We start from the raw sequence: 144,179 nt of genomic DNA on the forward strand, positions 1-144,179 counted from the left end.
CCTCATAACAGTGTATCCTCCACAGATGTCCCCATAACAGTGTATCACCCACAGATGTCCCCATAACAGTGTATCATCCACAGATGTCCCCATAACAGTGTATCACCCACAGATGTCCCCATAACAGTGTATCACCCGCAGATGTCCCCATAACAATGTATCATCCACAGATGTCCTCATAACAGTGTATCCTCCACAGATGTCCTCATAACAGTGTATCCTCCACAGATGTCCTCATAACAGTGTATCACCCACAGATGTCCTCATAACAGTGTATCACCCACAGATGTCCCCATAACAGTGTATCACCCACAGATGTCCCCATAACAGTGTATCACCCACAGATGTCCTCATAACAGTGTATCACCCACAGATGTCCCCATAACAGTGTATCACCCACAGATGTCCCCATAACAGTGTATCACCCACAGATGTCCCCATAACAGTGTATCACCCACAGATGTCCTCATAACAGTGTATCACCCACAGATGTCCTCATAACAGTGTATCACCCACAGATGTCCCCATAACAGTGTATCACCCACAGATGTCTCCATAACAGTGTATCATCCACAGATGTCCCCATAACAGTGTATCACCCACAGATGTCCCCATAACAGTGTATCCTCCACAGATGTCCCCATAACAGTGTATCACCCACAGATGTCCCCATAACAGCGTATCACCCACAGATGTCCTCATAACAGCGTATCACCCACAGATGTCCCCATAACAGCGTATCCTCCACAGATGTCCCCATAACAGCGTATCACCCACAGATGTCTCCATAACAGCGTATCACCCACAGATGTCCCCATAACAGTGTATCACCCACAGATGTCCCCATAACAGTGTATCACCCACAGATGTCCTCATAACAGTGTATCACCACAGATGTCCCCATAACAGTGTATCACCCACAGATGTCCCCATAACAGTGTATCACCCACAGATGTCCCCATAACAGTGTATCACCCACAGATGTCCCCATAACAGTGTATCACCCACAGATGTCCCCATAACAGTGTATCACCCACAGATGTCCCCATAACAGTGTATCACCCACAGATGTCCCCATAACAGTGTATCACCCACAGATGTCCCCATAACAGTGTATCCTCCACAGATGTCCTCATAACAGTGTATCACCCACAGATGTCCCCATAACAGTGTATCCTCCACAGATGTCCTCATAACAGTGTCTCATCCACAGATGTCCCCATAACAGTGTATCACCCACAGATGTCCCCATAACAGTGTATCACCCACAGATGTCCTCATAACAGTGTATCACCCACAGATGTCCCCATAACAGTGTATCACCCACAGATGTCCCCATAACAGTGTATCACCCACAGATGTCCCCATAACAGTGTATCACCCACAGATGTCCCCATAACAGTGTATCACCCACAGATGTCCCCATAACAGTGTATCACCCACAGATGTCCCCATAACAGTGTATCACCCACAGATGTCCTCATAACAGTGTATCACCCACAGATGTCCTCATAACAGTGTATCACCCACAGATGTCCTCATAACAGTGTATCACCCACAGATGTCCCCATAACAGTGTATCACCCACAGATGTCTCCATAACAGTGTATCACCCACAGATGTCCCCATAACAGTGTATCACCCACAGATGTCCCCATAACAGTGTATCCTCCACAGATGTCCCCATAACAGCGTATCACCCACAGATGTCCCCATAACAGCGTATCACCCACAGATGTCCTCATAACAGCGTATCACCCACAGATGTCCCCATAACAGTGTATCATCCACAGATGTCCCCATAACAGTGTATCACCCACAGATGTCCCCATAACAATGTATCCTCCACAGATGTCCCCATAACAGTGTATCACCCACAGATGTCCCCATAACAGTGTATCCTCCACAGATGTCCCCATAACAATGTATCCTCCACAGATGTCCTCATAACAGTGTATCACCCACAGATGTCTCCATAACAGTGTATCCTCCACAGATGTCCCCATAACAGTGTATCCTCCACAGATGTCCCCATAACAGCGTATCACCCACAGATGTCTCCATAACAGCGTATCACCCACAGATGTCCCCATAACAGTGTATCCTCCACAGATGTCCCCATAACAGTGTATCACCCACAGATGTCCCCATAACAGCGTATCACCCACAGATGTCCTCATAACAGTGTATCACCCACAGATGTCCCCATAACAGCGTATCACCCACAGATGTCTCCATAACAGCGTATCACCCACAGATGTCCCCATAACAGTGTATCACCCACAGATGTCCCCATAACAGTGTATCCTCCACAGATGTCCCCATAACAGTGTATCACCCACAGATGTCCCCATAACAGTGTATCACCCACAGATGTCCCCATAACAGCGTATCACCCACAGATGTCCCCATAACAGCGTATCACCCACAGATGTCCCCATAACAGCGTATCACCCACAGATGTCCCCATAACAGCGTATCACCCACAGATGTCCCCATAACAGCGTATCACCCACAGATGTCCCCATAACAGTGTATCCTCCACAGATGTCCCCATAACAGTGTATCATCCACAGATGTCCCCATAACAGTGTATCACCCACAGATGTCCCCATAACAGTGTATCACCCGCAGATGTCCCCATAACAGTGTATCACCCGCAGATGTCCCCATAACAGTGTATCACCCACAGATGTCCCCATAACAGTGTATCACCCACAGATGTCCCCATCCACAGATGTCTCCATAACAGTGTATCACCCACAGATGTCCCCATAACAGTGTATCATCCACATATGTCCCCATAACAGTGTATCACCCACAGATGTCCCCATAACAGTGTATCACCCACAGATGTCCCCATAACAGCGTATCACCCACAGATGTCCCCATAACAGCGTATCACCCACAGATGTCCCCATAACAGCGTATCACCCACAGATGTCCCCATAACAGCGTATCACCCACAGATGTCTCCATAACACTGTATCCTCCACAGATGTCCCCATAACACTGTATCCTCCACAGATGTCCCCATAACAGTGTATCACCCACAGATGTCCCCATAACAGTGTATCCTCCACAAATGTCTCCATAACAGTGTATCACCCACAGATGTCCCCATAACAGTGTATCCTCCACAGATGTCCCCATAACAGTGTATCACCCACAGATGTCCTCATAACAGTGTATCACCCACAGATGTCCCCATAACAGTGTATCACCCACAGATGTCCCCATAACAGTGTATCACCCACAGATGTCCCCATAACAGTGTATCACCCACAGATGTCCCCATAACAGTGTATCCTCCACAGATGTCCTCATAACAGTGTATCACCCACAGATGTCCCCATAACAGTGTATCACCCACAGATGTCCCCATAACAGTGTATCCTCCACAGATGTCCTCATAACAGTGTCTCATCCACAGATGTCCCCATAACAGTGTATCACCCACAGATGTCCCCATAACAGTGTATCACCCACAGATGTCCCCATAACAGTGTATCACCCACAGATGTCCCCATAACAGTGTATCACCCACAGATGTCCCCATAACAGTGTATCACCCACAGATGTCCCCATAACAGTGTATCACCCACAGATGTCCCCATAACAGTGTATCACCCACAGATGTCCCCATAACAGTGTATCACCCACAGATGTCCCCATAACAGTGTATCACCCACAGATGTCCTCATAACAGTGTATCCTCCACAGATGTCTCCATAACAGTGTATCACCCACAGATGTCCCCATAACAGTGTATCACCCACAGATGTCCCCATAACAGTGTATCACCCACAGATGTCCCCATAACAGTGTATCACCCACAGATGTCCCCATAACAGTGTATCACCCACAGATGTCCCCATAACAGTGTATCACCCACAGATGTCCTCATAACAGTGTATCACCCACAGATGTCCTCATAACAGTGTATCACCCACAGATGTCCCCATAACAGTGTATCCTCCGCAGATGTCCCCATAACAGTGTATCACCCGCAGATGTCCCCATAACAGTGTATCCTCCACAGATGTCTCCATAACAGTGTATCACCCACAGATGTCCCCATAACAGTGTATCACCCACAGATGTCCCCATAACAGTGTATCACCCACAGATGTCCCCATAACAGTGTATCACCCACAGATGTCCCCATAACAGTGTATCACCCACAGATGTCCCCATAACAGTGTATCACCCACAGATGTCCCCATAACAGTGTATCACCCACAGATGTCCCCATAACAGTGTATCACCCACAGATGTCCTCATAACAGTGTATCACCCACAGATGTCCTCATAACAGTGTATCACCCGCAGATGTCCCCATAACAGTGTATCACCCGCAGATGTCCCCATAACAGTGTATCCTCCACAGATGTCCCCATAACAGTGTATCACCCACAGATGTCCTCATAACAGTGTATCACCCACAGATGTCCTCATAACAGTGTATCACCCACAGATGTCCTCATAACAGTGTATCACCCACAGATGTCCCCATAACAGTGTATCACCCACAGATGTCCCCATAACAGTGTATCACCCACAGATGTCCCCATAACAGTGTATCCTCCACAGATGTCCTCATAACAGTGTCTCATCCACAGATGTCCCCATAACAGTGTATCACCCACAGATGTCCCCATAACAGTGTATCACCCACAGATGTCCCCATAACAGTGTATCACCCACAGATGTCCCCATAACAGTGTATCACCCACAGATGTCCCCATAACAGTGTATCACCCACAGATGTCCCCATAACAGTGTATCACCCACAGATGTCCCCATAACAGTGTATCACCCACAGATGTCCCCATAACAGTGTATCACCCACAGATGTCCCCATAACAGTGTATCACCCACAGATGTCCTCATAACAGTGTATCCTCCACAGATGTCTCCATAACAGTGTATCACCCACAGATGTCCCCATAACAGTGTATCACCCACAGATGTCCCCATAACAGTGTATCACCCACAGATGTCCCCATAACAGTGTATCACCCACAGATGTCCCCATAACAGTGTATCACCCACAGATGTCCCCATAACAGTGTATCACCCACAGATGTCCTCATAACAGTGTATCACCCACAGATGTCCTCATAACAGTGTATCACCCACAGATGTCCCCATAACAGTGTATCCTCCGCAGATGTCCCCATAACAGTGTATCACCCGCAGATGTCCCCATAACAGTGTATCCTCCACAGATGTCTCCATAACAGTGTATCACCCACAGATGTCCCCATAACAGTGTATCACCCACAGATGTCCCCATAACAGTGTATCACCCACAGATGTCCCCATAACAGTGTATCACCCACAGATGTCCCCATAACAGTGTATCACCCACAGATGTCCCCATAACAGTGTATCACCCACAGATGTCCCCATAACAGTGTATCACCCACAGATGTCCCCATAACAGTGTATCACCCACAGATGTCCTCATAACAGTGTATCACCCACAGATGTCCTCATAACAGTGTATCACCCGCAGATGTCCCCATAACAGTGTATCACCCGCAGATGTCCCCATAACAGTGTATCCTCCACAGATGTCCCCATAACAGTGTATCACCCACAGATGTCCTCATAACAGTGTATCACCCACAGATGTCCTCATAACAGTGTATCACCCACAGATGTCCTCATAACAGTGTATCACCCACAGATGTCCTCATAACAGTGTATCACCCACAGATGTCCCCATAACAGTGTATCACCCACAGATGTCTCCATAACAGTGTATCATCCACAGATGTCCCCATAACAGTGTATCCTCCACAGATGTCTAGACGAGCAGCCAGTATCACACGTGATAGATTAGATACACTGATGAGCAGCCAGTATCGCACGTGATAGATTAGATACACTGATGAGCAGCCAGTATCACACATGATAGATTAGATACATCACACATGATAGATTAGATACACTGATGAGCAGCCAGTATCACACATGATAGATTAGATACATCACACATGATAGATTAGATACACTGATGAGCAGCCAGTATCACACATGATAGATTAGATACATCACACATGATAGATTAGATACATCACACATGATAGATTAGATACACTGATGAGCAGCCAATATCACACATGATAGATTAGATACATCACACATGATAGATTAGATACACTGATGAGCAGCCAGTATCACACATGATAGATTAGATACAACACACATGATAGATTAGATACACTGATGAGCAGCCAGTAACGCACATGATAGATTAGATACACTGATGAGCAGCCAGTATCACACATGATAGATTAGATACATCACACATGATAGATTAGATACACTGATGAGCAGCCAGTATCACACATGATAGATTAGATACATCACACATGATAGATTAGATACACTGATGAGCAGCCAGTATCACACATGATAGATTAGATACAACACACATGATAGATTAGATACACTGATGAGCAGCCAGTAACGCACATGATAGATTAGATACACTGATGAGCAGCCAGTATCACACATGATAGATTAGATACATCACACATGATAGATTAGATACACTGATGAGCAGCCAGTATCACACATGATAGATTAGATACATCACACATGATAGATTAGATACACTGATGAGCAGCCAGTAACGCACATGATAGATTAGATACACTGATGAGCAGCCAGTATCACACATGATAGATTAGATACATCACACATGATAGATTAGATACACTGATGAGCAGCCAGTATCACACATGATAGATTAGATTTTAAATATAAAGACTCAAAAGGTTTAGGTAAAGGGTTGGGTGCCACTAACAAGTGTCCGGGCACCCCCACTATAGAATTAAAGGCAAACTTCAAATAGTAATGAGAACAACTTATATAGAACCAAGAAGTCAAAAAGCCATAGAAATAATGAAAAAGTACACATTTTTATTAGGACATACAACACAAAATCGCAAATATTAAAACTTCAAGGAGATCTGAAATAACAGTGTGGGTTGTGAAAACAATTAATTATGGGTATCCTGCAGAGGATGGAATCCATGACATGACAAGTGACAGTGTATCTGTCAAGAAAAGAGGGGGGGGGGGGTAACAATAAGAATTAAAGCACATATAATCGGTCTATCAGGGTAGCGCCTGTCCCTGGACATCAGTGCATTCATTACCATGTACAATAGATATTGTGAGTGTCCAGGGTCAAAGGATTAGAAAATCCTAACAATCCAAGATAAGGTTAGGTGTAAAAACAACCGACAGTGTTAGGCTGGGTTCACACGACCTATTTTCAGACGTAAACGAGGTGTATTATGCCTCGTTTTACGTCTGAAAATAGGGCTACAATACGTCGGCAAACATCTGCCCATTCATTTGAATGGGTTTGCCGACGTACTGTGCCGACGACCTGTAATTTACGCATCGCTGTCAAACGACGACGCGTAAATGGACTGCCTCGGCAAAGAAGTGCAGGACACTTATATACATTATATGCAGGACACTTATATACATTATATGCGGGACACTTATATACATTATATGCGGGACACTTATATACATTATATGCAGGACACTTATATACATTATATGCAGGACACTTATATACATTATATGCGGGACACTTATATACATTATATGCGGGACACTTATATACATTATATGCAGGACACTTATATACATTATATGCGGGACACTTATATACATTATATGCGGGACACTTATATACATTATATGCGGGACACTTCTATACATTATATGCGGGACACTTATATACATTATATGCAGGACACTTATATACATTATATGCAGGACACTTATATACATTATATGCGGGACACTTATATACATTATATGCGGGACACTTATATACATTATATGCGGGACACTTCTATACATTATATGCGGGACACTTATATACATTATATGCGGGACACTTATATACATTATATGCGGGACACTTATATACATTATATGCGGGGCACTTATATACATTATATGCGGGACACTTATATACATTATATACAGGACACTTCTATACATTATATGCGGGACACTTCTATACATTATATGCGGGACACTTCTATACATTATATGCGGGACACTTATATACATCACATGCGGGACACTTATATACATTATATGCGGGACACTTATATACATTATATGCAGGACACTTATATACATTATATGCAGGACACTTATATACATTATATGCGGGACACTTATATACATTATATGCGGGACACTTCTATACATTATATGCGGGACACTTCTATACATTATATGCGGGACACTTATATACATTATATGCGGGACACTTATATACATTATATGCAGGACACTTATATACATTATATGCGGGACACTTATATACATTATATGCGGGACACTTATATACATTATATGCGGGACACTTCTATACATTATATGCGGGACACTTATATACATTATATGCGGGACACTTCTATACATTATATGCGGGACACTTATATACATTATATGCGGGACACTTCTATACATTATATGCGGGACACTTCTATACATTATATGCGGGACACTTCTATACATTATATGCGGGACACTTATATACATTATATGCGGGACACTTCTATACATTATATGCGGGACACTTCTATACATTATATGCAGGACACTTCTATACATTATATGCAGGACACTTCTATACATTATATGCGGGACACTTCTATACATTATATGCGGGACACTTATATACATTATATGCGGGACACTTATATACATCACATGCGGGACACTTCTATACATTATATGCGGGACACTTATATACATTATATGCGGGACACTTATATACATTATATGCGGGACACTTATATACATTATATGCGGGACACTTATATACATCACATGCGGGACACTTATATACATTATATGCGGGACACTTATATACATTATATGCGGGACACTTATATACATTATATGCGGGACACTTATATACATTATATGCGGGACACTTATATACATTATATGCGGGACACTTCTATACATTATATGCGGGACACTTATATACATTATATGCGGGACACTTATATACATTATATGCGGGACACTTCTATACATTATATGCGGGACACTTCTATACATTATATGCGGGACACTTATATACATTATATGCGGGACACTTATATACATTATATGCGGGGCACTTATATACATTATATGCGGGACACTTATATACATTATATACGGGACACTTCTATACATTATATGCGGGACACTTCTATACATTATATGCGGGACACTTCTATACATTATATGCGGGACACTTATATACATCACATGCGGGACACTTATATACATTATATGCGGGACACTTATATACATTATATGCAGGACACTTATATACATTATATGCGGGACACTTATATACATTATATGCGGGACACTTATATACATTATATGCGGGACACTTCTATACATTATATGCGGGACACTTATATACATTATATGCGGGACACTTCTATACATTATATGCGGGACACTTATATACATTATATGCGGGACACTTCTATACATTATATGCGGGACACTTCTATACATTATATGCGGGACACTTCTATACATTATATGCGGGACACTTATATACATTATATGCGGGACACTTATATACATTATATGCGGGACACTTCTATACATTATATGCAGGACACTTCTATACATTATATGCAGGACACTTCTATACATTATATGCGGGACACTTCTATACATTATATGCGGGACACTTATATACATTATATGCGGGACACTTATATACATCACATGCGGGACACTTCTATACATTATATGCGGGACACTTCTATACATTATATGCGGGACACTTATATACATTATATGCGGGACACTTATATACATCACATGCGGGACACTTATATACATTATATGCGGGACACTTATATACATTATATGCGGGACACATATATACATTATATGCGGGACACTTATATACATTATATGCGGGACACTTCTATACATTATATGCGGGACACTTATATACATTATATGCGGGACACTTATATACATTATATGCGGGACACTTATATACATTATATGCGGGACACTTATATACATTATATGCGGGACACTTATATACATTATATGCGGGACACTTCTATACATTATATGCGGGACACTTCTATACATTATATGCGGGACACTTCTATACATTATATGCGGGACACTTATATACATTATATGCGGGACACTTATATACATTATATGCGGGACACTTATATACATTATATGCGGGACACTTATATACATTACATGCGGGACACTTATATACATTATATGCGGGACACTTATATACATTATACGCGGGACACTTATATACATTATATGCGGGACACTTATATACATTATATGCGGGACACTTATATACATTATATGCGGGACACTTATATACATTATATGCGGGGCACTTATATACATTATATGCGGGACACTTATATACATTATATGAGGGGCACTTATATACATTATATGAGGGGCACTTATATACATTATATGCGGGACACTTATATACATTATATGCAGGGCACTTATATACATTATATGCGGGACACTTATATACATTATATGCGGGACACTTATATACATTATATGCGGGACACTTATATACATTATATGCGGGACACTTATATACATTATATGCGGGACACTTATATACATTATATGCGGGACACTTATATACATTATATGCGGGACACTTATATACATTATATGCGGGACACTTATATACATTATATGCGGGACACTTATATACATTATATGCGGGACACTTATATACATTATATGCGGGACACTTATATACATTATATGCGGGACACTTATATACATTATATGCGGGACACTTATATACATTATATGCGGGACACTTATATACATTATATGCGGGACACTTATATACATTATATGCGGGACACTTATATACATTATATGCGGGACACTTATATACCTTATATACGGGGCACTTATATACATTATATGCGGGACACTTATATACATTATATGCGGGAGACTTATATACATTATATGCGGGACACTTATATACATTATATGCGGGACACTTCTATACATTATATGCGGGACACTTATATACATTATATGCGGGAGACTTATATACATTATATGCGGGACACTTATATACATTATATGCGGGACACTTATATACATTATATGCGGGACACTTATATACATTATATGCGGGACACTTATATACCTTATATACGGGGCACTTATATACATTATATGCGGGACACTTATATACATTATATGCGGGACACTTATATACATTATATGCAGGACACTTATATACATTATATGCGGGACACTTAGATACATCATATGCAGATTAGATACACTGATGAGCAGCCAGTATCACACATGATAGATTAGATACACTGATGAGCAGCCAGTATCAAACATGATAGATTAGATACACTGATGAGCAGCCAGTATCAAACATGATAGATTAGATACAGTGATGAGTAGCCAGTATCACACATGATAGATTAGATACAGTGATGAGTAGCCAGTATCACACATGATAGATTAGATACAGTGATGAGCAGCCAGTATCACACATGATAGATTAGATACAGTGATGAGCAGCCAGTATCACACATGATAGATTAGATACAGTGATGAGCAGCCAGTATCGCACATGATAGATTAGATACAGTGATGAGCAGCCAGTATCACACATGATAGATTAGATACAGTGATGAGCAGCCAGTATCACACATGATAGATTAGATACAGTGATGAGCAGCCAGTATCGCACATGATAGATTAGATACAGTGATGAGCAGCCAGTATCGCACATGATAGATTAGATACAGTGATGAGCAGCCAGTATCGCACATGATAGATTAGATACAGTGATGAGCAGCCAGTATCACACATGATAGATTAGATACAGTGATGAGCAGCCAGTATCGCACATGATAGATTAGATACACCGTCGCTGTCCCGTTTACCCCGCGTTTTTGATCTGTCGCATACTTCAATCGATCATTTCCGCTATCTACTGCTTCTCCCTGTTTACTAGACTATCTCCATGGTATCCAGGTGCCGTGTTTGATTTATCTGGCCTAGTGTCACGTCACGTGGCGTTGGCAGCGAGCTCTGATTGGCGGGTGTACTCATCGCTGTGGATTGTGGGAAGATGGAGGGAAATGTGGGCAGACTGGAGGAAGAAGCGCTGAAGAGAAAAAATAGACTGCGGGAGCTGAGGAAAAAGAGGGTAAGAAGACGAGAGAGGCGGGGGAGCAAACGGCAGAGACAGCGGTCAGTGGTAGCGGCCGCATGTCATTTCAGGCCGATGCTGTGTCCCTGTTTCCTGCTGGCAGTGGTTCTGAAGCAGCGGGCTGTGGCCCCCGGAGTGTCGGTCTGTGTCCCCGCATGTGCTATCGTTACGACCCATACACCGGCGTCTGGTGCTGCAATGTGTGCCCCTCCACCAGTTGAGTGTTTGCAGCATCTGTCGTTGTCTGGTGCGCTGGTTTATGGAGATAACGTTGTTGTACGTGACAGGTGCTGGTATTGGTATCGGACACTGAACCTGCGGCACCAGGGGTCTGACATCGTGTCCTCCTCAGCGGTCGGCCGATGTGCTGCGATTATCAGGACACTGGCTGTTCTAGGGGCGGAGATGCTTGGCCGAGCAGTGTCACGTGATCACGAGCCGCTTCTTATCTAACGTTGGGGGGCACGGTGTGGTGGGGGCTCCCCCTGTATGACGTCCATGTAACCACCCAGGGTCTTCGATGAACCTTTGTGCAACTTTCTAATAGACTTTGGGTTTCAATTTCTCCGTTTCCAAGACCTCTGCTTGCTGTCAGTGCATCGGAACCTTCTTTTTGTCAGAGGCTAAAGACTCACACAGACCCAACACCTGACAGCTGAGGGTTTGTTACAATGGTGTCCAGGCTGGACAATCCTCTGTGAGCTGAACGCATCGGCAGCGCAAATCTCCCTCCTGTCCTGGACTCCAGCAGCTTTTATCCGCACTTGTACATTGTAACAACCCCTCCGCTCTGAGAAGTATTCGTTCAGGGCAGATTTTCAGACTTCTGATGTAAACAAGTGTTCTCATTCACTGACTGCTAGCAGAGATCTTGAAAATGGAGAGGCTTTAAAGCACAAAGTTATTAGAAAAGTTGCGGTTTATTTTGTCTCCGTGGCCGCAGTTGAGGGCGCTGGCGTCTGTGGTCTCTTCGCATTATAAATAGTCGCCCCCCCCCCCTGTGTTTGGGGGTTGTCGCCCGCTGGAAGGAAGTGCAGGATGTGTGTCGGGTGATAGGCTGCAGCTCTCCAACCGCTGCCCGTCACATGATCCTGTGTGGGTAACACTACTACTACTACTAATACTGCTACTACCACCATCATCATGTGCCCCAGAGATCCACTCGTCGGGTTGGGGCAGTAAATAAAGTTTCTTTGTTGTCTAATGGAACGTGCTGCGGCTTTCTATTACTTTGTGTTGTAATTCTTCACTTTGTTCAGGTTCTCTGCTTACTGTCAGTGAATAGAAACATTCTTGTTTACATCCAGCGCCTTAAAACCTTTCCTGGCCTAATCCTTCTCACAGTGAGGGTTTGAATGAATGAGGGCTCCCAAGTCTCCGTTCACTGCAGGGGACGGGCCACACGGGTGACTCCCCATAAAAATTAATGGGTGCGACCTTGGACCCGTCATTCCTGTGCCGTCCCCCGTTATCAAAGCTTTATGGTTTAGTTAAAGGGGTTTTCCGGTTTTATGTAATGAAAAGTTCTACTACTTTATAAATGACTTTATATTAATTCTTCACCATTTTCAGCAAATCTGTTTGCTGTCAGTGAATGAGAACACTTGTTTACATTGAGAGACTGCCATTTTTTACATATCTAGTGCTGCTCCCAACTGAGAGGTGGATACAATGTTTCAGTCTAGACAATTCTCTGACTCCAGACTGATACATTGTAACAAACTAGCAGAGATTGCTGCTGTGTTGAGCCCTCCTTTATAGATTTATGGTTTTGGCTTAAAAAAAATAATACATGAAAAATCTGCAGCGTGTGAACAAGGCCTTAGAAAGCTGCACAACTCTTAGGCCTCATGCACACGGGTGTGTCCGATTCACGTACAGGAGCGTTGCTGGGCAACATGTTGATGACATCACTTGTAACCTCCCTCTTCTTCTACTGATCCGTATATACTGATGGAATACGGATCGTTGTTATGGACGGTGTTGCACGGGGCCTGACATGAAGCCGGGGAGCCTCTTTAACCCCGTAGGTGGATATTTGGACCCCATTGATGACGGATCCGCAGGCCGTGCGTCTTTTGCCAGGACGTGTTTTGTCTTTTATCGTCAATCGTTCTCCTCTGGGGAGATAAGCGGCGGCCACTATTCAGATCTTCTGCCTGCACCTGTCTATGGGGGAGGGTAACCAATGTCGTCAGGTTGGGGTGCGCTGCGGAGAACCTCACATCTGTCTGTAAGGCCGGGGTGACACTCTACGCTTTTTAGCTCTGCATCTGTGTTCCGTTGTAACCGCTGAGTGTAAATGTCCGGTGCACAGTGACGCGGCAGCACCGGATGATGGGCGTGCAGGGTGAGGAGAGCGCGGCGGCGGCGCTGCTTCATAACTCACCCCTGTCTTATCTCTTGTAGTTACGAGAAGATGGCGGCACGGACGCGGAAGTGACTGGAGCGGAGGAAGAAAAATACCGGTCAGTGCTGGTAACGTGCGGCTGTGCTGTGTGTGTTACAGGCCGTATAGTGACTGTGCACACACTACATCATTTATATACTGGTGCCAGCGCCCCCTCCCCCTCTGTACCGCCGCTTCTCCCCTACAGACCCGCGTCATGCCCACCGCTGGCTGACATCTGCGGGGAGTCCTGTCTGACAGGCTGGTTGCTAGGGACACGCGGCAACAACCACAGGCTTCTAGATGGGGTCGGGGGCAGGAGACGCTGCAGTAACTGATGTGTGTGAATGTCGTCTTATAAGGAGAACGCGGCGTCCGTGACATTACGATCCCCGGGACGGGGCTGTGGGGGTTCCCTGGGGACGGGTTTGGGAATCGCTGCTTCGTTTATAGTCCACAACCCGTGGCTCTACAGGACTAGAACTCCCAGCATGCCTTGACCGCTGAAGGGAGTTGTAGTCTAGAGAGCCACGGGATATAAATCCTCGGGATATCCTGTAGTCATGACGATCCTGGATGTCGGGGGCCCCTCAGTGAGGGATTTATAAGGTTTGTGATTCTTGCAGGGAGCTGAAGCTGAGGAATTACACCCCGCAGGATGAAAGCCTCAAACAGCGGCAGGTGGCCCAGGCCAAGCCCGAGTCAGGTGAGTGACGCTGCGCCGATCTCTGCACTGTCCATGACGCTTCTCCTGTAACCTTCTGTCTCATTGCGCCCCCTAGTGGAGGAAAAGGTGAAGGAGCAGCTGGAAGCAGCCAAACCGGAGCCCATCATCGAGGAAGTGGTGAGCGACAGCGGATAAGACCCCAGAACCGATCCCACGCTCTCCTATCACGTCTCCCTGCGCCGGAGAGAAATGCGTATCATGCGGCGCTGCCCGGCTATAGACGCCAGAACTGTCATTAGTGGTGTCTGATATATGTGAACCCAACATAAGGGAAGATACTACATGTAATATACCCGGACCCTGCCCCCACTACATCCTGGTTATAGGGGGGGGGGGGGGTGCACATATTTCTAATTTTTCATTTGTTTTTGCAGGATTTGACTAATCTCGCACCCAGAAAACCAGACTGGTAAGTGTTAATTATAGGGACATCGTCCGGCCGCGCTGCATGAAAGGGATTTTATATGAACCTCCGCAGCCGCTAAACGCCGCGAAAAACCCAACCCCTCCCCCCATCCTGGGTGTGTATTACGAAGTTAACCCCATCCCAATTGCAGCCTGTGGACTCCGTTTATTACGGACCCTTTAATGATTGGCTGATAGAACAGACAAGTGAGGGTGCTCGTCATCAAACTGATGAGCCTGCAGTATAAAGAATGGGGGTTTATCTTCTGGTTGTCATGTCCCAGGTCATATATAGATAATTGTGTGTCTGCTGCTTCCTAAATCGCCCCCTATAATCTAGAAATGTGTCATTATTATATCCAGTATAGACCAGAGGAGAAGATGTAGTTGTATACCCTGCGACGTAGCCATGGCAACCACAATGAACCCCTCCATACTTTACACTGCAGGCTGCACTCTGAGAACTAGAGAATGCTGCCAAATAGAAACTAGACTTATAACACACAGAGATTTTTATCATAAGGTTTAGAGTTTCTTAGGAGTCCCGGACAGACGTCTCTCGCCCCGCCCATCCCCCTTCTATTGTTTTATACAGGGATCTGAAAAGAGACGTCGCCAAGAAATTGGAGAAACTGGAGAAGCGGACGCAGCGAGCCATCGCAGAGCTAATACGTGAGTTTCCACGCTGACACTACAGGGGGCGCTACATACAAGATGATGATGATGATGGTGGTGCGGCGCTTCTACAAGACGTCTGACGTATTACACTAAAACCTGCTGTACGAGCAATTTATAATGTGTCGCTGCGTGAGCGGAGCGGTGTGTAATATGCCGGGGGCTCGCGGTGATAATCGGCTGCTCTACTCGGGCTGCAGTCTGGACAAATATTTGAACCAAATAGTTTTGGTGACGTTATGATGTCATTTGTATCGGCTTCACTGAAGGACGCTACATCTGCGCTCTGCCCTTTCTCACATTGATAAGAGGACAAAAGATTATATTACTGCACAACATCCATTACACGCTGGGAAGAGGCTTGATAGGGGATACAATCTATTACTCCCTGTTATCAGCCGTTTTAGGTTGGGGGAGGCGGAATGTAGTGTTCAATGAAATAAGTGACAGGTAGTGTGAAACCTCCCCTCCCCCATGATCCCTACTTCATATCCCATCTCCAGTGCTGAGGACCTCCAGAGACATTACATCATATGTGTGACTGATATCAGCCGCTCCTCTTATATCACTCCAGTACTATTATATCCTCCAGAGACATTACATCATATGTGACTGATATCAGCCGCTCCTCTTATATCACTCCAGTACTATTATATCCTCCAGAGACATTACATCATATGTGACTGATATCAGCCGCTCCTCTTATAACACTCCAGTACTATTATATCCTCCAGAGACATTACATCATATGTGTGACTGATATCAGCCGCTCCTCTTATAACACTCCAGTACTATTATATCCTCCAGAGACATTACATCATATGTGTGACTGATATCAGCCGCTCCTCTTATATCACTCCAGTACTATTATATCCTCCAGAGACATTACATCATATGTGACTGATATCAGCCGCTCCTCTTATAACACTCCAGTACTATTATATCCTCCAGACATTACATCATATGTGACTGATATCAGCCACTCCTCTTATAACGCTCCAGCACTATTATATCCTCCAGAGACATTACATCATATGTGTGACTGATATCAGCCGCTCCTCTTATAACGCTCCAGCACTATTATATCCTCCAGAGACATTACATCATATGTGTGACTGATATCAGCCGCTCCTCTTATAACACTCCAGTACTATTATATCCTCCAGAGACATTACATCATATATGTGACTGATATCAGCTGCTCCTCTTATATCACTCCAGTACTATTATATCCTCCAGAGACATTACATCATATGTGACTGATATCAGCCGCTCCTCTTATATCACTCCAGTACTATTATATCCTCCAGAGACATTACATCATATGTGTGACTGATATCAGCCGCTCCTCTTATATCACTCCAGTACTATTATATCCTCCAGAGACATTACATCATATGTGACTGATATCAGCCGCTCTTCTTATAACACTCCAGTACTATTATATCCTCCAGAGACATTACATCATATGTGACTGATATCAGCTGCTCCTCTTATATCACTCCAGTACTATTATATCCTCCAGAGACATTACATCATATGTGTGACTGATATCAGCCGCTTCTCTTATATCACTCCAGTACTATTATATCCTCCAGAGACATTACATCATATGTGACTGATATCAGCCGCTCCTCTTATATCACTCCAGTACTATTCTATCCTCCAGAGACATTACATCATATGTGACTGATATCAGCCGCTCCTCTTATATCACTCCAGCACTATTATATCCTCCAGAGACATTGCATCATATGTGTGACTGATATCAGCCGCTTCTCTTATATCACTCCAGTACTATTCTATCCTCCAGAGACATTACATCATATGTGACTGATATCAGCCGCTCCTCTTATATCACTCCAGCACTATTATATCCTCCAGAGACATTACATCATATGTGTGACTGATATCAGCCGCTCCTCTTATAACACTCCAGCACTATTATATCCTCCAGAGACATTACATCATATGTGTGACTGATATCAGCCGCTCCTCTTATATCACTCCAGCACTATTATATCCTCCAGAGACATTACATCATATGTGACTGATATCAGCCGCTCCTCTTATATCACTCCAGCACTATTATATCCTCCAGAGACATTACATCATATATGTGACTGATATCAGCCGCTCCTCTTATATCACTCCAGCACTATTATATCCTCCAGAGACATTACATCATATGTGACTGATATCAGCCGCTCCTCTTATATCACTCCAGTACTATTATATCCTCCAGAGACATTACATCATATATGTGACTGATCTCAGCCGCTCCTCTTATATCACTCCAGCACTATTATATCCTCCAGAGACATTACATCATATGTGACTGATATCAGCCGCTCCTCTTATAACACTCCAGTACTATTATATCCTCCAGAGACATTACATCATATGTGACTGATATCAGCCGCTCCTCTTATAACACTCCAGTACTATTATATCCTCCAGAGACATTACATCATATGTGTGACTGATATCAGCCGCTCCTCTTATATCACTCCAGTACTATTATATCCTCCAGAGACATTACATCATATGTGTGACTGATATCAGCCGCTCCTCTTATATCACTCCAGCACTATTATATCCTCCAGAGACATTACATCATGTGTGACTGATATCAGCCGCTCCTCTTATATCACTCCAGTACTATTATATCCTCCAGAGACATTACATCATATGTGACTGATATCAGCCGCTCCTCTTATATCACTCCAGCACTATTATATCCTCCAGAGACATTACATCATATGTGACTGATATCAGCCGCTCCTCTTATATCACTCCAGCACTATTATATCCTCCAGAGACATTACATCATATGTGACTGATATCAGCCGCTCCTCTTATAACACTCCAGTACTATTATATCCTCCAGAGACATTACATCATATGTGTGACTGATATCAGCCGCTCCTCTTATATCACTCCAGTACTATTATATCCTCCAGAGACATTACATCATATGTGTGACTGATATCAGCCGCTCCTCTTATATCACTCCAGCACTATTATATCCTCCAGAGACATTACATCATGTGTGACTGATATCAGCCGCTCCTCTTATATCACTCCAGTACTATTATATCCTCCAGAGACATTACATCATATGTGACTGATATCAGCCGCTCCTCTTATATCACTCCAGCACTATTATATCCTCCAGAGACATTACATCATATGTGACTGATATCAGCCGCTCCTCTTATAACACTCCAGTACTATTATATCCTCCAGAGACATTACATCATATATTACTGATATCAGCCGCTCCTCTTATATCACTCCAGTACTATTATAACCTCCAGAGACATTACATCATATGTGACTGATATCAGCCGCTCCTCTTATAACACTCCAGTACTATTATATCCTCCAGAGACATTACATCATATGTGTGACTGATATCAGCCGCTCCTCTTATATCACTCCAGTACTATTATATCCTCCAGAGACATTACATCATATGTGTGACTGATATCAGCCGCTCCTCTTATATCACTCCAGTACTATTATATCCTCCAGAGACATTACATCATATGTGTGACTGATATCAGCCGCTCCTCTTATATCACTCCAGTACTATTATATCCTCCAGAGACATTACATCATATGTGACTGATATCAGCCGCTCCTCTTATATCACTCCAGTACTATTATATCCTCCAGAGACATTACATCATATGTGTGACTGATATCAGCCGCTCCTCTTATATCACTCCAGTACTATTATATCCTCCAGAGACATTACATCATATGTGACTGATATCAGCCGCTCCTCTTATATCACTCCAGTACTATTATATCCTCCAGAGACATTACATCATATGTGACTGATATCAGCCGCTCCTCTTATATCACTCCAGTACTATTATATCCTCCAGAGACATTACATCATATGTGTGACTGATATCAGCCGCTCCTCTTACATCACTCCAGCACTATTATATCCTCCAGAGACATTACATCATATGTGACTGATATCAGCCGCTCCTCTTATCACTCCAGTACTATTATATCCTCCAGACATTACATCATATGTGACTGATATCAGCCGCCCCTCTTATATCACTCCAGTACTATTATATCCTCCAGAGACATTACATCATATATGTGACTGATATCAGCCGCTCCTCTTATAACCCTCCAGTACTATTATATCCTCCAGAGACATTACATCATATGTTACTGATATCAGCCGCTCCTCTTATATCGCTCCAGTACTATTATATCCTCCAGAGACATTACATCATATATGTGACTGATATCAGCCGCTCCTCTTATATCACTCCAGTACTATTATATCCTCCAGAGACATTACATCATATGTGACTGATATCAGCCGCTCCTCTTATAACACTCCAGTACTATTATATCCTCCAGAGACATTACATCATATGTGACTGATATCAGCCGCTCCTCTTATATCACTCCAGTACTATTATATCCTCCAGAGACATTACATCATATGTGACTGATATCAGCCGCTCCTCTTATAACACTCCAGTACTATTATATCCTCCAGAGACATTACATCATATGTGACTGATATCAGCCGCTCCTCTTATAACACTCCAGTACTATTATATCCTCCAGAGACATTACATCATATGTGTGACTGATATCAGCCGCTCCTCTTATAACACTCCAGTACTATTATATCCTCCAGACATTACATCATATGTGACTGATATCAGCCGCTCCTCTTATAACACTCCAGCACTATTATATCCTCCAGAGACATTACATCATGTGTGACTGATATCAGCCGCTCCTCTTATAACACTCCAGCACTATTATATCCTCCAGACATGACATCATATGTGTGACTGATATCAGCCGCTCCTCTTATATCACTCCAGTACTATTATATCCTCCAGACATTACATCATATGTGTGACTGATATCAGCCGCTTCTCTTATAACGCTCCAGTACTATTATATCCTCCAGAGACATTACATCATATGTGTGACTGATATCAGCCGCTCCTCTTATATCACTCAAGCACTATTATATCCTCCAGAGACATTACATCATATGTGACTGATATCAGCCGCTCCTCTTATATCACTCCAGCACTATTATATCCTCCAGAGACATTACATCATATGTGTGACTGATATCAGCCGCTCCTCTTATATCACTCCAGTACTATTATATCCTCCAGAGACATTACATCATATGTGACTGATATCAGCCGCTCCTCTTATATCACTCCAGCACTATTATATCCTCCAGAAACATTACATCATGTGTGACTGATATCAGCCGCTCCTCTTATATCCTCCAGCACTATTATATCCTCCAGAGATATTACACCATATGTGTGACTGATATCAGCCGCTCCTCTTATATCACTCCAGTACTATTATATCCTCCAGAGACATTACATCATATGTGACTGATATCAGCCGCTGCTCTTATATCACTCCAGCACTATTATATCCTCCAGAGACATTACATCATGTGTGACTGATATCAGCCGCTCCTCTTATAACACTCCAGCACTATTATATCCTCCAGAGACATCATATGTGACTGCTATCAGCCGCTCCTCTTATAACACTCCAGTACTATTATATCCTCCAGAGACCTTACATCATATGTGTGACTGATATCAGCCGCTCCTCTTATATCACTCCAGTACTATTATATCCTCCAGAGACATTACATCATATATTACTGATATCAGCCGCTCCTCTTATATCACTCCAGTACTATTATATCCTCCAGAGACATTACATCATATGTGACTGATATCAGCCGCTCCTCTTATATCACTCCAGTACTATTATATCCTCCAGAGACATTACATCATATGTGTGACTGATATCAGCCGCTCCTCTTATAACACTCCAGTACTATTATATCCTCCAGAGACATTACATCATATGTGACTGATATCAGCCGCTCCTCTTATAACACTCCAGCACTATTATATCCTCCTCCAGACATTACATCATATGTGTGACTGATATCAGCCGCTCCTCTTATATCACTCCAGTACTATTATATCCTCCAGACATTACATCATATGTGTGACTGATATCAGCCGCTCCTCTTATAACACTCCAGCACTATTATATCCTCCAGAGACATTACATCATATGTGTGACTGATATCAGCCGCTCCTCTTATATCACTCCAGTACTATTATATCCTCCAGAGACATTACATCATATGTGTGACTGATATCAGCCGCTCCTCTTATAACACTCCAGTACTATTATATCCTCCAGAGACATTACATCATATGTGACTGATATCAGCCGCTCCTCTTATATCACTCCAGTACTATTATATCCTCCAGAGACATTACATCATATGTGTGACTGATATCAGCCGCTCCTCTTATATCACTCCAGCACTATTATATCCTCCAGAGACATTACATCATATGTGACTGATATCAGCCGCTCCTCTTATATCACTCCAGTACTATTATATCCTCCAGAGACATCATATATGTGACTGATATCAGCCGCTCCTCTTATATCACTCCAGTACTATTATATCCTCCAGAGACATCATATATGTGACTGATATCAGCCGCTCCTCTTATATCACTCCAGTACTATTATATCCTCCAGAGACATTACATCATATGTGACTGATATCAGCCGCTCCTCTTATATCACTCCAGTACTATTATATCCTCCAGAGACATCATATATGTGACTGATATCAGCCGCTCCTCTTATATCACTCCAGTACTATTATATCCTCCAGAGACATTACATCATATGTGTGACTGATATCAGCCGCTCCTCTTCTAACACTCCAGTACTATTATATCCTCCAGAGACATTACATCATATGTGTGACTGATATCAGCCGCTCCTCTTCTAACACTCCAGTACTATTATATCCTCCAGAGACATTACATCATATGTGTGACTGATATCAGCCGCTCCTCTTATATCACTCCAGCACTATTATATCCTCCAGAGACATTACATAATATGTGACTGATATCAGCCGCTCCTCTTATATCACTCCAGCACTATTATATCCTCCAGAGACATTACATCATATGTGACTGATATCAGCCGCTCCTCTTATAACACTCCAGCACTATTATATCCTCCAGAGACATCATATATGTGACTGATATCAGCCGCTCCTCTTATATCACTCCAGTACTATTATATCCTCCAGAGACATTACATCATATGTGACTGATATCAGCCGCTCCTCTTATAACACTCCAGTACTATTATATCCTCCAGAGACATTACATCATATGTGTGACTGATATCAGCCGCTCCTCTTATATCACTCCAGCACTATTATATCCTCCAGAGACATTACATCATATGTGACTGATATCAGCCGCTCCTCTTATATCACTCCAGCACTATTATATCCTCCAGAGACATTACATCATATGTGACTGATATCAGCCGCTCCTCTTATAACACTCCAGCACTATTATATCCTCCAGAGACATTACATCATGTGTGACTGATATCAGCCGCTCCTCTTATATCACTCCAGTACTATTATATCCTCCAGAGACATTACATCATGTGTGACTGATATCAGCCGCTCCTCTTCTAACACTCCAGTACTATTATATCCTCCAGAGACATTACATCATATGTGTGACTTATATCAGCCGCTCCTCTTCTAACACTCCAGCACTATTATATCCTCCAGAGACATTACATCATGTGTGACTGATATCAGCCGCTCCTCTTATATCACTCCAGTACTATTATATCCTCCAGAGACATTACATCATATGTGACTGATATCAGCCGCTCCTCTTATATCACTCCAGCACTATTATATCCCCCAGAGACATTACATCATATGTGTGACTGATCTCAGCCGCTCCTCTTATATCACTCCAGCACTATTATATCCTCCAGAGATATTACATCATATGTGTGACTGATATCAGCAGCTCCTCTTATATCACTCCAGCACTATTATATCCTCCAGAGACATTACATCATATGTGTGACTGATATCAGCCGCTCCTCTTATATCACTCCAGTACTATTATATCCTCCAGAGACATTACATCATATGTGTGACTGATCTCAGCCGCTCCTCTTATAACACTCCAGCACTATTATATCCTCCAGAGACATTACATCATATGTGTGACTGATATCAGCCGCTCCTCTTATATCACTCCAGTACTATTATATCCTCCAGACATTACATCATATGTGTGACTGATATCAGCCGCTCTTGTTATAACACTCCAGCACTATTATATCCTCCAGAGACATTACATCATATGTGACTGATATCAGCCGCTCCTCTTATAACACTCCAGTACTATTATATCCTCCAGAGACATTACATCATATGTGACTAATATCAGCCGCTCCTCTTATAACACTCCAGTACTATTATATCCTCCAGAGACATTACATCATATGTGTGACTGATATCAGCCGCTCCTCTTATAACACTCCAGTACTATTATATCCTCCAGAGACATTACATCATATGTGTGACTGATATCAGCCGCTCCTCTTATATCACTCCAGCACTATTATATCCTCCAGAGACATTACATCATATATGTGACTGATATCAGCCGCTGCTCTTATAACACTCCAGTACTATTATATCCTCCAGAGACATTACATCATATGTGACTGATATCAGCCGCTCCTCTTATAACACTCCAGTACTATTATATCCCCCAGAGACATTACATCATATGTGTGACTGATCTCAGCCGCTCCTCTTATATCACTCCAGCACTATTATATCCTCCAGAGATATTACATCATATGTGTGACTGATATCAGCAGCTCCTCTTATATCACTCCAGCACTATTATATCCTCCAGAGACATTACATCATATGTGACTGATATCAGCCGCTCCTCTTATAACACTCCAGCACTATTATATCCTCCAGAGACATTACATCATATGTGACCGATATCAGCCGCTCCTCTTATATCACTCCAGTACTATTATATCCTCCAGACATTACATCATATGTAACTGATATCAGCCGCTCCTCTTATATCACTCCAGTACTATTATATCCTCCAGAGACATTACATCATATGTGACTGATATCAGCCGCTCCTCTTATATCACTCCAGTACTATTATATCCTCCAGAGACATTACATCATATGTGTGACTGATATCAGCCGCTCCTCTTATATCACTCCAGTACTATTATATCCTCCAGAGACATTACATCATATGTGTGACTGATATCAGCCGCTCCTCTTATATCACTCCAGTACTATTATATCCTCCAGAGACATTACATCATATATGTGACTGATATCAGCCGCTCCTCCTATATCACTCCAGTACTATTATATCCTCCAGACATTACATCATATGTGACTGATATCAGCCGCTCCTCTTATATCACTCCAGCACTATTATATCCTCCAGAGACATTACATCATATGTGACTGATATCAGCCGCTCCTCTTATATCACTCCAGCACTATTATATCCTCCAGAGACATTACATCATATATGTGACTGATATCAGCCGCTCCTCTTATAACACTCCAGTACTATTATATCCTCCAGAGACATTACATCATATGTGACTGATATCAGCCGCTCCTCTTATATCACTCCAGTACTATTATATCCTCCAGACATTACATCATATGTGTGACTGATATCAGCCGCTCCTCTTATATCACTCCAGCACTATTATATCCTCCAGAGACATTACATTATATGTGTGACTGATATCAGCCGCTCCTCTTATAACACTCCAGTACTATTATATCCTCCAGACATTACATCATATGTGTGACTGATATCAGCCGCTCCTCTTATATCACTCCAGTACTATTATATCCTCCAGACATTACATCATAATGCTGCTGTTCTTCAGGGTTACTGTCCCTTTAAGTATGCTATCTTTCTGATTTAGTTTTTTTTGTCTTTGCTGCAGGAGAACGATTAAAGGGTCAGGAGGAGAACCTGGCGGGCGCGGTGCAGTCTGCAAAACAGGAGAATGAGGATTCTGACTGAGGGGCACAAGACGAGACTGCAGTTTTATTATGGACTCTTAGGGGTTAATCTATAATCAAAACCAGAGAAAAAAATGGCTCCATCGAAGCTGAGACCGGATCATCACATTATATGGGGGGGGGGGGGTGCTCATCTTAATGATGTCCTCACGTGGACTCTCCCAGTGACTGGATCTGTGGAGTGTCAGCCTTGCTGCCGAGTCTGTTCCTTCATTATACACCAGGCTGCCGGGACACGAGGCGACTCGCTGAGATCTTTATATTTGTATGTGACGACTTTGCGCTTCTTCTCTTCAGATATTTTTTTTACAATAAACACAAAGTAAAATGTACATTTTTTTTTTATTCTTGCAAAACTTCATCAGCGCAGAAAACGGATCATATAATGTACGGCATCACCCCCTCCCCCTGTGTATTATACAGCGTCTTGTACACTCCGTATCATCTGCTGATCTCAGGGAGTCGCAGGCGGAGTGTTATATAGTGGAAGGAGCAGGGTCCCCAGCACTACAGAGTATTTCAGGAGGATAGTCTACTGATGTAATGGGGGGGGCAGTATATTGCAATAGCCCAAGATGAAGTCCATTGTTACCTCGGCTGACAACTATTGTGTTGGGGGAGAATAACTAGTATTGTGCGGTGATTACAGGACTGTGCGCTATAATCATCCACCTCTGATAAATATACCAAGAGAAGTAGAAAATTGCCCTAAACGGCTATTCTGCCACCTTGTGGTCAGTTGGGGCATTACACGTCATGCGCTGTGAATGTCTTTACATTGGGGGGGTTGTTGGATTATTACACTGCACGTCCGTCTGGGATCGACTCCCCGTCACCACATGATTCTCTTGCCGCACAGCTTAGGGATATCAATCCCGTGAATCAGGCGGATCGGAGCTTGTTCGCGAGGAGCGACGTCTTTGCTGCGTTCTGAGATCTTCTGTCTTATTGTGGTTGTCCAGACCTGAAAAACAACGACCCCACAGGATGAAAGCAGAAGGAGGGGTCGTGTTCTACGCAAATCCTCAGCAATCGTAGGGAAAAATAATTCTCCACCTTTTTGCTTGTGTATCAGAGGCAGAAAATGGCCTGAAAGCAGCGGCTGTGACGGAGAAATCCAAAATACTTCAATCCCAGCAACATGATTGGGACTGAGCAGGAAGAGGAAGTTGAACAATCGGCCAATGATGTTCCGCTTCCTGCCAGATCACACTGGATCCTGCGAGGTGAGTAACCCGCTACACGCCAGGTGCCAATGACCCACTTATCTGCCCTACGCCACCAATGATGCTGATATTGAAGCCTTCAGCCCCCCCATAGACCACTAGAGATGTTATCATTAACCTGTTCACTACCCCGACCACAAAAATTGAACCCCCTTTACTACCATAGACCAAAAAGTTTACACTGTATCTGGACACTGCACTTTGTAACAAGATGTAATCGTTTACTGGGCGCCGCACGCGCTGTGTATCCGGACGGGCTCCGCACGCGCTGTGTATCCGGACGGGCTCCGCACGCGCTGTGTATCCGGACGGGCTCCGCACGCGCTGTGTATCCGGACGGGCGCCGCACGCGCTGTGTATCTGCAGCTTCTCACTGGACGGTCTCTTACTGCCCCGCTCAATAGCTACTGAAGCCTGTAGGGAACATTGTGCTCCACCCAAACTATTTGCATAATCTCAAAGCCTGGGAGGGAACGTTGGGAGCTGCGCCTACATGTGATAATGACGTCTTCAGCTCAGATTTTTGGGGTACAGAGAAGATGTTGAATATGTATCTGTGCCCCCCATCCATACCAACCTTCTCAGGTCTTGCCTTGTGGTTCCCCAGGTGCAGGACTCCCCTCTTGTCTGCACTCTGGAGCTTATGTGCTGCTGTGGGGTTGTCTCGGCGAGGGTCGTGTTTTGGATGGCGTTTGGGGGAGGAGCTGAGGTGACTGACCAAATCCGACTTAAAGACTTTCCATCGATTCTGCTCCAGGAAAACTCTGCACAGATGATCGTCACTGGAACGACAAGACGCGGGCGGTTTTCTATAATCAATGTTTGTTTTAGTATTAAGAAGCTTATAACATCGGTGCAACTGCTACATTTATACATTAATATAAATCACATACTCAGTAACCGCCGAGCTCCAGGCTACCTGCAAGCAGATCTGCAGTGTAAAGTATGGAGGCGGGACAGTGCAGTAGTCTGAGCCGCTGATGAATGTAAGTCGGTTACAGTCTACTTCAGACTCTCACAAATACCTTTCAACCGGAGACACGGACTATAGCCGTCTTAATAGAGCAGAGCTGCAGTGTAAAGCATAGGGATACCCAGAAGCAGCCGGAGCCACTGATGGATTTCAGGCTACAATACAGCTAAGTTGTAGTCACCGTTCTCAGCTTTTCCCTAATTGGGCAGAACTAAAAAGCGGTCAATGATGGAGAAAATAAATACAGTGCGCCTATAACCCAGAGACGGCGACATATTTTTTTTTATTGTTTTTGCATAGACCAGAAATCCATGTGAATACATCAATTTTTTTAGGATTCCGCTTCCTTTTCAGCCTGAACTTCTGCTCCGCTCTTGCCAGCAGAATCTTTGTTGGTCTCCCAAAAAAAATCCATCTAGTGTAAAACAGTAAATAAAAGTCAAGGAGGAGGGAGATGCAGCTGCAGCTTCTGTCTCTGTCTCTCGAGAAGGAGCAGCAGGAGGTTAACATCTGATTGGCTCAGAGTACACCGCACAGCTCTGACATCACGTCAAGAAGAGCCCGCCCATTTCGCAGGCGTGGAGAGGGAACATGTGCAAAAACCAGCAGAGGGAGGGAAAAACACTCAAAACCTTTCATATACACAACATTTCTGGCTCCACTACATCTAATCTACAGCTGAACCTCTGATTTGAGGACATCTGACCTCGTGTCTCTCGTCATACCTGGGGTACTGCACCATCTTCTCCTTCAGCTTCTTTAAGGTGGGGAGATCCGCCAGCTCGGAGAACTTGTCCAGTTTTATACGAATGACCTCGGCTCCCTGACTGATGATGACCATGGAGCGGGGGTCTCTCTGGGCTGGAGCTGTCAGGAAGCTGAGACTCTGGTGGGGGATACATGATGATAAGTGAGATGATATATTCTGCATGGACGATCCATAAAGGAAGTGCTGATGTTTGTTTCTTAGGAGACTGCAATTCAAACATCGGCACTGCCTTGTTACTGCTGCTTTTCCCACAAAAATATGCACGTACCCTAGAGAAAGGCATGGCAGTTGCTGTGTGGCCCTTGTTCATGGGGGCACCTGCTCAGGTTGGACGCAAGGGCAGGACGGAAAACCAGTCTTAAGGGCATATTTGCTACAAAGGTTCTCTTTAGGGTTGGGTTGTGTTAGTCTAACCCCACCCCAGGAGGGGCCCTTTTTGATTTTCGACTTTGACCCCACTCAAAGTTTTTTGGATTCTTCTGTACCTCTATATACTGCACATTATATTTAGCGAATTTACTTTTATGGAGATTGAATTTTCTCTCTTTGTGTGTTAATGATTTCACTAATTGTCCGTTCTGGACATATGAGACGTCATCGATGTACCTGATCATGCAGCGGTCGTCCCTTCTTCTCGAAGCAGCACTCGATGTAATCTACGTCCACACCTCTCTGTTGATGTAACATAATAAATCTCAGGGTTTTTTCTTAGATTTAGCCTGAGTTTTCGATCTTTGCCGATACAAGAACCACTAACGGTTACCAGCTAATGGGCTCAGTGTCATATGGGGTCATACTGGGACCTGACAATACATAGTACAAGGGAGGCCAAGCCTGATTTCTGTATTGAACACCGTTCACCAGGCACTTTTACAAATATACTGGCCACATGGGCCGTAAAGCGGGTAGTGTGGCCACTATGGACTGGGCTTTACTTGTACATCTGCCATAACGGACCACGTACTGTTGGTATAGAGGTCACCAGGTCCAGTGCTCTCTTAGTGGACTGACACAAAGAACTGAGTTCTGCTGGAATATTAGCCCCCGGCATTGGGCTCTATTGGAAAACAAGTCATCAAGACCAGTGTCCTCCTCATAGATTAGGCTGGTAGAATGGCCGCCATGGACTGGGCTTGTACTCTGACGGACCAGGAACTGGCACTGTTGTTGGGATGTCTTGGCGCATGGCCCACCAGGGACCAGGCTCATTTAGTTTACTGGTCATCAAGACTGGACTCTATGAAGTGCACTGTCCACCAGGAACCCCAAACCAGTTGAGCCTCGGCCGGTCAAGAACTCCGGCTGGATGTCCATGGGACTGACCACACACATTATAGCCTCACCTGATCATTATACCTGGACCATAATACATGTCACCTATAGTAAACTATTTTGTTTTATCATCTCACAAAGTACTGGCCGGGCTGCAGGGAATCAATCCTCAGGTAGACGGCCGCCATGAGGTCACCAGGTAACTGCAGATTTCTGGGATATTCAGTAGACAGCAGAAGGTCATATTGAGAGGCCAGATCTTCCAGGGAGAAGGTCCTATAGACAAGCACAGAGAAGGACGGATGAGGGGACCCTGTCATATGTCTCCTGCTCCTGTATTGCCCGAAGTTTAGTCAAACCCAAAAGTATTTTTTTATTTTCCCATATTTGCAGCCTTCCCGCTCCACATATCTGGACCTGTCATGCGGTTACTGTGCACAGGTAATATAGTTCCCCCTTTCATCGCGTGCTCACCTCCTTCCATTACTGGTGTCTGAGGGTTCACTGCCTCCCGCGGATGAGAGGTCATGAGTTCTCTGCTCTCCAGATGTCCTCCCTGATGTGAAGTAAAGGATATGAAGTTACAGCCTAACCTGTCCACATTATAATGTTGTATACAGGGAAGATAATAAGTGACGCACAAGGTCCTGTAATACATGAAAATCAATGACACCGCATCGGTCCTACTTGAAGCAGAGCTACTACTGAGAGGGTGACACTGAGAACGATGACGTCATCAGGAAAACCTGAGCCAATTGATCTTGGGGTAAATCTCCTCCAATCTCCTACTCAATATGCGTGTTCACGGCTGAACCTCCACCCCACGTCTGTGTCATATTTTATCATTTTTCAGGTTAAATCTACACATAAGATCAAGTATTTTGTAAATCGTCACCTGTGGAGTTGAGCAGAGTGGATTGCCCCAGCAGAGGTTGGTGTTGTTTGATCCACTTATGGAATGATGGACACTGGCTGAGATCCACCAGACGCAGAACTTCACATCGGCCCTAAATGGAGCACAGAGTGATCTGGTGATCAGGTCAACCAGTGATCTAGCGATCTGGTGGTCAGGTCATCTAGTGATCTAGCGATCTGGTGGTCAGGTCATCTAGTGAGTGATCTAGCGATCTGGTGGTCAGGTCATTTAGTGATATAGTAATCTGGTGATCAGTTCATCTAGTGATATAGTAATCTGGTGATCAGGTCATCTAGTGATATAGTAATCTGGTGATCAGGTCATCTAGTGATATAGTAATCTGGTGATATAGTAATAAAGTGGTATAGTAATCTGGTGGTATAGTAATCTGGTGTTCAGGTCATCTAGTGATATAGTAATCTGGTGATCAGGTGATGAGTGGCTCTAGTCGTAGGGACATCAATTAATATAGTAATGTGGTGATCCATTTATCTAATTATATAGTAATCTGCTGATCAGGTCATCTAGTAAATGTGATCTGGTCATGTAATATAGTAATCTGATTATCTGGTCATCTAGTTATATAATAATCTGGTGATCCAGTCATCTAGTGATATTGACATTTTGTGATCAGCCCATCTATTGATATAGTAATTTGCTCATCATGAGATCTAGTGATCTGGACATCTATTAAAATAATCTAGTGATCCGGTCATCCAGTTATTTAATGATCTGAACAACTAGTAATAAAGTAATCTGGTGATCAAGTCATATACTGATATAGTTATTTGGATATCTAGTAATATAGTGATTTAGATATTTATTTATATTGTAATCAGATGATCTGGTCAACTAGTAATCTGGTGTTCCAGTCATCTAGTAATCTGTTGATCAGTTTATCTAGTGATATAGTAATCGGGTGATCCAGTCATCTAGCAATAGAGTAATCTGGCGATCCAGTCATATAGTGATACAATAATCTGGTGATCCAGTTATCTAGTGATATTGTAATCTGGAGATCAGGTCATCTATTAATATAGTAATTTGCTCATCATGAGATCTAGTGATCTGGACATCTATTAATATAATAATCTGGTGATGTGGTCATCTAGTGATATAGTGATCTGAACACCTAGTAATAAAGTAATCTGGTGATCCAGTCATCTATTGATACAATAATCTGGTCATCCAGTTATCTAGTGATATAGTATTCTGGTGTTAATGCCTAGTAATACAGTGATCTGGGCATTTAGTGGTATAGTAATCTGGTGTTCGTGTCATCTAGTTATATAGTAATCTTGTGATCTAGTCATCTAGTGATATAGTAATCTGGTGATCTAATCATCTAGTGGTACAGTAATCTGGTGATCCAGTCATCTAGTGATATTGTAACCTGGTGATCTAGTCATCTAGTGATATTGTAACCTCGTGATATAGTAATCTAGTCATCTAGTGATATAGTAATCTGGTGATCCAGTCATCGAGTGATCTAGTAATCGTGTGATCCAGTCATCTAGTGATATAGTAATCTGGTGATCCCGTTATCTAGTGATATAGTAATCTGGTGATCCAGTTATCTAGTTATATTGTAATTTGGTGATATAGTAATCTAGTCATCTAGTGATATAGTAATCTGGTGATCCAGTCATCTAGTGATATAGTAATCTGGTGATCCAGCCATCTAGTGATATAGTAATCTGGTGATCCAGTCATCTAGCGATATAGTAATCTGGTGATCCAGTCATCTAGCGATATAGTAATCTGGTGATCCAGTCATCTAGCGATATAGTAATCTGGTGATCCAGCCATCTAGTGATATAGTAATCTGGTGATCCAGTCATCTAGTGATATAGTAATCTGGTGATCCAGCCATCTAGTGATATAGTAATCTGGTGATCCAGTCATCTAGTGATATAGTAATCTGGTGATCCAGTCATCTAGTGATATAGTAATCTGGTGATCCAGTCATCTAGTGATATAGTAATCTGGTGATATAGTAATCTAGTGATTTAGTAATGGATTGATCGATTATTCGGTGAGTTTAGCTTTACCCTGGGAGCTTGTGGTGCGGAATGAAGCAGTTTCCAGAAATGATTCTACAATTGATCTTGTTGTAATCTGCATTGAATTCAATGGGAAAGATCCTAGAGAAAAGAAGGATTCCGCGTGCTGCAGTTTTGCCCCATTTAACGCACATTTTTTGGTCGCCATGTGTGAACGTTGTAGAAAATGACTGCAGTACCAAGAAATGGCACGAACAGGTCCTAATCTAGACATCTGTCAGTGATCTATTTACTGAGTAACCCAATGTGATCTCGAGATCTACTGATTTACATATTTAGTAATGTTGTGATCCAGGAATCGGCTGATATTACCTTTGTAACGAAGATGATGTTTTTGGTCTGGTGGGTGTCGGTCACCATGACTTGGCTGTGGTTACATTCTTTGGTCTTGCAGTGGTCGGCCAGCGTCTCCAGGGTCGGATCAGACCAAGTGCAGAAAAGATCCAGTGATCTACAAAACATTTCATGAATCCGGATGAAGACAATTCATAAGGATTCCTGATGTCCCGTTCTCCCCTCCACCCGCTCCAGCATTGTCTTCTCCTGCCAGCCGCCACCACCACGAGTCTTCTAGTAGTGGCTGACGGGCACGGCGGGCGGCACATCCACAGAGCGCCCGACCACCCGGCCAATCAGAATAAAAGACACCATCTTTAGAATGGGAACGCACTGACCTCAATGCCAGATATAAGGCGGATATTCCCTTGCTAGGATGGGGGTTGTCCTGATTTCTCCTGATGTTGTATTTTGACTCCAGTTTGTTCCCGCTACTTTGACTCCATCTGCTTTGCTCCCCACTCTACCGTATACTCAGCTCTGCTACATCCCCGTTACTGAACCTTGGCTGTTCTGACTTTCCTCCTAAACTACCTTCATAAATAATCCCCCCACACAGTGCTCAAGGTTCACGTACTTCACGTGCGCCCCAGACTCCCTTCGCTCCCTTTTTGGGGCGTCACCTTAACGGTGTAGCGACCGCACTTTACAGCCGGCAGATCCCGATTACCTGAAGAACTGGAATCGATACTGCAGCTCTTTCTGGAGTTCCTGGTCCAGTTTATTCTGGAAAAATTCTGCCCGATCCACCACCAGGAACTCGGTGTCCTCCATACAGATGACCGTAGCGTTTCTCCTCAGACCTTTCAGCAAAGCCACTTCCTGCGCAAAGACAAAAATCCATAAGTAAGGCCACGATTTATCCTCCAGACCCACAAACGTGGATAACCGCTGCATGACGTCTGTGCCCATCCCCCGTCTATAATGCGACCCCCAGAATCTCAGCACAGAGCCGACCCCGACCCCATGTAACTCCCCATTCCTGGCATAATGGGGTACGATCTGCACCTATTTTTTATAACCGCTCCCCAGGTTGGGGCTATATACTGATTGGTACCGGATGGGCACCGGACCCATGCTTGGCGCCATCTTGTAATGCATTGATATCACAGGGTAGCAGTGGTTGTTGTCTCTTGGGCAGATGTAAGGCCGTGTTCACACAGGGCAGATACACTGCATAAAGGCACACAGCATATCCGCCCTGGAGCCCGCAGGGAATTCCGGACGTAAAACTGCACCAAATTGTGGTGCAGATTTTCGGCCGGAATGTCCCATGCGGAAAACAGCAGGTACAAAAAAAAAAAAAAGTCTATACTTACCCGTAGCCATGGCAACGCGTCCCTCTGTCGTCCTGCACACCGGCCTCCTGGGTGTCGTTTCATCCCATGTGACCTCTGCAGCCTGTGATTGGCTGCAGCGGTCACATGGGATGAAATGTCATGCCTGGAGGCCGGGCTGGACGCAGAAGAAGAGAGTTCTGGGTAAGATTAGACTTTTTTTTTTCTGAGTTGCGATTTTTGCACCGAAACCGCAGCTTTTCTGCCGCAAAAATCGCAACATCTGCTATTTGTTGCGGGTTTTACCTCCTCATTGAACTCAACGGGGAAAACCCGCAACAGAAAAGCAGCGATTACGAAGCATAAATGAACGAGCTGTGGATAAAAAAAAAACGCACCGCAGGTCCATTCATGAACGTTTTTTCGGCGTGTTTTTTACGCAACGCGTGGATGAGATTTGTTCAAATATCATCCCCTCTGCAGCTCCTGTAATTCGCTGTAAACGGCAGTATTTACGTTACACCCTCATGCGGAGATGTTATTTATACGGGAATGTTCACACGCAGAGTTTTCGTAAACGCCTCGAAATGAGCCTTGAAAAACGCTAAACGCCTACAAACAATCAATTCAATGGGAAAAACGGCGTTTAGTTCAGACGGGGCATTTTTTTGCTCAACTGTATTAAATAACGGCGCGAAAAGCCCCCCCCCCCATAAAGAGAAACAGCGGGTCACATCTTGAGCGGTTTTTGGAGCGTTTTTCACGGGATCAATAGAAAAACGGCTCCAGAAACGGCTCAAAAAAACGTTTTCCGCTACAAAAACGGCTGAAAATCAGAGGTTGTTTTCCCTTGATAAGATCGCCGTCATTTTCAGCCGTTTTTGGTTTTGTGTGTGAACAGAGCCCGACAGCTCCAAGTGGTATGTGTAAGATCAGTTCAGGGGAGACACCAGAATACTCACCCCAAAACTGGCCCCTTTGTGCAGCAGGATGGGCTCCGGGTCCAGGAGGGCGCTGCTGCCATCCTCATCTTGTGTGACGGCGATGACGCCCGAGAAGACAAAGTAGAAGCTGTCGCCCCGATGCCCCTTCCTCACAATGACGCGTCCGCGCCCGAACCTGCGGGAGAAGCGGGAGTCCAGACAATCATCCCACACAATGTTCCCCCACATCACAGGGCGGTGCACTATATATTAGGCTTCTCCGTCACCGGGGGAGGGGTTCACTGCTGGATCCACCACAATTTCCCTGCAGAGAGCGGGACGCGGCGCACAGCGACCCCCGAGATCCATAGGTGCCCAGCGGCTTATAGAGGGGGTCCCGCTAGAGGACACCCCACCCCCATTACCTCTGCAGTCCCTAATAAGACGTTTGGGGGTCTCAGATGTTCAGGTTCAAGGAAACTGGAAGGAAATTGTTGGAAATTCTAGTAAAACATCTCAAGGTTTCCCGTACACGTAGCGGCCGCGCTGTAAGGCAGAGAATCGCCGCGGTTTTCAGCCGCGCAGCTTCTACACGTTCAAACCACATGGAAACCGCAGCGCAAAACAGAGGCAATTTGTGCGATATTGCCGTGCAGTTCTCGGCCGCGCGTCACGCTACCGCCGCACGACCGCTCCGTGTACCGAAACCTTAAGATCTTTCACAACAAAATCAGACATTTTAACAATTCCTTCCAGTTTTCTTGAACTTAAACGGACAACCAAGACTGCGTTCACACCTTGCGGTTTTGACAAAATGCCTGTAAAATGGCGCCGTTTTGTCGTAACTTTTTAAAATTACTTCAAAAAATGAAAAACTTAAAAAACACATCTCAGCAGATTTCTATACAATCTGATTGTACAATCTGGAAGGAATCTGATCCATATGTGAGCGCTACTGATCCTAAACCGTTCACAATCATCAGCGGATCCAAGAAAGAAGAAGAAGAAGAAGAAGATACCGCAGGAATCAGGAGGATATCACCAAAAACAACTTCCCGATACACTTCAATCGTCACCATTTTCAAGATCTGTGCTTGCTGTCAGTCATGAAATTCTTGTTCTTACAGCTAAGGTTTTGTTTTTTACAATGTATTCGGTCTAGACAATCCTCTGTGAGATAAACGGCGACAATGTATCACTGCAGGCCAATGTAACAAACTATCAGGGACAGATTCCTGCGGCTGCTGAGGATTGTCTAGGCTGGATACAATTGTAACAAACCCTCAGCAGTGAGAAGTATTAGATCAGGACTGAGTTTTCAGCCCCTAAAAAGGTATTGAATTCACTGACAGCAAGCAGAAATCTTGAAAATAGTGCGGAATTGATAGACAAAGAATATGGGAAAGTTGCAGAACTTTTCATTATACAAAGATTGATCTTTATTGACCTAAAACCAGAACATCGCTGTCATGGCGGCCGACGTGTGAACGCGGCAATGACGGTCGGTTTTCATTCTCCCACAATCCTATTGGTCATTGGTCAGGGTCTCCGGCTGAGGATTGCCGCCCTGTACTGACCTCCTGTAATAGACGACCCTCGCCAGCATGTGCTGCATCTGAGTGCTGTATCTGCGGAAGCTCAGGATCCCCATCATCATACTGCGGATGTAGCGGATGTCGTGATCCAAGCGATCCTCCGGCCTCTGCAGCGCCACCTCAATCGCCTTCTCAGGGAAAGTGAACTGCAAGAACAACCAGTGGCCCAAGCGTGAAATACCACCGGCTCGACACTGCCCCCTAGTGGCACCGCCCGGAATCACACACTGACGTCCTCACCTCATACTGACTCTTAAAGAAAGTCGTGTCAAACGCCAGCGCCACGTCCTCCTTCTTCTTCCTCTTCTTCTTCTTACCGTCTTTCTCCTGGAAAAATAATTATGTTATTTATCACCTCAGTAGTATATACCGTATAACACACACACATATATATATCCAGCAGAGGTGCATCTTGGGTATCTCCAGGGCGGTGGGTATAACGTCTCATACGACCTGATTGTCATAACCGCGCTCCTGAGACGGAAATCCGGACACCTCGACATTCCCCCAGAAAGAAGATCCTCGCCCCTCCTCCGCAGTCCGGATGAAGCATCTGATGGAAAGTTGTAGAAGCGAAACCCGGCGCACCAAGTGCTGGAACGTCTGCAACATTACATGATGGGGGATGTAGTGCTGTGCGCTCAGACAGTATCACACATGAGAGGATTAGATACACAGCTCAGCAGACAGTATCACACATGAGAGGATTAGATACACAGCTCAGCAGACAGAATCACACATGAGAGGATTAGATACACAGCTCAGCAGACAGTATCACTCATGATAGGATTAGATACACGGCTCAGCAGACAGTATCACACATGATAGGATTAGATACACAGCTCAGGAGACAGTATCACACATGAGAGGATTAGATACACAGCTCAGCAGACAGTATCACTCATGATAGGATTAGATACACGGCTCAGCAGACAGTATCACACATGATAGGATTAGATACAGGGCTCAGCAGACAGTATCACACATGATAGGATTAGATACACGGCTCAGCAGACAGTATCACACATGATAGGATTAGATACAGCAGCTCAGCAGACAGTATCACACATGACAGGATTAGATACACGGCTCAGCAGACAGTATCACACATGATAGGATTAGATACACAGCTCAGCAGACAGTATCACACATGATAGGATTAGATACACGGTTCAGCAGACAGTATCACACATGAGAGGATTAGATAAAAAGCTCAGCAGACAGTATCACACATGATAGGATTAGATACACAGCTCAGCAGATAGTATCACACATGATAGGATTAGATACACCACTCAGTAGACAGTATCACACATGATAGGATTAGATACACCGCTCAGTAGAACACTGTCCCTGTAAATATTGAGAAGACTCTCGGTCCCTGTTAGAGATGAGATTTTGCCTCTTGACTTCGCTGAGATATTGACTGGTCTTGTATTTCTCCGGAATCTATGACGACTAATGACATAACCCGGAGCAGTGACCCAGAGGACACAATATCCACATTCCTGTCATATCTCCCCCTCCTCGGACCCCCCACCTGGTGTAACATACAATGAGGTTTCGCACCCTGTAGTGACTGGTGACGGATCCTCCAATGATTTTCTTAAGTCAATAAGTTGTCGTCTTCATAACTGAGCGCCGGTGCCCGGGATACGCGGCCTCCAAATGTACCGCTGAATTGTGTCCTGGATGATGAGTGATCGGTTATATACACCGCTGTCCTGGATGATGAGTGATCGGTTATATACACCCCTGTCCTGGATGATGAGTGATCGGTTATATACACCGCTGTCCTGGATGATGAGTGATCGGTTATATACACTGCTGTCCTGGATGATGAGTGATCGGTTATATACACCGCTGTCCTGGATGATGAGTGATCGGTTATATACACGCTGTCCTGGATGATGAGTGATCTGTTATATACACCGCTGTCCTGGATGATGAGTGATCGGGTATATACACGCTGTCCTGGATGATGAGTGATCGGTTATATACACCGCTGTCCTGGATGATGAGTGATCGGTTATATACACCGCTGTCATGGATGATGAGTGATCGGTTATATACACCGCTGTCCTGGATGATGAGTGATCGGTTATATACACGCTGTCCTGGATGATGAGTGATCGGTTATATATACCGCTGTCCTGGATGATGAGTGATCGGTTATATACACCGCTGTCCTGGATGATGAGTGATCAGTTATATACACCGCTGTCCTGGATGATGAGTGATCGGTTATATACACCGCTGTCCTGGATGATGAGTGATCGGTTATATACACCGCTGTCCTGGATGATGAGTGATCGGTTATATACACGCTGTCCTGGATGATGAGTGATCGGTTATATACACGCTGTCCTGGATGATGAGTGATCGGTTATATACACCGCTGTCCTGGATGATGAGTGATCGGTTATATACACGCTGTCCTGGATGATGAGTGATCGGTTATATACACCGCTGTCCTGGATGATGAGTGATCGGTTATATACACGCTGTCCTGGATGATGAGTGATCAGTTATATACACCGCTGTCCTGGATGATGAGTGATCGGTTATATACACGCTGTCCTGGATGATGAGTGATCGGGTATATACACTGCTGTCCTGGATGATGAGTGATCGGTTATATACACCGCTGTCCTGGATGATGAGTGATCGGTTATATACACCGCTGTCCTGGATGATGAGTGATCGGTTATATACACGGCTGTCCTGGATGATGAGTGATCGGTTATATACACGCTGTCCTGGATGATGAGTGATTGGTTATATACACCGCTGTCCTGGATGATGAGTGATCGGTTATATACACCGCTGTCCTGGATGATGAGTGATCGGTTATATACACCGCTGTCCTGGATGATGAGTGATCGGTTATATACACCGCTGTCCTGGATGATGAGTGATCGGTTATATACACGCTGTCCTGGATGATGAGTGATCGGTTATATACACGCTGTCCTGGATGATGAGTGATCGGTTATATACACCGCTGTCCTGGATGATGAGTGATCGGTTATATACACCGCTGTCCTGGATGATGAGTGATCGGTTATATACACCGCTGTCCTGGATGATGAGTGATCGGTTATATACACCGCTGTCCTGGATGATGAGTGATCGGTTATATACACGCTGTCCTGGAGGATGAGTGATCGGTTATATACACCGCTGTCCTGGATGATGAGTGATCGGGTATATACACTGCTGTCCTGGATGATGAGTGATCGGTTATATACACCGCTGTCCTGGATGATGAGTGATCGGTTATATACACCGCTGTCCTGGATGATGAGTGATCGGTTATATACACCGCTGTCCTGGATGATGAGTGATCGGTTATATACACCCCTGTCCTGGATGATGAGTGATCGGTTATATACACTGCTGTCCTGGATGATGAGTGATCGGTTATATACACCGCTGTCCTGGATGATGAGTGATCGGTTATATACACGCTGTCCTGGATGATGAGTGATCTGTTATATACACCGCTGTCCTGGATGATGAGTGATCGGGTATATACACGCTGTCCTGGATGATGAGTGATCGGTTATATACACCGCTGTCCTGGATGATGAGTGATCGGTTATATACACCGCTGTCATGGATGATGAGTGATCGGTTATATACACCGCTGTCCTGGATGATGAGTGATCGGTTATATACACGCTGTCCTGGATGATGAGTGATCGGTTATATATACCGCTGTCCTGGATGATGAGTGATCGGTTATATACACCGCTGTCCTGGATGATGAGTGATCAGTTATATACACCGCTGTCCTGGATGATGAGTGATCGGTTATATACACCGCTGTCCTGGATGATGAGTGATCGGTTATATACACCGCTGTCCTGGATGATGAGTGATCGGTTATATACACGCTGTCCTGGATGATGAGTGATCGGTTATATACACGCTGTCCTGGATGATGAGTGATCGGTTATATACACCGCTGTCCTGGATGATGAGTGATCGGTTATATACACGCTGTCCTGGATGATGAGTGATCGGTTATATACACCGCTGTCCTGGATGATGAGTGATCGGTTATATACACGCTGTCCTGGATGATGAGTGATCAGTTATATACACCGCTGTCCTGGATGATGAGTGATCGGTTATATACACGCTGTCCTGGATGATGAGTGATCGGGTATATACACTGCTGTCCTGGATGATGAGTGATCGGTTATATACACCGCTGTCCTGGATGATGAGTGATCGGTTATATACACCGCTGTCCTGGATGATGAGTGATCGGTTATATACACGGCTGTCCTGGATGATGAGTGATCGGTTATATACACGCTGTCCTGGATGATGAGTGATTGGTTATATACACCGCTGTCCTGGATGATGAGTGATCGGTTATATACACCGCTGTCCTGGATGATGAGTGATCGGTTATATACACCGCTGTCCTGGATGATGAGTGATCGGTTATATACACCGCTGTCCTGGATGATGAGTGATCGGTTATATACACGCTGTCCTGGATGATGAGTGATCGGTTATATACACGCTGTCCTGGATGATGAGTGATCGGTTATATACACCGCTGTCCTGGATGATGAGTGATCGGTTATATACACCGCTGTCCTGGATGATGAGTGATCGGTTATATACACCGCTGTCCTGGATGATGAGTGATCGGTTATATACACCGCTGTCCTGGATGATGAGTGATCGGTTATATACACGCTGTCCTGGAGGATGAGTGATCGGTTATATACACCGCTGTCCTGGATGATGAGTGATCGGTTATATACACGCTGTCCTGGATGATGAGTGATCGGTTATATACACCGCTGTCCTGGATGATGAGTGATCGGTTATATACACGCTGTCCTGGATGATGAGTGATTGGTTATATACACCGCTGTCCTGGATGATGAGTGATCGGTTATATACACCGCTGTCCTGGATGATGAGTGATCGGTTATATACACGCTGTCCTGGAGGATGAGTGATCGGTTATATACACCGCTGTCCTGGATGATGAGTGATCGGTTATATACACGCTGTCCTGGATGATGAGTGATCGGTTATATACACCGCTGTCCTGGATTATGAGTGATCAGTTATATACACCGCTGTCCTGGATGATGAGTGATCAGTTATATACACGCTGTCCTGGATGATGAGTGATCGGTTATATACACGCTGTCCTGGATGATGAGTGATCGGTTATATACACCGCTGTCCTGGATGATGAGTGATCGGTTATATACACCGCTGTCCTGGATGATGAGTGATCGGTTATATACACCGCTGTCCTGGATGATGAGTGATCGGTTATATACACCGCTGTCCTGGATGATGAGTGATCGGTTATATACACCGCTGTCCTGGATGATGAGTGATCGGTTATATACACGCTGTCCTGGATGATGAGTGATCGGTTATATACACCGCTGTCCTGGATGATGAGTGATCTGTTATATACACCGCTGTCCTGGATGATGAGTGATCGGTTATATACACACTGTCCTGGATGATGAGTGATCGGTTATATACACCGCTGTCCTGGATGATGAGTGATCGGTTATATACACCGCTGTCCTGGATGATGAGTGATCTGTTATATACACTGCTGTCCTGGATGATGAGTGATTGGTTATATACACTGCTGTCCTGGATGATGAGTGATTGGTTATATACACCGCTGTCCTGGATGATGAGTGATCGGTTATATACACCGCTGTCCTGGATGATGAATGATCGGTTATATACACGCTGTCCTGGATGATGAGTGATCAGTTATATACACGCTGTCCTGGATGATGAGTGATCGGTTATATACACCGCTGTCCTGGATGATGAATGATCGGTTATATACACGCTGTCCTGGATGATGAGTGATCAGTTATATACACCCTGTCCTGGATGATGAGTGATCGGTTATATACACGCTGTCCTGGATGATGAGTGATCGGTTATATACACCGCTGTCCTGGATGATGAGTGATCGGTTATATACACCGCTGTCCTGGATGATGAGTGATCGGTTATATACACCGCTGTCCTGGATGATGAGTGATCGGTTATATACACCGCTGTCCTGGATGATGAGTGATCGGTTATATACACGCTGTCCTGGATGATGAGTGATCGGTTATATACACGCTGTCCTGGATGATGAGTGATCGGTTATATACACCGCTGTCCTGGATGATGAGTGATCGGTTATATACACGCTGTCCTGGATGATGAGTGATCGGTTATATACACCGCTGTCCTGGATGATGAGTGATCGGTTATATACACGCTGTCCTGGATGATGAGTGATCAGTTATATACACCGCTGTCCTGGATGATGAGTGATCGGTTATATACACGCTGTCCTGGATGATGAGTGATCGGGTATATACACTGCTGTCCTGGATGATGAGTGATCGGTTATATACACCGCTGTCCTGGATGATGAGTGATCGGTTATATACACCGCTGTCCTGGATGATGAGTGATCGGTTATATACACCGCTGTCCTGGATGATGAGTGATCGGTTATATACACCGCTGTCCTGGATGATGAGTGATCGGTTATATACACCGCTGTCCTGGATGATGAGTGATCGGTTATATACACCGCTGTCCTGGATGATGAGTGATCGGTTATATACACGCTGTCCTGGAGGATGAGTGATCGGTTATATACACCGCTGTCCTGGATGATGAGTGATCGGTTATATACACGCTGTCCTGGATGATGAGTGATCGGTTATATACACCGCTGTCCTGGATGATGAGTGATCGGTTATATACACGCTGTCCTGGATGATGAGTGATTGGTTATATACACCGCTGTCCTGGATGATGAGTGATCGGTTATATACACCGCTGTCCTGGATGATGAGTGATCGGTTATATACACCGCTGTCCTGGATGATGAGTGATCGGTTATATACACCGCTGTCCTGGATGATGAGTGATCGGTTATATACACGCTGTCCTGGAGGATGAGTGATCGGTTATATACACCGCTGTCCTGGATGATGAGTGATCGGTTATATACACGCTGTCCTGGATGATGAGTGATCGGTTATATACACCGCTGTCCTGGATTATGAGTGATCAGTTATATACACCGCTGTCCTGGATGATGAGTGATCAGTTATATACACGCTGTCCTGGATGATGAGTGATCGGTTATATACACGCTGTCCTGGATGATGAGTGATCGGTTATATACACCGCTGTCCTGGATGATGAGTGATCGGTTATATACACCGCTGTCCTGGATGATGAGTGATCGGTTATATACACCGCTGTCCTGGATGATGAGTGATCGGTTATATACACCGCTGTCCTGGATGATGAGTGATCGGTTATATACACCGCTGTCCTGGATGATGAGTGATCGGTTATATACACTGCTGTCCTGGATGATGAGTGATCGGTTATATACACGGCTGTCCTGGATGATGAGTGATCAGTTATATACACCCTGTCCTGGATGATGAGTGATCGGTTATATACACCGCTGTCCTGGATGATGAGTGATCGGTTATATACACGCTGTCCTGGATGATGAGTGATCGGTTATATACACCGCTGTCCTGGATGATGAGTGATCTGTTATATACACCGCTGTCCTGGATGATGAGTGATCGGTTATATACACGCTGTCCTGGATGATGAGTGATCGGTTATATACACCGCTGTCCTGGATGATGAGTGATCTGTTATATACACCGCTGTCCTGGATGATGAGTGATCGGTTATATACACCGCTGTCCTGGATGATGAGTGATCTGTTATATACACTGCTGTCCTGGATGATGAGTGATTGGTTATATACACTGCTGTCCTGGATGATGAGTGATTGGTTATATACACCGCTGTCCTGGATGATGAGTGATCGGTTATATACACCGCTGTCCTGGATGATGAATGATCGGTTATATACACGCTGTCCTGGATGATGAGTGATCAGTTATATACACGCTGTCCTGGATGATGAGTGATCGGTTATATACACCGCTGTCCTGGATGATGAATGATCGGTTATATACACCGCTGTCCTGGATGATGAATGATCGGTTATATACACGCTGTCCTGGATGATGAGTGATCAGTTATATACACTGCTGTCCTGGATGATGAATGATCGGTTATATACACGCTGTCCTGGATGATGAGTGATCGGTTATATACACCGCTGTCCTGGATGATGAATGATCGGTTATATACACGCTGTCCTGGATGATGAGTGATCAGTTATATACACCGCTGTCCTGGATGATGAATGATCGGTTATATACACGCTGTCCTGGATGATGAGTGATCAGTTATATACACGCTGTCCTGGATGATGAGTGATCGGTTATATACACCGCTGTCCTGGATGATGAGTGATCGGTTATATACACCCTGTCCTGGATGATGAGTGATCGGTTATATACACGCTGTCCTGGATGATGAGTGATCGGTTATATACACGCTGTCCTGGATGATGAGTGATCGGTTATATACACCGCTGTCCTGGATGATGAGTGATCGGGTATATACACGCTGTCCTGGATGATGAGTGATCGGTTATATACACCGCTGTCCTGGATGATGAGTGATCAGTTATATACACCGCTGTCCTGGATGATGAGTGATCGGTTATATACACCGCTGTCATGGATGATGAGTGATCGGTTATATACACCGCTGTCCTGGATGATGAGTGATCGGTTATATACACGCTGTCCTGGATGATGAGTGATCGGGTATATACACCGCTGTCCTGGATGATGAGTGATCGGTTATATACACCGCTGTCCTGGATGATGAGTGATCGGTTATATACACGCTGTCCTGGATGATGAGTGATCGGTTATATACACCGCTGTCCTGGATGATGAGTGATCGGTTATATACACGCTGTCCTGGATGATGAGTGATCGGGTATATACACGCTGTCCTGGATGATGAGTGATCGGTTATATACACGCTGTCCTGGATGATGAGTGATCGGTTATATACACGCTGTCCTGGATGATGAGTGATCGGGTATATACACTGCTGTCCTGGATGATGAGTGATCGGTTATATACACGCTGTCCTGGATGATGAGTGATCGGTTATATACACCGCTGTCCTGGATGATGAGTGATCGGTTATATACACTGCTGTCCTGGATGATGAGTGATCTGTTATATACACGCTGTCCTGGATGATGAGTGATCGGTTATATACACCGCTGTCCTGGATGATGAGTGATCGGTTATATACACGCTGTCCTGGATGATGAGTGATCAGTTATATACACTGCTGTCCTGGATGATGAGTGATCAGTTATATACACCGCTGTCCTGGATGATGAGTGATCGGTTATATACACCGCTGTCCTGGATGATGAGTGATCGGTTATATACACGCTGTCCTGGATGATGAGTGATCAGTTATATACACTGCTGTCCTGGATGATGAGTGATCAGTTATATACACCGCTGTCCTGGATGATGAGTGATCAGTTATATACACCGCTGTCCTGGATGATGAGTGATCGGTTATATACACCGCTGTCCTGGATGATGAGTGATCGGTTATATACACCGCTGTCCTGGATGATGAGTGATCGGTTATATACACCGCTGTCCTGGATGATGAGTGATCGGTTATATACACCCCTGTCCTGGATGATGAGTGATCGGTTATATACACCGCTGTCCTGGATGATGAGTGATCAGTTATATACACCGCTGTCCTGGATGATGAGTGATCGGTTATATACACCGCTGTCCTGGATGATGAGTGATCAGTTATATACACCGCTGTCCTGGATGATGAGTGATTGGTTATATACACCGCTGTCCTGGATGATGAGTGATCGGTTATATACACCGTTGTCCTGGATGATGAGTGATCGGTTATATACACGCTGTCCTGGAGGATGAGTGATCGGTTATATACACGCTGTCCTGGATGATGAGTGATCGGTTATATACACCGCTGTCCTGGATGATGAGTGATCGGGTATATACACCGCTGTCCTGGATGATGAGTGATCGGTTATATACACGCTGTCCTGGATGATGAGTGATCGGTTATATACACCCTGTCCTGGATGATGAGTGATCGGGTATATACACCGCTGTCCTGGATGATGAGTGATCGGTTATATACACGCTGTCCTGGATGATGAGTGATCGGTTATATACACCGCTGTCCTGGATGATGAGTGATCAGTTATATACACCCTGTCCTGGATGATGAGTGATCGGGTATATACACCGCTGTCCTGGATGATGAGTGATCAGTTATATACACGCTGTCCTGGATGATGAGTGATCGGTTATATACACCGCTGTCCTGGATGATGAGTGATCAGTTATATACACCCTGTCCTGGATGATGAGTGATCGGTTATATACACCGCTGTCCTGGATGATGAGTGATCGGTTATATACACCGCTGTCCTGGATGATGAGTGATCGGTTATATACACCGCTGTCCTGGATGATGAGTGATCGGTTATATACACCGCTGTCCTGGATGATGAGTGATCGGTTATATACACGGCTGTCCTGGATGATGAGTGATCGGTTATATACACCGCTGTCCTGGATGATGAGTGATCGGTTATATACACTGCTGTCCTGGATGATGAGTGATCGGGTATATACACCGCTGTCCTGGATGATGAGTGATCGGTTATATACACGCTGTCCTGGATGATGAGTGATCGGTTATATACACGCTGTCCTGGATGATGAGTGATCGGTTATATACACCGCTGTCCTGGATGATGAGTGATCGGTTATATACACGCTGTCCTGGATGATGAGTGATCGGTTATATACACGCTGTCCTGGATGATGAGTGATCGGTTATATACACGCTGTCCTGGATGATGAGTGATCGGTTATATACACGGCTGTCCTGGATGATGAGTGATCGGTTATATACACCGCTGTCCTGGATGATGAGTGATCGGTTATATACACGCTGTCCTGGATGATGAGTGATCGGTTATATACACGGCTGTCCTGGATGATGAGTGATCGGTTATATACACCGCTGTCCTGGATGATGAGTGATCGGTTATATACACCGCTGTCCTGGATGATGAGTGATCGGTTATATACACCGCTGTCCTGGATGATGAGTGATCGGTTATATACACCGCTGTCCTGGATGATGAGTGATCGGTTATATACACGCTGTCCTGGATGATGAGTGATCGGTTATATACACCGCTGTCCTGGATGATGAGTGATCGGTTATATACACCGCTGTCCTGGATGATGAGTGATCGGTTATATACACCGCTGTCCTGGATGATGAGTGATCGGTTATATACACGCTGTCCTGGATGATGAGTGATCGGTTATATACACCGCTGTCCTGGATGATGAGTGATCGGTTATATACACCGCTGTCCTGGATGATGAGTGATCGGTTATATACACCGCTGTCCTGGATGATGAGTGATCGGGTATATACACCGCTGTCCTGGATGATGAGTGATCGGTTATATACACCGCTGTCCTGGATGATGAGTGATCGGTTATATACACCGCTGTCCTGGATGATGAGTGATCGGGTATATACACCGCTGTCCTGGATGATGAGTGATCGGTTATATACACCGCTGTCCTGGATGATGAGTGATCGGTTATATACACCGCTGTCCTGGATGATGAGTGATCGGTTATATACACCGCTGTCCTGGATGATGAGTGATCGGTTATATACACCGCTGTCCTGGATGATGAGTGATCGGTTATATACACGCTGTCCTGGATGATGAGTGATCGGGTATATACACGCTGTCCTGGATGATGAGTGATCGGGTATATACACGCTGTCCTGGATGATGAGTGATCGGGTATATACACGCTGTCCTGGATGATGAGTGATCTGTTATATACACGCTGTCCTGGATGATGAGTGATCGGGTATATACACGCTGTCCTGGATGATGAGTGATCGGTTATATACACGCTGTCCTGGATAATGAGTGATCGGGTATATACACGCTGTCCTGGATGATGAGTGATCGGGTATATACACGCTGTCCTGGATGATGAGTGATCGGTTATATACACCGCTGTCCTGGATGATGAGTGATCGGTTATATACACGCTGTCCTGGATGATGAGTGATCGGTTATATACACGGCTGTCCTGGATGATGAGTGATCAGTTATATACACCGCTGTCCTGGATGATGAGTGATCGGTTATATACACGCTGTCCTGGATGATGAGTGATCGGTTATATACACGCTGTCCTGGATGATGAGTGATCGGTTATATACACCGCTGTCCTGGATGATGAGTGATCGGTTATATACACCGCTGTCCTGGATGATGAGTGATCGGTTATATACACCGCTGTCCTGGATGATGAGTGATCGGTTATATACACGCTGTCCTGGATGATGAGTGATCTGTTATATACACGCTGTCCTGGATGATGAGTGATCGGTTATATACACCGCTGTCCTGGATGATGAGTGATCGGTTATATACACCGCTGTCCTGGATGATGAGTGATCGGTTATATACATGCTGTCCTGGATGATGAGTGATCGGTTATATACACCGCTGTCCTGGATGATGAGTGATCGGTTATATACACGCTGTCCTGGATGATGAGTGATCGGTTATATACACGCTGTCCTGGATGATGAGTGATCGGGTATATACACGCTGTCCTGGATGATGAGTGATCGGGTATATACACGCTGTCCTGGATGATGAGTGATTGGTTATATACACCGCTGTCCTGGATGATGAGTGATCGGTTATATACACGCTGTCCTGGATGATGAGTGATCGGTTATATACACGCTGTCCTGGATGATGAGTGATCGGGTATATACCGCTGTCCTGGATGATGAGTGATCGGTTATATACACGCTGTCCTGGATGATGAGTGATCGGTTATATACACGCTGTCCTGGATGATGAGTGATCAGTTATATACACGCTGTCCTGGATGATGAGTGATCGGTTATATACACGCTGTCCTGGATGATGAGTGATCGGGTATATACACGCTGTCCTGGATGATGAGTGATCAGTTATATACACCGCTGTCCTGGATGATGAGTGATCGGTTATATACACCGCTGTCCTGGATGATGAGTGATCGGTTATATACACGCTGTCCTGGATGATGAGTGATCGGTTATATACACCGCTGTCCTGGATGATGAGTGATCGGTTATATACACCGCTGTCCTGGATGATGAGTGATCGGTTATATACACGCTGTCCTGGATGATGAGTGATCGGTTATATACACGCTGTCCTGGATGATGAGTGATCAGTTATATACACCCTGTCCTGGATGATGAGTGATCGGTTATATACACCGCTGTCCTGGATGATGAGTGATCGGTTATATACACGCTGTCCTGGATGATGAGTGATCGGTTATATACACTGCTGTCCTGGATGATGAGTGATCGGGTATATACACCGCTGTCCTGGATGATGAGTGATCGGGTATATACACGCTGTCCTGGATGATGAGTGATCGGGTATATACACCGCTGTCCTGGATGATGAGTGATCTGTTATATACACGCTGTCCTGGATGATGAGTGATCGGTTATATACACCGCTGTCCTGGATGATGAGTGATCGGTTATATACACCGCTGTCCTGGATGATGAGTGATCGGTTATATACACCGCTGTCCTGGATGATGAGTGATCTGTTATATACACGCTGTCCTGGATGATGAGTGATCGGTTATATACACTGCTGTCCTGGATGATGAGTGATCGGTTATATACACCGCTGTCCTGGATGATGAGTGATCAGTTATATACACGCTGTCCTGGATGATGAGTGATCGGTTATATACACCGCTGTCCTGGATGATGAGTGATCAGTTATATACACCGCTGTCCTGGATGATGAGTGATCGGTTATATACACCGCTGTCCTGGATGATGAGTGATCGGTTATATACACCGCTGTCCTGGATGATGAGTGATCAGTTATATACACCGCTGTCCTGGATGATGAGTGATCAGTTATATACACCGCTGTCCTGGATGATGAGTGATCGGTTATATACACCGCTGTCCTGGATGATGAGTGATCGGTTATATACATGCTGTCCTGGATGATGAGTGATCAGTTATATACACCGCTGTCCTGGATGATGAGTGATCGGTTATATACACTGCTGTCCTGGATGATGAGTGATCGGTTATATACACGCTGTCCTGGATGATGAGTGATCGGTTATATACACCGCTGTCCTGGATGATGAGTGATCGGTTATATACACGCTGTCCTGGATGATGAGTGATCAGTTATATACACCGCTGTCCTGGATGATGAGTGATCAGTTATATACACGCTGTCCTGGATGATGAGTGATCGGTTATATACACCGCTGTCCTGGATGATGAGTGATCGGTTATATACACCGCTGTCCTGGATGATGAGTGATCAGTTATATACACCGCTGTCCTGGATGATGAGTGATCGGTTATATACACCGCTGTCCTGGATGATGAGTGATGGGGTATATACACTGCTGTCCTGGATGATGAGTGATCGGTTATATACACGCTGTCCTGGATGATGAGTGATCGGTTATATACACCGCTGTCCTGGATGATGAGTGATCGGTTATATACACCGCTGTCCTGGATGATGAGTGATCGGTTATATACACCGCTGTCCTGGATGATGAGTGATCGGTTATATACACCGCTGTCCTGGATGATGAGTGATCGGTTATATACACCGCTGTCCTGGATGATGAGTGATCGGTTATATACACCGCTGTCCTGGATGATGAGTGATCAGTTATATACACCGCTGTCCTGGATGATGAGTGATCGGTTATATACACCACTGTCCTGGATGATGAGTGATCGGTTATATACACGCTGTCCTGGATGATGAGTGATCGGTTATATACACCGCTGTCCTGGATGATGAGTGATCGGTTATATACACCGCTGTCCTGGATGATGAGTGATCGGTTATATACACTGCTGTCCTGGATGATGAGTGATCGGTTATATACACGCTGTCCTGGATGATGAGTGATCGGTTATATACACCGCTGTCCTGGATGATGAGTGATCGGTTATATACACCGCTGTCCTGGATGATGAGTGATCGGTTATATACACGCTGTCCTGGATGATGAGTGATTGGTTATATACACGCTGTCCTGGATGATGAGTGATCGGTTATATACACTCTGTCCTGGATGATGAGTGATCGGTTATATACACCGCTGTCCTGGATGATGAGTGATCGGTTATATACACCACTGTCCTGGATGATGAGTGATCGGTTATATACACCGCTGTCCTGGATGATGAGTGATCGGTTATATACACCGCTGTCCTGGATGATGAGTGATCGGTTATATACACGCTGTCCTGGATGATGAGTGATTGGTTATATACACGCTGTCCTGGATGATGAGTGATCGGTTATATACACTCTGTCCTGGATGATGAGTGATCGGTTATATACACCGCTGTCCTGGATGATGAGTGATCGGTTATATACACCACTGTCCTGGATGATGAGTGATCGGTTATATACACCGCTGTCCTGGATGATGAGTGATCGGTTATATACACCTCTGTCCTGGATGATGAGTGATCGGTTATATACACCGCTGTCCTGGATGATGAGTGATTGGTTATATACACCGCTGTCCTGGATGATGAGTGATCGGTTATATACACCTCTGTCCTGGATGATGAGTGATCGGTTATATACACCGCTGTCCTGGATGATGAGTGATCGGTTATATACACTGCTGTCCTGGATGATGAGTGATCGGTTATATACACTGCTGTCCTGGATGATGAGTGATCGGTTATATACACGCTGTCCTGGATGATGAGTGATCGGTTATATACACCGCTGTCCTGGATGATGAGTGATCGGTTATATACACCGCTGTCCTGGATGATGAGTGATCGGTTATATACACCGCTGTCCTGGATGATGAGTGATCGGTTATATACACCGCTGTCCTGGATGATGAGTGATCAGTTATATACACCGCTGTCCTGGATGATGAGTGATCGGTTATATACACCGCTGTCCTGGATGATGAGTGATCGGTTATATACACCGCTGTCCTGGATGATGAGTGATCGGTTATATACACGCTGTCCTGGATGATGAGTGATCGGTTATATACACCGCTGTCCTGGATGATGAGTGATCGGTTATATACACCGCTGTCCTGGATGATGAGTGATCGGTTATATACACGCTGTCCTGGATGATGAGTGATCGGTTATATACACCGCTGTCCTGGATGATGAGTGATCGGTTATATACACCGCTGTCCTGGATGATGAGTGATCGGTTATATATACACGCTGTCCTGGATGATGAGTGATCGGTTATTTACACCGCTGTCCTGGATGATGAGTGATCGGTTATATATACCGCTGTCCTGGATGATGAGTGATCGGTTATATACACGGCTGTCCTGGATGATGAGTGATCGGTTATATACACGGCTGTCCTGGATGATGAGTGATCGGTTATATACACCGCTGTCCTGGATGATGAGTGATCGGTTATATACACCGCTGTCCTGGATGATGAGTGATCGGTTATATACACGCTGTCCTGGATGATGAGTGATCGGTTATATACACCGCTGTCCTGGATGATGAGTGATCGGTTATATACACCGCTGTCCTGGATGATGAGTGATCGGTTATATACACGCTGTCCTGGATGATGAGTGATCGGTTATATACACTGCTGTCCTGGATGATGAGTGATCGGTTATATACACGCTGTCCTGGATGATGAGTGATCGGTTATATACACTGCTGTCCTGGATGATGAGTGATCGGTTATATACACCGCTGTCCTGGATGATGAGTGATCGGTTATATACACCGCTGTCCTGGATGATGAGTGATCAGTTATATACACCGCTGTCCTGGATGATGAGTGATCGGTTATATACACCGCTGTCCTGGATGATGAGTGATCGGTTATATACACCGCTGTCCTGGATGATGAGTGATCGGTTATATACACCGCTGTCCTGGATGATGAGTGATCGGTTATATACACCGCTGTCCTGGATGATGAGTGATCGGTTATATACACGCTGTCCTGGATGATGAGTGATCGGTTATATACACCGCTGTCCTGGATGATGAGTGATCGGTTATATACACGCTGTCCTGGATGATGAGTGATCGGTTATATACACGCTGTCCTGGATGATGAGTGATCGGTTATATACACCGCTGTCCTGGATGATGAGTGATCGGTTATATACACGCTGTCCTGGATGATGAGTGATCGGTTATATACACGCTGTCCTGGATGATGAGTGATCGGTTATATACACCGCTGTCCTGGATGATGAGTGATCGGTTATATACACCGCTGTCATGGATGATGAGTGATCGGTTATATACACCGCTGTCCTGGATGATGAGTGATCGGTTATATACACCGCTGTCCTGGATGATGAGTGATCTGTTATATACACGCTGTCCTGGATGATGAGTGATCGGTTATATACACCGCTGTCCTGGATGATGAGTGATCGGTTATATACACCGCTGTCATGGATGATGAGTGATCGGTTATATACACCGCTGTCCTGGATGATGAGTGATCAGTTATATACACGCTGTCCTGGATGATGAGTGATCGGTTATATACACCGCTGTCCTGGATGATGAGTGATCAGTTATATACACGGCTGTCCTGGATGATGAGTGATCGGTTATATACACCGCTGTCCTGGATGATGAGTGATCGGTTATATACACCGCTGTCCTGGATGATGAGTGATCGGTTATATACACGCTGTCCTGGATGATGAGTGATCGGTTATATACACCGCTGTCCTGGATGATGAGTGATCGGTTATATACACGCTGTCCTGGATGATGAGTGATCAGTTATATACACCGCTGTCCTGGATGATGAGTGATCAGTTATATACACGGCTGTCCTGGATGATGAGTGATCGGTTATATACACCGCTGTCCTGGATGATGAGTGATCGGTTATATACACGCTGTCCTGGATGATGAGTGATCAGTTATATACACCGCTGTCCTGGATGATGAGTGATCGGTTATATACACCGCTGTCCTGGATGATGAGTGATCGGTTATATACACCGCTGTCCTGGATGATGAGTGATCGGTTATATACACGCTGTCCTGGATGATGAGTGATCGGTTATATACACCGCTGTCCTGGATGATGAGTGATCGGTTATATACACCGCTGTCCTGGATGATGAGTGATCGGTTATATATACACGCTGTCCTGGATGATGAGTGATCGGTTATATACACCGCTGTCCTGGATGATGAGTGATCGGTTATATACACCGCTGTCCTGGATGATGAGTGATCAGTTATATACACCCTGTCCTGGATGATGAGTGATCGGTTATATACACCACTGTCCTGGATGATGAGTGATCAGTTATATACACCGCTGTCCTGGATGATGAGTGATCAGTTATATACACCCTGTCCTGGATGATGAGTGATCGGTTATATACACCGCTGTCCTGGATGATGAGTGATCAGTTATATACACCGCTGTCCTGGATGATGAGTGATCAGTTATATACACCCTGTCCTGGATGATGAGTGATCGGTTATATACACCGCTGTCCTGGATGATGAGTGATCGGTTATATACACCGCTGTCCTGGATGATGAGTGATCGGTTATATACACCGCTGTCCTGGATGATGAGTGATCGGTTATATACACCGCTGTCCTGGATGATGAGTGATCGGTTATATACACGCTGTCCTGGATGATGAGTGATCGGTTATATACACGCTGTCCTGGATGATGAGTGATCGGGTATATACACTGCTGTCCTGGATGATGAGTGATCGGTTATATACACGCTGTCCTGGATGATGAGTGATCGGTTATATACACCGCTGTCCTGGATGATGAGTGATCTGTTATATACACCGCTGTCCTGGATGATGAGTGATCGGTTATATACACCGCTGTCCTGGATGATGAGTGATCGGTTATATATACCGCTGTCCTGGATGATGAGTGATCGGTTATATACACGCTGTCCTGGATGATGAGTGATCGGTTATATACACGCTGTCCTGGATGATGAGTGATCGGTTATATACACTGCTGTCCTGGATGATGAGTGATCGGGTATATACACGCTGTCCTGGATGATGAGTGATCGGTTATATACACCGCTGTCCTGGATGATGAGTGATCGGTTATATACACCGCTGTCCTGGATGATGAGTGATCGGTTATATACACCGCTGTCCTGGATGATGAGTGATCGGTTATATACACGCTGTCCTGGATGATGAGTGATTGGTTATATACACGCTGTCCTGGATGATGAGTGATCGGTTATATACACCGCTGTCCTGGATGATGAGTGATCGGTTATATACACGCTGTCCTGGATGATGAGTGATCGGTTATATACACGCTGTCCTGGATGATGAGTGATCGGTTATATACACTGCTGTCCTGGATGATGAGTGATCGGTTATATACACGCTGTCCTGGATGATGAGTGATCGGTTATATACACCGCTGTCCTGGATGATGAGTGATCGGTTATATACACCGCTGTCCTGGATGATGAGTGATCTGTTATATACACGCTGTCCTGGATGATGAGTGATCGGTTATATACACCGCTGTCCTGGATGATGAGTGATCGGTTATATACACGCTGTCCTGGATGATGAGTGATCAGTTATATACACTGCTGTCCTGGATGATGAGTGATCAGTTATATACACCGCTGTCCTGGATGATGAGTGATCGGTTATATACACCGCTGTCCTGGATGATGAGTGATCGGTTATATACACCGCTGTCCTGGATGATGAGTGATCGGTTATATACACGCTGTCCTGGATGATGAGTGATCGGTTATATACACCGCTGTCCTGGATGATGAGTGATCGGTTATATACACCGCTGTCCTGGATGATGAGTGATCGGTTATATACACGCTGCCCTGGATGATGAGTGATCGGTTATATACACTGCTGTCCTGGATGATGAGTTATCGGTTATATACACGCTGTCCTGGATGATGAGTGATCGGTTATATACACCGCTGTCCTGGATGATGAGTGATCGGTTATATACACCGCTGTCCTGGATGATGAGTGATCGGTTATATACACCGCTGTCCTGGATGATGAGTGATCTGTTACATACACGCTGTCCTGGATGATGAGTGATCGGTTATATACACCGCTGTCCTGGATGATGAGTGATCGGTTATATACACCGCTGTCCTGGATGATGAGTGATCGGTTATATACACCGCTGTCCTGGATGATGAGTGATCGGTTATATACACGCTGTCCTGGATGATGAGTGATCGGTTATATACACGCTGTCCTGGATGATGAGTGATCGGGTATATACACGCTGTCCTGGATGATGAGTGATCGGTTATATACACCGCTGTCCTGGATGATGAGTGATCGGTTATATACACCGCTGTCCTGGATGATGAGTGATCGGGTATATACACGCTGTCCTGGATGATGAGTGATCGGTTATATACACGCTGTCCTGGATGATGAGTGATTGGTTATATACACGCTGTCCTGGATGATGAGTGATCGGTTATATACACCGCTGTCCTGGATGATGAGTGATTGGTTATATACACCGCTGTCCTGGATGATGAGTGATCTGTTATATACACCGCTGTCCTGGATGATGAGTGATCAGTTATATACACCGCTGTCCTGGATGATGAGTGATCGGTTATATACACCGCTGTCCTGGATGATGAGTGATCAGTTATATACACCGCTGTCCTGGATGATGAGTGATCAGTTATATACACCGCTGTCCTGGATGATGAGTGATCGGTTATATACACGCTGTCCTGGATGATGAGTGATCGGTTATATACACGGCTGTCCTGGATGATGAGTGATCGGTTATATACACCGCTGTCCTGGATGATGAGTGATCGGTTATATACACGGCTGTCCTGGATGATGAGTGATCAGTTATATACACCGCTGTCCTGGATGATGAGTGATCGGTTATATACACCGCTGTCCTGGATGATGAGTGATCGGTTATATACACCGCTGTCATGGATGATGAGTGATCAGTTATATACACGGCTGTCCTGGATGATGAGTGATCGGTTATATACACCGCTGTCCTGGATGATGAGTGATCGGTTATATACACCGCTGTCCTGGATGATGAGTGATCGGTTATATACACCGCTGTCATGGATGATGAGTGATCAGTTATATACACCGCTGTCCTGGATGATGAGTGATCAGTTATATACACCGCTGTCCTGGATGATGAGTGATCGGTTATATACACCGCTGTCCTGGATGATGAGTGATCGGGTATATACACCGCTGTCCTGGATGATGAGTGATCAGTTATATACACCGCTGTCCTGGATGATGAGTGATCGGTTATATACACCGCTGTCCTGGATGATGAGTGATCTGTTATATACACCGCTGTCCTGGATGATGAGTGATCGGTTATATACACCGCTGTCCTGGATGATGAGTGATCAGTTATATACACGCTGTCCTGGATGATGAGTGATCGGTTATATACACCGCTGTCCTGGATGATGAGTGATCGGTTATATACACCGCTGTCCTGGATGATGAGTGATCAGTTATATACACTGCTGTCCTGGATGATGAGTGATCAGTTATATACACCGCTGTCCTGGATGATGAGTGATCGGTTATATACACCGCTGTCCTGGATGATGAGTGATTGGTTATATACACCCCTGTCCTGGATGATGAGTGATTGGTTATATACACCGCTGTCCTGGATGATGAGTGATCTGTTATATACACGCTGTCCTGGATGATGAGTGATCGGTTATATACACTGCAGTCCTGGATGATGAGTGATCAGTTATATACACGCTGTCCTGGATGATGAGTGATCAGTTATATACACGCTGTCCTGGATGATGAGTGATCAGTTATATACACGCTGTCCTGGATGATGAGTGATCGGTTATATACACGCTGTCCTGGATGATGAGTGATCATTTATATACACCGCTGTCCTGGATGATGAGTGATCGGTTATATACACCGCTGTCATGGATGATGAGTGATCGGTTATATACACGCTGTCCTGGATGATGAGTGATCGGTTATATACACCGCTGTCCTGGATGATGAGTGATCGGGTATATACACCGCTGTCCTGGATGATGAGTGATCGGTTATATACACCGCTGTCCTGGATGATGAGTGATCGGTTATATACACGCTGTCCTGGATGATGAGTGATCGGTTATATACACCGCTGTCCAGGATGATGAGTGATTGGTTATATACACGCTGTCCTGGATGATGAGTGATCGGTTATATACACCGCTGTCCTGGATGATGAGTGATCGGTTATATACACACTGTCCTGGATGATGAGTGATCGGGTATATACACCGCTGTCCTGGATGATGAGTGATCGGTTATATACACCGCTGTCCTGGATGATGAGTGATCGGTTATATACACGCTGTCCTGGATGATGAGTGATCGGTTATATACACCGCTGTCCTGGATGATGAGTGATCGGTTATATACACCGCTGTCCAGGATGATGAGTGATTGGTTATATACACGCTGTCCTGGATGATGAGTGATCGGTTATATACACCGCTGTCCAGGATGATGAGTGATTGGTTATATACACGCTGTCCTGGATGATGAGTGATCGGTTATATACACGCTGTCCTGGATGATGAGTGATCGGTTATATACACCGCTGTCCTGGATGATGAGTGATCGGTTATATACACACTGTCCTGGATGATGAGTGATCGGTTATATACACGGCTGTCCTGGATGATGAGTGATCGGTTATATACACCGCTGTCCTGGATGATGAGTGATCGGTTATATATACACGGCTGTCCTGGATGATGAGTGATCGGTTATATACACTGCTGTCCTGGATGATGAGTGATTGGTTATATACACCGCTGTCCTGGATGATGAGTGATCGGTTATATACACCGTTGTCCTGGATGATGAGTGATCGGTTATATACACCGCTGTCCTGGATGATGAGTGATCGGTTATATACACGCTGTCCTGGATGATGAGTGATCGGTTATATACACCGCTGTCCTGGATGATGAGTGATCGGTTATATACACCGCTGTCCTGGATGATGAGTGATTGGTTATATACACGCTGTCCTGGATGATGAGTGATTGGTTATATACACCGCTGTCCTGGATGGTGAGTGATCGGGTATATACACCGCTGTCCTGGATGATGAGTGATCGGTTATATACACGGCTGTCCTGGATGATGAGTGATCGGGTATATACACCGCTGTCATGGATGATGAGTGATCGGTTATATACACCGCTGTCCTGGATGATGAGTGATCGGGTATATACACCGCTGTCATGGATGATGAGTGATCAGTTATATACACCGCTGTCCTGGATGATGAGTGATCGGTTATATACACCGCTGTCCTGGATGATGAGTGATCTGTTATATACACGCTGTCCTGGATGATGAGTGATCGGTTATATACACCGCTGTTCTGGATGATGAGTGATCGGTTATATACACCGCTGTCCTGGATGATGAGTGATCGGTTATATACACCGCTGTCCTGGATGATGAGTGATTGGTTATATACACCGCTGTCCTGGATGATGAGTGATCGGTTATATACACCGCTGTCCTGGATGATGAGTGATCGGTTATATACACCGCTGTCCTGGATGATGAGTGATCGGTTATATACACGCTGTCCTGGATGATGAGTGATCGGTTATATACACCGCTGTCCTGGATGATGAGTGATCGGTTATATACACGCTGTCCTGGATTATGAGTGATCAGTTATATACACGCTGTCCTGGATGATGAGTGATTGGTTATATACACGCTGTCCTGGATGATGAGTGATTGGTTATATACACGCTGTCCTGGATGATGAGTGATCGGGTATATACACCGCTGTCCTGGATGATGAGTGATCGGTTATATACACGGCTGTCCTGGATGATGAGTGATCGGTTATATACACGCTGTCCTGGATGATGAGTGATCGGTTATATACACCGCTGTCCTGGATGATGAGTGATCGGTTATATACACGCTGTCCTGGATGATGAGTGATCGGTTATATACACGCTGTCCTGGATGATGAGTGATCGGTTATATACACCGCTGTCCTGGATGATGAGTGATCGGTTATATACACGCTGTCCTGGATGATGAGTGATCTGTTATATACACCGCTGTCCTGGATTATGAGTGATCAGTTATATACACGCTGTCCTGGATGATGAGTGATCGGTTATATACACCGCTGTCCTGGATGATGAGTGATCGGTTATATACACGCTGTCCTGGATGATGAGTGATCGGTTATATACACGCTGTCCTGGATGATGAGTGATCGGTTATATACACCGCTGTCCTGGATGATGAGTGATCGGTTATATACACTGCTGTCCTGGATGATGAGTGATCGGTTATATACACCGCTGTCCTGGATGATGAGTGATCGGTTATATACACCGCTGTCCTGGATGATGAGTGATCAGTTATATACACGCTGTCCTGGATGATGAGTGATCGGTTATATACACGCTGTCCTGGATGATGAGTGATCGGTTATATACACCGCTGTCCTGGATGATGAGTGATCGGTTATATACACTGCTGTCCTGGATGATGAGTGATCGGTTATATACACCGCTGTCCTGGATGATGAGTGATCGGTTATATACACCGCTGTCCTGGATGATGAGTGATCGGTTATATACACGCTGTCCTGGATGATGAGTGATCGGTTATATACACCGCTGTCCTGGATGATGAGTGATCGGTTATATACACTGCTGTCCTGGATGATGAGTGATCGGTTATATACACCGCTGTCCTGGATGATGAGTGATCGGTTATATACACCGCTGTCCTGGATGATGAGTGATCGGTTATATACACGCTGTCCTGGATGATGAGTGATCAGTTATATACACGCTGTCCTGGATGATGAGTGATCGGTTATATACACCGCTGTCCTGGATGATGAGTGATCGGTTATATACACTGCTGTCCTGGATGATGAGTGATCGGTTATATACACCGCTGTCCTGGATGATGAGTGATCGGTTATATACACCGCTGTCCTGGATGATGAGTGATCGGTTATATACACCGCTGTCCTGGATGATGAGTGATCGGTTATATACACGCTGTCCTGGATGATGAGTGATCAGTTATATACACCGCTGTCCTGGATGATGAGTGATCGGTTATATACACCGCTGTCCTGGATGATGAGTGATCGGTTATATACACCGCTGTCCTGGATGATGAGTGATCGGTTATATACACCGCTGTCCTGGATGATGAGTGATCGGTTATATACACGCTGTCCTGGATGATGAGTGATTGGTTATATACACGCTGTCCTGGATGATGAGTGATGGGGTATATACACTGCTGTCCTGGATGATGAGTGATCGGTTATATACACCGCTGTCCTGGATGATGAGTGATCGGTTATATACACCGCTGTCCTGGATGATGAGTGATCGGTTATATACACGCTGTCCTGGATGATGAGTGATCGGTTATATACACGCTGTCCTGGATGATGAGTGATCGGTTATATACACCGCTGTCCTGGATGATGAGTGATCGGTTATATACACCGCTGTCCTGGATGATGAGTGATCGGGTATATACACGCTGTCCTGGATGATGAGTGATCGGTTATATACACGCTGTCCTGGATGATGAGTGATTGGTTATATACACGCTGTCCTGGATGATGAGTGATCGGTTATATACACCGCTGTCCTGGATGATGAGTGATTGGTTATATACACCGCTGTCCTGGATGATGAGTGATCGGGTATATACACCGCTGTCCTGGATGATGAGTGATCTGTTATATACACCGCTGTCCTGGATGATGAGTGATCAGTTATATACACCGCTGTCCTGGATGATGAGTGATCGGTTATATACACGCTGTCCTGGATGATGAGTGATCGGTTATATACACCGCTGTCCTGGATGATGAGTGATCGGTTATATACACTGCTGTCCTGGATGATGAGTGATCGGTTATATACACGCTGTCCTGGATGATGAGTGATCGGTTATATACACCGCTGTCCTGGATGATGAGTGATCGGTTATATACACCGCTGTCCTGGATGATGAGTGATTGGTTATATACACCGCTGTCCTGGATGATGAGTGATCGGTTATATACACGCTGTCCTGGATGATGAGTGATCGGTTATATACACCGCTGTCCTGGATGATGAGTGATCGGTTATATACACCGCTGTCCTGGATGATGAGTGATCAGTTATATACACCGCTGTCCTGGATGATGAGTGATCGGTTATATACACCGCTGTCCTGGATGATGAGTGATCGGTTATATACACCGCTGTCCTGGATGATGAGTGATCGGTTATATACACCGCAGTCCTGGATGATGAGTGATCGGTTATATACACCGCTGTCCTGGATGATGAGTGATCGGTTATATACACGCTGTCCTGGATGATGAGTGATCGGTTATATACACGGCTGTCCTGGATGATGAGTGATCGGTTATATACACGCTGTCCTGGATGATGAGTGATCGGTTATATACACTGCTGTCCTGGATGATGAGTGATCGGTTATATACACCGCTGTCCTGGATGATGAGTGATCGGTTATATACACCGCTGTCCTGGATGATGAGTGATCGGTTATATACACCGCTGTCCTGGATGATGAGTGATCGGTTATATACACGCTGTCCTGGATGATGAGTGATCGGTTATATACACCGCTGTCATGGATGATGAGTGATCGGTTATATACACTGCTGTCCTGGATGATGAGTGATCGGTTATATACACCGCTGTCCTGGATGATGAGTGATTGGTTATATACACGATGTCCTGGATGATGAGTGATCGGTTATATACACCGCTGTCCTGGATGATGAGTGATCAGTTATATACACGCTGTCCTGGATGATGAGTGATCGGTTATATACACCGCTGTCCTGGATGATGAGTGATCGGTTATATACACGCTGTCCTGGATGATGAGTGATCGGTTATATACACCGCTGTCCTGGATGATGAGTGATCAGTTATATACACGCTGTCCTGGATGATGAGTGATCGGTTATATACACGCTGTCCTGGATGATGAGTGATTGGTTATATACACCGCTGTCCTGGATGATGAGTGATCGGTTATATACACCGCTGTCCTGGATGATGAGTGATCGGTTATATACACCGCTGTCCTGGATGATGAGTGATCGGTTATATACACTGCTGTCCTGGATGATGAGTGATCGGTTATATACACTGCTGTCCTGGATGATGAGTGATCGGTTATATACACGCTGTCCTGGATGATGAGTGATCAGTTATATACACCGCTGTCCTGGATGATGAGTGATCGGTTATATACACCACTGTCCTGGATGATGAGTGATCGGTTATATACACCGCTGTCCTGGATGATGAGTGATCGGTTATATACACGCTGTCCTGGATGATCAGTGATCGGTAATATACACCGCTGTCCTGGATGATGAGTGATCGGTTATATACACCGCTGTCCTGGATGATGAGTGATCGGTTATATACACGGCTGTCCTGGATGATGAGTGATCGGTTATATACACCGCTGTCCTGGATGATGAGTGATCGGTTATATACACCGCTGTCCTGGATGATGAGTGATCGGTTATATACACCGCTGTCCTGGATGATGAGTGATTGGTTATATACACCCTGTCCTGGATGATGAGTGATCGGTTATATACACCGCTGTCCTGGATGATGAGTGATCGGTTATATACACCGCTGTCCTGGATGATGAGTGATCGGTTATATACACCGCTGTCCTGGATGATGAGTGATCGGTTATATACACCGCTGTCCTGGATGATGAGTGATCGGTTATATACACCACTGTCCTGGATGATGAGTGATCGGGTATATACACCGCTGTCCTGGATGATGAGTGATCGGTTATATACACCGCTGTCCTGGATGATGAGTGATCGGTTATATACACCGCTGTCCTGGATGATGAGTGATCGGTTATATACACGCTGTCCTGGATGATGAGTGATCGGTTATATACACCGCTGTCCTGGATGATGAGTGATCGGTTATATACACCGCTGTCCTGGATGATGAGTGATCTGTTATATACACGCTGTCCTGGATGATGAGTGATCGGTTATATACACGCTGTCCTGGATGATGAGTGATCGGTTATATACACCGCTGTCCTGGATGATGAGTGATCGGTTATATACACGCTGTCCTGGATGATGAGTGATCGGTTATATACACCGCTGTCCTGGATGATGAGTGATCAGTTATATACACGCTGTCCTGGATGATGAGTGATCGGTTATATACACCGCTGTCCTGGATGATGAGTGATCGGTTATATACACGCTGTCCTGGATGATGAGTGATCGGTTATATACACCGCTGTCCTGGATGATGAGTGATCTGTTATATACACCGCTGTCCTGGATGATGAGTGATCAGTTATATACACCGCTGTCCTGGATGATGAGTGATCGGTTATATACACTGCTGTCCTGGATGATGAGTGATCGGTTATATACACGCTGTCCTGGATGATGAGTGATCGGTTATATACACCGCTGTCCTGGATGATGAGTGATCTGTTATATACACCGCTGTCCTGGATGATGAGTGATCGGTTATATACACCTCTGTCCTGGATGATGAGTGATCGTTTATATACACCGCTGTCCTGGATGATGAGTGATCGGTTATATACACGGCTGTCCTGGATGATGAGTGATCATTATATACACCGCTGTCCTGGATGATGAGTGATCGGTTATATACACTGCTGTCCTGGATGATGAGTGATCGGTTATATACACCGCTGTCATGGATGATGAGTGATCAGTTATATACACCGCTGTCCTGGATGATGAGTGATCGGTTATATACACTGCTGTCCTGGATGATGAGTGATCGGTTATATACACGCTGTCCTGGATGATGAGTGATCGGTTATATACACGCTGTTCTGGATGATGAGTGATCAGTTATATACACCGCTGTCCTGGATGATGAGTGATTGGTTATATACACCGCTGTCCTGGATGATGAGTGATCAGTTATATACACGCTGTCCTGGATGATGAGTGATCGGGTATATACACCGCTGTCCTGGATGATGAGTGATCAGTTATATACACCGCTGTCCTGGATGATGAGTGATCGGTTATATACACCGCTGTCCTGGATGATGAGTGATCGGTTATATACACCGCTGTCCTGGATGATGAGTGATCGGTTATATACACGCTGTCCTGGATGATGAGTGATCGGTTATATACACGCTGTCCTGGATGATGAGTGATCGGTTATATACACCGCTGTCCTGGATGATGAGTGATCGGTTATATACACCGCTGTCCTGGATGATGAGTGATCTGTTATATACACGCTGTCCTGGATGATGAGTGATCGGTTATATACACGCTGTCCTGGATGATGAGTGATCGGTTATATACACCGCTGTCCTGGATGATGAGTGATCGGTTATATACACGCTGTCCTGGATGATGAGTGATCATTATATACACCGCTGTCCTGGATGATGAGTGATCGGTTATATACACTGCTGTCCTGGATGATGAGTGATCGGTTATATACACGGCTGTCCTGGATGATGAGTGATCATTATATACACCGCTGTCCTGGATGATGAGTGATCGGTTATATACACCGCTGTCATGGATGATGAGTGATCAGTTATATACACCGCTGTCCTGGATGATGAGTGATCGGTTATATACACTGCTGTCCTGGATGATGAGTGATCGGTTATATACACTGCTGTCCTGGATGATGAGTGATCGGTTATATACACCGCTGTCCTGGATGATGAGTGATCGGTTATATACACTGCTGTCCTGGATGATGAGTGATCGGTTATATACACCGCTGTCCTGGATGATGAGTGATCGGTTATATACACCGCTGTCCTGGATGATGAGTGATCGGTTATATACACCGCTGTCCTGGATGATGAGTGATCGGTTATATACACCGCTGTCCTGGATGATGAGTGATCGGTTATATACACGGCTGTCCTGGATGATGAGTGATCGGTTATATACACTGCTGTCCTGGATGATGAGTGATCGGTTATATACACCGCTGTCCTGGATGATGAATGATCGGTTATATACACCGCTGTCCTGGATGATGAGTGATCGGTTATATACACGCTGTCCTGGATGATGAGTGATCGGTTATATACACGCTGTCCTGGATGATGAGTGATCGGTTATATACACGCTGTCCTGGATGATGAGTGATCGGTTATATACACCGCTGTCCTGGATGATGAGTGATCGGTTATATACACGGCTGTCCTGGATGATGAGTGATCGGTTATATACACGCTGTCCTGGATGATGAGTGATCGGTTATATACACGCTGTCCTGGATGATGAGTGATCGGTTATATACACGCTGTCCTGGATGATGAGTGATCGGTTATATACACCGTTGTCCTGGATGATGAGTGATCGGTTATATACACCGCTGTCCTGGATGATGAGTGATCGGGTATATACACCGCTGTCCTGGATGATGAGTGATCGGTTATATACACCGCTGTCCTGGATGATGAGTGATCGGTTATATACACGCTGTCCTGGATGATGAGTGATCGGTTATATACACGCTGTCCTGGATGATGAGTGATCGGTTATATACACCGCTGTCCTGGATGATGAGTGATCGGTTATATACATGCTGTCCTGGATGATGAGTGATCGGTTATATACACTGCTGTCCTGGATGATGAGTGATCGGTTATATACACCGCTGTCCTGGATGATGAGTGATCGGTTATATACACCGCTGTCCTGGATGATGAGTGATCGGTTATATACACGGCTGTCCTGGATGATGAGTGATCGGTTATATACACCGCTGTCCTGGATGATGAGTGATCGGTTATATACACCGCTGTCCTGGATGATGAGTGATCGGTTATATACACCGCTGTCCTGGATGATGAGTGATCGGTTATATACACCGCAGTCCTGGATGATGAGTGATCGGTTATATACACCGCTGTCCTGGATGATGAGTGATCGGTTATATACACGCTGTCCTGGATGATGAGTGATCGGTTATATACACCGCTGTCCTGGATGATGAGTGATCGGTTATATACACGCTGTCCTGGATGATGAGTGATCAGTTATATACACCGCTGTCCTGGATGATGAGTGATCGGTTATATACACCGCTGTCCTGGATGATGAGTGATCGGTTATATACACCGCTGTCCTGGATGATGAGTGATCGGTTATATACACGCTGTCCTGGATGATGAGTGATCGGTTATATACACCGCTGTCCTGGATGATGAGTGATCGGTTATATACACCGCTGTCCTGGATGATGAGTGATCGGTTATATACACGCTGTCCTGGATGATGAGTGATCGGTTATATACACCGCTGTCCTGGATGATGAGTGATCGGTTATATACACGCTGTCCTGGATGATGAGTGATCGGTTATATACACGCTGTCCTGGATGATGAGTGATCGGTTATATACACCGCTGTCCTGGATGATGAGTGATCGGTTATATACACCGCTGTCCTGGATGATGAGTGATCGGTTATATACACGCTGTCCTGGATGATGAGTGATCGGTTATATACACCGCTGTCCTGGATGATGAGTGATCGGTTATATACACCGCTGTCCTGGATGATGAGTGATCGGTTATATACACCGCAGTCCTGGATGATGAGTGATCGGTTATATACACCGCTGTCCTGGATGATGAGTGATCGGTTATATACACGCTGTCCTGGATGATGAGTGATCGGTTATATACACGCTGTCCTGGATGATGAGTGATCGGTTATATACACTGCTGTCCTGGATGATGAGTGATCGGTTATATACACGCTGTCCTGGATGATGAGTGATCGGTTATATACACGCTGTCCTGGATGATGAGTGATCGGTTATATACACGCTGTCCTGGAGGATGAGTGATCTGTTATATACACCGCTGTCCTGGATGATGAGTGATCGGTTATATACACCGCTGTCCTGGATGATGAGTGATCGGTTATATACACCGCTGTTCTGGATGATGAGTGATCGGTTATATACACCGCTGTTCTGGATGATGAGTGATCGGTTATATACACCGCTGTCCTGGATGATGAGTGATCGGTTATATACACGCTGTCCTGGATGATGAGTGATCGGTTATATACACCGCTGTCCTGGATGATGAGTGATCGGTTATATACACCGCTGTCCTGGATGATGAGTGATCGGTTATATACACGCTGTCCTGGATGATGAGTGATCGGTTATATACACCGCTGTTCTGGATGATGAGTGATCGGTTATATACACGCTGTCCTGGATGATGAGTGATCGGTTATATACACGCTGTCCTGGATGATGAGTGATCGGTTATATACACGCTGTCCTGGATGATGAGTGATTGGTTATATACACGCTGTCCTGGATGATGAGTGATCGGTTAAATACACTGCTGTCCTGGATGATGAGTGATCGGTTATATACACCGCTGTCCTGGATGATGAGTGATCGGTTATATACACGCTGTCCTGGATGATGAGTGATCGGTTATATACACCGCTGTCCTGGATGATGAGTGATCGGTTATATACACCGCTGTCCTGGATGATGAGTGATCGGGTATATACACCGCTGTCCTGGATGATGAGTGATCGGTTATATACACCGCTGTCCTGGATGATGAGTGATCGGTTATATACACGCTGTCCTGGATGATGAGTGATTGGTTATATACACGCTGTCCTGGATGATGAGTGATCGGTTAAATACACTGCTGTCCTGGATGATGAGTGATCGGTTATACATGTGATGAGTGCTGCTTGGATATGGGGGAGATGGGAGGATTACCTGTGGGCTGGACGAGCCTTGTAAGTGTCTGGGTATCTGAAGGCAATGAGTGTCTCCTCGTCCAGCAATCACCTAATACTCAGAGCAGGGCAGGGACGTCGAATTCACAGTGTCTTCCCTGCAGCCAGTCAGCAGGCTCAGAAGGTTTTATTGTACAGGATTCTGCTGGTGGATTTATGAGGGACTGATTATGATATTAAAGAGTTTGTCAGGTTTAGAAAATCTCATTTTCAAATATCCTATTAGAGAATTCTAGGTTTATATTGGGGAGGAGGGTCCCACTTATCCATCGAGCAGAGCGGAGAGCCGCACGTCTGTGCTTTCCATTCATTTCAGTGACAGCTGTGTAATACTTAATTTCCCCTGTGGTGGAGCTGCAGGCTTTTTGAACACTTTCTGCCCAATCCCTCCGACACCCGGTGATCAGCTCCAGAGAAAACGCACCATACAGGCAGCCCATACAGGTGTGGCCCCTGGACAGGAGGGGCCCATTCCACATTGGTCTTGTCCCCATTTCAATGGGGGGGTAATAACTTGTCCGGGGATGTGGTCTCCACAGGGGCTGCAATGTTAGCCACCGAAGTAAAAAGTCATAAAAATGGGATGGGGACACCAGGACCTCCTGTTGCAGGTGCTGAAGAGTGCGGTGGTGTCAAGCAGCAACTGAAAGGGGCCTCATTTTTATCTTTGCAATGGGGCCCAACCACCATCTATGTAAGCAGCAGCATCAGCTTATTGTTGGGGGAGCCTACTGACAAAAAGACATTTCCCCCACCCCAGAAGAGAATTGCCATTTATGCCGTTGCCTCGTATGTAATTGTAGGTTCTACAAGTTTAACCCTTCAGTACATGGAATTTACACAAATTGTTCCATCGGATGTATCGGGTGACGAGCTTAGTGATCATGTAATTAACCTACAACCCGCAGATCATGTGACCAGAGCGCACCTGTAATAAGAGCGGTCGTATATCCAGCCGGCCGAGGTCATGTGGGATGACTGGGCCGGTACCCCTAGGGCAGCCATGAGGGTCAGAGGTCACGTCACACTCAGGGCCTCAGTGATGTCATTATTACAGCTCTCTAATAGAGCGCGCAGGAGAGCGTAACGGAGCGTCGCTGCACATACATGATCCACGACGCTCCGCGGTAACCTGTCACACGGTATAATATGGTGTAACTAAGGCTATGTTCACAACTATGGCGCGGTTTCTGTAGATATGTCATACGACGGATATCGCCGGCGCCCGAACGACCCATAAAGACTTATAATGGGGTCCGTCGTTTTGATTGGATAAATAGCGCTGCATGCAGATATTCCTCCTGCCAAACCTGACCAAATCTGCCTACAGATGTGAACAGAGCCTTAAATGTACAGAACAAACATCCAACAATGTGTAAACTAATAAAAATCTAAACAAGATTGAATAAAATTCAACTAATAAATATAAAAAAAATCCAAAAAGAAAAAAATGTCATAAAACAAGTTAGAAATAAAATGATCCAAAAATATATAAATAATACAAATGTCAAAATAAAAAATATAAATACAATTTCCAAGGATAAAAGAAATAAAGAAAACGGGGGAAAGAAAAAATGATATATTATTAGGGGTATCAATGACCATTGACTGAAAATGTGAATATCCAAAAATATCTGAAATCTAATAAAGCAAAAGTGAAGAATTGGAATATTTCTAAATATATCTAAAAAAACCAAATATCAAATAAAGATAAAACATCAATAACAAAATAAATGAATATCCGTCAATAAGTAAAACTATAGATAAAATAAAATGTGAATAAATGGCTACAGGGTCGCAGGTCACGCGGCCGACAATCGCTCCCTCCTGTCCTGATATCTGTTACAATGTATCAGGTGACATGTATCAGTCTGGACTACAGAGGATTGTATAAACTAGATACAATTGCAACAAACCCTCAGCTGTGAGAAGTATTAGGTCTGTAGAGGTTTGCAGCCTCTTAGTGTAAACAAGAATATTCCCATTCACTGACAGCAAACGGAGATCTTAAAAATTGTGACGCATTAAAAACAAATGACATTAGAGAGTAGTAGAACATTGTACGGTGCTTGTTCTTTATTTACATGGGACTGCACATGTTCTACATCGTCGTAATTCCAGACATCAATAATGAATAATATTTTATTTTATCCTTCAGATCTGAGTGATAAATTGTGCAGAACCAACGAGGCAGCGGAGAGAAAATGTCTCAGGACGCTGGCAGAAAAGAAAGCAGCAGGTGAGTCAGGAGCAGCACAGGGGGCTAAGAAGGCAGCACAGGGGCTCAGTAGGCAGTGCGGGGGCTCAGTGGGCAGTGCGGGTGCTCAATAGGCAGCGCAGGGGCTCAGTGGGCAGTGCGGGGGCTCAGTAGGCAGCGCAGGGGCTCAGTGGGCAGTGCGGGGGCTCAATGGGCAGTGTGTGGGCTCAGTGGGCAGTGTGGGGGCTCAGTAGGCAGCGCAGGGGCTCAGTGGGCAGTGCGGGGGCTCAATGGGCAGTGTGTGCGCTCAGTGGGCAGTGCGGGGGCTCAGTAGGCAGTGCGGGAGCTCAGTAGGCAGCGTAGGCGCTCAGTGGGCAGTGCGGGGGCTCAGTAGGCAGTACAGTGGGTCTGGTGGCTCAGTGGGCAGTGCGGGGGCTCAGTGGGCAGTGCGGGGGCTCAGTAGGCAGTGCGGGGGCTCAGAAGGCAGTGCGGGGGCTCAGTAGGCAGTGCGGGGGCTCAGTAGGCAGTGCGGGGGCTCAGTGGGCAGTGCGGGGGCTCAGTAGGCAGTGCGGGGGCTCAGTAGGCAGTGCGGGGGCTCAGTAGGCAGTGCAGTGGTCAGGTGGCTCAGTGGGCAGTGCGGGGGCTCAGTAGGCAGTGCGGGGGCTCAGTAGGCAGTGCGGGGGCTCAGTAGGCAGTGCGGGGGCTCAGTAGGCAGTGCAGTGGTCCGGTGGCTCAGTGGGCAGCACTGTTTACTTGCAGCACTGGGGTCCTGGATTAAAAGCCGACATCTGCACAGAGTTTGTGGGTTCTCTCTGTATTTGTAGGGGAATTCAGATTGTGAGCCCCACATGAGACTTCTGTACAGCGCTGGGGAATATGTTGGCGCTATATAAGCAATATAACTATGTACCCTCTGCCTGGCAGATCACCCACTAGTAGCCGGGGACCATGCATATAATACATGCCACAGAGGAATGAGTCCCAGCCCCCCAGTCCCTGTACCTTACACCTCATCCTGCTGTCGGGGGATACGTCCAGAGTCTCTGCCGGTGACATGAAGCTGCTGCTGCTGCGCCTCCTGTATGTCCGGTCTGCCAGACGTCTCCTAGAGCCACACACTTCCTGCACAGACCACACACCAGCCAGAGGGTGATGGGCACTACTACCCCCACCTGTCTCACTGGCCGGACAACTCCCGCTCATTATCTACTTAGCTGCTTTACAGCCAATATTAATATATGGGGACGACTGACAAAAACAGAGACCCCCAAAACTAAGCTCTTATGGTCAGCAGGGTCCTCTCTCCTGTAGAGTGTAAGCTCTTATGGTCAGCAGTGTCCTCTCTCCTGTAGAGTGTAAGCTCTTATGGTCAGCAGTGTCCTCTCTCCTGTAGAGTGTAAGCTCTTATGGTCAGCAGGGTCCTCTCTCCTGTAGAGTGTAAGCTCTTATGGTCAGCAGGGTCCTCTCTCCTGTAGAGTGTAAGCTCTTATGGTCAGCAGTGTCCTCTCTCCTGTAGAGTGTAAGCTCTTATGGTCAGCAGTGTCCTCTCTCCTGTAGAGTGTAAGCTCTTATGGTCAGCAGTGTCCTCTCTCCTGTAGAGTGTAAGCTCTTATGGTCAGCAGTGTCCTCTCTCCTGTAGAGTGTAAGCTCTTATGGTCAGCAGTGTCCTCTCTCCTGTAGAGTGTAAGCTCTTATGGTCAGCGGTGTCTCTCCTGTAGAGTGTAAGCTCTTATGATCAGCAGTGTCCTCTCTCCTGTAGAGTGTAAGCTCTTATCATCAGCAGTGTCCTCTCTCCTGTAGAGTGTAAGCTCTTATGGTCAGCAGTGTCCTCTCCTGTAGAGTGTAAGCTCTTATGGTCAGCAGTGTCCTCTCTCCTGTAGAGTGTAAGCTCTTATGATCAGCAGGGTCCTCTCTCCTGTAGAGTGTAAGCTCTTATGGTCAGCAGGGTCCTCTCTCCTGTAGAATGTAAGCTCTTATGATCAGCAGTGTCCTCTCTCCTGTAGAGTGTAAGTTCTTATGGTCAGCAGGGTCCTCTCTCCTGTAGAGTGTAAGCTCTTATGATCAGCGGGGTCCTCTCTCCTGTAGAGTGTAAGTTCTTATGGTCAGCAGGGTCCTCTCTCCTGTAGAGTGTAAGCTCTTATGATCAGCGGGGTCCTCTCTCCTGTAGAGTGTAAGCTCTTATGATCAGCGGGGTCCTCTCTCCTGTAGAGTGTAAGCTCTTATGGTCAGCAGTGTCCCCTCTCCCGTAGAGTGTAAGCTCTTATGATCAGCGGGGTCCTCTCTCCTGTAGAATGTAAGCTCTTATGATCAGCAGTGTCCTCTCTCCTGTAGAGTGTAAGCTCTTATGGTCAGCAGTGTCCTCTCTCCTGTAGAGTGTAAGCTCTTATGGTCAGCGGGGTCCTCTCTCCTGTAGAGTGTAAGCTCTTATGATCAGCCGGGTCCTCTCTCCTGTAGAGTGTAAGCTCTTATGATCAGCGGGGTCCTCTCTCCTGTAGAGTGTAAGTTCTTATGGTCAGCAGGGTCCTCTCTCCTGTAGAGTGTAAGCTCTTATGATCAGCGGGGTCCTCTCTCCTGTAGAGTGTAAGCTCTTATGGTCAGCAGTGTCCTCTCTCCTGTAGAGTGTAAGCTCTTATGGTCAGCAGGGTCCTCTCTCCTGTAGAGTGTAAGCTCTTATGATCAGCGGGTCCTCTCTCCTGTAGAGTGTAAGTTCTTATGGTCAGCAGGGTCCTCTCTCCTGTAGAGTGTAAGCTCTTATGATCAGCCGGGTCCTCTCTCCTGTAGAGTGTAAGCTCTTATGGTCAGCAGTGTCCTCTCTCCTGTAGAGTGTAAGCTCTTATGGTCAGCAGGGTCCTCTCTCCTGTAGAGTGTAAGCTCTTATCATCAGCAGGGTCCTCTCTCCTGTAGAGTGTAAGCTCTTATGATCAGCAGTGTCCTCTCTCCTGTAGAGTGTAAGCTCTTATGATCAGTGGGGTCCTCTCTCCTGTAGAGTGTAAGCTCTTATGGTCAGCAGTGTCCTCTCCTGTAGAGTGTAAGCTCTTATGGTCAGCAGTGTCCTCTCTCCTGTAGAGTGTAAGCTCTTATGGTCAGCAGGGTCCTCTCTCCTGTAGAGTGTAAGCTCTTATGATCAGCAGGGTCCTCTCTCCTGTAGAGTGTAAGCTCTTATGGTCAGTGGGGTCCTCTCTCCTGTAGAGTGTAAGCTCTTATGGTCAGCAGTGTCCTCTCCTGTAGAGTGTAAGCTCTTATGGTCAGCAGTGTCCTCTCCTGTAGAGTGTAAGCTCTTATGTTCAGCGGGGTCCTCTCTCCTGTAGAGTGTAAGCTCTTATGATCAGCAGGGTCCTCTCTCCTGTAGAGTGTAAGCTCTTATGGTCAGTGGGGTCCTCTCTCCTGTAGAGTGTAAGCTCTTATGGTCAGCAGTGTCCTCTCTCCTGTAGAGTGTAAGCTCTGATGGTCAGCGGGGTCCTCTCTCCTGTAGAGTGTAAGCTCTTATGGTCAGCAGTGTCCTCTCTCCTGTAGAGTGTAAGCTCTTATGGTCAGCAGGGTCCTCTCTCCTGTAAAGTGTAAGCTCCTTATGATCAGCAGGGTCCTCTCTCCTGTAGAGTGTAAGCTCTTATGGTCAGTGGGGTCCTCTCTCCTGTAGAGTGTAAGCTCTTATGGTCAGCAGTGTCCTCTCTCCTGTAGAGTGTAAGCTCTTATGGTCAGCAGGGTCCTCTCTCCTGTAAAGTGTAAGCTCCTTATGATAAGCAGGGTCCTCTCTCCTGTAGAGTGTAAGCTCTGATGGTCAGCGGGGTCCTCTCTCCTGTAGAGTGTAAGCTCTTATGATCAGCAGTGTCCTCTCTCCTGTAGAGTGTTAGCTCTTATGGTCAGCAGTGTCCTCTCTCCTGTAGAGTGTAAGCTCTTATGGTCAGCAGTGTCCTCTCTCCTGCAGAGTGTAAGCTCTTATGATCAGCAGTGTCCTCTCTCCTGTAGAGTGTAAGCTCTTATGATCAGCAGGGTCCTCTCTCCTGTAGAGTGTAAGCTCTTATGGTCAGCAGTGTCCTCTCTCCTGTAGAGTGTAAGCTCTTATGGTCAGCAGTGTCCTCTCTCCTGTAGAGTGTAAGCTCTTATGATCAGCGGGGTCCTCTCTCCTGTAGAGTGTAAGCTCTTATGATCAGCAGTGTCCTCTCTCCTGTAGAGTGTAAGCTCTTATGATCAGCAGGGTCCTCTCTCCTGTAGAGTGTAAGCTCTTATGATCAGCAGGGTCCTCTCTCCTGTAGAGTGTAAGCTCTTATGGTCAGTGGGGTCCTCTCTCCTGTAGAGTGTAAGCTCTTATGGTCAGCAGTGTCCTCTCTCCTGTAGAGTGTAAGCTCTTATGGTCAGCAGTGTCCTCTCCTGTAGAGTGTAAGCTCTTATGGTCAGCGGGGTCCTCTCTCCTGTAGAGTGTAAGCTCTTATGATCAGCAGGGTCCTCTCTCCTGTAGAGTGTAAGCTCTTATGGTCAGTGGGGTCCTCTCTCCTGTAGAGTGTAAGCTCTTATGGTCAGCAGTGTCCTCTCCTGTAGAGTGTAAGCTCTTATGGTCAGCAGTGTCCTCTCCTGTAGAGTGTAAGCTCTTATGGTCAGCAGTGTCCTCTCCTGTAGAGTGTAAGCTCTTATCATCAGCAGGGTCCTCTCTCCTGTAGAGTGTAAGCTCTTATGGTCAGTGGGGTCCTCTCTCCTGTAGAGTGTAAGCTCTTATGGTCAGCAGTGTCCTCTCTCCTGTAGAGTGTAAGCTCTTATGGTCAGCAGGGTCCTCTCTCCTGTAAAGTGTAAGCTCCTTATGATCAGCAGGGTCCTCTCTCCTGTAGAGTGTAAGCTCTGATGGTCAGCGGGGTCCTCTCTCCTGTAGAGTGTAAGCTCTTATGATCAGCGGGGTCCTCTCTCCTGTAGAGTGTAAGCTCTTATGATCAGCAGTGTCCTCTCTCCTGTAGAGTGTAAGCTCTTATGGTCAGCGGGGTCCTCTCTCCTGTAGTTTGTAAGCTCTTATGGTCAGCAGTGTCCTCTCTCCTGTAGAGTGTAAGCTCTGATGGTCAGCAGGGTCCTCTCTGCTGTAGAGTGTAAGCTCTTATGGTCAGCAGGGTTCTCTCTCCTGTAGAGTGTAAGCTCTTATGGTCAGCAGTGTCTTCTCTCCTGTAGAGTGTAAGCTCTTATGATCAGCAGGGTCCTCTCTCCTGTAGAGTGTAAGCTCTTATGATCAGCAGGGTCCTCTCTCCTGTAGAGTGTAAGCTCTTATGGTCAGCAGGGTCCTCTCTCCTGTAGAGTGTAAGCTCTTATGATCAGCGGTGTCCTCTCTCCTGTAGAGTGTAAGCTCTTATGATCAGCAGGGTCCTCTCTCCTGTAGAGTGTAAGCTCTTATGGTCAGCATGGTCCTCTCTCCTGTAGAGTGTAAGCTCTTATGATCAGCAGGGTCCTCTCTCCTGTAGAGTGTAAGCTCTTATGGTCAGCAGTGTCCTCTCTCCTGTAGAGTGTAAGCTCTTATGATCAGCAGGGTCCTCTCTCCTGTAGAGTGTAAGCTCTTATGGTCAGCAGGGTCCTCTCTCCTGTAGAATGTAAGCTCTTATGGTCAGCGGGGTCCTCTCTCCTGTAGAGTGTAAGCTCTTATGGTCAGCAGTGTCCTCTCTCCTGTAGAGTGTAAGCTCTTATGATCAGCAGTGTCCTCTCTCCTGTAGAGTGTAAGCTCTTATCATCAGCAGTGTCCTCTCTCCTGTAGAGTGTAAGCTCTTATGGTCAGCAGTGTCCTCTCCTGTAGAGTGTAAGCTCTTATGGTCAGCAGTGTCCTCTCTCCTGTAGAGTGTAAGCTCTTATGATCAGCAGTGTCCTCTCTCCTGTAGAGTGTAAGCTCTTATCATCAGCAGTGTCCTCTCTCCTGTAGAGTGTAAGCTCTTATGGTCAGCAGGGTCCTCTCTCCTGTAGAGTGTAGGCTCTTATGGTCAGCAGTGTCCTCTCTCCTGTAGAGTGTAAGCTCTTATGGTCAGCAGTGTCCTCTCTCCTGTAGAGTGTAAGCTCTTATGGTCAGCAGGGTCCTCTCTCCTGTAGAGTGTAGGCTCTTATGATCAGCAGTGTCCTCTCTCCTGTAGAGTGTAAGCTCTTATCATCAGCAGTGTCCTCTCTCCTGTAGAGTGTAAGCTCTTATGGTCAGCAGTGTCCTCTCTCCTGTAGAGTGTAAGCTCTTATGATCAGCAGGGTCCTCTCTCCTGTAGAGTGTAAGCTCTTATGGTCAGCAGGGTCCTCTCTCCTGTAGAATGTAAGCTCTTATGATCAGCAGTGTCCTCTCTCCTGTAGAGTGTAAGTTCTTATGGTCAGCAGGGTCCTCTCTCCTGTAGAGTGTAAGCTCTTATGATCAGCGGGGTCCTCTCTCCTGTAGAGTGTAAGTTCTTATGGTCAGCAGGGTCCTCTCTCCTGTAGAGTGTAAGCTCTTATGATCAGCGGGGTCCTCTCTCCTGTAGAGTGTAAGCTCTTATGGTCAGCAGTGTCCCCTCTCCTGTAGAGTGTAAGCTCTTATGATCAGCGGGGTCCTCTCTCCTGTAGAATGTAAGCTCTTATGGTCAGCAGTGTCCTCTCTCCTGTAGAGTGTAAGCTCTTATGGTCAGCAGTGTCCTCTCTCCTGTAGAGTGTAAGCTCTTATGGTCAGCGGGGTCCTCTCTCCTGTAGAGTGTAAGCTCTTATGATCAGCCGGGTCCTCTCTCCTGTAGAGTGTAAGCTCTTATGATCAGCGGGGTCCTCTCTCCTGTAGAGTGTAAGTTCTTATGGTCAGCAGGGTCCTCTCTCCTGTAGAGTGTAAGCTCTTATGATCAGCCGGGTCCTCTCTCCTGTAGAGTGTAAGCTCTTATGGTCAGCAGTGTCCTCTCTCCTGTAGAGTGTAAGCTCTTATGGTCAGCAGGGTCCTCTCTCCTGTAGAGTGTAAGCTCTTATGATCAGCGGGTCCTCTCTCCTGTAGAGTGTAAGTTCTTATGGTCAGCAGGGTCCTCTCTCCTGTAGAGTGTAAGCTCTTATGATCAGCCGGGTCCTCTCTCCTGTAGAGTGTAAGCTCTTATGGTCAGCAGTGTCCTCTCTCCTGTAGAGTGTAAGCTCTTATGGTCAGCAGGGTCCTCTCTCCTGTAGAGTGTAAGCTCTTATCATCAGCAGGGTCCTCTCTCCTGTAGAGTGTAAGCTCTTATGATCAGCAGTGTCCTCTCTCCTGTAGAGTGTAAGCTCTTATGATCAGTGGGGTCCTCTCTCCTGTAGAGTGTAAGCTCTTATGGTCAGCAGTGTCCTCTCCTGTAGAGTGTAAGCTCTTATGGTCAGCAGTGTCCTCTCTCCTGTAGAGTGTAAGCTCTTATGGTCAGCAGGGTCCTCTCTCCTGTAGAGTGTAAGCTCTTATGATCAGCAGGGTCCTCTCTCCTGTAGAGTGTAAGCTCTTATGGTCAGTGGGGTCCTCTCTCCTGTAGAGTGTAAGCTCTTATGGTCAGCAGTGTCCTCTCTCCTGTAGAGTGTAAGCTCTTATGGTCAGCAGTGTCCTCTCCTGTAGAGTGTAAGCTCTTATGGTCAGCGGGGTCCTCTCTCCTGTAGAGTGTAAGCTCTTATGATCAGCAGGGTCCTCTCTCCTGTAGAGTGTAAGCTCTTATGGTCAGTGGGGTCCTCTCTCCTGTAGAGTGTAAGCTCTTATGGTCAGCAGTGTCCTCTCCTGTAGAGTGTAAGCTCTTATGGTCAGCAGTGTCCTCTCCTGTAGAGTGTAAGCTCTTATGTTCAGCGGGGTCCTCTCTCCTGTAGAGTGTAAGCTCTTATGATCAGCAGGGTCCTCTCTCCTGTAGAGTGTAAGCTCTTATGGTCAGTGGGGTCCTCTCTCCTGTAGAGTGTAAGCTCTTATGATCAGCAGTGTCCTCTCTCCTATAGAGTGTAAGCTCTGATGGTCAGCGGGGTCCTCTCTCCTGTAGAGTGTAAGCTCTTATCATCAGCAGGGTCCTCTCTCCTGTAGAGTGTAAGCTCTTATGGTCAGTGGGGTCCTCTCTCCTGTAGAGTGTAAGCTCTTATGGTCAGCAGTGTCCTCTCTCCTGTAGAGTGTAAGATCTTATGGTCAGCAGGGTCCTCTCTCCTGTAAAGTGTAAGCTCCTTATGATCAGCAGGGTCCTCTCTCCTGTAGAGTGTAAGCTCTGATGGTCAGCGGGGTCCTCTCTCCTGTAGAGTGTAAGCTCTTATGATCAGCGGGGTCCTCTCTCCTGTAGAGTGTAAGCTCTTATGATCAGCAGTGTCCTCTCTCCTGTAGAGTGTAAGCTCTTATGGTCAGCGGGGTCCTCTCTCCTGTAGTTTGTAAGCTCTTATGGTCAGCAGTGTCCTCTCTCCTGTAGAGTGTAAGCTCTGATGGTCAGCAGGGTCCTCTCTCCTGTAGAGTGTAAGCTCTTATGGTCAGCAGGGTTCTCTCTCCTGTAGAGTGTAAGCTCTTATGGTCAGCAGTGTCTTCTCTCCTGTAGAGTGTAAGCTCTTATGATCAGCAGGGTCCTCTCTCCTGTAGAGTGTAAGCTCTTATGATCAGCAGGGTCCTCTCTCCTGTAGAGTGTAAGCTCTTATGGTCAGCAGGGTCCTCTCTCCTGTAGAGTGTAAGCTCTTATGATCAGCGGTGTCCTCTCTCCTGTAGAGTGTAAGCGCTTATGATCAGCAGGGTCCTCTCTCCTGTAGAGTGTAAGCTCTTATGGTCAGCATGGTCCTCTCTCCTGTAGAGTGTAAGCTCTTATGATCAGCAGGGTCCTCTCTCCTGTAGAGTGTAAGCTCTTATGGTCAGCAGTGTCCTCTCTCCTGTAGAGTGTAAGCTCTTATGATCAGCAGGGTCCTCTCTCCTGTAGAGTGTAAGCTCTTATGGTCAGCAGGGTCCTCTCTCCTGTAGAATGTAAGCTCTTATGGTCAGCGGGGTCCTCTCTCCTGTAGAGTGTAAGCTCTTATGGTCAGCAGTGTCCTCTCTCCTGTAGATTGTAAGCTCTGATGGTCAGCGGGGTCCTCTCTCCTGTAGAGTGTAAGCTCTTATGATCAGCGGGGTCCTCTCTCCTGTAGAGTGTAAGCTCTTATGATCAGCAGTGTCCTCTCTCCTGTAGAGTGTAAGCTCTTATGGTCAGCGGGGTCCTCTCTCCTGTAGAGTGTAAGCTCTTATGGTCAGCAGTGTCCTCTCTCCTGTAGAGTGTAAGCTCTTATGGTCAGCAGGGTCCTCTCTCCTGTAGAGTGTAAGCTCTTATGGTCAGCAGGGTCCTCTCTCCTGTAGAGTGTAAGCTCTTATGGTCAGCAGCGTCCTCTCTCCTGTAGAGTGTAAGCTCTTATGGTCAGCGGTGTCCTCTCTCCTGTAGAGTGTAAGCTCTTATGGTCAGCGGTGTCCTCTCTCCTGTAGAGTGTAAGCTCTTATGATCAGCAGTGTCCTCTCTCCTGTAGAGTGTAAGCTCTTATGATCAGCAGTGTCCTCTCTCCTGTAGAGTGTAAGCTCTTATGGTCAGCAGGGTCCTCTCTCCTGTAGAGTGTAAGCTCTTATGATCAGCAGTGTCCTCTCTCCTGTAGAGTGTAAGCTCTTATGGTCAGCAGTGTCCTCTCTCCTGTAGAGTGTAAGCTCTGATGGTCAGCGGGGTCCTCTCTCCTGTAGAGTGTAAGCTCTTATGATCAGCGGGGTCCTCTCTCCTGTAGAGTGTAAGCTCTTATGGTCAGCAGTGTCCTCTCTCCTGTAGAGTGTAAGCTCTTATGATCAGCAGGGTCCTCTCTCCTGTAGAGTGTAAGCTCTTATGGTCAGCTGGGTCCTCTCTCCTGTAGAGTGTAAGCTCTTATGGTCAGCAGTGTCCTCTCTCCTGTAGAGTGTAAGCTCTTATGGTCAGCAGGGTCCTCTCTCCTGTAGAGTGTAAGCTCTTATGGTCAGCAGTGTCCTCTCTCCTGTAGAGTGTAAGTTCTTATGGTCAGCAGTGTCCTCTCTCCTGTAGAGTGTAAGCTCTTATGGTCAGCAGTGTCCTCTCTCCTGTAGAGTGTATGCTCTTATGATCAGCGGGGTCCTCTCTCCTGTAGAGTGTAAGCTCTTATGATCAGCAGGGTCCTCTCTCCTGTAGAGTGTAAGCTCTTATGGTCAGCAGTGTCCTCTCTCCTGTAGAGTGTAAGCTCTTATGGTCAGCAGTGTCCTCTCTCCTGTAGAGTGTAAGCTCTTATGGTCAGCAGGGTCCTCTCTCCTGTAGAGTGTAAGCTCTTATGGTCAGCAGTGTCCTCTCTCCTGTAGAGTGTAAGATCTTATGGTCAGCAGTGTCCTCTCTCCTGTAGAGTGTAAGCTCTTATGGTCAGCAGTGTCCTCTCTCCTGTAGAGTGTAAGCTCTTATGGTCAGCAGTGTCCTCTCCTGTAGAGTGTAAGCTCTTATGGTCAGCAGGGTCCTCTCTCCTGTAGAGTGTAAGCTCTTATGGTCAGCAGTGTCCTCTCTCCTGTAGAGTGTAAGCTCTTATGGTCAGCAGTGTCCTCTCTCCTGTAGAGTGTAAGCTCTTATGGTCAGCAGTGTCCTCTCTCCTGTAGAGTGTAAGCTCTTATGGTCAGCAGTGTCCTCTCTCCTGTAAAGTGTAAGCTCTTATGGTCAGCAGGGTCCTCTCTCCTGTAGAGTGTAAGCTCTTATGGTCAGCAGTGTCCTCTCTCCTGTAGAGTGTAAGATCTTATGATCAGCAGGGTCCTCTCTCCTGTAGAGTGTAAGCTCTTATGGTCAGCAGGGTCCTCTCTCCTGTAGAGTGTAAGCTCTTATGGTCAGCAGGGTCCTCTCTCCTGTAGAGTGTAAGCTCTTATGGTCAGTGGGGTCCTCTCTCCTGTAGAGTGTAAGCTCTTATGATCAGCAGTGTCCTCTCTCCTGTAGAGTGTAAGCTCTGATGGTCAGCGGGGTCCTCTCTCCTGTAGAGTGTAAGCTCTTATGGTCAGCAGTGTCCTCTCTCCTGTAGAGTGTAAGCTCTTATGGTCAGCAGTGTCCTCTCTCCTGTAGAGTGTAAGCTCTTATGGTCAGCAGGGTCCTCTCTCCTGTAAAGTGTAAGCTCCTTATGATCAGCAGGGTCCTCTCTCCTGTAGAGTGTAAGCTCTGATGGTCAGCGGGGTCCTCTCTCCTGTAGAGTGTAAGCTCTTATGATCAGCGGGGTCCTCTCTCCTGTAGAGTGTAAGCTCTTATGATCAGCAGTGTCCTCTCTCCTGTAGAGTGTAAGCTCTTATGGTCAGCGGGGTCCTCTCTCCTGTAGTTTGTAAGCTCTTATGGTCAGCAGTGTCCTCTCTCCTGTAGAGTGTAAGCTCTGATGGTCAGCAGGGTCCTCTCTCCTGTAGAGTGTAAGCTCTTATGGTCAGCAGTGTCCTCTCTCCTGTAGAGTGTAAGCTCTGATGGTCAGCAGTGTCCTCTCTCCTGTAGAGTGTAAGCTCTTATGATCAGCGGGGTCCTCTCTCCTGTAGAGTGTAAGCTCTTATGGTCAGCAGTGTCCTCTCTCCTGTAGAGTGTAAGCTCTGATGGTCAGCAGGGTCCTCTCTCCTGTAGAGTGTAAGCTCTTATGGTCAGCAGTGTCCTCTCTCCTGTAGAGTGTAAGCTCTTATGGTCAGCAGGGTCCTCTCTCCTGTAGAGTGTAAGCTCTTATGATCAGCGGGGTCCTCTCTCCTGTAGAGTGTAAGCTCTTATGGTCAGCAGTGTCCTCTCTCCTGTAGTTTGTAAGCTCTTATGGTCAGCAGTGTCCTCTCTCCTGTAGAGTGTAAGCTCTGATGGTCAGCAGGGTCCTCTCTCCTGTAGAGTGTAAGCTCTTATGGTCAGCAGGGTTCTCTCTCCTGTAGAGTGTAAGCTCTTATGGTCAGCAGTGTCTTCTCTCCTGTAGAGTGTAAGCTCTTATGATCAGCAGGGTCCTCTCTCCTGTAGAGTGTAAGCTCTTATGATCAGCAGGGTCCTCTCTCCTGTAGAGTGTAAGCTCTTATGGTCAGCAGGGTCCTCTCTCCTGTAGAGTGTAAGCTCTTATGATCAGCGGTGTCCTCTCTCCTGTAGAGTGTAAGCTCTTATGGTCAGCAGTGTCCTCTCTCCTGTAGAGTGTAAGCTCTTATGATCAGCAGGGTCCTCTCTCCTGTAGAGTGTAAGCTCTTATGGTCAGCATGGTCCTCTCTCCTGTAGAGTGTAAGCTCTTATGATCAGCAGGGTCCTCTCTCCTGTAGAGTGTAAGCTCTTATGGTCAGCAGTGTCCTCTCTCCTGTAGAGTGTAAGCTCTTATGATCAGCAGGGTCCTCTCTCCTGTAGAGTGTAAGCTCTTATGGTCAGCAGGGTCCTCTCTCCTGTAGAATGTAAGCTCTTATGGTCAGCGGGGTCCTCTCTCCTGTAGAGTGTAAGCTCTTATGGTCAGCAGTGTCCTCTCTCCTGTAGAGTGTAAGCTCTTATGATCAGCAGTGTCCTCTCTCCTGTAGAGTGTAAGCTCTTATCATCAGCAGTGTCCTCTCTCCTGTAGAGTGTAAGCTCTTATGGTCAGCAGTGTCCTCTCCTGTAGAGTGTAAGCTCTTATGGTCAGCAGTGTCCTCTCTCCTGTAGAGTGTAAGCTCTTATGATCAGCAGTGTCCTCTCTCCTGAAGAGTGTAAGCTCTTATCATCAGCAGTGTCCTCTCTCCTGTAGAGTGTAAGCTCTTATGGTCAGCAGGGTCCTCTCTCCTGTAGAGTGTAGGCTCTTATGGTCAGCAGTGTCCTCTCTCCTGTAGAGTGTAAGCTCTTATGGTCAGCAGGGTCCTCTCTCCTGTAGAGTGTAAGCTCTTATGGTCAGCGGTGTCCTCTCTCCTGTAGAGTGTAAGCTCTTATGGTCAGCAGTGTCCTCTCTCCTGTAGAGTGTAAGCTCTTATGGTCAGCAGGGTCCTCTCTCCTGTAGAGTGTAAGCTCTTATGGTCAGCAGTGTCCTCTCTCCTGTAGAGTGTAAGCTCTTATGGTCAGCAGGGTCCTCTCTCCTGTAGAGTGTAGGCTCTTATGGTCAGCAGTGTCCTCTCTCCTGTAGAGTGTAAGCTCTTATGATCAGCAGGGTCCTCTCTCCTGTAGAGTGTAAGCTCTTATGGTCAGCGGTGTCCTCTCTCCTGTAGAGTGTAAGCTCTTATGGTCAGCAGTGTCCTCTCTCCTGTAGAGTGTAAGCTCTTATGATCAGCAGTGTCCTCTCTCCTGTAGAGTGTAAGCTCTTATCATCAGCAGTGTCCTCTCTCCTGTAGAGTGTAAGCTCTTATGGTCAGCAGTGTCCTCTCTCCTGTAGAGTGTAAGCTCTTATGATCAGCAGGGTCCTCTCTCCTGTAGAGTGTAAGCTCTTATGGTCAGCAGGGTCCTCTCTCCTGTAGAATGTAAGCTCTTATGATCAGCAGTGTCCTCTCTCCTGTAGAGTGTAAGTTCTTATGGTCAGCAGGGTCCTCTCTCCTGTAGAGTGTAAGCTCTTATGATCAGCGGGGTCCTCTCTCCTGTAGAGTGTAAGTTCTTATGGTCAGCAGGGTCCTCTCTCCTGTAGAGTGTAAGCTCTTATGATCAGCGGGGTCCTCTCTCCTGTAGAGTGTAAGCTCTTATTGTCAGCAGTGTCCCCTCTCCTGTAGAGTGTAAGCTCTTATGATCAGCGGGGTCCTCTCTCCTGTAGAATGTAAGCTCTTATGGTCAGCAGTGTCCTCTCTCCTGTAGAGTGTAAGCTCTTATGGTCAGCAGTGTCCTCTCTCCTGTAGAGTGTAAGCTCTTATGGTCAGCGGGGTCCTCTCTCCTGTAGAGTGTAAGCTCTTATGATCAGCCGGGTCCTCTCTCCTGTAGAGTGTAAGCTCTTATGATCAGCGGGGTCCTCTCTCCTGTAGAGTGTAAGTTCTTATGGTCAGCAGGGTCCTCTCTCCTGTAGAGTGTAAGCTCTTATGATCAGCCGGGTCCTCTCTCCTGTAGAGTGTAAGCTCTTATGGTCAGCAGTGTCCTCTCTCCTGTAGAGTGTAAGCTCTTATGGTCAGCAGGGTCCTCTCTCCTGTAGAGTGTAAGCTCTTATGATCAGCGGGTCCTCTCTCCTGTAGAGTGTAAGTTCTTATGGTCAGCAGGGTCCTCTCTCCTGTAGAGTGTAAGCTCTTATGATCAGCCGGGTCCTCTCTCCTGTAGAGTGTAAGCTCTTATGGTCAGCAGTGTCCTCTCTCCTGTAGAGTGTAAGCTCTTATGGTCAGCAGGGTCCTCTCTCCTGTAGAGTGTAAGCTCTTATCATCAGCAGGGTCCTCTCTCCTGTAGAGTGTAAGCTCTTATGATCAGCAGTGTCCTCTCTCCTGTAGAGTGTAAGCTCTTATGATCAGTGGGGTCCTCTCTCCTGTAGAGTGTAAGCTCTTATGGTCAGCAGTGTCCTCTCCTGTAGAGTGTAAGCTCTTATGGTCAGCAGTGTCCTCTCTCCTGTAGAGTGTAAGCTCTTATGGTCAGCAGGGTCCTCTCTCCTGTAGAGTGTAAGCTCTTATGATCAGCAGGGTCCTCTCTCCTGTAGAGTGTAAGCTCTTATGGTCAGTGGGGTCCTCTCTCCTGTAGAGTGTAAGCTCTTATGGTCAGCGGGGTCCTCTCTCCTGTAGAGTGTAAGCTCTTATGGTCAGCAGTGTCCTCTCTCCTGTAGAGTGTAAGCTCTTATGGTCAGCAGTGTCCTCTCCTGTAGAGTGTAAGCTCTTATGGTCAGCGGGGTCCTCTCTCCTGTAGAGTGTAAGCTCTTATGATCAGCAGGGTCCTCTCTCCTGTAGAGTGTAAGCTCTTATGGTCAGTGGGGTCCTCTCTCCTGTAGAGTGTAAGCTCTTATGGTCAGCAGTGTCCTCTCCTGTAGAGTGTAAGCTCTTATGGTCAGCAGTGTCCTCTCCTGTAGAGTGTAAGCTCTTATGTTCAGCGGGGTCCTCTCTCCTGTAGAGTGTAAGCTCTTATGATCAGCAGGGTCCTCTCTCCTGTAGAGTGTAAGCTCTTATGGTCAGTGGGGTCCTCTCTCCTGTAGAGTGTAAGCTCTTATGATCAGCAGTGTCCTCTCTCCTATAGAGTGTAAGCTCTGATGGTCAGCGGGGTCCTCTCTCCTGTAGAGTGTAAGCTCTTATCATCAGCAGGGTCCTCTCTCCTGTAGAGTGTAAGCTCTTATGGTCAGTGGGGTCCTCTCTCCTGTAGAGTGTAAGCTCTTATGGTCAGCAGTGTCCTCTCTCCTGTAGAGTGTAAGCTCTTATGGTCAGCAGGGTCCTCTCTCCTGTAAAGTGTAAGCTCCTTATGATCAGCAGGGTCCTCTCTCCTGTAGAGTGTAAGCTCTGATGGTCAGCGGGGTCCTCTCTCCTGTAGAGTGTAAGCTCTTATGATCAGCGGGGTCCTCTCTCCTGTAGAGTGTAAGCTCTTATGATCAGCAGTGTCCTCTCTCCTGTAGAGTGTAAGCTCTTATGGTCAGCGGGGTCCTCTCTCCTGTAGTTTGTAAGCTCTTATGGTCAGCAGTGTCCTCTCTCCTGTAGAGTGTAAGCTCTGATGGTCAGCAGGGTCCTCTCTCCTGTAGAGTGTAAGCTCTTATGGTCAGCAGGGTTCTCTCTCCTGTAGAGTGTAAGCTCTTATGGTCAGCAGTGTCTTCTCTCCTGTAGAGTGTAAGCTCTTATGATCAGCAGGGTCCTCTCTCCTGTAGAGTGTAAGCTCTTATGGTCAGCAGGGTCCTCTCTCCTGTAGAGTGTAAGCTCTTATGATCAGCGGTGTCCTCTCTCCTGTAGAGTGTAAGCTCTTAGGATCAGCAGGGTCCTCTCTCCTGTAGAGTGTAAGCTCTTATGGTCAGCATGGTCCTCTCTCCTGTAGAGTGTAAGCTCTTATGATCAGCAGGGTCCTCTCTCCTGTAGAGTGTAAGCTCTTATGGTCAGCAGTGTCCTCTCTCCTGTAGAGTGTAAGCTCTTATGATCAGCAGGGTCCTCTCTCCTGTAGAGTGTAAGCTCTTATGGTCAGCAGGGTCCTCTCTCCTGTAGAATGTAAGCTCTTATGGTCAGCGGGGTCCTCTCTCCTGTAGATTGTAAGCTCTGATGGTCAGCGGGGTCCTCTCTCCTGTAGAGTGTAAGCTCTTATGATCAGCGGGGTCCTCTCTCCTGTAGAGTGTAAGCTCTTATGATCAGCAGTGTCCTCTCTCCTGTAGAGTGTAAGCTCTTATGGTCAGCGGGGTCCTCTCTCCTGTAGAGTGTAAGCTCTTATGGTCAGCAGTGTCCTCTCTCCTGTAGAGTGTAAGCTCTTATGGTCAGCAGGGTCCTCTCTCCTGTAGAGTGTAAGCTCTTATGGTCAGCAGGGTCCTCTCTCCTGTAGAGTGTAAGCTCTTATGGTCAGCAGTGTCCTCTCTCCTGTAGATTGTAAGCTCTTATGGTCAGCGGTGTCCTCTCTCCTGTAGAGTGTAAGCTCTTATGGTCAGCGGTGTCCTCTCTCCTGTAGAGTGTAAGCTCTTATGATCAGCAGTGTCCTCTCTCCTGTAGAGTGTAAGCTCTGATGGTCAGCGGGGTCCTCTCTCCTGTAGAGTGTGAGCTCTTATGATCAGCAGTGTCCTCTCTCCTGTAGAGTGTAAGCTCTTATGGTCAGCAGTGTCCTCTCTCCTGTAGAGTGTAAGCTCTTATGGTCAGCAGGGTCCTCTCTCCTGTAGAGTGTAAGCTCTTATGGTCAGCAGGGTCCTCTCTCCTGTAGAGTGTAAGCTCTTATGGTCAGCAGGGTCCTCTCTCCTGTAGAGTGTAAGCTCTTATGGTCAGCGGTGTCCTCTCTCCTGTAGTATGTAAGCTCTTATGATCAGCAGTGTTCTCTCTCCTGTAGAGTGTAAGCTCTTATGGTCAGCAGTGTCCTCTCTCCTGTAGAGTGTAAGCTCTTATGATCAGCAGTGTCCTCCCTCCTGTAGAGTGTAAGCTCTTATGGTCAGCAGTGTCCTCTCTCCTGTAGAGTGTAAGCTCTTATGGTCAGCAGTGTCCTCTCTCCTGTAGAGTGTAAGCTCTTATGGTCAGCAGTGTCCTCTCTCCTGTAGAGTGTAAGCTCTTATGGTCAGCAGGGTCCTCTCTCCTGTAGAGTGTAAGCTCTTATGGTCAGCAGTGTCCTCTCTCCTGTAGAGTGTAAGCTCTTATGGTCAGCAGGGTCCTCTCTCCTGTAGAGTGTAAGCTCTTATGGTCAGCAGTGTCCTCTCTCCTGTAGAGTGTAAGCTCTTATGATCAGCAGGGTCCTCTCTCCTGTAGAGTGTAAGCTCTTATGGTCAGCAGGGTCCTCTCTCCTGTAGAGTGTAAGCTCTTATGGTCAGCGGGGTCCTCTCTCCTGTAGAGTGTAAGCTCTTATGGTCAGCAGTGTCCTCTGTCCTGTAGAGTGTAAGCTCTTATGGTCAGCAGTGTCCTCTCTCCTGTAGAGTGTAAGCTCTTATGGTCAGCAGGGTCCTCTCTCCTGTAGAGTGTAAGCTCTTATGGTCAGCAGGGTCCTCTCTCCTGTAGAGTGTAAGCTCTTATGGTCAGCAGGGTCCTCTCTCCTGTAGAGTGTAAGCTCTTATGGTCAGCAGGGTCCTCTCTCCTGTAGAGTGTAAGCTCTTATGGTCAGCAGGGTCCTCTCTCCTGTAGAGTGTAAGCTCTTATGGTCAGCAGGGTCCTCTCTCCTGTAGAGTGTAAGCTCTTATGGTCAGCGGTGTCCTCTCTCCTGTAGTATGTAAGCTCTTATGGTCAGCAGTGTCCTCTCTCCTGTAGAGTGTAAGCTCTTATGGTCAGCAGTGTCCTCTCTCCTGTAGAGTGTAAGCTCTTATGATCAGCAGTGTCCTCCCTCCTGTAGAGTGTAAGCTCTTATGGTCAGCAGTGTCCTCTCTCCTGTAGAGTGTAAGCTCTTATGATCAGCAGTGTCCTCCCTCCTGTAGAGTGTAAGCTCTTATGGTCAGCAGGGTCCTCTATCCTGTAGAGTGTAAGCTCTTATGGTCAGCAGTGTCCTCTCTCCTGTAGAGTGTAAGCTCTTATGGTCAGCAGGGTCCTCTCTCCTGTAGAGTGTAAGCTCTTATGGTCAGCAGTGTCCTCTCTCCTGTAGAGTGTAAGCTCTTATGGTCAGCAGGGTCCTCTCTCCTGTAGAGTGTAAGCTCTTATGGTCAGCAGTGTCCTCTCTCCTGTAGAGTGTAAGCTCTTATGATCAGCAGGGTCCTCTCTCCTGTAGAGTGTAAGCTCTTATGGTCAGCAGGGTCCTCTCTCCTGTAGAGTGTAAGCTCTTATGGTCAGCGGGGTCCTCTCTCCTGTAGAGTGTAAGCTCTTATGGTCAGCAGTGTCCTCTCTCCTGTAGAGTGTAAGCTCTTATGGTCAGCAGTGTCCCCTCTCCTGTAGAGTGTAAGCTCTTATGGTCAGCAGTGTCCCCTCTCCTGTAGAGTGTAAGCTCTTATGATCAGCGGGGTCCTCTCTCCTGTAGAGTGTAAGCTCTTATTGTCAGCAGTGTCCCCTCTCCTGTAGAGTGTAAGCTCTTATGATCAGCGGGGTCCTCTCTCCTGTAGAATGTAAGCTCTTATGGTCAGCAGTGTCCTCTCTCCTGTAGAGTGTAAGCTCTTATGGTCAGCAGTGTCCTCTCTCCTGTAGAGTGTAAGCTCTTATGGTCAGCGGGGTCCTCTCTCCTGTAGAGTGTAAGCTCTTATGATCAGCCGGGTCCTCTCTCCTGTAGAGTGTAAGCTCTTATGATCAGCGGGGTCCTCTCTCCTGTAGAGTGTAAGTTCTTATGGTCAGCAGGGTCCTCTCTCCTGTAGAGTGTAAGCTCTTATGATCAGCCGGGTCCTCTCTCCTGTAGAGTGTAAGCTCTTATGGTCAGCAGTGTCCTCTCTCCTGTAGAGTGTAAGCTCTTATGGTCAGCAGGGTCCTCTCTCCTGTAGAGTGTAAGCTCTTATGATCAGCGGGTCCTCTCTCCTGTAGAGTGTAAGTTCTTATGGTCAGCAGGGTCCTCTCTCCTGTAGAGTGTAAGCTCTTATGATCAGCAGTGTCCTCTCTCCTGTATAGTGTAAGCTCTTATGGTCAGCAGTGTCCTCTCTCCTGTAGAGTGTAAGCTCTTATGGTCAGCAGTGTCCTCCCTCCTGTAGAGTGTTAGCTCTTATGATCAGCAGTGTCCTCTCTCCTGTAGAGTGTAAGCTCTTATGGTCAGCAGTGTCCTCTCTCCTGTAGAGTGTAAGCTCTTATGGTCAGCAGGGTCCTCTCTCCTGTAGAGTGTAAGCTCTTATCATCAGCAGGGTCCTCTCTCCTGTAGAGTGTAAGCTCTTATGATCAGCAGTGTCCTCTCTCCTGTAGAGTGTAAGCTCTTATGATCAGTGGGGTCCTCTCTCCTGTAGAGTGTAAGCTCTTATGGTCAGCAGTGTCCTCTCCTGTAGAGTGTAAGCTCTTATGGTCAGCAGTGTCCTCTCTCCTGTAGAGTGTAAGCTCTTATGGTCAGCGGTGTCCTCTCTCCTGTAGAGTGTAAGCTCTTATGGTCAGCAGGGTCCTCTCTCCTGTAGAGTGTAAGCTCTTATGATCAGCAGGGTCCTCTCTCCTGTAGAGTGTAAGCTCTTATGGTCAGTGGGGTCCTCTCTCCTGTAGAGTGTAAGCTCTTATGGTCAGCAGTGTCCTCTCTCCTGTAGAGTGTAAGCTCTTATGGTCAGCAGTGTCCTCTCCTGTAGAGTGTAAGCTCTTATGGTCAGCGGGGTCCTCTCTCCTGTAGAGTGTAAGCTCTTATGATCAGCAGGGTCCTCTCTCCTGTAGAGTGTAAGCTCTTATGGTCAGTGGGGTCCTCTCTCCTGTAGAGTGTAAGCTCTTATGGTCAGCAGTGTCCTCTCCTGTAGAGTGTAAGCTCTTATGGTCAGCAGTGTCCTCTCCTGTAGAGTGTAAGCTCTTATGTTCAGCGGGGTCCTCTCTCCTGTAGAGTGTAAGCTCTTATGATCAGCAGGGTCCTCTCTCCTGTAGAGTGTAAGCTCTGATGGTCAGCGGGGTCCTCTCTCCTGTAGAGTGTAAGCTCTGATGGTCAGCGGGGTCCTCTCTCCTGTAGAGTGTAAGCTCTTATCATCAGCAGGGTCCTCTCTCCTGTAGAGTGTAAGCTCTTATGGTCAGTGGGGTCCTCTCTCCTGTAGAGTGTAAGCTCTTATGGTCAGCAGTGTCCTCTCTCCTGTAGAGTGTAAGCTCTTATGGTCAGCAGGGTCCTCTCTCCTGTAAAGTGTAAGCTCCTTATGATCAGCAGGGTCCTCTCTCCTGTAGAGTGTAAGCTCTGATGGTCAGCGGGGTCCTCTCTCCTGTAGAGTGTAAGCTCTTATGATCAGCGGGGTCCTCTCTCCTGTAGAGTGTAAGCTCTTATGATCAGCAGTGTCCTCTCTCCTGTAGAGTGTAAGCTCTTATGGTCAGCGGGGTCCTCTCTCCTGTAGTTTGTAAGCTCTTATGGTCAGCAGTGTCCTCTCTCCTGTAGAGTGTAAGCTCTGATGGTCAGCAGGGTCCTCTCTCCTGTAGAGTGTAAGCTCTTATGGTCAGCAGGGTTCTCTCTCCTGTAGAGTGTAAGCTCTTATGGTCAGCAGTGTCTTCTCTCCTGTAGAGTGTAAGCTCTTATGATCAGCAGGGTCCTCTCTCCTGTAGAGTGTAAGCTCTTATGGTCAGCAGGGTCCTCTCTCCTGTAGAGTGTAAGCTCTTATGATCAGCGGTGTCCTCTCTCCTGTAGAGTGTAAGCTCTTAGGATCAGCAGGGTCCTCTCTCCTGTAGAGTGTAAGCTCTTATGGTCAGCATGGTCCTCTCTCCTGTAGAGTGTAAGCTCTTATGATCAGCAGGGTCCTCTCTCCTGTAGAGTGTAAGCTCTTATGGTCAGCAGTGTCCTCTCTCCTGTAGAGTGTAAGCTCTTATGATCAGCAGGGTCCTCTCTCCTGTAGAGTGTAAGCTCTTATGGTCAGCAGGGTCCTCTCTCCTGTAGAATGTAAGCTCTTATGGTCAGCGGGGTCCTCTCTCCTGTAGATTGTAAGCTCTGATGGTCAGCGGGGTCCTCTCTCCTGTAGAGTGTAAGCTCTTATGATCAGCGGGGTCCTCTCTCCTGTAGAGTGTAAGCTCTTATGATCAGCAGTGTCCTCTCTCCTGTAGAGTGTAAGCTCTTATGGTCAGCGGGGTCCTCTCTCCTGTAGAGTGTAAGCTCTTATGGTCAGCAGTGTCCTCTCTCCTGTAGAGTGTAAGCTCTTATGGTCAGCAGGGTCCTCTCTCCTGTAGAGTGTAAGCTCTTATGGTCAGCAGGGTCCTCTCTCCTGTAGAGTGTAAGCTCTTATGGTCAGCAGTGTCCTCTCTCCTGTAGATTGTAAGCTCTTATGGTCAGCGGTGTCCTCTCTCCTGTAGAGTGTAAGCTCTTATGGTCAGCGGTGTCCTCTCTCCTGTAGAGTGTAAGCTCTTATGATCAGCAGTGTCCTCTCTCCTGTAGAGTGTAAGCTCTTATGGTCAGCAGTGTCCTCTCTCCTGTAGAGTGTAAGCTCTGATGGTCAGCGGGGTCCTCTCTCCTGTAGAGTGTGAGCTCTTATGATCAGCAGTGTCCTCTCTCCTGTAGAGTGTAAGCTCTTATGGTCAGCAGTGTCCTCTCTCCTGTAGAGTGTAAGCTCTTATGGTCAGCAGGGTCCTCTCTCCTGTAGAGTGTAAGCTCTTATGGTCAGCAGGGTCCTCTCTCCTGTAGAGTGTAAGCTCTTATGGTCAGCAGGGTCCTCTCTCCTGTAGAGTGTAAGCTCTTATGGTCAGCGGTGTCCTCTCTCCTGTAGTATGTAAGCTCTTATGATCAGCAGTGTTCTCTCTCCTGTAGAGTGTAAGCTCTTATGGTCAGCAGTGTCCTCTCTCCTGTAGAGTGTAAGCTCTTATGGTCAGCAGGGTCCTCTCTCCTGTAGAGTGTAGGCTCTTATGATCAGCAGTGTCCTCCCTCCTGTAGAGTGTAAGCTCTTATGGTCAGCAGTGTCCTCTCTCCTGTAGAGTGTAAGCTCTTATGGTCAGCAGTGTCCTCTCTCCTGTAGAGTGTAAGCTCTTATGGTCAGCAGTGTCCTCTCTCCTGTAGAGTGTAAGCTCTTATGGTCAGCAGGGTCCTCTCTCCTGTAGAGTGTAAGCTCTTATGGTCAGCAGTGTCCTCTCTCCTGTAGAGTGTAAGCTCTTATGGTCAGCAGGGTCCTCTCTCCTGTAGAGTGTAAGCTCTTATGGTCAGCAGTGTCCTCTCTCCTGTAGAGTGTAAGCTCTTATGATCAGCAGGGTCCTCTCTCCTGTAGAGTGTAAGCTCTTATGGTCAGCAGGGTCCTCTCTCCTGTAGAGTGTAAGCTCTTATGGTCAGCGGGGTCCTCTCTCCTGTAGAGTGTAAGCTCTTATGGTCAGCAGTGTCCTCTGTCCTGTAGAGTGTAAGCTCTTATGGTCAGCAGTGTCCTCTCTCCTGTAGAGTGTAAGCTCTTATGGTCAGCAGGGTCCTCTCTCCTGTAGAGTGTAAGCTCTTATGGTCAGCAGGGTCCTCTCTCCTGTAGAGTGTAAGCTCTTATGGTCAGCAGGGTCCTCTCTCCTGTAGAGTGTAAGCTCTTATGGTCAGCAGGGTCCTCTCTCCTGTAGAGTGTAAGCTCTTATGGTCAGCAGGGTCCTCTCTCCTGTAGAGTGTAAGCTCTTATGGTCAGCAGGGTCCTCTCTCCTGTAGAGTGTAAGCTCTTATGGTCAGCGGTGTCCTCTCTCCTGTAGTATGTAAGCTCTTATGATCAGCAGTGTTCTCTCTCCTGTAGAGTGTAAGCTCTTATGGTCAGCAGTGTCCTCTCTCCTGTAGAGTGTAAGCTCTTATGATCAGCAGTGTCCTCCCTCCTGTAGAGTGTAAGCTCTTATGGTCAGCAGTGTCCTCTCTCCTGTAGAGTGTAAGCTCTTATGATCAGCAGTGTCCTCCCTCCTGTAGAGTGTAAGCTCTTATGGTCAGCAGGGTCCTCTATCCTGTAGAGTGTAAGCTCTTATGGTCAGCAGTGTCCTCTCTCCTGTAGAGTGTAAGCTCTTATGGTCAGCAGGGTCCTCTCTCCTGTAGAGTGTAAGCTCTTATGGTCAGCAGTGTCCTCTCTCCTGTAGAGTGTAAGCTCTTATGGTCAGCAGGGTCCTCTCTCCTGTAGAGTGTAAGCTCTTATGGTCAGCAGTGTCCTCTCTCCTGTAGAGTGTAAGCTCTTATGATCAGCAGGGTCCTCTCTCCTGTAGAGTGTAAGCTCTTATGGTCAGCAGGGTCCTCTCTCCTGTAGAGTGTAAGCTCTTATGGTCAGCGGGGTCCTCTCTCCTGTAGAGTGTAAGCTCTTATGGTCAGCAGTGTCCTCTCTCCTGTAGAGTGTAAGCTCTTATGGTCAGCAGTGTCCTCTCTCCTGTAGAGTGTAAGCTCTTATGGTCAGCAGGGTCCTCTCTCCTGTAGAGTGTAAGCTCTTATGGTCAGCAGGGTCCTCTCTCCTGTAGAGTGTAAGCTCTTATGGTCAGCAGGGTCCTCTCTCCTGTAGAGTGTAAGCTCTTATGATCAGCAGTGTCCTCCCTCCTGTAGAGTGTTAGCTCTTATGGTCAGCAGTGTCCTCTCTCCTGTAGAGTGTAAGCTCTTATGATCAGCAGGGTCCTCTCTCCTGTAGAGTGTAAGCTCTTATGATCAGCAGGGTCCTCTCTCCTGTAGAGTGTAAGCTCTTATGGTCAGCAGGGTCCTCTCTCCTGTAGAGTGTAAGCTCTTATGGTTAGCAGTGTCCTCTCTCCTGTAGAGTGTAAGCTCTTATGATCAGCAGGGTCCTCTCTCCTGTAGAGTGTAAGCTCTTATGGTCAGCAGGGTCCTCTCTCCTGTAGAGTGTAAGCTCTTATGATCAGCGGGGTCCTCTCTCCTGTAGAGTGTAAGCTCTTATGGTCAGCAGGGTCCTCTCTCCTGTAGAGTGTAAGCTCTTATGGTCAGCAGGGTCCTCTCTCCTGTAGGGGATACTGTGTGGCACTATCTACATGGGGTACAGTGTGTGAGTGGGTGGGTTCAGTCGACATTCATGTAATGTGTATTGGCACCTTTACCAAAAAGCCATTGCATTTCCACATGTAAAATAAGACTCCGTGTGAAGTCACGGCCTCCATGTTTTTGGTATTGGGGTTTTCATTGGTCGGGCCCCACGGATTGCACTTTTATAGTGTTTTTAACCTCTTACAGTTTGTTTGTGACAATTCTTCTGATCTTGTCCAACCCCTATGTAAAATATAAAAAACGACATAAACTTTACGAAAACGTGTAGACTAAAATCTCGCTGGGCCTCACGGATAAACACGGGGGGTGATTTCTAAACTTAAACAGCTCAAAACTAGACCAGACGTGCAAAATGTATAACAATTGCGCACATAATATGATAAATTTAGCGCCTCTTCTTAGACATGTTGAACACTTTTCGTTTCCTTACACCACTACACGGCTGGCGGACTTAAAAATAATATTTTGCACTAAAAATGGCGCAAACCACTGTTAAATTGAGGATTTCCGTTAACCATGTCCCCTTAAGTCGTAAAAATGTGTCTGAAGCTCATTGTAAATGTCCCCCACAGAGATCCAGGGTACTTGTTGCCCAGAGCAACCGACCGGTGTTCAGCTTTCCTTGTCCAAGTTCTGTATTGTTTTTATATTTTTTCTTTAATTACGTGAAAGCTGCGCTGCGGTTTGTTTCTATGGTCTGTTTCTATGGTGTGTTTCTATGGTTTGTTTCTATGGTCTGTTTCTATGGTTTGTTTCTATGGTGTGTTTCTATGGTGTGTTTCTATGGTGTGTTTCTATGGTCTGTTTCTATGGTCTGTTTCTATGGTGTGTTTCTATGGTGTGTTTCTATGGTCTGTTTCTATGGTCTGTTTCTATGGTGTGTTTCTATGGTGTGTTTCTATGGTGTGTTTCTATGGTGTGTTTCTATGGTCTGTTTCTATGGTGTGTTTCTATGGTTTGTTTCTATGGTTTGTTTCTATGGTCTGTTTCTATGGTGTGTTTCTATGGTGTGTTTCTATGGTGTGTTTCTATGGTGTGTTTCTATGGTCTGTTTCTATGGTGTGTTTCTATGGTCTGTTTCTATGGTTTGTTTCTATGGTGTGTTTCTATGGTTTGTTTCTATGGTCTGTTTCTATGGTTTGTTTCTATGGTCTGTTTCTATGGTCTGTTTCTATGGTGTGTTTCTATGGTTTGTTTCTATGGTTTGTTTCTATGGTCTGTTTCTATGGTGTGTTTCTATGGTGTGTTTCTATGGTGTGTTTCTATGGTGTGTTTCTATGGTCTGTTTCTATGGTGTGTTTCTATGGTCTGTTTCTATGGTTTGTTTCTATGGTGTGTTTCTATGGTCTGTTTCTATGGTTTGTTTCTATGGTCTGTTTCTATGGTTTGTTTCTATGGTTTGTTTCTATGGTTTGTTTCTATGGTTTGTTTCTATGGTCTGTTTCTATGGTCTGTTTCTATGGTTTGTTTCTATGGTCTGTTTCTATGGTTTGTTTCTATGGTGTGTTTCTATGGTCTGTTTCTATGGTTTGTTTCTATGGTGTGTTTCTATGGTGTGTTTCTATGGTGTGTTTCTATGGTGTGTTTCTATGGTCTGTTTCTATGGTTTGTTTCTATGGTGTGTTTCTATGGTTTGTTTCTATGGTCTGTTTCTATGGTTTGTTTCTATGGTGTGTTTCTATGGTTTGTTTCTATAGTCTGTTTCTATGGTGTGTTTCTATGGTGTGTTTCTATGGTCTGTTTCTATGGTGTGTTTCTATGGTTTGTTTCTATGGTTTGTTTCTATGGTCTGTTTCTATGGTGTGTTTCTATGGTCTGTTTCTATGGTCTGTTTCTATGGTTTGTTTCTATGGTTTGTTTCTATGGTTTGTTTCTATGGTTTGTTTCTATGGTGTGTTTCTATGGTTTGTTTCTATGGTCTGTTTCTATGGTTTGTTTCTATGGTCTGTTTCTATGGTGTGTTTCTATGGTCTGTTTCTATGGTCTGTTTCTATGGTCTGTTTCTATGGTTTGTTTCTATGGTTTGTTTCTATGGTGTGTTTCTATGGTGTGTTTCTATGGTCTGTTTCTATGGTGTGTTTCTATGGTTTGTTTCTATGGTTTGTTTCTATGGTCTGTTTCTATGGTGTGTTTCTATGGTGTGTTTCTATGGTGTGTTTCTATGGTGTGTTTCTATGGTCTGTTTCTATGGTGTGTTTCTATGGTCTGTTTCTATGGTTTGTTTCTATGGTGTGTTTCTATGGTTTGTTTCTATGGTCTGTTTCTATGGTTTGTTTCTATGGTCTGTTTCTATGGTCTGTTTCTATGGTGTGTTTCTATGGTTTGTTTCTATGGTTTGTTTCTATGGTCTGTTTCTATGGTGTGTTTCTATGGTGTGTTTCTATGGTGTGTTTCTATGGTGTGTTTCTATGGTCTGTTTCTATGGTGTGTTTCTATGGTCTGTTTCTATGGTTTGTTTCTATGGTGTGTTTCTATGGTCTGTTTCTATGGTTTGTTTCTATGGTCTGTTTCTATGGTTTGTTTCTATGGTTTGTTTCTATGGTTTGTTTCTATGGTTTGTTTCTATGGTCTGTTTCTATGGTCTGTTTCTATGGTTTGTTTCTATGGTCTGTTTCTATGGTTTGTTTCTATGGTGTGTTTCTATGGTCTGTTTCTATGGTTTGTTTCTATGGTGTGTTTCTATGGTGTGTTTCTATGGTGTGTTTCTATGGTCTGTTTCTATGGTTTGTTTCTATGGTGTGTTTCTATGGTTTGTTTCTATGGTCTGTTTCTATGGTTTGTTTCTATGGTGTGTTTCTATGGTTTGTTTCTATAGTCTGTTTCTATGGTGTGTTTCTATGGTGTGTTTCTATGGTCTGTTTCTATGGTGTGTTTCTATGGTTTGTTTCTATGGTTTGTTTCTATGGTCTGTTTCTATGGTGTGTTTCTATGGTCTGTTTCTATGGTCTGTTTCTATGGTTTGTTTCTATGGTTTGTTTCTATGGTTTGTTTCTATGGTTTGTTTCTATGGTTTGTTTCTATGGTCTGTTTCTATGGTCTGTTTCTATGGTGTGTTTCTATGGTCTGTTTCTATGGTCTGTTTCTATGGTCTGTTTCTATGGTCTGTTTCTATGGTTTGTTTCTATGGTTTGTTTCTATGGTGTGTTTCTATGGTCTGTTTCTATGGTCTGTTTCTATGGTGTGTTTCTATGGTCTGTTTCTATGGTCTGTTTCTATGGTCTGTTTCTATGGTCTGTTTCTATGGTCTGTTTCTATGGTGTGTTTCTATGGTGTGTTTCTATGGTTTGTTTCTATGGTCTGTTTCTATGGTCTGTTTCTATGGTCTGTTTCTATGGTGTGTTTCTATGGTGTGTTTCTATGGTCTGTTTCTATGGTTTGTTTCTATGGTCTGTTTCTATGGTTTGTTTCTATGGTGTGTTTCTATGGTCTGTTTCTATGGTTTGTTTCTATGGTGTGTTTCTATGGTGTGTTTCTATGGTGTGTTTCTATGGTGTGTTTCTATGGTCTGTTTCTATGGTTTGTTTCTATGGTGTGTTTCTATGGTGTGTTTCTATGGTTTGTTTCTATGGTCTGTTTCTATGGTTTGTTTCTATGGTGTGTTTCTATGGTTTGTTTCTATGGTCTGTTTCTATGGTCTGTTTCTATGGTCTGTTTCTATGGTTTGTTTCTATGGTCTGTTTCTATGGTTTGTTTCTATGGTTTGTTTCTATGGTCTGTTTCTATGGTTTGTTTCTATGGTTTGTTTCTATGGTCTGTTTCTATGGTCTGTTTCTATGGTGTGTTTCTATGGTGTGTTTCTATGGTCTGTTTCTATGGTGTGTTTCTATGGTCTGTTTCTATGGTGTGTTTCTATGGTGTGTTTCTATGGTGTGTTTCTATGGTTTGTTTCTATGGTCTGTTTCTATGGTTTGTTTCTATGGTTTGTTTCTATGGTTTGTTTCTATGGTTTGTTTCTATGGTTTGTTTCTATGGTTTGTTTCTATGGTTTGTTTCTATGGTGTGTTTCTATGGTCTGTTTCTATGGTGTGTTTCTATGGTGTGTTTCTATGGTGTGTTTCTATGGTGTGTTTCTATGGTGTGTTTCTATGGTGTGTTTCTATGGTCTGTTTCTATGGTTTGTTTCTATGGTGTGTTTCTATGGTCTGTTTCTATGGTCTGTTTCTATGGTGTGTTTCTATGGTTTGTTTCTATGGTTTGTTTCTATGGTCTGTTTCTATGGTCTGTTTCTATGGTGTGTTTCTATGGTGTGTTTCTATGGTGTGTTTCTATGGTTTGTTTCTATGGTGTGTTTCTATGGTGTGTTTCTATGGTCTGTTTCTATGGTTTGTTTCTATGGTTTGTTTCTATGGTGTGTTTCTATGGTTTGTTTCTATGGTTTGTTTCTATGGTTTGTTTCTATGGTGTGTTTCTATGGTGTGTTTCTATGGTCTGTTTCTATGGTCTGTTTCTATGGTCTGTTTCTATGGTTTGTTTCTATGGTTTGTTTCTATGGTCTGTTTCTATGGTCTGTTTCTATGGTGTGTTTCTATGGTGTGTTTCTATGGTGTGTTTCTATGGTGTGTTTCTATGGTCTGTTTCTATGGTGTGTTTCTATGGTTTGTTTCTATGGTCTGTTTCTATGGTGTGTTTCTATGGTTTGTTTCTATGGTCTGTTTCTATGGTTTGTTTCTATGGTGTGTTTCTATGGTCTGTTTCTATGGTCTGTTTCTATGGTCTGTTTCTATGGTCTGTTTCTATGGTGTGTTTCTATGGTTTGTTTCTATGGTTTGTTTCTATGGTCTGTTTCTATGGTGTGTTTCTATGGTCTGTTTCTATGGTCTGTTTCTATGGTGTGTTTCTATGGTGTGTTTCTATGGTGTGTTTCTATGGTGTGTTTCTATGGTTTGTTTCTATGGTCTGTTTCTATGGTCTGTTTCTATGGTTTGTTTCTATGGTTTGTTTCTATGGTCTGTTTCTATGGTGTGTTTCTATGGTCTGTTTCTATGGTCTGTTTCTATGGTTTGTTTCTATGGTCTGTTTCTATGGTTTGTTTCTATGGTCTGTTTCTATGGTCTGTTTCTATGGTGTGTTTCTATGGTCTGTTTCTATGGTGTGTTTCTATGGTGTGTTTCTATGGTCTGTTTCTATGGTTTGTTTCTATGGTGTGTTTCTATGGTCTGTTTCTATGGTCTGTTTCTATGGTCTGTTTCTATGGTCTGTTTCTATGGTCTGTTTCTATGGTTTGTTTCTATGGTTTGTTTCTATGGTTTGTTTCTATGGTGTGTTTCTATGGTGTGTTTCTATGGTGTGTTTCTATGGTCTGTTTCTATGGTCTGTTTCTATGGTGTGTTTCTATGGTTTGTTTCTATGGTTTGTTTCTATGGTCTGTTTCTATGGTCTGTTTCTATGGTCTGTTTCTATGGTTTGTTTCTATGGTTTGTTTCTATGGTTTGTTTCTATGGTGTGTTTCTATGGTCTGTTTCTATGGTGTGTTTCTATGGTGTGTTTCTATGGTCTGTTTCTATGGTTTGTTTCTATGGTCTGTTTCTATGGTCTGTTTCTATGGTCTGTTTCTATGGTCTGTTTCTATGGTCTGTTTCTATGGTTTGTTTCTATGGTGTGTTTCTATGGTCTGTTTCTATGGTTTGTTTCTATGGTGTGTTTCTATGGTGTGTTTCTATGGTGTGTTTCTATGGTGTGTTTCTATGGTGTGTTTCTATGGTCTGTTTCTATGGTGTGTTTCTATGGTGTGTTTCTATGGTTTGTTTCTATGGTCTGTTTCTATGGTGTGTTTCTATGGTGTGTTTCTATGGTCTGTTTCTATGGTCTGTTTCTATGGTTTGTTTCTATGGTGTGTTTCTATGGTTTGTTTCTATGGTGTGTTTCTATGGTCTGTTTCTATGGTCTGTTTCTATGGTGTGTTTCTATGGTGTGTTTCTATGGTCTGTTTCTATGGTCTGTTTCTATGGTGTGTTTCTATGGTGTGTTTCTATGGTGTGTTTCTATGGTCTGTTTCTATGGTCTGTTTCTATGGTCTGTTTCTATGGTGTGTTTCTATGGTTTGTTTCTATGGTGTGTTTCTATGGTCTGTTTCTATGGTTTGTTTCTATGGTGTGTTTCTATGGTGTGTTTCTATGGTCTGTTTCTATGGTTTGTTTCTATGGTGTGTTTCTATGGTCTGTTTCTATGGTGTGTTTCTATGGTGTGTTTCTATGGTTTGTTTCTATGGTTTGTTTCTATGGTCTGTTTCTATGGTCTGTTTCTATGGTCTGTTTCTATGGTGTGTTTCTATGGTTTGTTTCTATGGTGTGTTTCTATGGTCTGTTTCTATGGTTTGTTTCTATGGTGTGTTTCTATGGTGTGTTTCTATGGTCTGTTTCTATGGTTTGTTTCTATGGTGTGTTTCTATGGTCTGTTTCTATGGTTTGTTTCTATGGTGTGTTTCTATGGTCTGTTTCTATGGTTTGTTTCTATGGTCTGTTTCTATGGTGTGTTTCTATGGTTTGTTTCTATGGTGTGTTTCTATGGTGTGTTTCTATGGTTTGTTTCTATGGTTTGTTTCTATGGTGTGTTTCTATGGTCTGTTTCTATGGTGTGTTTCTATGGTGTGTTTCTATGGTTTGTTTCTATGGTGTGTTTCTATGGTCTGTTTCTATGGTGTGTTTCTATGGTTTGTTTCTATGGTTTGTTTCTATGGTCTGTTTCTATGGTGTGTTTCTATGGTGTGTTTCTATGGTTTGTTTCTATGGTTTGTTTCTATGGTTTGTTTCTATGGTCTGTTTCTATGGTTTGTTTCTATGGTGTGTTTCTATGGTTTGTTTCTATGGTTTGTTTCTATGGTCTGTTTCTATGGTTTGTTTCTATGGTGTGTTTCTATGGTCTGTTTCTATGGTCTGTTTCTATGGTTTGTTTCTATGGTGTGTTTCTATGGTTTGTTTCTATGGTTTGTTTCTATGGTCTGTTTCTATGGTCTGTTTCTATGGTCTGTTTCTATGGTCTGTTTCTATGGTCTGTTTCTATGGTCTGTTTCTATGGTTTGTTTCTATGGTCTGTTTCTATGGTGTGTTTCTATGGTGTGTTTCTATGGTCTGTTTCTATGGTCTGTTTCTATGGTCTGTTTCTATGGTCTGTTTCTATGGTTTGTTTCTATGGTCTGTTTCTATGGTTTGTTTCTATGGTTTGTTTCTATGGTTTGTTTCTATGGTCAAGACGTAATTTCATCTGTGATCATTTTAATAAAAGTGTCTGCCATGACAAGATGACGCTAATCATGTGCCCTTAATAAAGATGGCCGCCACGCACCTTTCGTATTTAGCTCCTGAAGCGGCCATGTTTCTGGAGTCCGGAGGTGCGGCCGGTAATAGTTTTCCTCAGCCGGAAGTGACGTGGGTAAAGCGCCGGCTTCCTGTTCTTACTGTGGAGGTCAGAGAAGTGGATCTGCACGCTGCAAGGTAAGAAGGCCGGAGCCAACATGCGGGTAATATATCAGGATCTCCCCTCTACATCCCCCCAATACTGCAGCGTGTCAGGATCCCCTCTCTACATCCCCCCAATACTGCAGCGTGTCAGGATCTCCCCTCTACATCCCCCCAATACTGCAGCATGTCAGGATCTCCCCTCTACATCCCCCCAATACTGCAGCGTGTCAGGATCTCCCCTCTACATCCCCCCAATACTGCAGCATGTCAGGATCTCCCCTCTACATCCCCCCAATACTGCAGCATGTCAGGATCTCCCCCTCTACATCCCCCCAATACTGCAGCGTGTCAGGATCTCCCCCTCTACATCCCCCCAATACTGCAGCATGTCAGGATCTCCCCTCTACATCCCCCCAATACTGCAGCGTGTCAGGATCTCCCCTCTACATCCCCCCAATACTGCAGCATGTCAGGATCTCCCCTCTACATCCCCCAATACTGCAGCGTGTCAGGATCTCCCCCCTCTACATCCCCCCAATACTGCAGCGTGTCAGGATCTCCCCCTCTACATCCCCCCAATACTGCAGCATGTCAGGATCCCCCCCTCTACATCCCCCCAATACTGCAGCGTGTCAGGATCTCCCCTCTACATCCCCCCAATACTGCAGCGTGTCAGGATCTCCCCTCTACATCCCCCCAATACTGCAGCGTGTCAGGATCTCCCCCCTCTACATCCCCCCAATACTGCAGCGTGTCAGGATCTCCCCCTCTACATCCCCCCAATACTGCAGCGTGTCAGGATCTCCCCTCTACATCCCCCAATACTGCAGCGTGTCAGGATCCCCCCTCTACATCCCCCCAATACTGCAGCATGTCAGGATCTCCCCTCTACATCCCCCCAATACTGCAGCGTGTCAGGATCCCCCCTCTACATCCCCCCAATACTGCAGCATGTCAGGATCTCCCCTCTACATCCCCCCAATACTGCAGCGTGTCACTATCTCCCCCTCTACATCCCCCCAATACTGCAGCGTGTCAGGATCTCCCCCTGTACATCCCCCCAATACTGCAGCATGTCAGGATCCCCCCTCTACATCCCCCCAATACTGCAGCATGTCAGGATCTCCCCTCTACATCCCCCCAATACTGCAGCGTGTCAGGATCTCCCCTCTCTACATCCCCCCAATACTGCAGCGTGTCAGGATCCCCCCCTCTACATCCCCCCAATACTGCAGCGTGTCAGGATCCCCCCCTCTACATCCCCCCAATACTGCAGCATGTCACTATCTCCCCCTCTACATCCCCCCAATACTGCAGCGTGTCAGGATCTCCCCCCTCTACATCCCCCCAATACTGCAGCGTGTCAGGATCTCCCCTCTACATCCCCCCAATACTGCAGCGTGTCAGGATCCCCCCCTCTACATCCCCCCAATACTGCAGCATGTCAGGATCTCCCCCCTCTACATCCCCCCAATACTGCAGCGTGTCAGGATCCCCCCTCTACATCCCCCCAATACTGCAGCATGTCAGGATCTCCCCCTCTACATCCCCCCCAATACTGCAGCGTGTCAGGATCTCCCCTCTACATCCCCCCAATACTGCAGCGTGTCAGGATCTCCCCTCTACATCACCCAATACTGCAGCGTGTCAGGATCTCCCCCCTCTACATCCCCCCAATACTGCAGCGTGTCAGGATCTCCCCTCTACATCCCCCCAATACTGCAGCATGTCAGGATCTCCCCTCTACATCCCCCCAATACTGCAGCATGTCAGGATCTCCCCCCTCTACATCCCCCCAATACTGCAGCATGTCAGGATCTCCCCCTCTACATCCCCCCAATACTGCAGCGTGTCAGGATCTCCCCTCTACATCCCCCCAATACTGCAGCGTGTCACTACATCCCCCCAATACTGCAGCGTGTCAGGATCTCCCCCTCTACATCCCCCAATACTGCAGCGTGTCAGGATCTCCCCCCTCTACATCCCCCCAATACTGCAGCGTGTCAGGATCCCCCCTCTACATCCCCCCAATACTGCAGCGTGTCAGGATCTCCCCTCTACATCCCCCCAATACTGCAGCGTGTCAGGATCCCCCCTCTACATCCCCCCAATACTGCAGCGTGTCAGGATCTCCCCCTCTACATCCCCCCAATACTGCAGCATGTCAGGATCTCCCCTCTACATCCCCCCAATACTGCAGCATGTCAGGATCTCCCCCTCTACATCCCCCCAATACTGCAGCATGTCAGGATCTCCCCTCTACATCCCCCCAATACTGCAGCGTGTCAGGATCTCCCCCCTCTACATCCCCCCAATACTGCAGCGTGTCAGGATCTCCCCCTCTACATCCCCCCAATACTGCAGCATGTCAGGATCTCCCCTCTACATCCCCCCAATACTGCAGCGTGTCAGGATCTCCCCCCTCTACATCCCCCCAATACTGCAGCGTGTCAGGATCTCCCCTCTACATCCCCCCAATACTGCAGCGTGTCAGGATCTCCCCCCTCTACATCCCCCCAATACTGCAGCGTGTCAGGATCTCCCCTCTACATCCCCCCAATACTGCAGCGTGTCAGGATCTCCCCTCTACATCCCCCCAATACTGCAGCGTGTCAGGATCCCCCCTCTACATCCCCCCAATACTGCAGCGTGTCAGGATCTCCCCTCTACATCCCCCCAATACTGCAGCGTGTCAGGATCTCCCCTCTACATCCCCCCAATACTGCAGCGTGTCAGGATCTCCCCTCTACATCCCCCCAATACTGCAGCGTGTCAGGATCCCCCCTCTACATCCCCCCAATACTGCAGCGTGTCAGGATCTCCCCCCTCTACATCCCCCCAATACTGCAGCGTGTCAGGATCTCCCCTCTACATCCCCCCAATACTGCAGCGTGTCAGGATCTCCCCCCTCTACATCCCCCCAATACTGCAGCGTGTCAGGATCTCCCCTCTACATCCCCCCAATACTGCAGCGTGTCAGGATCCCCCTCTACATCCCCCCAATACTGCAGCATGTCAGGATCTCCCCTCTACATCCCCCCAATACTGCAGCGTGTCAGGATCTCCCCTCTACATCCCCCCAATACTGCAGCGTGTCAGGATCTCCCCTCTACATCCCCCAATACTGCAGCGTGTCAGGATCTCCCCTCTACATCCCCCCAATACTGCAGCGTGTCAGGATCCCCCCTCTACATCCCCCCCAATACTGCAGCGTGTCAGGATCCCCCCAATACTGCAGGCCCCCCTCTAGTGCTGGATATTGGGGTTCAGAGCTGTGTAGATCCGCTGCTGGCTCCGTCTTTGTTGCTCTTGTGCCGGTGATGATGTGGAGGATGACACAAAGCTCCAGACAAGATGGCGGCTCCTGTCCCCTCTCGGGCTCCGTCTTCTCCTCAGACAATTATTCATGTTCCGGGTTTTCTTGGCCGACACTTTTTCTTGTTTTTTTGCAGCTTTTCGGTTTGTTTTTTTTCCCCCTGATTTTAATATTTTCTTGCAGATGATAAAGTGACGACCTCCCCCCGATGACATGGCGGCGCGTCTCATCCAGCGCTGTTCCCGTCTGCTGGCGGCGTCGCCCTCTCTCCAGTCCTCGTCTTTCTCCATCTTATCAGAATGCGTCAGAGCCGGTCACCCCATCCAGGCGGCGCTCCCCCGGCCCTCGCCCCTCCCCCGGCCCTCGCCCCTCCACACCTCCGGCCGCTGCGGATACACGGACGGTCTCCCGGCGCTGAAGCCGAGTGTGAACGGGCAGAATGAGAAGGATTTTCTGTCAATGATTCAGTCCATGTCCGGGCCGGAGGAATTGCTTCAGATCTCCGCCGATCACTGTAAGAACGGGAACCGGGCGGCCGCCATCATTAGTCAGATCGCCAAAGTGACGGACGCAAATAAAGCGGAAGTGGTGAATGATAAGAGGTTCGGGGAACTCCTGAGCGCGGTGAACAGACAGGTGAGGCTCCTACATGGGGGGGCCGGTGATTTTTCTTTTCGTCTGTCTATTTATTTTTTTTTTTTGTTACAATGTGTCAGTGTATGTAAGAGCTGCCAGTCTAGACTCCAGACTGATACATTGCAACAAACCATCAGAGCACGATTTGTGTCGCTGCTGTATTTGCAACGAGCAGGACTAGAGGCCAAAACAACTTCTCAGCCTTTGAGGTGTAAAATAAAATATTTCCATTCATTGACAGCAAGCAGAAATGTTTACCCTGGTTAAGACTTGAGACACAAAGCCTGTTAGGACGTTGTACGGGGAGAACGTCTGCGGTTGTCGCGGTGAATGATCTTTTCTTGGTTTCCGGTTTAGATCCAGGCGATATGGAACGTGCGGCTCGTCAGCCTGCTGCGAAGTCTGTACGCGCTCCGCGTGGACGAGAAGAACCACTCCCTGCGCTCCGTGGAGACGGAAGTCCGATGGCGCCTCAGGAAGTTCAGCGTTGAGTTGTTGGGGCGACTGGCGCGGCTCGTTTTTCCGTACGCCCAGACGGAGGAGCAGAAGGCGCTGGTCTTTGACCTGGCGAAGAACGTGGAGTTGAGGTGGACTGAAGTGAAGGACACGAGGACTCTGGTGAACGTGATTTACAGCCTCAGCCAAGTGTCCAGGACGCTGCTGGAAAGAATGGAAGACAAGGTAGAGTGTCCAGGCTACAGACCCCGCTGCATCGCATTCTGGGAGGTGTAGTGTGTATAGCGGCGTCTGTACTGTAGTCGCTCTGTGAGAGGGACGGGCGTTACGGGGTGTCCGCTAAACTGTCAGGATGTCTGTCAGCGCAGTGCTGGTGGGTCTAGTTATAGGCAGCACAATTGTGAATGCAGCTCTGGATGTGACTGGAGCATTACATGTGATGATCAGGTAATCGTTGCTTGCAGGATGTGTTTAGATGTAAAGTAGAAAGTCTAAGGATGGCGCCACACAATAAATCGGGTGTGTGCGGACGAGCGGGAACGTGTGTAACGTCTAATCCACGTAGATTTACAGTAAAATTCCAATAATCCGGCATCCGAATAATCCATGCGAAACGACTTCCATACATCACTGCGCCTCTATGGTTGTGTCGTCCTGTTCAAGGCCTTGGGTGGATGTTCTCTAAAAAGAGGGGTGGTCCAGGATTAGAACAATATGGTGGAAACAGCGCCTCACCGGTCCACAGGCCATGTGTGGTATTGCAGCTCAGCCACTGATGGGTAGACTCTCTTCTCTTTTAGGTGCTCGAATATGCAGAACTTTTCACCCCCGAAGAGTCTCGCACCATCACCGTGGCCCTGGCCGCCCAGAACTGCCGCTCTCTGCCCATACTGAGGGCGCTGTCTTTCCACCTGGTACAGCGGAACGCAGAACTGTGCCCGTCCGTCATCGTGGATTTGGCGTACGCTTACGGTAAGACGCGGTCACGTGGCCTCATTGTTTGTATAGGGACCGGGACGCAGCTTCGTCAAATTCAGGACTGCCCGCTCCATGGCGACTCCTGGCCAATGGGCTGCCACAGCAAACCTGTAGTTCATGGGCCTCACGTTCTTCACGCAGAATATGGGGATAAAATTGCGCTACAGACACCCGGCTGGCGGAAATCTGACCAGTGACGACCTGTAGACCTTGTTTAACTGCTCGTTACTGAAAGAAGTTCTTTGCATTTCTCACCGTTTTCAATATCTCCGCGTGCAGTCAGTGACTAGGAACACTGTTCGTACAATGGCTTATACAGAGGCAGAAAAATTGTCCTGACCGAATACTTCTCACAGCTGAGGGTTTGTTACAGTGTGTCCAGTCTAGACCATTCTCTGAGGTAAACAGCCTGAACTGTTACAGTCATCGCCCCCTGTACAGTAACACTGCCTCATGTTCTCTCCCCTCCTACCAATCACGGGGTACGTGCTCTTATTCTCACATTTAGGGGGGTCTTTTCTTGCCCCTACAGGGGGGTGAGCAGGGGGGCATGTTCACAATGTGCCGGGTGTCTACTGTCAGCTAATAAGGGCATTCTATACACCCCCGATAATGATAGTCCCTTCCCCCGGGACCGTGGTTGCTGCCCCCCCGGAGTCCCGGATCATTATATAATTGACCACATTATAATGTTCGGCTGCTCTTTGCCGTTTCTTTATCTTACAGCGAAGCTGAACTTCAGCCAACATCCGCTGTTACAGAAGATGGCGTCCGACCTCCTGCCCCGCGTCCCGGCGCTGAGCAGTAAGGAGATGACTGGCTGCATCCGGTCCTTTTCCACCCTCCGATTCTTCAGCCTTCCGCTCTGCGAGGCCATCGCACAGGTGAGTCCCGTCTTTAGTCCCGTGCTGGTCGCAGCCTTGTCAAATTCAGCAGTTCCTGCGCAGTGGCGTCTGCTGGCCGTGAAAGCTGCAACAGGAACAGGACTCCATGGGCCCCGACCCCTTCATGTGGACGTCGGGGATAATTGGCGCAACCGACACTTCCAGGGCACAAATCCTGTCCTGATGGTTTGTTACAGTGTATCAGTCTGGAGTCCGGGCTGTTTATATCACAGGATCGTCTGTACTGGATACAATTGTAACAAACTTTGAGCTGTGAGTTTTAGGTCTGTAGATGTTTCCATGCTCTAAAGGTAAATAAGAATGTTCCATTCACTGACAGTGAGCCAAGATCTTATCAATAGTGAGATAGTTTATTAAGTTGCAGACCTTTGTTGTATAATTGTTCTATTTACAATAAGCTGTGCCCCCCCCTCCCCCTTTAACCTGCCACTGGTAACGCTCGGCGTGGTGGTGGGGCCGCTGTGATGACGTTCCTGCTCCAAGTTATCGGCGTGTTCACACTATGCGTTGTCTGCGCGGTAGTAACACTGATTGCTGTTTGTTCCAGGCCTGTCTAGAGCGCAGCAGCTCGCTCATGCCCGCCCAGCTCTCCAGCATCATCCTGTCCTTTGCGCATCTGAACTTCTTGCCGAGCCAACAGGAGGAGTTCTTCAGTATGGTAAGGGGCCGCTGCTGGTGCGTTATACAAGGGTTAAAGGGGGTGTCCAGGGCGGGGGTTGTTTTTTATACCGATGACTTATCCACAGGATAGGTCATCAGTGTATGGTGGGTGAGGGTCCGACACCCGGACCCTGCACGGTCAGCTATTCCGTCTACCTGGCTGGGTGTCAAACGCCCACCGATCATAAACTGTGAATAGGTCATCAGTATGAAAACAACCCCCGCCCTGGACAACCCCTTTTTAATGTCCGCAGCTTCGTCAAATTCAGGATTGCCTAAACGATGGCGACTCCTGGCCAATGGGCTGCCACAACTAACCTGTAGTTCATGGGCCTCACATTCTTTCACACAGAATATGGGGATAAAATTGTGCTACAGACACCCGATGACATCACAGGATTTCGTAGTACTGATCAGTCACTGTGTACATACATTACATCACTTATCCTGTATTATACTCCAGAGCTGCACTCACTATTCTGCTGGTGGAGTCACTGTGTATCTACATTACTTATCCTGTACTGATCCTGAGTTACATCCTGTATTATACTCCAGAGCTGCACTCACTATTCTGCTGGTGGAGTCACTGTGTACATACATTACTTATCCTGTGCTGATCCTGAGTTACATCCTGTATTATACTCCAGAGCTGCACTCACTATTCTGCTGGTGGAGTCACTGTGTATATACATTATATTACTTATCCTGTACTGATCCTGAGTTACATCCTGTATTATACTCCAGAACTGCACTCACTATTCTGCTGGTGGAGACACTGTGTACATACATTACATTACTTATCCTGTACTGATCCTGAGTTACATCCTGTATTATACTCCAGAGCTGCACTCACTATTCTGCTGGTGGAGTCACTGTGTACATACATTACATTAATTATCCTGTACTGATCCTGAGTTATATCCTGTATTATACTCCAGAGCTGCACTCACTATTCTGCTGGTGGAGTCACTGTGTACATACATTACAGTACTGATCCTGAGTTACATCCTGTATTATACTCCAGAGCTGCACTCACTATTCTGCTGGTGGAGTCACTGTGTACATACATTACATTACTTATCCTGTACTGATCCTGAGTTATATCCTGTATTATACTCCGGAGCTGCACTCACTATTCTGCTGGTGGAGTCACTGTGTACATACATTACATTACTTATCCTGAGTTATATCCTGTATTATACTCCAGAGCTGTACTCACTATTCTGCTGGTGGGGTCACTGTGTACATACATTACATTACTTATCCTGTACTGATCCTGAGTTACATCCTGTATTATACTCCAGAGCTGCACTCACTATTCTGCTGGTGCAGTCACTGTGTACATACATTACATTACTGATCCTGAGTTATATCCTGTATTATACTCCAGAGCGGCACTCACTATTCTGCTGGTGGAGTCACTGTGTACATACATTACATTACTGATCCTGAGTTACATCCTGTATTATACTCCAGAGCTGCAATCACTATTCTTCTGGTGGAGTCAGTGTACATACATTACATTACTTATCCTGTACTGATCCTGAGTTACATCCTGTATTATACTCCAGAGCTGCACTCACTATTCTGCTGGTGGAGTCACTGTGTACATACATTACATTACTTATCCTGTACTGATCCGGAGTTATATCCTGTATTATACTCCAGAGCTGCACTCACTATTCTGCTGGTGGAGTCACTGTGTACATACATTACATTACTTATCCTGTACTGATCCTGAGTTACATCCTGTGTTATACTCCAGAGCTGCACTCACTATTCTGCTGGTGGAGTCACTGTGTACATACATTACATTACTTATCCTGTACTGATCCTGAGTTACATCCTGTATTATACTCCAGAGCTTCACTCACTATTCTGCTGGTGGAGTCACTGTGTACATACATTACATTACTTATCCTGTACGGATCCTGAGTTACATCCTGTATTATACTCCAGAGCTGCACTCACTATTCTGCTGGTGGAGTCACTGTGTACATACATTACATTACTGATCCTGTACTGATCCTGAGTTACATCCTGTATTATACTCCAGAGCTGCACTCACTATTCTGCTGGTGGAGTCACTGTGTACATACATTACATTACTTATCCTGTACTGATCCTGGGTTACATCCTGTATTATACTCCAGAGCTGCACTCACTATTCTGCTGGTGGAGTCACTGTGTACATACATTACATTACTTATCCTGTACTGATCCCGAGTTATATCCTGTATTATACTCCAGAGCTTCACTCACTATTCTGCTGGTGGAGTCACTGTGTACATACATTACATTACTTATCCTGTACTGATCCTGAGTTATATCCTGTATTATACTCCAGAGCTGCACTCACTATTCTGCTGGTGGAGTCACTGTGTACATACATTACATTACATACCCTGTACTGATCCTGAGTTATATCCTGTATTATACTCCAGAGCTGCACTCACTATTCTGCTGGTGGAGTCACTGTGTACATACATTACATTACTCATCCTGTACTGATCCGGAGTTACATCCTGTATTATACTCCAGAGCTGCACTCACTATTCTGCTGGTGATCACTGTGCACATTACTTGTCCTGTACTGATGTGACTTGCTTTGTGTTTCTGCAGGTGGTGCAGCGTCTGAGCACGGAGCTGGATTCGTTGAGCCCCTCTATGCTGGTGGACTTGGTGTGGTCGTTGTGCGTCCTGCAGCTCGTGACCCCGGCTTTTCTTCAGAAGGCGCTGGAGCCACAGATCTACGACCAGTTTCTGGGTAAGCTGATGTCTAATTCCCCTCCAAAACCCAAAAATGCAGGTGTGATTGCAGATAATCCCAAGAAAATCCTCCTTCGTCCTCATGTTGTCCTTTGAAGGGTCCAGGAAGCTGAGATCTGTGGAGCTGTTTGTTAGGGCTGTGTAGAGCTCATAGTGACCATTTTTTTTTTTTCTTCTACAAGCCAAATAGTGGATCTGCAAGTTTAAAGCGCCGCGATATTCCCAAATGACGGCATCTGTAGATGTTGGGTGATGTAGGGCAGCGGGTGATGTAGGGCAGCGGGTGATGCGTCTAACCTACCGGTCCTATTTTTTGTCTTTTTAAAATGCATCTTTCTCTCTGTTCCTTCCTGGTGTGATGTCATCGCTGTGCTGTGTTCTCTTAGCCAATCATATGTCTCCTCCCTCTCACAGACAATGAGTGAGCGGCTTCGGCTGCATCCCCCTCCTCCCTGTTCACTAGTGACTGTAATACTCCAGAGTAGGGGGTTAATGAACTCTTAGAGGGGCTGCAGACCCAGCAAGCAGCACCATGTATCTCAGCTTCCTGTCCCCATGTGATTGTGACTTCCACGGCCCGTTACTTTTTACTTTCATACAGTCGGAAAACCTTCATCATCTTTTCCGTGTTTTATAGGGAAGGCTTCCAAGAAATCCTCTAACTACGGCCTGAAATTAACGCACATAAATGCGAGCGCTCGTCTGGAGTGTCCGGAGTATCGGGGGCCCCTCCTTCCCCTCGGCCCGGTCAGCGCTGTAACTCCACCGGCGGGAGGCAATAGTCGGTCTTCTCTACAGAGTGATATAAGTAACGCCCTGCGGGACGTCTTCCCTGACCAGGACACGTGCAGCTTCAACGTGACGACGGCTTACGGCCATCACATAGGTAAGAACGGCGCCCCCTGCTGCACGGGTCACTTTCTACAGGGTCACTATATTAGTGTTTTCACTTCCACTTGGGCTCAGAAGAAAGATGTTTAGACAGTAAGACACCTGGGGCTCCTGGATGTGTTCAGCCCGAGCCTACTGGTTCATGAATACAAGTGCACTAAATACTGACACGCAGAGCTGTATACGGGCAGCCCTGATATTACTGGGGCACAGAACAGCCACCCCCCCCCCCCCCACACACGCACACACGCGGTTAATATCCGCAGCCTCGTCAAATTCAGGACCACCGGGGAAGTGGTGACTCCTGGCCTTGGGGCTGCTACACAATGTTGTAGTTCATGGGCCTCACGTTCTCTGCGGTGACATGTGGGGATATATTGTACTACAGACACCTGATGACCTCACATCTCTAATGTACTGATATCAGGGCAGGAGGAAGAAGCCCCCGACCCGTAATAGGAAACGCCCCCCCCCCCCCCCCCTGTGATTTCTTGTGTTTAATCCGTTTATACAGCTTACATATAGAACTAAAGGGGTTTTTCCCTTAATCCATATCTAGCCCCTATCCACCGATGGGTGATAAATATCTGATTGGTGGGACTCCCCCCGATTCTGAAAATACACTTACCTGGCCATCCCTGTGCGCCCCATATGAATAGAGCCGTACTACGCATGATCGCCACCGCTCCATTTTTTCATTTTCTCAGGATCAGTACAGGATATGTAATGTATGTACACAGTGACTCCACCAGCAGAATAGTGAGTGCAGCTCTGGAGTATAATACAGGATATAACTCAGGATCAGTAATGTAATGTATGTACACAGTGACTCCACCAGCAGAATAGTGAGTGCAGCTCTGGAATATAATACAGGATATAACTCAGGATCAGTATAGGATAAGTAATGTATGTACACAGTGACTACACCAGCAGAATAGTGAGCACAGCTCTGGAGTATAATACAGGATATAACTCGGGATCAGTACAGGATAAGTAATGTAATGTATGTACACAGTGACTCCACCAGCAGAATAGTGAGTGCAGCTCTGGAGTATAATACAGGGTGTAACTCAGGATCAGTACAGGATAGGATAAGTAATGTAATGTATGTACACAGTGACTGCACCAGCAGAATAGTGAGTGCAGCTCTGGAGTATAATACAGGATATAACTCAGGATCAGTACAGGATAAGTAATGTATGTACACAGTGACTCCACCAGCAGAATAGTGAGTGCAGCTCTGGAGTATAATGCAGGATATAACTCAGGATCAGTACAGGATAAGTAATGTAATGTATGTACACAGTGACTCCACCAGCAGAAGAGTGAGTGCAGCTCTGGAGTATAATACAGGATGTAACTCAGGATCCGTACAGGATAAGTAATGTAATGTATGTACACAGTGAGTCCACCAGCAGAATAGTGAGTGCAGCTCTGGAGTATAATACAGGATGTAACTCAGGATCAGTAGAGGATAAGTAATATAATGTATGTACACAGTGACTCCACCAGCAGAATAGTGAGTGCAGCTCTGGAGTATAATACAGGATGTAACTCAGGATCAGTACAGGATAAGTAATGTAATGTATGTACACAGTGACTCCACCAGCAGAATAGTGAGTGCAGCTCTGGAGTATAATGCAGGATATAACTCAGGATCAGTACAGGATAAGTAATGTAATGTATGTACACAGTGACTCCACCAGCAGAATAGTGAGTGCAGCTCTGGAGTATAATACAGGATATAACTCAGGATCAGTACAGGATAAGTAATGTATGTACACAGTGACTCCACCAGCAGAATAGTGAGTGCAGCTCTGGAGTATAATACAGGATATAACTCGGGATCAGTACACAGTGACTCTGCTGTATATGTAGCTGAGTTCTATATGTGAACAGTAAGACTTTGTGTCCTTTATTTGTGCAGTTGTGTTTTGTGTTGGAGATTATGTAGGATTGTTGGTTTGGGTGTCGTCTTAAAGCCAAAATGAAATCTTTTAATTCAATTGTTTTAATATTTGTTTTCCTCCTTTGTTTAAGATGCCGAGTTTGTTTTAGACTCTGAAAATAATCCTTTAGCTTTAAGAAATTTTGAGGATCCGCACGTTCTGCACAGCAACGGGACAAATGCCTTACCGGACGGAGCGAGGAGGTGAGAACAGACCCTGAACCGTCTTCCTTATACCACCTCTATCCGTGCGCTGTTGGGGGACGTGGGTATAATAGAGGGGATCCTTCCCTGCTGTGGACTCCTCTCTTTTAGGCTCTGTTCACATCTGCGTTCTATATTTCCGTTGTTCTGCTCATAAGAGCAGAGCAATGGAGAACTGGCAGTGATGGATCCATCGCAATATGGACATCGCCGGCACCTGACGAGCCGCAATGACTATAATGGCGTCCGCCGGCATGCTGCGCTGTTTTGTCCTGCATTTTTGACCGGATCTGAGACCTCCAGCAGAGCCTCTGACGCCGACGTGACCACCGCCTTATCCAGAGCAGAGGGGCGGCATGGGGTGTCTCTGCATCTGGTAACCTGCCTTGGCCTATCGATTTTAATGCATGGTGTGTAATGCTTCACTTCCCCTGCAGGGGGCATTTCACTGAGTAATCCTGATGTTTTTTTTGCGCTGCTTCTCTTACTGAGGGTGTTTTATCCTGTCGTCCTGTCTCGTCCGTGGACTGATTGCAGGGACTCCAGTCACCGGCTTTCTTCCTCTCGTCAGGTTCGCTGTGAAGAGCTGGGAATTCTCCAACTTCTGTTTACGCACTAAAGAGTTAACGGGCTGGTTTGCGCTGTGCCGCCGACACCTGCGTGCTGCCGGCTTCTTGGTGGTGGAGGTGCGTACCACTGTTGCCTGGTATAGTAAAATTTATCATCTCTGTCATCTCCAGTGCCCTCTAAGGCTTAGATGCCTGCAGTCCTCGTGGCTGATGGCGCCAGTCTCTCATTTGGGCAGGCGTTACTGAGGCAGGTCTGACAACATTGTTCGCTGTCACTTCCTGCTGTCACTTCCTGCATGGGAGTTTGAGGTTGGCAGGAATTGTACCCTCCTTACACTGTTATGGCGGCCTTCCCTAAGCATTCGCTCTGATCTGTCATGGCCGCTGCGTTCATTGCCCACCTCTCACTTCTCCGCAGGTGCCTTTTTACGAGTGGCAGGAATTGAAGTCGGAGTGGCAGAAGTCGGCGTTCCTGAAGGACCAGATTAAGAAAGTGGTGGCTGAAGAAATGTCGATGTGAAGGGCGCCGGCGCTTTGAAGACGACGTGGGCGAGACTTGTGTATATATGAATATTACGCCTTCCTGCGCTTGGTGGGCCGCACTTCTGCCCGGCTTGGGAGGGGCGCGCTTCTGTTTAGGATAATCTATATTTTAATATGAAGGTTGTGGTGATAACTGGAGTGAAATTCTCTCTGTAACATAAAACCTCTTCCTCCATGATGTCCGTGTTCTGGGCAGCGAGTTCTTCTCATAGACGTAGACCATCACTGGCTGCGTCCCCCGTGACTGTTATCGTGTGCAGGGCAGCCGTTCACAACTACAACCCCCAGTATGTCCAGTCACAACGCTACGTCTGATGAGATCTCATAATAGAATTGATTTCAAATCCGCTGGCGGACTTCTACTAGGAAGGACCGGTGGTGTCCACCAGGTGGCGCTACGTGATAGACGTGTGACGGTCTGTGGTTTAGGACTGGTGCCTCGGTTCGGGGGTTTGTAGCTGTTTCTGCCCCATTGACTGTTTAGCTGCTGCAATTATTTTCACACTTGATAACACGACTATAACGATAGGATACAAAAATAATAAGTCAGGAAATATAAATTAGATTCTAATTTTTAACATTTCCTTGTGCTGGCCACTAGAGGGAGCAGTTCCCAAAATTGCAGCATGGTCAATGTGGTAAAGCAACCTCGTTGATTTATGCTGCAAATTTGGGGTAGGCACACTTGCTCTAGTGTCCTCACACAATCCCCCCCCTCCCTTATCCTGGCTAGTGCCAGGAGAAGGAGGGGGTTGAATCTACTACACTGTGCTGCCATTTTCTGAGCGACTGCACAGTGTAGGAGGATTAGATACAGGGCTCAGCAGACAGTATAACACGAACATACATGAACATAATACACACATCACATACATGCACATAAATGACCTCCCGCCGCCTGCGCTCCTATTCCTTGCGCCTTCGCTTCTTTCAACATATGGCCGGGAGCTGTCATCTTACTGTCTGGCAGCGGCTTCCGGTCCACATGAAAATGGGGCCGGATTTGAGGTGTGTGTGTGTGTGTGTGTGTGTGTGTGTGTCCCCCACACACAGACGTCGTACGCTGCAGAGAATGGAACGGCTCCTGTTTGCATTCTCTATGGGGCTGTATGTGCCGTATTCCATATCTGTATGTGTCGTTAATCGACACAAAAAAATGGCAGCCCCCATAGAGAAGTAAAAGTAAGAACAAAGTAGAACATAAATAAAATGTATGTTAATATCATATTAAAAGCAATATAAGAAAAAAAATTCATGACACCTTCCCTGTAATGTGTAAAAAAAAAAAAAAGCCTAAAAATTCACGTGTGGGGGTAAAAGTCTGAGGCTCCATCCATACGCTTAATTTTAATCTGCAATTCTGAATCCGTAATTGCGCATCTAAACACGGATGCGTTCATTTCTATGGTCCACGGGCACCTTCTTGTCTATTTATGGGAAGGTGTCCGTCCCGACGCAATGACCTGTTAAAAAAAAAAAAAAAAGATAGGTTGGGACTTATTTTTTTGATTTTATGGACCGCGCTTCTGTAATTTATAATGGGAGCACGGCCCGTGACTGTCTGCGGCCGGCCGTGACCTTGTGCGGGGGGCTGACCCAGCAGAGATGGAGACCTACAAAAGCTCCTAAGTATGAAAGTGGAAGATGTGTAGAGGTCGTACAGGTCACTTACGTCTACATGCAAATAATCCAAAAAATTACCGGAACTGACGAGACCGAAAATCTCCAGATCCAGAATCTGGGAAATATCCGAGTCACCGGGTCGTCAAGTGTCCTGATCAGTCTCAGGGGCTGACTACATGTGAACTGCTAATTTTGCCCTTTCGTTACATTGGGGGACACAGACTGTGGGTATATGCTGCTGCCACTAGGAGGCTTGACACTAAACAAAAATAAGTGACTCCTCCTACAGGATATGCCCCGCCCACAGACAGCTATTCAGTCTTAGCTTTGTGTTGCAGGGGGCAGACTGCTGCTAATTCTGCAGAGTCTCTACCAAGAGTTTTTATTTTTTTTATCCATTTTCAGCAAGAAAGATGGGACCATGTTTGACGTGGTTTCCCTGTCGGCGTGTGCACAGTGTCATACTGAAAGCGTGTTGTTGTCGCACCTGCTATGAAGACAAGTGAGACCAGAGCGTGTGATATATCTGGGGCATTAGTATATTAAATTGCTGGCTGCATATTGTTACAATGTTCTGTGACTTGGGCCAGTGTTCTGGGTGCGGCTCCGTCAGTGTATTGGCCATGTAGCTGGAGAATAAAGCAGCATCCTGGAGTCTGGGCCTGATAACCTGTGTCATACACTACATTTTGGCAACGAGGATGGCTGGATTTTTTGAGTTACCAGAAATTACATCTTTTGTTGTGTCTGGGGTCCACACTAGTTTGTCACAGCGGTGGGACAAATGGAAGAAAGGATTTAACTTCTAAGTCTCAGCCACAGGAGTGACGGCACCTGCACAGGAAAGAGCATTGCTGTCCATCTAGTGGGACCAGAAGTCCAGGATGTTTTTGAAACCATGGGAGAAGATTCAGGCTACGTGACCGCTATGAACAGACTGACTTTGGCCCAAAGAAAAACATTCCATTTGAAAGATATCAGTTTAGACCGGCCATACAAGAAATGGGGGAAACCATTGACCGTTGTGTGACCCGGTTTAAATATCTTGCAAAGTCTTGTGATTTTGGTGCAGTAACTGCAGAAATAATCCGAGATCCGGTTATTGAGAAATGCACCTCAGAAGGAGATTGTGGAGAGAACCCAATCTGACACGTCCCCGTCTGCAGGAGATTGCAAGAACCATTCAACTGTCGGAGTTACAGGCTCCGCATATTGAAAACAGAGTCGGCATCCGTTACCGCAATGTCTAACGCCTCGTGCGTGCGACCGTGTGAGTTCTGTCCGTGATCTGAGGAAAGACGGACATGTTCTATCTTTCCTCGGGTCGGAGAGCCGGACCATTTTTTCATGGACCCGATTCACCCGCTAAAGTGAATGGGTCCGTGAAGACTATCGGGTGGCACTCGGTTGCCGTCAAAAATGGCCCAAGTGGCACAACGGTCATGTGCAAGAGACCTAAACCCACCTACTATAACAGGAACTTCAGGAGCGGAAAAGCACATCTTCCAAAGAGACCAAGTGCTGCAAACTGCAATAAATGTGTCCGAGAGGGGCACAGGAGTCCGGACCGCACCGTGTACAGAATAATGTGCTGGGCTGGGGGAAAGACGCGTCACTGCAGCTGTATGCAAAAGTGCAGCCTCCGAAAATCTGAAAATTAAAGCACAAGAGGAGAATTCAAAAGTAATAATACATGTATGTCTACAGGGGCAGAGACCACGTCACATTGTGAACGTCTCCTCCCTGGAGGCCGGGACATTAACCATTCGGATTGGGGGCACAGACTTTACAGTCCTGATTGATTCTGGAGATACTTGCAATGTTATGGACTTCGCTTTTTGGGACATTCAGACAAGCGCATTAAGTTGTGCCGATTTATACTTCTGGCTCCAGTAATCCCCTGCAAATTCTCCACCTCCGTCCAGACGCCTGGGAATGATCTGCCCTGTGGACTAAACTCTTTGTGTTTGATGGGAAAGGTTCCCCTCTGCGGGTCCTGAGAATTGGCCCTGATACAACAATGCGGAGACCAACCCGCTGTCTCATCCTGTCCATACATTGAAAGAGGAATTGAAAGACTGTTTTCACCCTTTCACCTATGACCGCACCCCTGGAGAGACGTCCCATCCGCTGGACAGGAAACCTGAGGATATTAAGAGACACACCTCTCCACACACCCAGTCAGGTTTCCTGTCCTCCGGATGGAAGGATTGTCCTGAGGAAAAGCACTTCTCCAGGGGTTGCAGACCCCCTAGCAAGGTCTCACCTTATTCCACTAGGGGTGCTCTGGAAGGTATAAGTCTCCTTTGGAGGGAGCAACCTTGAGTCTGGTACAGGTACTCCCCCCTCTCCCGGTCCATCGCCTCCCTCCTGCTGCAGCAAAAGGAGGTGGTTTAAGGCCACACTGTGGGCCTTCCTCTGGCGGGGAGCGGATTCCCGGGTTGGCGGCTTTCCGGCGCTCTCACTGGCACTTCCGGTGGCCGTGACGCGTCACTTCCGGGCGGTGATGCGTCCAACACTCCAGGGGGCGGTGTTCCGTTGACCCACGTGGGGAGGAGGTGCTCCAGCGTTCGGAGCCGAGGGCCTCCCAGCCAATCCATGGCCTATTTAGGCCAGAAACAGCAGGAGCTTCGGTCTCCAGTCTTCTTCCTCCATTATGGAAACGCCAGGAGAAGCGCCAGGACGCACTGACCGCTCGGATGCCAAGTCCTCCAGTCCGTTACTTGAGGACGCCAGGAATATGGGGTAAGATAAAAAAAAACCAAAACCCTCTTCCTTACCTAATACTGCTCCCTTTCTCTTGTACATATGTTTAGGCCAGGGATTGTCCTAGGAAAAAACAGGATAAGGCTCATAACAAGGAATGTGCCCTATGTAAAAAGAAACTCGCATCATCCTATAACAAAAGGCTCTGTCAGAAATGTTTAGACAACATCATCTCAGAAGAGTCTACAAACTTAACCACAAGTATCGGGTATATTGAGAATAGGAGGGATCCTCCAGCTCACCTGAATATAGCAGTCACACTGTCAATAGCGCTCGGGTCCTCGTGTCGGCACACGCAGTGAATGAACGAGAAGGAGAAAGGAATGGATCCAGCGCTGAGACCAGGTGGTTTGGTTTAAAATCGGAAACTTCTTCCAAGATTTATTTTACAAAAATCAAAAAGAGTGGGTTAAAAAATAGACAAACTGTGTTCCTTCAGGATACAGTGGCTAGTTGAGGGGAATAGGCGGGTGCCTACGCGTTTCAGACGCGATCTGCGTCCTTAGTCATGGCTTCCTAAGAAGATAGATGATCCTAAAGAACCTCGATCCGTACAGGACATAATGTTTCAAGGCCTAGGCCCTAAGAAGAATAGAACCTTTCCTATCCATAGAAACATAACTAACCTCATTAAAAAAGAATGGAAAAATCCTGATCGGAAAACAAGTATTCCCAAATTTCTCAAAAGAAAGTATCCTTTTGAGGACGAGGCATGCAAGGACTGGGACAACATCCCTAGACTTGACGCTCCAGTAGCTAAGATATCAAGGAAACACTCCCTTCCCTTTGAAGATCTAGGCTCCTTGTCTGACCCTATGGATAGGAAGGCCGACTTATATCTTAAAATGACCTGGGAAGCCTCTACGGGGGCTTTTAAACCAGGCTAGATCCCTGAAAATCTGGCTCGCACAATTGGATTTACATTTAAAAGACAAGACCCCTCTGGATCAGATCCTAGCCTCCCTTCCAACACTTTCCAAAGCCGCAGATTTTTTGGCAGACGCCTCAGTAGATGCTGTACGCCTTTCCGCCAGATCAGCGGCCCTGTCAAATTCTGCTAGACGACCTATCTGGCTAAAAACCCGGAAAGGGGACACCGGATCCAAAGGGAAGCTGTGTGCTATTCCCTGCTCAGGAGATTACCTTTTTGGGCCCCCACTTGATGACCTGCTGGAAAAAGCATCCGATAGTAAGAAGGGGTTCCCTGCACAAACAAGGCCATCAAGAGATTCCTTTCATCCCAAAGGGCCTAATAACAAAAGACCTTTCCCTATTTTTCAAGGATTGGCAAAAGATATCAGCGAATCCTTGGATTCTAGGAATTATAAAAACCGGGTACGTACTAGAGTTCAGATCTCTTCCCCCAGACAGATTTTTTTTTTTCCCACAAGGGCCCTAGGGTGCCCGGACCAACAAAAGATCCTAGAAATAGAAGTTCTGTCACTCCTAAAAAAAGGAGTCCTAATTCAGGTTCCAAGCATAGAGACAGGTCAGGGCTTTTATTCCCCTCTCTTCCTTGTGAACAAACCAGGAGGCAAACACAGGGTCATTATAAACCTAAAAAAATTAAACCTTTATCTGACCTACAAAAAATTCCACATGGGGGGGGCGTGTCCGGATGCCGAGGAGAGCAGTCACATAAGTCTGAGCTCCTCTCCTAGCCTCAGATAAAGCGGCTCATAACCACCCTTAAAGGTCGGATACCGACACAAAAATATACCTGGAGACTCCTGAAGTAGCCACAAAGCAGCAGGGATGGTGAGAGGAAGATCTAAACCGGCTGCCCCGGTTAAACTCACGTCCTTCTATCCCCCGGCGGGAAACTCACAAAATGGCGCCGGCCACACTCTGCAGGAAAACGCTCCGGTCCTAGGAGCTCCTATCCTCTCCCAGGCAGCACATTGCACAGCAGGCAGTCCAAGTGTGGAAGGAACTTCAAGCACACCAGACAAGCTGTATGCACTGGATTTCAGGTCAGTCTCTCTCCCTCCTAGTCTGCCCAATCTGGGGAAATCTAGGGAAAGCAGCCCGTCTGAGGAATCAGCCATCACCTTATCTAATATGAGGAGTCTATTGTCAGAATTAAGGACATCCATGCAAAACGATTTCCAAACTGCCTTTACCACACTGTCTAAGGACATTAGAGATATTGGTGATCGCACAGCTCATCTTGAAACAAAAATGGATGAATTTTCCTCTGCTTTTAATACTTTAGTGGACGCTCAAAATGAGACAGATGAAGACATGCTAGCAGTAAAATTAAAATTGGCTGACTTGGAAGACCGCTCCAGAAGGAACAACATTCGTTTCCGCGGTATACCGGAATCCATCATGCCAGCGCAGCTCAGAGAGTTCCTGATTGATTATTTTTCTGCTTTAATCCCAGAGGCGGATCAAAGAGATTTGATGATTGATAGAGTACACAGATTGCCAAAACCCAAACATCTACCGCAAACAACGCCAAGAGATGTTCTGGCAAGAATCCATTTTTATCAAACAAAAGAGGCCATCTTGAAGTCGGCGTTTAAAAATAACGACATCCCTGAGCGGTTTGTGGGCATCTCGTTGTACGCAGATTTATCACCAACCACGATGAATCGCAGAAGAGAATTTGCGCCTTTCACAAAGCATCTACGTGACCAAGAAATTCCCTATAAATGGGGTTACCCGGTCAAGCTCCTCATCACGAAAAATGGAGCCACCCATGTCCTTCACACACCCAAAGAAGCAGCGTCTCTTCTAGCAAAATGGTTTCCCGACTTTCAGCCTCGAGATCATCAAATGATGGCGAAAAAGAAACCACCGGTATTATCCCAGGAATGGACACAGGTTGGATCTCCTAAGAATCCCTGAATTCAATCTGATTGAATATAGAGGAGAATGACCCAGCAAGAATTTTGGACTCCCTGTTGAATCCAGAATAAGGAACTCACGGTGTTGTCTGATATCCTTTTTTTTTTTCTTTTTGATAATCTTATTGCTGCAGGTTGTACTGTGCCTTTAAATAACCATGTGGGCTAGGAAGGCACTTATGTTACACGTGTTGTGTCTCTTCCCCCCCCCCCCCATGAGGCCAACTTCCTTTACAAGGAGTTGGCTAGATATATTTGAACATATTTTCATATGTGTTCTCAGGTTTTTATGTTACAAGGTATCACTACTGATTGATAAGAAAAATACGTTATGTACATATAGTCTTTCCTGTCGGGGAATAACGGAGATGAGTGGTCCTCACTCACATAATATTACTCACGTAGGGGAGATATTTAGAGTTCAGGTATGCTACAAGAGTACACAGTATCGATCTTTCTTAGGGTATAATGGTCTTTAAAATATCATCTTTGAATGTGAAGGGCCTTAATAGTCCATTCAAACGCTCTCTCATGTGGAAAGAGTGTAAAATGCTGAAATGTGATGTGTTATGTGCACAAGAGACACACCTCTTGGAGAAAGACATCCACAGGCTTAAAAATGCACAGTTCCCCCATATTTTTTGTACCCCAAACTTAGGCAAGAAAAAGGGGACGTTGATTGCTATCAAAAATTCTTTGGCCTTTCAACTTATACAAGTAACTTATGATAAATGTGATAGGTTTGTAATCATACAGTGCCTTATTAACAATGAGAAATACACCTTGGTCTCATTATACGCTCCTAATAAGCATCAAGGCAGATTTCTCAAACGTCTACTTAAACGAATTGAGAATAATAAATTTGGTTCCCTAATACTATGTGGGGACTTCAATAGAGTACTGATTCCTCAATTAGACAAGAGTAGGAGCAAACCAAAAGAAAAAAACACAGATATCTATAACATTTTATTCAGGGGAAATCTCTATGACACATGGAGAACTTGTAATGCCTCAGAAAGAGATTATACTTTTTTCTCTCACCCCCACAAATGCTATTCTAGAATTGACTTTATTATTGCTGACCAATGGTTACTCCAGCGTGTGATCAACCCTAGCATTGGGACAATCACTTGGTCGGACCACGCCCCGGTCTCTATCTCTATTAATGAGCAATATAATCGAGTTCCCACCTCCCCCTGGCGCATAAACAACTCCTTACTAAACAAAGAGGAATACAATGCACAGATAAACAAAGCGTTGACTGACTTTTTCGAAACTAATAAACCGGATGACACGTCCACCTTTAACAACTGGTGTGCACACAAAGCAGTAATCAGAGGTCACCTTATCAAAATTGCGGCAACAGCAAAGAAAATAAGATTAGCTAAAACAGAAGAATTGCTGCTTAAAATTAAGAAATTAGAAGATCTTAATAAAAAGAGAACCACGAGAGGTCTAACAATCGAATTAAAACAATTAAGAACACAACTTCACCAATTGTTATATCACAAGTGTGAATACGCCCTGAGAAGGAGCAGAATGATCTATTACTGGCAGGGTAATAAGGCTGGGAAGATGTTAGCTAACAAATTTAAAAACAAAACTTTGAAGGCTAAAATACCCTATATATTTAAACCACCTGGGGATAAAATCTTAAACCCACAGGGGATAGCTGAAGCCTTTGCTGAATATTATGGTCATTTATACAATTTAAACAAAGATCCTCTCACCAAACAACCTACGCAGCAACTTATAGATGGCTTTCTAGATTCGGTCAATTTACCGTCGATCCCGAGTGATCAAATGACACTCCTTAATGCACAATTCACAGTATCAGAGGTACAAAATGTCATTAAACAACTCAAGATTAATAAATCTCCCGGACCAGACGGTCTAACAAACGAATATTATAAACAGTTCTCTCAGATTATAGCCCCTCACCTAGTATCAATGTTCAATCAGGCCACTATTTCAGGTCGTTTTCCTAAAGAAATGCTACAAGCACTAATAATTACCCTCCCGAAACCAGGCAAATCTCCTGATAGACCCGAAAATTTTAGACCAATTTCTTTGCTAAATTGCGATTTGAAAATATATTCAAAAGTGTTGGCCAACAGGCTGGTTGATATCCTTCCTTCTCTAATCAATATTGATCAAGTAGGATTTATTAAAAATAGACAAACGGTAGATGGAACTAGAAGACTAATCAACATCCTTCACTATGCAGAAACGCATAACACGCCTTCTCTGCTCCTATCATTAGATGCAGAGAAGGCCTTTGATAGGATCCATTGGGGTTATCTAGAGTCGGTTCTGGATAAAATAGGAATAGTGGGCCCGTTTGGGAAAGCCATTTTAGCTCTATACTCCGGTCCTTTCATTTTTGCGCTTTTAATGGAACCTCTGGCTGAGAAAATAAGGTCTTCTAGTTCAATTTCTGGAATCACAATAGGGAAAAAGGAACACCGTATAGGTCTGTTCGCGGATGATGTAATAATAATATGCTCTTCCCCAACCACATCCCTTCCAGAAATAAGTAAAGTTTTATCAGAATTTAGTAATGCGTCTTACTACAAAATAAACACTTCTAAGTCACAAATTCTGAATATGGGGCTTTCCCAGAAAATGGTAGCACAACTTAAAGCTTCATTCCCCTTCAAATGGGTGGAAGACGCCCTGCCTTATCTAGGGGTTAATCTAACATTTCCAGTCTCAAAATTGTTTGACCAAAATTATATTCCTCTCCACAAGAAAATCATTGAGGACCTACATAACTATAAACACCACGGTGTTTCTTGGTTAGGTAGAATAGCTGCCATCAAAATGTTAACTCTTCCTAAGATTCTATACACTTTTAGGAATGTTCCCATATTAGTGACAAACGCTTTCATAAATAAACTGCAATCCATCTTAATGAGATTCGTATGGGGGAAAACCAAATCAAGAGTTAAAGCAGATATTCTTTACAGACCCATGCGTGAGGGGGGATTGGGATGCCCCACTCTATTACAATACTATAGAGCCGCTATACTCGACCAATTAAAATCGTTATGGTCACAGGATGCTTCTAAACATTGGGTTTCCATTGAATCATCTGTATTGGGAAGGCACTCATTAGCAATATCCCTATCTGCTTCCTCTTTATTTGGGAACCATATGAGGTCCACACATCCTACAATAAGGGCAATCACGGAGTTATGGCACCACCTAGTTATTAAACATAGCCTGTATTCTACGGATTATGAGAAATCTAGTATTGCACTACTGATGGCTCTCATTCCAGATCTTGACATCTCTACTTGGATGGCTAATGGATTACTCCACATGTCCGATTTATGGGAAAATGACATCCTGATACCCTTCCAAACTCTGGCCCAAATGTACAATATTCAGAAACATGACTTTTATAAATATCTACAAATTAGGCATGCACTGACATCCATACCCAAACCTCTCCCAACATCAGAATCCAAATTAAGCAAATGGTTAGCAAATAACTCATCCTCCAGAGGTAATATCTCCCAATGTTATAAATTTTTACTAAACTCCTTCCCAAATGACTTGCATATATACAAACAAAAGTGGGAACATGATCTTGAGGTCACTATATCTGAAGATCAATGGAACTCGGCCTTCTATGCTGTCTCATCGATCTCCAGATGTACTAACCATATTGAAACAGCCAGAAAACTCTTGTATAGATGGTACCTCACCCCGGAGAAACTTCATAAATTTTACGAAGAATCAAAAGAGTGTTGGAGATGTAGCAATACAGGCACTATGTTGCACATCTGGTGGAAGTGTCCACATATCCTGGAAGTGTGGAGAAAAATGGGTCGTTTTCTGTCAAATATATGTGGTTATCCAATTATCCTAGATGCCCCATTATGCTTGTTGGCAATTGGTGCCGACAAGTATGATCGCACTCACAGAGCAGTTATCCTACACACTATTATAGTGACTAGATTCAAAATAGCAAAATACTGGAAAACCAATAAAATCCCATCCTTGTCAGAAATTATTCAGGGAATAAACAACAACTGCTGGTTTGAATCTATGATCGCCTCTTCCTTAAATAAAAAAAGCTCATTTGACAACATGTGGGATGTTTGGACCTCTAGTCAGTATTGTAATGCGATACACTAGATTTATGGATATTCACACATACAAACCATATATTATTGTGCAAAAATACCATTGAGACTCCCTGATGTATTCCCTTACATATTGTTTTATTGTTCATAATGATTTATTGTACACAAAGCTATGATATTGTACTGATACCTTTGTTATGTTAAGTTATGTAAATTTATTTCTATTTTTACTATGTTAAGTTTTGTAAGTAAGCTTAGTTCCTGCTTACTTGTATGTTCGATTTGAAAAACTCAATAAAAACAAATGTGATAAAAAAAAAAAAAATTCCACATGGAAAGCATCGCATCAACTATAAATCTCCTCTCCATTGATTGTGTGATGGCCTCAATAGACCTAGAGGATGCTTACTGTCACGTACCCATATGTCATCGTCATCAAAGATACCTAAAGGTAGCAGTGACACTCAACGGGTCTGTAATTCACCTACAATACAGAGCCCTCCCCTTTGGCATCTCACAAGCCCCAAGGGTATGTTCAAAACTGATAGCGGAAATGACCTCTTACATCAGGATGAACGACATTCTCCTGATCCCATATCTGGACGATTTCCTGTTGGTTGCAGAAACATCTCAAACCTTGACCCTACAGATACAAATAGTCCGAGATAATACTAACAAAATTAGGATGGAACATAAATTTAAAAAAATCTAATTTAAACCCATCCAAAAGATGTGTATTCTTAGGACCCCTGCTGGACTCCTCCAAGCAGATGTCCTTCCTTCCAGAAGAAAAAATCGGTCCCCTGATCAGCAGGATATCAGAGATCTACCTGAGCCATACGACATCTTTCAGGGAAGCTATGTCAGTCCTGGGCCTCATGACATCATGCATCTCAGCCGTACTATGGGCTCACTTCAGATCCAGGCCACTACAGTGGGACATTTTAAATCAATGGGACAGGAGCAGTCTCTCCTTAGACCAACCCTTACACATCTCATCCGCAGCAAGGCTGTCCCTCAGATGGTGGTTGAACAGGGAGAACCTCATGAGGGGGATTCCATGGAAGTTAACCCCTACACTCAACATGACCACAGATGTGAGTCCTTGGGGGTGGGGAGCTCATTACGACTCCTCTCTTCTTCAGGGTCAGTGGGACCAGCAGACCACTCCGAGATCCTCCAACTTCAGGGAACTGGCGGCAGTTCTTCAGGCCTTGAAGAGATCCATACATGCAGTCTGAGGTCAGCACTTGAAAATATATTCAGACAACACGACCACGGTATCTTATATAAATCGGCAGGGGGGTACGAGATCGGCCTCGCTGATGGACTTATCCTCACAGATATTTTCTCTGGCAGAACAACACCTATTGACTATCAGCTGTTCATCTGAAGGGAAAGGACAAGCAGGTGGCAGACTTCCTAAGCCGAGAAAGGCTTCACCAATCAGAGTGGTGCTTGAATACAACAGTATTTCAGGAAATCATCCTCAAATGGAGAACCCCATCAATAGACCTATTTGCGCCCAAGGAAAACAGAAAAACTCAGAGATTCTTCTCCCTAAACCCTTCAGACCACCCAACAGCAATAGACGCATTCTCCCAGTGTTGGAGTCAAGAGAGAGGATACGCCTCCCCCCCCCCCCCCCGAACCTCCTCCCAAGAGTAATAAAAAAGGTCAGAGAAGACAGGGCCAGTGTGATACTAATAGCCCCCTTCTGGCCAAAGAGACCATGGTTCGCGTGGTTAAGAAAAATGTCTTCACACCAACCATGGGTTCTCCCAAACATGTCAGACCTTCTATATCAGGGCCCAGTAATACACCCCGACATTCAGAAACTCCATCTGACAGCCTGGAAACGGAAAGGATAATCCTTAGGCAAAGAGGATTCTCAGAATCGGTCATTTCCACCCTACTAGCCAGTAGAAAACCGATTACCTCAAAAATATATCTGAGGTCATGGAAGGCATGCTTGAATTTTGCAGGCAGGGATATTAATCCTTTAACAAAACCAGATATTCCCTTAATATTGGATTTCCTCCAGGCAGGATTAAATAAAAACCTTAGGCCTACTACGTTAAAGGTTCAGATTTCTGCTTTAAGTTCCTTCAATTTCAAATTAGCAGAACACCCCTGGATCAAGAGATTCCTAGCGGCCGCCTGCAGACTCAAACCCCAGATAAGATCCCCAGTTCCTCCCTGGGACTTAAACCTCATTCTCCAGGCTTTGATAAAAACCACCTTTTGAACCAATAGACTCGATCTCCTTGAAAATGCTGACACTCAAAATGACATTTTTGTTAGCCATTACATCAGCCTGTAGAGTGAGCGAGATCCAGGCCCTCTCTGCCTTCTCTCCACATGCCCTACTGCTAGATGATAGTCATCCTAAAAACCCTGCCAGAAGTCTTTCCTAAAGTGGTCTCTCCCTTTCACTTAGACCAAGATATTGTCCTTCCCTCTTTTTGTGATTCCCCAAAAAATCAGAGGGAACGACAGTTTAACTGCTTAGATGGAAGAAGGTGCCTAGTCCAGTACCTAAAGATTACCCAAGATCTGAGATCCTCAGAAAACTTGTTTGTCCAGTTTCAGGGTCACAACAAAGGTTCGGCAGCCAGTAAAGCCACCTTAGCAAGGTGGATCGAGCAGGCCATACAATTAGCCTACATAAATCAGAAGCTCGAGCCCCCAGAGTTTTTCGGAGCTCACTCCACCAGGGCCGTGTCCACTTCATGGGCAGAGAGAGCAGACGCATCCCTAGACCAAATATCTAAGGCTGCCACACGGAGTTCTCTTCACACCTTCTTTAAACACTACAGATTACAACTACATACAGCCTCTGACTTGGCCTTCGGTAGAAAGGTGCTACAAGCTGTGGTCCCACCCTAAAAATATTGGTTTCTATTTTACATCTCCAGGGGTGCTGTCATAGGTGAAAGGGTAAAAGATCGATTACTTACCGGTAATCGGTTTTTCAAGAACCTATGACAGCACCCCGCTGTTACCCTCCCATGGCTCTAGCAAATGATCCTCATAAGCTGGATCGCTAACCTTAAATTTAAGCATTTCTGTAAATATTGTATATATAAAGGTGTGAGGGAAAAAAAATAAAAACATATAAACGAAACTACTTCTCATCCTGAGTTCTTCCTAAAGACTGGGTGTGTGGAGAGGTGTGGCCATTTTTATATCCTCAGGTTTCCTGTCCAGCGGATGGGACGTCTCTCCAGGGGTGCTGTCATAGGTTCTTGAAAAACCGATTACCGGTAAGTAATCAATCTTTTCTGGGTTTGGGAAGTTGAAGGGTTTTCAGTTGGAGCTCCACGTTGACGCACATGTAAAGGCTGCTGCACACGCAGACCCCCATACAGTCTAAGGACCCCCGTGGAGCAACGCGTGCCGAATTACTGGAACGTGATCTCATTGAACCAGTGGAGGGACCTGCTCCCTGGGTGACGCCTTTAGTTGATGTACCAAAGGGAAATGACCTTGGGATCTGTGTAGATATGAGATGTGCTAATCCGGCTGTGCTCCGAGAAAGGCCCCCACTACCGAAGATGAATGGGGCGACTGTTCAGTCAATTGGATTTGAAATGGGGCGATCATCAAATTGAATGGACCCCGGCTTCTAGGGTACAACGTTTGCCAGCCATAAAGGTCTCTTCAGATATAAGCGCCTGATGTTTGGATTATGCTCCGCACCAGAGGTCGATCACCATGTCATCCAACAAGTGCTACATGAAGGTATTGGTCCAGAGGACAGTGAGATCAGGGCCGTCTCCGATGCCGGGAATCTGGAAGCCCCTGCAGAATGCGCAGTTTTCTTGGGTTAGTGAATTACTGTGCAAAGTTTATTCCGGATATGGCAACTGTCAGTGACCCTCTGAGATGGATAATCACAAAGCCGCCTCATGGGAGTGGGGTCCCGCTGAACAAGGGGCATTTCATGAATTAAAGAGACGGCTTCCGCTGCCACAACTTTAGCCTATTTTGATCCTGTTGCACCAACTCAAATTATTGTCAATGCCAGTCCTGTGGGTTTAGGCGCCATCCTAGTTCAGCGGCGACGCGCAGGTGACTACAGACCTGTTCAGTATGCGAGCAGATCCCTTCCTGATGGCGAGAGACGTTACTGTCAGAAGCTTTAGCCGTCATTTGGGGGTGTGGAAGGTTTCACTCATATCTTTATGGTCTTGAATTGGAAATTTTAACAGATCACAAGCCGTTAGAGGTGATTATATTCTCCTCCATCAAAACCATCGGCCAGAATTGAAAGTTCTCTTACCGTATCGCTTTACAGTGAGATACCGACCAGGGCCTACAAATGCAGCAGATGCGCTTCCAAGATTGTCTCAACTTCAGCACCATCTCACAACCTGGCAGAGGAATATATCCGCTTTGTTGCTGCTGGGGCCGTTCCCCAGGCAGTGACGCCACGGGAGGTCGAAGAATTGTCAGCAGTAGCCCTATAATAAATAATTTACCTAGTAAAATGTATAAGGCGAGATACATGGAGTCATTGTGGTCAGGCCTATCAAAGGGTAAAACATGAGCTTACTATTGCAGGACAATTAACCCCTTCCCGTCATAAACAATTTTCAGAGTTGAATAAAAAATTTTTCCTCCCCACATTCCAGAAGTCATAGCGTCTTTATTTTTCCGTCGATTATAGTCCTATAAGGGCTTGATTTTTGCGGGACGAGTTGTAGTTTTTCGTAGCCCCATTTCTTGTGCCATATAATGTACTAGGAAATGGGAAAAAAATATTTGTGGGGTAGAAAATGAAAAAAACAATGATTCCGACATTGTTTTTTGCGCGCCGTTTTTACGGAATTCACTGTGCAATTAAAACAACATGTTAACTTTATTCTGCGGGTCAATACGATTACGGAGATACCAAATATATATAGATTTTTTCTATATTTTACTACTTTTACTGGTAAAAAACAAGTGTAAAAAATACAATTTATTTTGTGTCGCCAAATTCCGAGAGCCGTAAGTTTTTTTTATTTTTTTATTTTTCCGTCGATTTAAGTCTAAGGGCTTATTTTTTGCGGGATAAGCTGTCGTTTTTAATAATATAATTTTGCGGTACATGCGACGTTTTGATCACTTTTTATTTAATTTTTTGTGGGAGACGAGGTGACCAAAAAATAGAGATTCTGGTGTTTACTATTTTTTTTTTCTATGGCGTTCACCGTGCGGGTTAAATAAAGATATATTGTGATAGTTCAGACTTTTACGGCGATACCAATTATGTTTGTTTATTTATTTATTTACAATGCTCCAATGGAAAAAGTTTTGTTTTTTTTAACTTACATTTTTTTTTTACACAAAAAAAACAACTTTATTTTACTAATTGTAACTTTTTTTTATTAGTCCCCCAATGGGACTTCAACTAATGTATTGCAGTATATCGTCTTTCTGACATGCCAGAGGTAGGGCTTAGTAGGAGCACAAAGATGGCCCCCAGGCAGCCATAGCAACCATCGCCACCTTGCGATTGCGTGATTTCGCTGGTTACTGTGAAGTGTTGGCTGTAATACACAGCCGACACCTGCATCGTATGGAGAGGGTTCATTCCGTGAGCCCGCTCCATACTTCCCCCTAGCTGGCTATGACCTAGCCATACGTCAAATGTCGGGAAGGGGTTAATTCTGCGGGGAAACCGTATCCTGATGCCTCAATATTTATGAAGACAAACTACATTTAGCCCATGAGGGACATCAAGGCATTGTGCGCACCAAACAACGGGTACTTCCCGAATTGCTCATTTGCAGGGCAGAGACTGGAGAAAAGAACTGTGGCGTTTTCTTTTGGCTTATGGTACAACTCCACCTACTACTACAGGGGTCAGTCCTGCTGAACTTCTTTGTGGACGCAAATTCAGGACAAAATTACCAGATATTTTGGTTCCAGCTGCCATTGGTCTTGGGAGTTTTCGGGAGGTTGATGAGGAACGAAAGATCCGGGTCATCAGTATGTGAACCACCGACGCCATTGTCAAACTAGTGACCTCCAACAAGGAGATAAAGTATTGCTTCATACAAACCGGTTTAACAAACTGTCTCTGTTTTTTGAGCCTGAGCCTTACGTTGTGAAGGAAAAAAGAGGCACTCGGGTGGTTCTGGGGGATTCGGATGGCAGCACAATCGTGCGGAATTCTCTTTTGTCAAGAAATTTATTGAGCCAGAAACCCAAGTGATGTATGATTGTGAAGCAGCCACAAGTAGCAGCGGTACTCCTGATACCGCGGACACCGCCCCACAAACATCCACATCAGAACCACCAAGAGTCAAGCGAGCAACAAAGCCACCTGCCTGCCTGAAGGACTATGTGTACGGACAAGAGATTCAAATCTAACATGTTATTTGTTTCATTGTACAATTTATTTCACATGTACAACCGGTTATTACTATTGAGAAATTTTTCATGTTAATTAAGCTTTTCTTCAAGGAAAGGAGGGGTTGTAGTATCTGGGGCATTAATGTGTTACATTTCTGGCTGCATATTGTTCCAATGTTCTGTGAGTTGGGCCAGTGTTCGGGGTGCGGCTCCGTCAGTGTATTGTCCGTGTAGCTGGAGAATAAAGCAGCATCCTGGAGTCTGGGCCTGATAACCTGTGTCATACGCTACAGAGTGTCAGCTCCTCTCACCCACCGCACTTCCCCCGCCCTCACCTCTGTCCCTGAGTTTCCTCCCTGTAGGAAACTGTCTTTATTCCTTGCAGGACTAGATGAAGCAGCCATTACTCCCTAAGGGAGTAGTTATTGCTGTGCAGTCCTGAGTGGTTCTATTGCTTTCTCTACTCCCACTAGTGCGGTGTGTGGTTTAGTGACCCCCTTCACTGCCATGTCTGACCCTAACGGAGTCCTCCACGCCAGACAACTTTACAATTTATTATGCATCTTCCTAGTGCAATACAAAATTTCCTTGTCGTGATGCATGTAGGCCTCCTGGCCAAACGCATGCAGCTCCTGCGCCCGGGCTACTCCTAGGGTTGCTCATGCCTGATCTGGTGGGTCTCGATCCGGAATGGGCTTATTCCCTTTTCAGAACAGTTGATAACTCAGTGAATATTACTCCGTCCATATTGATGCCTAATCGTCCTCCCCTGGACTCTTGTTTTGGCCGATCTCATCTGGACTACGGCCATGTCTTCCTCTCGTGGCAGACCCCAAAAGTGGACCAGGTATGTTCACCCGGCATCTTCTGTCTCACCCCGTACATGGACGACGTTTTAACCCCTTCCCGTCGTAAACAACTTTCAGATTTTCATTTTCGTTTTTTCCTCCCCACATTCCAGAAGCCATAGCGTCTTTATTTTTCCATCGATATAGTACTATGAAGGCTTGATTTTTTGCAGGAGGAGTTGTAGTTTTTCGTAGCACCATTTATTTTGCCGTATAATGTACTAGGAAACGGGAAAGAAATTATTTGTGGGGTAGAAAATGAAAAAAACGATTCCTCCATGGTTTTTTGCGCGCCGTTTTTACGGAATTCACTGTGCAATTAAAACAACATGTCCGCTTTATTCTGTGGGTCAATCCGATTACGGCGATACCAAATATATATAGTTTTTTCTATATTTTACTACTTTTACAGGTAAAAACAGAAGTGTAAAAAAGAAAATTTATTTTGCGTCGCCAAATTCCAAGAGCCGTAACTTTTTTATTTTTCCTTCAAGTAAGTGGTATGAGGGCTTATTTTTTTGCGGGATAAGCTGTAGTTTTTAATAATACCATTTTGGTGTAAATGTAACGGTTTGATCACTTTTTATTTCTTTTTTTGTAGGAGATGATGTGACCAAAAAATAGAGATTCTGGCGTTTACAATTTTTTTTTCTATCGCGTTCACCGTGCGGGTTAAATAATGATATATTGTGATAGTTCAGACTTTTACGGACGCGGCAAAATCCAATTATGTTTATTTTATTTTTTTACTATGCTCTAGGGGGAAAATGGGAAAAGGGTTTTTTTTTTACTTTTAATATGCCGCTAGTTACTCTGAAGTGTCGGCTGTAACATACAGCCGACACCAGCATCGTATGGAGCGAGCTCATTGCGTGAGCCCGCTCCATACTTCCTCTTCCCGGCTATGACGTAACTGTATGTCATATGTCGGGAAGGGGTTAAACAAAGACCCCTCCAGGGAGGACAACAAGACGGTGCCCCAGATAACTCTGGACACACCGAGCAAGTTTGGTTGGATTATCAACCGCTCCAAATTTTGCCTGGTTTCCCTCCCAGCAAATTGTGTTCCTGGGCGTTGCCTTCGACACTCTGTCCTCGAGGGTCTTCCTTTCTCTGGAGCAACTATCGATCCTTCAGGACCAGATTTGTTCATTGAACAACTCCACTCCACCACTGTATGATGGTTCTTGGAACCATGGTGGCCTCGATCGAGACAATTCTCTTTGCGCATTTTCACACGCACCCTCTTAAGCGGGCGATCCTCTCGTGATGGAACCACTCCCTGGATCTGCGGTTCATACTTCCCCTCTTAGTCTGTTGCTGGCTTCGTTGCTTGATCTGCACCCCGTTCCCCCGGGTCGTTCCATTCTTCCACCGAACTGGCTGAACATCTTCATGGATGCCAATCTCAAGGGATGGGGGGACACCTTTTGGAACCTCACAGTTCATGGACTGTGGTCTTCCAGATTCAATCGTCCTGTTCCCTGCTTTATTGCTCGAGATCCAAAGGCCTGCGCCGTGGACACTAGTGGTGCCGTGGTTTGACGTCCGGCTCCTGTACGTTTCCTCCCCTTCCTCTGCTCCTCTAACGGCTCAAGGCCAAGGTGCTTCCAGCCATCCTGACAGCCCCAGATTGGCCATGTTGTAGATGCTACGTGGACCTTGTGTCCCTGCTGGCCGGCGTTCTGTGACCCTTGCCTCTCCACCCCGACCATCTCTCTCAGGGACCTTTCTTCCACCAGAATTTAAAGGAACAGTGTCATCACAAATTATTTTTTTATATGTTAAAGATGTTAGTGCTTTATTAAAAACGTTTATATTCATTTGTGTGTTTGTGTTTTACTTTTTCTTATTTTTACACTTTTTCTTCCCTATGGGGGCTGCCATTTTTTGTTCCATTTCTGTCTGTGTCGATTAACGACACATACAGACATGGAATACGGCAGCCACAGTCCCATAGGGACTGCGAACGGCTCCCGTCCCATTGACTTCAGTGTACGGCGTCTGTGTGGGAACTGCGCATGCGCCGCTCCCACACAGTCCAATTCGAAATTGGCGCCGTCCGGCGCCATTTTCCTGTGGACCGGAAGTCGCGGCCGGACAGTAATATTACTACTTCCGGTCGCGGCTTCCGGATTTGTGCACATGGACCAGCGGCAGCAAACGGAGCGGACGGGCCGGAGGGAGCCGCGGCGGCAGGAGCAGGTAAGAGATTTCAATGTATGTTCGTGTTTGTGTGTGTTTACTACTGTATGTAAACCTACTACACTGTGTGTTAGCTCAAAAAATGGCGACACACAGCGTAGGAGGTTACACCGTTCAAACCCCTCGTTTATCCCGGCACTAGCCAGGATAAAGGAGGGGGGGGATGCTGAGAGCTCACTAGAGCGAGGGCTTTTAACCCATTGTTGCAATGCTGCAATTTTGGGAATAGCTCCATCTAGTGACCAAAAATGGGTAGTATTATAAATTAGAATTAATTTATAATATTTCCTGACTATTTCCTGACTCGTGAAAAAAATAAAAAAAATTTGAACAATGTTTAATCACCCACACACTAAATGTTTAATTTTTTTTAAAAAAACATGTTTTTCTGGCAACACATTCCCTTTAAGGTTGCTGCATTTAACAGCTTTGCTGTTGAGGCCGCGGTTCTGATGGTTTGTGGTCTCTTGCAGAGTGTTATTCTCACTTTGCTCAAGGCTTCTTCAGCCCGCATTTACCATCGTACCTGGAAGGCCTACTTTTATTGGTGTGAGGATCGCAATCTTCCCCCTTGCGTTTTTCTCTATTTAGAATTCTTTCCTTTCTGCAGGGCGATCTGGATCAAGGTTTGGCACTCGGCTTCCTAAAAAGGCAGGTGTCAGCTCTTTCCATATTGTTTGGTCGACCATTGGCATCTAATTCTGACGTCAGGACTTTTCTGCAGGAGGTTGCTCACGTGGTTCTTCCTTATGTTCCTCTGATTCCTTCTTGGGATCTCCATTTGGTTTTGAAGGTCATGCAGTCGGCCCCTTCTTTTGAGAAATCTCCCTTCTTTTTTCCGGGAAAGTGGGAGATCTCAGTCAAATGTACGTCGCTGGCTCTGACCTTCTCAGGTTTTGCATACTGGTGGCCACTATACTACTAGTTGCTATTTCGTTTTCCTGTAGGCGTTTTTGGAATTGTTGTATTTTCTATTGGTTTGCTGCCCTAGATATAATAAGTTGCTCTGTGCTATGTAATTTTGGTGTTGCGTTACAATGGATTATCCTGAGATATATTGTACAGACCACTCCATACTCTCTGGCCTATGCCTTGTAAGTGTTTGGCCTTTTATGCGGGTAGTTACATGGAATATGAAGGCGTTACACTCCCTACAAAAGCGGATGAAGATCCTACGATATTTAAAACGTCTCAAACCCGACATTGCCGTCCTAAAGGAGTCTCATCTGATGGAGTCTGACTTTCAGAGGATGCATTTGCTATGGGTCGGAGAGGTCTATGGTTCCCCAGCCGTTCATAAGAAAGCGGCGGTTCTTACCCTCGTGAGTTAACGTCTTTCTCATGAACTCCTTTTCTTAAACTCAGATGAGAGGACGGCTTCTCCACTGTCTATATTCACTTCCACGGGTGTTTATGGTGTTTATAACGTACACTACCGTTCAAAAGTTTGGGGTCACCCAGACCATTTTGTGTTTTCCATGAAAACTCACACTTATATTTATCAAATGAGTTGCAAAATGACTAGAAAATATAGTCAAGACATCGACAAGGTTAGAAATAATGATTTTTATTTGAAATAATAATTTTCTCCTTCAAACTTTGCTTTGGTCTTGGAATGCTCCATTTGCAGCAATTCCAGCATTGCAGACCTTTGGCATTCTAGCTCTTAATTTGCTGAGGTAATCGGGAGACATTTCACCCCATGCTTCCAGAAGCCCCTCCCACAAGTTGGATTAGCTTGATGGGCACTTCTTGCGTACCATACGGTCAAGCTGCTCCCACAACAGCTCTATGGGGTTGAGATCTGGTGACTGCGCTGGCCACTCCATTACAGATAGAATACCAGCTGCCGGCTTCTTCCCTAAATAGTTCTTGCATCATTTGGAGGTGCTTTGGGTCATTGTCCTGTTGTAGGATGAAATTGGCTCCAATCAAGCGCTGTCCACAGGGTATGGCATGGCGTTGCGGAGTGATAGCCTTCCTTATTCACAATCCCTTTTACCTTGTACAAATCTCCCACTTTACCCCAGACCATCACATGACCTCCACCATGCTTGACAGATGGCGTCCGGCGCTCTTCCAGCATCTTTTCAGTTGTTCTGCGTCTCACAAATGTTCTTCTGTATGATCCAAACACCTCAAACTTCCATTCGTCTGTCCATAACACTTTTTTCCAATCTTCCTGTCCAATGTCTGTGCTTTTGCCCATATTAATCTTTTCCTTTTATTAGCCAGTCTCAGATATGGCTTTTTCTTTGCCACTCTGCCCTGAAGGGCAGCATCCCGGAGTCGCCTCTTCACTGTAGACGTTGACACTGGCGTTTTGCGGGTACTATTTAATGAAGCTGCCAGTTGAGGACCTGTGAGGCGTCTATTTCTCAAACTAGAGACTCTAATGTACTTGTCTTGTTGCTCAGTTGTGCAGCGGGGCCTCCCACTTCTCTTTCTACTCTGGTTAGAGCCTGTTTGTGCTGTCCACTGAAGGGAGTAGTACACACCGTTGTAGGAAATCTTCCGTTTCTTGGCAATTTCTCGCATGGAATAGCCTTCATTTCTAAGAACAAGAATAGACTGTCGAGTTTCACATGAAAGCTCTCTCTTTTTCTAGCCATTTTGAGAGTTTAATCGAACACACAAATGTAATGCTCCAGATTCTCAACTAGCTCAAAGGAAGGTCAGTTTTATAGCTCCTCTAAACAGCAAAACTGTTTACAGCGGTGCTAACATAATTGCACAAGGGTTTTCAAGTGTTTTCTAATCATCCATTAGCCGTCTAATACAGTTAGCAAACACAATGTACCATTAGAACACTGCAGTGATGGTTGCTGGAAATGGGCCTCTATACACCTATGTAGATATTGCATTAAAAACCAGACGTTTGCAGCTAGAATAGTCATTTACCACATTAACAATGTATAGAGTGGATTTCTGATTAATTTAATGTTATCTTCATTGAAAAAAACTGGGCTTTTCTTGCAAAAATAAGGAAATTTCTAAGTGACCCTAAACTTTTGAACGGTAGTGTATATGCCCCAATCGTGGACTATGGCTCATTTTTCAGTAAATTGGAATCTAATTTAATGTCTGACTCCCATCCCATAAAATTGAAGGTGGGGACTTGTTGTGGTCACAGTGTTGGAAGATGGGAAAAATCTGGCCCCTTATTAGGTGATTTCATGCGTAGACGATAAAGTGTTACGCACCCTTGTTTATAGATACATGGCGTTATCTGCACCCACACCACCGAGAATTCACACATCGCTCACGCGCCAAAGACTACAGATTATATTCCATCCTCGGAACCAGTGACTCTGAAATTATTATCCATTGATATCCACGATTTAGTCATCTCACCGGGATTTCTACAAGTATCAGATACACATTATAAGGGAACAGATTATCTCTGGAGGTTTCCTACTTTCCTAGCAAGAGATGAACATTTTGGGACTTTAATTCGGGGTTAGTGGACTGACTTTATGGTCGTCAATCAGATTCACCATTATCACCATTATCACCTGTATCACCAGTATCACCAGTATCACCAGTATCACCTGTATCACCAGTATCACCCCACGTTATTCCGGGAAACTGCTAAATCGGTTTTGACTCTCCACCTTCCAAAAGTCATAACGTCTTTGTTTTGCCGTCGATATAGTACTATAAGGGCTTGATTTTTGCGGGAGGAGTTGTAGTTTTTCGTAGCACCATCTATTTTGCCATATAATGTACTAGGAAGTGGGAAAAAAAATATTTGTGGGGTAGAAAATGGAAAAAAATGCGATTTCGCCATGGTTTTTTGCGCGCCGTTTTTACAGAATTCACTGTGCAACTAAAAAAAAATGTGAACTTTATTCTGCGGGTCAATCCGATTACGGCGATACCAAATATATATTGTTTTTTTTCTATATTTTACTACTTTTACAAGTAAAAAATTAAGTGGAAAAAAGAAAATGTATTTTGTGTCGCCGAGAGCCGTAACTTTTTTATTTTTCCGTTGATTAAGCGGTAGGAGGGCTTATTATTTGCGGGATAAGCTGTCGTTTTTAATAATGCCATTTCGGTGTACATGCGATGTTCTAATCACTTTTTATTTCATTTTTTGTGGGAGATTAGGTAACCAAAAAATAGAGATTCTGGCGTTTACAATTTTTGTTTTTCTATCGCGTTCACCGTGCGGGTTAAATAATGATATATTGTGATAGTTCAGACTTTTACGGACGCGGCGATACCAATTATGTTTATTTATTTTTAGTATGCTCTAGGGGGGAAAGGGGAAAAGGTGTTTTTTTTTAACTTTGAATTTTTTTTGACACAAAATAAAAACCTTTTATTTAATTAATTTTTACTTTTTTTATTAGTCCCCCCTAGGGAACTTCAACCAGCGGTCGTTAGATCGCTTACACGATATACTGCAATACTAATGTATTGCAGTATATCGTGATTCCGACAGGCCGGAGGCAGCGCTTAATAGGTGTACAAATATGGCGGACCTGGGGGCCTTCATTAGGCCCCCAGGCAGCCATAGCAACCATCGCACCCCCGTGATTGCATTGCGGTGGGTGCGATGAGCTGTTAGAGGGGGCCGCCCCCTCTTTCTAACGATTTAAATGCTGTGGTCGCTATTGACCGCATCATTTAACGAGTTAAATGAGCGGGATCGCACTCGAGCGTGATGCCTCTCATTACTCTGAAGTGTCGGCTGTAAAAAACACCCGAAACCGGCATCGTATGGAGCGGGTTCACTCCATGAGCCCGCTCCATACTTCCCCTACCCGACTTTGGTGTATGGATACGTCAAATGTCGGGAAGGGGTTAAGGGAGGGATTGATGTCTCACGTTTTCTCACTAAAAAAGTCTATACACCAAAAATATGAATGAACGAGTGCGAAACATCACGCAGCATGTACGGATTACCATCATAATCTGACTGGGTTCAATAAGGATAACAGGCTTCTAGCTCAGTCAGAGTAGAAGTGCGAGCCTTTATAGCCATTTATTTCTATTGAGGCACTTCACTCATTACTGCCCCCTGTATTTCACTTATAGTATTACACTTGCACACACACTATTCATTTATTATTTCTTACTACACATCCCATGCACCACACACCACTCCCCTCAAGACCAGTGGGAGTGGCTATTATTATTTAAAGCACCTGCTCACTCCTTCATCAGCATTTCTGACCTGGCTGTGTCCATTTGTAAGTATGGCCTTTTTCGGTGGCTTTATATACAGGTGGTCAGGAGGAATTGGACGACATTACTGA

The 144,179-nt window shown here is 45.7% G+C and overlaps 3 protein-coding genes and 4 non-coding genes across 8 annotated transcripts; 6 read left to right on the top strand and 1 right to left on the bottom strand.

The window, feature by feature from the left end:
• Positions 1-12,169: 12,169 nt before the first annotated feature.
• CCDC12 (coiled-coil domain containing 12) lies at positions 12,170-26,820 on the top strand. 2 transcript variants are annotated; one of them, XM_075827908.1, is made up of 7 exons: positions 12,170-12,283; positions 14,696-14,754; positions 15,302-15,381; positions 15,458-15,519; positions 15,777-15,811; positions 16,403-16,479; positions 26,401-26,819. In XM_075827908.1, the coding sequence occupies exons 1-7, from the start codon at positions 12,206-12,208 to the stop codon at positions 26,478-26,480; spliced, it is 471 nt and encodes a 156-aa protein (XP_075684023.1). In that variant the 5' UTR covers positions 12,170-12,205; the 3' UTR covers positions 26,481-26,819. The 2 variants fall into 2 exon arrangements, with proteins under 2 accessions (XP_075684023.1, XP_075684024.1); XM_075827909.1 differs by lacking the exon at positions 12,170-12,283 and adding an exon at positions 14,220-14,312 and having other exon boundaries at positions 26,401-26,820.
• Positions 26,821-26,835: 15 nt separating this feature from the next.
• On the bottom strand, positions 26,836-74,130 carry LOC142652259 (cyclic nucleotide-binding domain-containing protein 2-like). The gene is made up of 14 exons (XM_075827907.1): positions 74,058-74,130; positions 38,283-38,432; positions 38,070-38,156; positions 37,812-37,975; positions 36,274-36,430; positions 34,705-34,856; positions 34,011-34,149; positions 31,615-31,726; positions 31,194-31,275; positions 30,857-30,995; positions 30,054-30,119; positions 29,404-29,564; positions 28,283-28,487; positions 26,836-27,443 (listed from the first exon to the last, which is right to left on the bottom strand). The coding sequence occupies exons 1-14, from the start codon at positions 74,109-74,111 to the stop codon at positions 27,312-27,314; spliced, it is 1,800 nt and encodes a 599-aa protein (XP_075684022.1). The 5' UTR covers positions 74,112-74,130; the 3' UTR covers positions 26,836-27,311.
• A 30,117-nt stretch (positions 74,131-104,247) lies between these two features.
• Positions 104,248-118,357, top strand: LOC142652261 (FAST kinase domain-containing protein 4-like). Its single transcript, XM_075827910.1, has 11 exons — positions 104,248-104,337; positions 107,804-108,256; positions 108,614-108,937; positions 109,513-109,684; positions 110,417-110,574; positions 111,143-111,253; positions 113,878-114,022; positions 114,662-114,910; positions 116,956-117,067; positions 117,639-117,753; positions 118,055-118,357. The coding sequence occupies exons 2-11, from the start codon at positions 107,834-107,836 to the stop codon at positions 118,154-118,156; spliced, it is 1,911 nt and encodes a 636-aa protein (XP_075684025.1). The 5' UTR covers positions 104,248-104,337; positions 107,804-107,833; the 3' UTR covers positions 118,157-118,357.
• Positions 109,730-109,863, top strand: LOC142654765 (small nucleolar RNA SNORA5). Its single transcript, XR_012849105.1, has one exon. It is a non-coding gene; the product is annotated as a small nucleolar RNA SNORA5 (small nucleolar RNA).
• On the top strand, positions 110,604-110,735 carry LOC142654769 (small nucleolar RNA SNORA5). The gene has a single exon (XR_012849108.1). It is a non-coding gene; the product is annotated as a small nucleolar RNA SNORA5 (small nucleolar RNA).
• Positions 111,505-111,639, top strand: LOC142654766 (small nucleolar RNA SNORA5). The gene has a single exon (XR_012849106.1). It is a non-coding gene; the product is annotated as a small nucleolar RNA SNORA5 (small nucleolar RNA).
• Positions 115,177-115,309, top strand: LOC142654767 (small nucleolar RNA SNORA5). Its single transcript, XR_012849107.1, has one exon. It is a non-coding gene; the product is annotated as a small nucleolar RNA SNORA5 (small nucleolar RNA).
• Positions 118,358-144,179: the final 25,822 nt, after the last annotated feature.

The sequence above is a fragment of the Rhinoderma darwinii genome, chromosome 5, assembly GCF_050947455.1.
Source record: "Rhinoderma darwinii isolate aRhiDar2 chromosome 5, aRhiDar2.hap1, whole genome shotgun sequence".
In the NCBI taxonomy this organism is placed as follows: Eukaryota; Metazoa; Chordata; class Amphibia; order Anura; family Rhinodermatidae; genus Rhinoderma; species Rhinoderma darwinii.

Coding starts and splice junctions, on each gene's coding strand:
- CCDC12 (XM_075827908.1), top strand. CDS start 12,206: ATGGAGGGAAATGTGGGCAGACTGGAGGAAGAAGCGCTGAAGAGAAAA. Junction 12,284..14,695: donor GGGAGCTGAGGAAAAAGAGG/GTAAGAAGACGA, acceptor TATCTCTTGTAG/TTACGAGAAGATGGCGGCAC. Junction 15,812..16,402: donor GCACCCAGAAAACCAGACTG/GTAAGTGTTAAT, acceptor TGTTTTATACAG/GGATCTGAAAAGAGACGTCG.
- LOC142652261 (XM_075827910.1), top strand. CDS start 107,834: ATGGCGGCGCGTCTCATCCAGCGCTGTTCCCGTCTGCTGGCGGCGTCG. Junction 108,938..109,512: donor TGGAAAGAATGGAAGACAAG/GTAGAGTGTCCA, acceptor CTTCTCTTTTAG/GTGCTCGAATATGCAGAACT. Junction 117,068..117,638: donor TTACCGGACGGAGCGAGGAG/GTGAGAACAGAC, acceptor TCCTCTCGTCAG/GTTCGCTGTGAAGAGCTGGG.
- LOC142652259 (XM_075827907.1), bottom strand. CDS start 74,111: ATGTCACCGGCAGAGACTCTGGACGTATCCCCCGACAGCAGGATGAGG. Junction 38,157..38,282: donor AGCGCGGTTATGACAATCAG/GTCGTATGAGAC, acceptor TTATTTTTCCAG/GAGAAAGACGGTAAGAAGAA. Junction 30,996..31,193: donor GACACCAGTAATGGAAGGAG/GTGAGCACGCGA, acceptor GCTTGTCTATAG/GACCTTCTCCCTGGAAGATC.